We start from the raw sequence: 120,329 nt of genomic DNA, 5'->3' as shown, positions 1-120,329 counted from the left end.
TGCCAACAAATCTGGAACACTCAACAGTGGCCACAAGACTGGAAAAGGTCAGTTTACATTCCAATTCCAAAGAAGGGCAACGCCAAAGAGTGTTCAAACTACCGCACAATTGCGCTCATTTCACATGCCAGCAAGGTGATGCTCAAAATCCTACAAGCTAGGCTTCAGCAGTATGCGAACCGAGAACTACCGGAAGTACAAGCTGGGTTTAGAAGAGGCAGAGGAACTAGAGATCAAATCGCCAACATTCGCTGCATCATGGAGAAAGCAAGAGAATTCCAGAAAAACGTCTATTTCTGTTTCATTGACTACGCTAAAGCCTTTGATTGTGTGGATCACAACAAACTGTGGCAAATTCTTAAAGTGATGGGAGTACCAGACCACCTTACCTGTCTCCTGAGAAACCTGTACGAGGGTCAAGAAGCAACAGTAAGAACCAGAGATGGAACAACCGATTGGTTCCAAATTGGGAAAGGAGTACGACAAGGCTGCATATTGTCACCCTGCTTATTTAACTTATATGCAGAGTACATCATGAGAAATGCCGGGTTGGATGAATCAGAGGTCGGAATTAAGATTGCCGGGAGAATTATCAACAACCTCCGATATGCAGACGATACCACCCTAATGGCAGAAAGTGAAGAGGATCTCAAGAGCCTCTTGTTGAGGGTGAAAGTGGAGAGTGCAAAAGCTGGTTTGAAACTCAACATTAAAAAAACTAAGATCATGTCATCTGGCCCTATCACTTCCTGGCATATAGAAGGGGAAGAAATGGAAGCAGTGACAGATTTTACTTTCTTGGGCTCCAAGATCACCGCAGATGGTGACTGTAGCCATGAAATTAAAAGACGCTTGCTCCTTGGGAGGAAAGCTATGGCAAACCTAGACAGCATAGTAAGAAGCAGAGACATCACCTTGCCGACAAAGGTCCGTCTAATCAAAGCTATGGTTTTCCCAGTAGTAATGTATGGCTGTGAGAGCTGGACTATAAGGAAGGCTGAGCGCCGAAGAATTGATGCTTTCGAACTGTGGTGCTGGAGAAGACTCTTACGAGTCCCCTGGACTGCAAGGAGGTCAAATCAGTCCATCCTAAAGGAAATCAACCCTGAGTGCTCATTGGAAGGACAGATAATGAAGCTGAAGCTCCAATATTTTGGCCACCTAATGCGAAGAGAAAACTCCCTGGAAAAGACCCTGATGCTGGGAAAGACTGAAGGCCAAAGGAGAAGGGGACGGCAGAGGATGAGATGGCTAGATAGCATCACGGATGCAATGAGTATGAACTTGAGCACGCTCCGGGAAAGAGCGCAGGACAGGAAGGCCTGGCGTGCTATGGTCCATGGGGTCACGAAGAGTCGGACACGACTGAACGACTGAACAACAACAATTCTTCAGATTAGTTCTCTGAATTTTGCGATGCAATTCTCAGCTCAAAATTTGCATACAAAGATACATACATTAGAGAAACTCGAATGCAAAATGTGTATGGTTGGGTAACTGCATACAAAATGCATGTGTTAGGGAAAATTGCATATGAAAATAAATATGAACTCGTGTGTGTGTGCATTTAAAAACAACAACAGAATATTGCAGAAATTGGACAGAAGGGCTTTTGATTGAATACATGCAAAAATGAAACAGACCATAAACAGACTGTTTTGTCCATCCCCAGTCCAAGGAAAAGAAAGCATTTAGCTTCCCTGCAAGGTATGGTTTCCCCATCAGCACTCATTTTACACCCCTGCCATCTCAGGGCTCTATAGTCTCTCTGAAGATGCAATCCTATGCAAGTTTAGACTGGAAAAAGTCCTACAACTCCCAGCATTCCCCTGGCTGGCTGGGGAATGTTGGGATTTGTAGGACTTTTTTCTGTCTGAACATGCACTGGATTGCGCCCTGAGCAATTTCTTAGTCTGGCTGTCTTTAAAGAAACTCTATGATTAGTAAGTGGGACCTACAATGAAATGTTGCTGTAATCTCACATTTGAGTGCTGTGCTGTTACAGTGCTGCCGTTCAAGGCTAGCTATGAGCTAGTTCCAAATCAAGCACTGCGGCACTATAAAGCAATTGTGGTTTAATAGTATTGAAAAGTCTTTCTGTTCTAATTTGCAGCCAACCAGCACCGGTGCAACCCCGCCCCCTGTACACGCTCTATAAAGTCTTGCAGTGCCATTCAGACATCAGTTCCTACCTCCATCTCCCCTCATCCCAAATGGTGTCATGTAAACCAGATCACTTCATCCTGCTGCAAGGTAGGGCTGGCCCAGCTCTGAAGTTTTGAAAAGGGTGATTTCCTTGTGAGGAGAGAATAGTGGAGATGTAGAGTATTTTTCATGATAAATTGTTCATTTACAAAGCTGAGCGGAGGAGGAGCAGGAATGGTTGTACCCAGGCTGTGCTAATTCTTGAAATAGCATCAGCACCCCACCCCACCCTTCCCCACAAAAGCATGAGCATCCCCCAACGTTGCATCTTGCCAGTCAGCTTGAAAACCTCAGACTTCATTGACTTCAACACCAGTTCCTGCCTTCATATTATCACTCCTCCCCCCCACACATATGCGCTCATTTTTATGGTGTAACTTCATTTTGCTGCAGCTAATCCCCAAGAGAAATGCTGCATAGTGCTACAGCTACTGCTCCAGTTTGGTACTGGCTGCAACCCAGGAGCACAGGAAGTTGCTAGCATTAAAGCTACAGTGTTCATGTCGGGGGCTTGCTAGAACCCAAAATAGGAATGCTATAGTACTGGCACTAGGAATTTTCATGGCCTTTTGAGGGGGAAGTATGTTATGTGCCTCAGCCTTTACTCCTCCATATAGTAAAGACATATATTTAAGTGAGTATGAGCTTTTCTATATGAGGCATTTATTTTGCAATTGTGATTCCTTACTCACAGTTGTTTATGGGGTTTTTAGACAACATCATGATCCTTCAGTTTCACTTCTGGTTTTTTTACAGCACTTTTCCCGGGGGTTTTTAGAGCAGGGAAAATGGGGTATGATGATGATGATGTATTATTTTTGATGGCAAAAGAAAGGTATTTTTGTTCTTGCATAATTGTGTTATTCTTCTATAGCATAGCACCACCTAGTGGCTAGGTAGCAGAAAAGCGGGAAAGGAAAAGCTCTTCTTGAAGAGCTCAGATCTCAGTTCTGAGGTAAAAGTGAAAGTAGATATAGCAATCAACAACCTCATGTAGAAAAGCTCATTGATACTGACAACTCCATGCCTTTGTGTTGTCCTTGAAGCACTACCCTCACCACTAACAGCAACAGAAGTTCCTTTCACACATTATCCATGTGAAGAGGTGTGTTGCTTCCGTCCCCCAGTGTCAGGTATGAAGCCTCCTCCCGAGCAGCTTCTTGCATCATGCAGACTTCCATTCTTAGTAAACTCACATAGCAATATCACCTTTCATACACATCAGGGATCCAAACAGAAAAGAAAACATCTAACACCTCCCCAGCAGTGATACCAATTAAAATCACCACTTATGTTATTAGTAGCTCTAACTAGTTCCCATTTATGCCAAACTCTCCTTTTCTCTTCCCTGCTTGCACAATAGGTGAACATACCCATATTCATACCCCCCCCCAAAAAAAAAACTGGCACAAAGGGTGCCAAGCTTGCATTATGTGCAAAGGGCTGCAAATGTAGGGTGTATATTTTGGATCAGGTCTAATGAAGAAAACGGAACAATCAAATATATTAGAACCAGTCGAAGAATGCACTGCCAGATGCTGTGGGAACTCTTTCAGTTTGGATGATAAGGAGCCCAAAACCATAGACAGATTTTGTCTGCATGCATGTGAGCACCTGCAGGAGTTCACATTTGTGAGTTTAAAGGCTGCACAATCTGAGGTAAAATTGCATTTATGTAGTTCTTGTAAGTCAGTTTATTTATATACCTCGTTTTCCACCAGTGTGCCCAAAGCAGTTCCTAGAAAATAGACCATTTAAGCACAGTAATGTCACAGCTGTCACAATACAGTATAACAATTATAATACCATTACAATATAACCTTGGCAGTTCAACAATTAACAGTTCATTTAAAGCATAAGAAAAATTAAATGAGCATAAGACATACCAGTAGCTCTATTGACAATATTCAGTACCAATATGAGCAACATTATATCCACTTTTATATGCTTTGTTCAATACAAGGTGTCCAGGAAATTTCAGATCATGCTTTATGTCTCTGAGCGGCTGAGACCAACAGTCACTCTCACACAGCAGTCCTGCAAAGTGGTTTGATGAGAAGAAGGCACCCAGATACATCATGGACATTTTGCAACTTCTGACATGCGTCTTGCTGCATTTCTTAATCCACAAAAGGAGTAGATGTATCATTCATAACATGTCAGCTCCAGTCAAAGGTGGATCTCCCAGGTTGACCCACAGCCTTCCTTCCTTCGGAGATGCTGCTACTTTCCAACATAAAAACATGCTAGGATAAAAAGGGGGGAAATCTTCAGACCCACCTGGCCCCCAAGCTGTGGAGGTTTCAATTTAGATCCTTTCCTGTATGATTATTTTTCACCAATAATTTACTAGGTGGAGCACAACATAGAAATGATGCTCTTTCCCTGCCTACATGGCTTACAATCCATGTTTCAGACCGACAAGACAGGATTGGAAGGAAAAGTCAGGGACTGACAATGGCCCTGTTTTCATGTAACAACAACCCATCGGTTTAAAAACTGATAGGTCATCATGCACAAGTGGGTGTGCTGCCTGAAGTATGTACACCACTTTCCCTTTTACACCACAACCCATGATCAGCTTCTTCATAGATTGTTGAGCATGAGGTGTGAACCCAGACCACTGGGTTGTTTAAGGGCTAAGCAACCCAATGGTTAACTCAACAACAAAGCATAGGTTAACCACTTGTCCCCGCTTGTGCACGACAACCCATTGGTTTTTAAACCAATGAGTTGTGGTTACATGCAAGTGGTGATGTGTTAGGAGAAACCCAGGTGATAGCAAAGGAATATGAAAATGAGTCTCTAGAGCAGATCCTAAGAGGATGAAAGGTGGATCTTCAGCAGGGCTCTGTGTGTTGTGCTGCTCTTGGATTAGAAAAGTTAGTCAAAATAATGGACACTGAACACCATTATTGAAATATCAAATATGGCATATACTGAAACAGGACACATGGAAGAGCAAACGTATTGACCCAGCTAAATAATGAAGGTGCAGATTGCAATAATTTTGTACAATAACTTTTAATTCACCTGAATGACATAGAGGAGAGTTGCTGTGGCATACTCCAACTAGGGATGCCAGAGAAATCTGCAATGGATTTATATGAATTTGGATTTCTATGATTCCAGCCTACGAATTCTGCAGCAGATTGGCCTTTTTAGGAGTTGCATGGATTCCAAGGACACATGGACCGTTTTTTTTTACTTGGGGTGTGTGTGTGCGCAAATGTGAATTTATGCAAATTGCAACAGCACAATGCGCATTTGCAAACAGGAACTCATAAATCCCTAACAAACAGAAATTCTCATCAATCTCTAACAAAAAACTGATTCTGTCAATGAGCCAACAACAGAACAAATGGCACCTGACAATCTGCAAAACACAGTTTTAACAGATCTAACAAAATCCGTACATCTGTAACTCCAATGTGTATGATCACCTGTGTCAAACATGAGGCATGGTTAGCTCAAGCTCTCTAGGATATGCCAAATCTAGACTGTTACTAGTTAGACATCTTACTTGTGGGCGCTGTTGGATAAGTAACAGACAGAGACAAAACAAAATGGCTCAATGTAAGTTTCTGGATCTGGATTTATATTCCTTTGTCATATATTCCTTTGCAAGAAGAAAAAAGGTGGGATATAAATCAATCAATCAATCAATCAATCAACCAACCAACAAACAAACAAACAAACAAACAAACATATATATAGAACTCTTATCTTCTGAGCTGACTGTCCTGCATCTAACCTAAAAAGTAATGCAGGTAGGCAATTTTAGACCCATGGGCTTATTCCCCACCCCCACCCTTTAGACAGTCTTGTGTATTACTTCATTTGTGAAGGACACAACGCTGACTTTCTATCCCTCCCCCTGCGGATGCCATTCCATTGTTTACAACTGGTTTTACATTCCTGATATACTAGAGAAAAAAACAAAACAATCATGCTTGCCAACCCTGATAAAAAAAGAAATACTCTGTGCATGTGCAATTTCACATGTTAATTCATTTAAATCATAGCACCTCAGGAATAAAATGGAATTTGGCTTCCACTGCCCTGAATGCTAAATAGGAATAACCATTTTGTTGTAAAAAGAAAAAGAAAGAAAGAAAGAAAGAAAGAAGAAAAGACAACATTGTGTAGGCTCCCTTTGTCTGTGCTAAGCAGGATAAAGCTCTTACATTTATCTCATATTTATTATAAGGATTGTAACAATATGAAGGAACTACTGGGTTCAGCCTGAATGGGTTGTGGTTCCTGGGAGGAACCAGGAAGTAGTTTAGGGCAACACCCACTGCATCTGGCCTGGGGAGAGAGAGGCCACAGCCTGAGAGAGCTTTGAAGAAAAGTCTCTTGTTTAAATAAAATGTACAAGTTTATTTATAAAGTCGAGTGTCTGATTCTATAAGGTGCAATCCATCAACACTGAAACAAAGATAATATATTTTAAAAGTAAATATGATAAAATGAGCATCTGTAACCATGTACATGCCCATCTGGGCCTGGCTGCCCCTGACTATGAAATGTGTGTGTGTGTTTTTTAAGTAATGCAGAAAGAAGAATGGGTGCCGTGGTGAGCAGTGTAACCCCTAGTGGCCCCTAGCATGCTCATACTGACTCAGGTGCTGACGCCAGGCCTGTTTGCCACTGCCTCATTACCTGCCACTTTCTGGGTGGGGGCACTGGGGCATGGGGGGTAGTCTGTGGGCCTTCTTCATACAGCACATAGTTAAAGTAGAATTCATTTCCACAACATGTAGCGATGGCCACCAATTTGGATGGCTTTAAAAGGGGGTTAGGTAAATTCCTGGAGGAGAAGGCTATTAATGGCTACTAGTCCTGATGGCTATACGCTGCCTCCAGTATCAGAGGCAGTGAGCCTATGTACACCATTTGCTCGGGAACATGGGTGGGAGGATGGTGTTGCACTCGTGTCCTGCTTGTGGGTTTCCCATAGGCAGCTGGTTGACCACTGTGTGAACCGAATGTGGGACTAGGTGGACCTTTGGCCTGATCCAGCAGGGCTTTCCTTATGTTCTTATGCCCTGGACTTTGGCCCCAAGGTCCAGCCCTAGCTGCGCCACTGGAAAGTTTTTTTTTTTTTTTAAGTTTTGCTTAGGGATGTATGAAATTGACTCACCGTTTTGTCTGGGGTCATTCATGGTGGGGGGGAGGTGCTCTGTTCCTCCCCCTGAAATTCTCCCCGGCCGGCTCCACTCCATGGTGATTCTGCAGAGCCGCCGGCCGGGGCTGCCCGCAGCCAGACATCTGGCTGCTGGGCTGCGCAGGGATGCAAATGGCGGCGGCCATAGCTGCCGCCATTTGCGTCCCTGTCTTTTGCCGTGATAGGCTACATATATATTTATGTAGCCTATCACAGCCTCCGCAGGGATGCAAATGGCGTTCCTGCGTTAGCCATGATAGGCTACGTAAATACTTACGTAGCCTATCACGACCATTCAAAAGGAGGCGAATGGTGGCCGCAGATGCGGCCGCCATTCAAGGAGCACCGGAACGGCTGACAAAGGTAGGCTCCGTTCTGGGCCCATTTCACGGGGTGGGGGGGGTGGCTTTGTTCCGCCATGGATTCTGGGGGGCCGAATGCACTGGCATTCGGCCTTCCTGGAATCCGTGGCAAAATTCTCCAACATCCCTAGTTTTGCTTGCTGAAAGGCTGCAGGCGGCTGCAAGTTTCTCTCAAATGCCTGTTGTCTGCGTAATCGAAGCTGACTTCAGCTGTTTGCTAAAGGGAAGCCATTCTAGCTGTTCTTGCAAAAGTTGTGAAGAAGACAGCCCCCCCCCCCGGGTTTATTTAGGTCATGAACTGATTAAAGATTACACAAGTACATGGACATGATATAAATATGAGATATGAAATGGAGATATGAAACCTCAGGCCTGTCTTCTTTTTCTGTTTAACTCAGAAAGTGGGAACTGAGGCACACTGAGAGCTGACGTTGCATTTCCTGCAGTCCATTGCTCCATCCAGAGATCACAATCAGCCATCATTATTCATTTCTGGACTGATTCCCCTCAGCTGCTCATGTACATATATCTCATTAACTGCCTCAGTATAACTGGAACTGCTTTTATTTTGATTCCATTGACTGTAGTATACTTACAGGCTGTCTGGGCTGGGTGATGACATTACATCAGGGTAATGTCTCCTGACATTATCTGGAGATTGGGACAGAGGTGTCACCAATATGCAGATGACACCCAGCTCCTTCTCTTCTTCTCATCAAATTCAGGTGAGGCAATAGGTGTTCTGAATCAGTGCCTGGGTGTGGTAATGGACTGAATGAGGGCAAATAAGCTGAGGCACAGTCCAGATAAGATGGAGGTACTGTTCGTGGGTGGTTCTTCTACCTGGATGAGTGATATTCAACCTGTTCTGGAGGGGGTTGCACACCCCCAAATGATCAGGTTTGTAGTCTGGGGAATGCTCTTGGATCTGGCATTGTCACTGGAGGAACAGATGGCCTCAGAAGTGCTCAGCACCTTTTATCACCTTAAGCTGATAGACCAGCTACCACTCTATCTGGACAGAGATAGCTTTGCTAAAGTTATCCACACTCTCATAACCTCTCATTTGGATTATTGCAGCAGCTGATATATGGGCTACCTTTGAAAATAGGCTGGAAACTTCAGCTGGTCCAAAACAAGGCAGCAAGACTGTCAGCAGGGACTGGCTAATATAATCATATTACGGTAGTGCTTTGTGATCAGCACTGGCTTCCTGTCTGTTTCTGGGTCCAATTCAAAGTGCTGCTATTAACTTCTAAAGTCATAAATGGCCTAGGACCAGGTTACCTCCTCTCCAACAAAAGTGTATTTGGAGTAAGGGAACAAAACCCAAATGCACACAGTACAGCTGTCTTAACAATATATTAATATTAATATAGTGTCTGTGGAGAGTGTCTTTAGCAGTGAGAGGAGAAATGAGTACACTTATCAGAGTTTAGGGTTCTAGAGGAGCCTGGACTATTCACTTTATTTTCACACTATTATCAGCCAGTTTTTACATCACTTAACAACACAACTTTTGCATGGCTTGAATTCTGAAGTGCAGCAACACTCTTTTGGAATTGAATATTTCTCCTTGAACTGTGCGTTTTGTGTATGGTTGTACATTTTTAAAAGCCCTGATAGCATCAGAGAACTGGTCCACCATCTTTGGTAGATCTGGTGACTGAGCAGAGATAAGGCCTAGAGACCAGGTCTACCAAGATAGGTAGATCTAGCCGGTGAGAGGTTTGTATACCAGGTCTACACCTCTGTTGTTTCTCAGCGGGTAGACCTGTTTATTTTCGCTCAACTGCTGATCAGAAATAAGAGCTTTACCCTGCCAAGGAAAGGGGGCAGGGCCTCAGGAGGAAGCTGCTCCTAAATAATTCAGTCTGAATTATTTCAAGACTGAATAATTCAGTCCTGCTTATTTCTGAGTAGACACGCAGAGGCTTGCCCTAGTTATTTGTGAGCATACATGCTGCTCATGCTTACTTCTGTGTTGACATACAGAGGTATTTGGAATGCTGTTTGAAAGTGCTGCTCAGTGATTCAGTCCTGCTTCCTTCTGAGTAGACATGCAGAAGACCTGCCCTGCTTCCTTTTGAATAGACTTAAATGAGTAAGAAACAGATTTCTTTCCCATCCACTTTGCCTTTGGCTCTGCCCACAAATGGAATGAAGGCACCCCCATGACCTTTCACAGATTGGAATTTGGCCCTTGCACTGAAAAAGGTTCCCCACCTACAGTCCCTCTTATTTATACTACTCAAGTGATCCTCAGCTTATGTAACCTTCTCTACCTCTTCCCTCCAAGTTGAACAGCTTATCAGGCCAGAACTGTCTGGTGACTCCTGTCAACTTCCACATCCGTTTGTGCTGCTGTAGGAGTGTGGCAGGAGAGATTCACCAAAAAGTCACCCCCTTTTCCAAAAGTGCCTTCCACAGCAATAAATAAATAAAATAAAGTGTGTGTGTGTGTGTGTGTAGGGGAGCTAACAAACACTCCCTTTAGTCTTTTCCCAAATGGTGCTTTTAGCAATGTAACACTCACCTCCACCACCAACAGCCCAAGAAAGCGCAGGATAAAGCAGGACAAGATCATTCGAATCATGTTCTCAGTGGTGAGACTTTCCAGGGCTAATGATTCTACTCCTGGAGTAGATGTGGAGGTGACTAAAAGGATTTTAAAACAGAAAAGGTGAAAATGAGAATGTACCACTTTAAAAAAAAATTATAAATGTATAAATTGTAACTGAAACGGACATTGGTCTTTCCATCTCCCTGCAACTCCAGCATCCAACGAAGACTTGGTTGATGTCAGGATTGGGCCCAGGCTCCCTGTGGAGACAGAAGAATCAGAATGAGAGGCGGAGTTAGAAGAAGAAGAGATAGGTCAGAGAGCTGGGGAGAAAATTCCCCAAGACACTCTAGGAGTCAGAGAAGAATCTTCCCAAAGGCAGAAGATTTCTTTCCCATCCACTTTGCCTTTGGCCCTGCCCACAAATGGAATGAAGGCACCGCCAAGACCTTTCATAGACTGGAATTTGGCCCTTCCCTCAGTTGGCCAGGCACAGACACTGCTTCTCCCTCCACTCACAAAGGGAGGGGGAAGACTTGGCAGATGCAGGAGCCAGCTGCCACCCTAAGAAGCTGGAGCAAATGAGGGAATTAAGACACTCTGACAGATTAGCCACTCTGCCAGATTAACCGATCACCAGAGACCATTGGGAGAGGACCCTCCTGAGGGTAGGACTGAGGAAATCTTTCTAGTTCTGTCTTGAATGGCTAATGTTAGATTAACAGAAACACTCTGTCCCACTGTGGTTCCTCTTTTTCAGAGAACTCAAGATAAGCTAATTAGGGCAGGGCTGTTTCGGCAAGCACTAGAACTGTATTGCCTGAAGATTAGCTGTTTCGCACAATAAAGGCCTATTGATTTGTGGATCAAGTCTTTGCCTGCTGACTGCCCTGTGGGAGGGCTCGCAACCCTGACACTCTCAATTGAACCATGTGGCTTCCTGTTCCATAGGCTGTCCAAACCAACTAAAGTCCAAAGCTGACATTGCAGGACTTTAAAGGAGAAGCAGATTGTTTTTGACCTCTGCTCAGCACAGCTGGCATGTATTTGCCAGAAAGAAACCCTTGTGATATAGACAATGGCTGTGATGCTCTGTATTCAAGTAAATGAAAACAGTCCATGGCAAGCTCTGCGATGTAGAGAATGAGCTAAAAGATTTCTCAGTTCTAGAAAGTTTTGAAAAATGCCTGGCTACCATCCTCCCAGGTTTGAGCAACCTTTCTTCTGTTCAGGAAAATGAACAATTTGACTACTCAAGCTTCCTTCCAGCTCAAGTCCTCCCAGTTCAACCCAACTCAACTCTTTACAATATGGTACAATCAATGGCTACTAGTTATGATGGCTATATATCACCTCCAGTACTGGAGGCAGTATGCCTCTGCCAGTTGCTAGGGGGAAACAAGCAGGAGGGAGCTATTGCATTCATGCCCCGCATGCGGGCTTCCCATGTGCATCTGCTTGGCCACTGTGGGAACAGAATGCTGGACCAGATGAGCCTTTGGTCTGATCCAGGAGGTTTCTTCTTTTGTTCTTAAAAGGGCATTTCTTTTGGTGGGGACAGACACTGTGGTTTACATTGGGGCTAATGGCTTGAGTTTGTGTCTTAGAAGCTGAGATTTTTGTGCAGGGAACATGGATGGAAATCTCCCTTACTGTCTGTTTCTGGTCTTCCATGGAGTGAACGATTAAAAAAATCAAAACGATCAATGGAATTTCTTTGAGTAAAATTATGGCTTTGACGTCTGCTTGTGTGTGTGTTTATATTTTATTCTCTCTCTCTGTCTCTCTTTTGCTTTTGCTTTGAACAACTGGCTTTATTCTCACTCTGCCTAGGCGCTTTTTTTTTTTAACCCAGTGTGTTTTTCTTCCTCCTTATCAACCACATGCTTTCCTTCTTCTCTTATCAGTTCCATTGGTGTGGGAGCAGGGAGGAGAAGGAGAGCTGTGCAAGAAGTAGCATTCTGTGTAAAACCGTGAGTTCTCTTCTTGGTTATGCCATCTAATGCCAAATAGAATGGACAAGAGGATATTCTGTGCATGGATACTCTGGAAGAATTCTTACCTGAATTTAAGCATGCATAGGATTCCAGCCCTTGCAATCAAGTTAGAGCACTTGGGAGAAAGCACTGTCTCAAGTGTGTAAAGAGTAAAGAGTTTCAAGAGTATTTATGTACATTAATTTCTGTCCATTACCTCTTGGTCTTGTCACCATAAGATTCACTGTTCTGCTGGCTTTTGCATCGAAGGTTCGTATTGTTGCTTGGTACATCCCAGCATCCTTTACCCTCACGTGGTGAATCATCAGTGTACCATTCTTGAGGATATCAACTCGCTGAGAATATCCCCCATCCACCTCTTTGCTAATGTTACATTCTCTTTCCCACCATTGCAGTGTGTTTCCACTGCAACTTTCTAATAGGTACACGAGTATGGGGACACACTTGTTGATAGTGATAAATTCCCATTTGATGCTAATGAATTTCCAGGAAGGGCTTGGAGGCTGAAAGGAGAGGGGCAGCAAAGCTGTCTGGTGGAGAGTAACATTAACCAAACTCTGGGCTGTGGAAATGGACACTGCTGGTGACATACCTGGAAATAATACAGAAATGTATGTTTTGGCAGAATGTTATAGTCCACTTAAGACCAGAATACATACTAGATAACCAAGACTTATTTCACATGATCAGCATGAATATATTCCTTCATTTTGTTAAATTTTAAACTGTTCCTAAGAGCTAATCCTTTTTAAAACAAACAAACATGGGTATGTTATTTAACAACGTTTATAATATATACATTGGATTTTACCAATTACTTTTCATTTCTTATAATGCATTTTATTTTTATGTATAATTGCTTGCACATGCAAATAAGATTATTTCTTTATCAAATTTGATGGTAACTGAAATCTCAGAATTTTCACAGAAGTACATGCTGGGGTTTGACAAATCCTTAATTTTGTCATGTGGGGAATAATTTGCTTTGAGGGTGGGGAGATCGTTGGAGAGATGTTAAAAATGTTCAAATTCTGGTGTTCTTTTGTTGAGTACTGATGATTTTCTCTCCTTGACACATATACTTTTCTTTATTGGGTGGTCCTATGGGATATAAGTTAAACTAATTAATCAGACCTTTTGCTGCTGTTCCATTACTTCCATTATTCGTTGCTGACTATAAAATGATGAATTTGACATTTTAGTAGTACATACTGCAACCTTCTTACTGCTGAAATTTGTGAATGAAGCAGTGGATCTATATACAGATAGTTGGATCTGGGATGCAAATCCATCTTCACTGTACACTCACTAGGTGTCCTAAGAAAGATTATACAGACCAGTCCCAAAAATGGCTGGCACAGGGTACCTATTTGCTAATGGCTCCATAGAAGAGAGTTACACAGCGCCACAGAAGAACAGTAGAGTTCTCAGGTTTAATTTAGGGACATTGGAAACTGCCTTATAGTTAGGGATGGCGGAGAATTTCTCCCTGAAACTTCGGGGGGCCGAGCGCCAACGTGTTCGGCCCCCCGAACAAGTTTTGGGGAGAAATCTTCCGCACCCCCCCGCACCGCGCACCCTCCCCGGGACGGGACTTACCTTCGCCGAATGTCCCTCCCGGCGGCGGGTCCGACCGGCAGTTCGTCGGGTGTTCGTGCGGGGCGGGAGCGGCAGCCGGTCTTTCGACTGGCTGCCGCCGCCGCCATTCCAATAAAAGAAAAAAAAAACAACGCCCCCTGATAGGCTACGTGATGATTAACATAGCCTATCACGGCTAGATTTGCAAAGTCAGCCATGATAGGCTACGTCAATCGTCACGTAGCCTATCACGGGTGACTTAAAAAAAAAAAAAGCGCGTACGGATAATGGCGGCCCCCATAGGGAGCCGCCATTCCCGTTCCTTATTTGGTCGCTGTAGTCTACGTAAAGATTTACGTAGACTATGGCGAAAATAAGGGCAACGCAAATAGTGTTGCCCTTATTTTCGCCGTAGTCTACGTAAATCTTTACGTAGACTACAGCGACCAAATAAGGAATGCGAATGGCGGCTCCCTATGGGGGCTGCCATTAGCGTACGCGCTTTTTTTTTTTAAAGTCACCCATGATAGGCTACGTGACGATTGACGTAGCCTATCACGGCTGACTTTGCAAATCTAGCTGTGATAGGCTATGTTAATCTTCACGTAGCCTATCAGGGGGCTTTTTTTTTTTTTTAAACCTTCGAGTTCGCGGCCGGACAAGGCAGGAAGCCTCCCCCCCGGCCTGAATTTCAGCCGGGGCGAGGCGGGAAGCCTCCCCCCCCGGCCTGAACTTCATGGGGGGAGCAGCGAAGCGCCTCCCCCCCACCGCGAACAACCTTCGAGGACAGGTAAGGGACTTTCGTCCACCCCTACTTATAGTGAGATCACTGGTCCATCTAGCTTAGTATTGTTGACACTTGGTTCACACATAAAGACAAGCCACCTTGATTTCCCCACGGGGCTTGTCATCACATCTTGGCTGACATTTTTAAAATGCAAGCCGCAGCAGGGTGTGCACCAAGGCTTGTCGTTACATGCGAAACTGGCCAGGATGGGTTGTTGGGGTGGTTAACAAACTACCCATAACCCTAAAACAGGCCATGGGCTCTGGGTGGTTTGTTAACTAACCCAACAACCCACGCTGGCCAGGTTCACACGTAACAACAAGACATGGCATTTTAAAATGGGTCACATTTTAAAAATGGTGGCCATGCCATGACAACAAGCCCTAAGGGCTAATTAACCCATGGTGGCTTGTTGTTACATGTGAACTGGCCCACTGACTAGTAGTGGCTCTTCAAGATTTCAGGCAGGAGTTTTTTCAGTCCTACTTGGAGATGCCAAGGATTGAACCTGGGACCTTTCAAGTGCAAAGCAGGTGCTCTACCACTGAGCTATATGGCCTCTTCCCTCTCAGGTATATATTATTTATTAAAGGAGTCAGTAAGTGGCTTTGCAGGTAATCAATCTAGCCCCGAAACCCTGCTTCTCTTTAGCCTTTTGATAATGTATTCAACCTCAAGTCCACTAACACTAATATATCGACATTCCAATGCTCCACAAATTAGTTAGGGGAGTCAAGAATGTCAAGAATACTTTTCCAACTATATGCACAGTTACTTCAGAGTAAGTCCCATTGGATATATTGGAACTTACTTTTGAGTGAACCTGTGTAGGATTTGGGCTGTAACAATGCAAACTTATGCTGGCTTGCTCAGACATAATTTCCACAGAGCTCAATAGGTCTTACTCCCAAGTAAGTAAGTGTACATAACATTGCACTGTAAATACACAATATAGTTCACTTCTACTTTTCTATCCCACGTTAGTGCTCCACTATGCCAAAGAGTGTTCAAACTACCGCACAATTGCGCTCATTTCACATGCCAGCAAGGTGATGCTCAAAATCCTACAAGCTAGGCTTCAGCAGTATGTGAACCAAGAACTACCGGAAGTACAAGCAGGGTTTTGAAGAGGCAGAGGACCTAGAGATCAAATTGCCAACATTCGCTGGATCATGGAGAAAGCAAGAGAATTCCAGAAAAACGTCTATTTCTGCTTCATTGACTATGCTAAAGCCTTTGATTGTGTGGATCATAATAAACTGTGGCAAATTCTGAAAGAGATGGGAGTACCAGACCACCTTACCTGTCTCTTGAGAAACCTGTACAAAGGTCAAGAAGCAACAGTGAAAACCGGACATGGAACAACCGATTGGTTCAAAATTGGGAAAGGAGTACGACAAGGCTGCATATTGTCGCCCTGCTTTTTTAACTTATATGCAGAGTACATCATGAGAAATGCCGGGTTGGATGAATCACAGGTTGGAATTAAGATTGCCGGGAGAATGATCAACAACCTCAGATACGCAAGACGATACCACCTTAATGGCAGAAAGCGAAGAGGATCTCAAGAGCCTCTTGTTGAGGGTGAAAGTGGAGAGTGCAAAAGCTGGTTTGAAACTCAACATTAAAAAAACTAAGATCATGGCATCTGGCCCCATCACTTCCTGGCATATAGAAGGGGAAGAAATTAGGGATGTCAGAGAATTTCTCCCTGAATCTCAGCGAGGCCGAAAGCCAACGCATTTGGCCCCCCAAAATTGGCGGTGAAATTCTCCAACACGACCCCGCCTCCCCCCGGGATGGGACTTACCTCCTGTGAATGTCCCTCCCGGCGGCGGGTCCCGGCGGTGGTTCGGCGGCAGTTCGGCAGGGGCAGGGGTGGCAGCCGGTCTTCTGACCGGCTGCTGCCACCATTACAAAATAAAGTAAAAAAAAACACAAAACCCCGTGATAGGCTACGTAACGATTAATGTAGCCTATCATGGCTAGATTTCCAAAGTCAGCTGTGACAGGCTGCGTAAATCGTTACGTAGCCTGTCACGTCTTTTTTTTTTTTCACTTTTTCTTTCGCGGCTGGGGAGACGGGGCGCCTCCCCCCCGGCCTGAATTTCAGCCGGGCGAGGCGGGGTGCCTCCCCCCCGGCCTGAATTTCGGGGGGAGAAGCGAAGCGCCTCCCCCCCCCACTGCAAAGCAAGCTGCGGGACCAGGGAAGTGCCTTTCGTACATCACTAAAAGAAACGGAAGCAGTGACAGATTTTATTTTCTTGGGCTCCAAGATCACTGCAGACGTGGTGACTGAAGCCATGAAATTAAAAGATGCTTGCTCCTTGGGAAGAAAGCTATGGCACACCTAGACAGCATAGTAAGAAGCAGAGACATCACCTTGCCGACAAAGGTTCGTATCATCAAAGCTATGGTTTTCCCAGTAGTAACGTATGTCTGTGAGAGCTGGAGTATAAGGAAGGCTGAGCGCCGAAGAATTGATGCTTTCGAACTGTGGTGCTGGAGAAGACTCTTATGAGTCCCCTGGACTGCAAGGAGGTCAAATCAGTCAATCCTAAAGGAAATCAACCCTGAGTGCTCATTGGAAGGACAGATCCTGAAGCTGAAGCTCAAATATTTTGGCCACCTAATGCAAAGAGAAAACTCCCTGGAAAAGACCCTGATGCTGGGAAAGATCGAAGGCAAAAGGAGAAGGGGATGGCAGAGGATGAGATGGCTAGATAGCATCACTGATGCAATGAACATGAATTTGAGCACACTCCGGGAGAAAGCGGAGGACAGGAAGGCCTGGTGTGTTATGGTCCATGGGGTCACGAAGAGTCGGACACGACTGAACGACTGAACAACAACAACAACATGCTAAAGCACTTGGATGTTCCATTGTAATGAGTTTCTTTAGGAAGGTGTGTGTATGTGTGTGTGTTTAGATAGGTGTTGGTGTTTAGATATGATAACAATTAGCAAATTCAATTGTGTGAGGGAAAATGCACATATTGAAACTGTTTTTTTAGCTGTCTACATTGTTCTAAATTTTGTATGTTTAACATTTTTATGCTGTACTTTTATGCTGTATTTTATTGTCTTATGAATTGTTGTAAATTGCTCAGAGAGCTTCCAATATTGGGTGGTATAGAAATGAAATTAACAACAACTACAACAACAACAACTACAACAACAACAACAACAATAATAATAATAATAAAACACACGGTATGGTCCAGACAAATTGAAGCACTTTGATTTCAATGGGATGGAATTAAACACATTGAAAGTCAAAAGACATAAAAATTTATATATTTATAAAACCTTAGGAGCAGGATGCCCACCATTTCTAGCTGCACTTCAAGCTTAATCTATACTTTATATTTTGCCTTTAAGAGTAGTATCTATCTACCCTGCTAGGGGTGTACGAAACCCACTTACCGTTCTGTCCAGGCGTCTGCGCGGGGGGGGGGGGGAGGCAATCCATCCCTCCCCCTGGAATCCTGTCTGGCCGGCTGTGCTCCGCAGCGAGTCCATGGAGCAGCCGGCCGGGGCCACCCGCAGCCGGACTTCCATCCGCTGCTGGGCTGCGGCTGCAAATGGTGTCCGGCGTAGGGGACACCATTTGCGTCCCTGCCTTGGCCGTGATTGGCTATGTAAATATTTACGTAGCCTATCACAGCAAAGAGCAGGGATGCAAATGGTGTAGCGGACGCCATTTGCATCCCTGCCCTTGGCCGTCACGTAGCCAATCACGGCCAAGGGCAGGGACGCAAATGGCATCCTCTATGCCGGATGCCATTTTGTTCCACAGCCTGGCACCGGATGGCTGTGGAACCAAGATGATGACCTGGACCAGCCGCCGCCAGGTAGGTTCCATCCCGGGGAGATTTTGGGGGGTGGCAGGGGGGTAGTCCATTCCACCACGGACTTCGGGGGGCTGGATTCTAAGGAATCCGGCATCATTGGAGTCCGTGGTGGATTTCTCCGCCATCCCTATACCCTGCTCACTCTGCTTTTACATTTTCTCCCTTTTTAAAATGCCAAGGAAGGCACACAGAATGGAAGGGATAACATGTGTTCCATCCTGTTCACCTATGGAAATTGTAATGCTGCTTCAAATAAAATTTTAAATTTAACATCTCCCTGATGAGGCTCACCTAGCGCCAACATTGTCATCTTTTCCACACCAGGTTAAAACAGCCCTCTTCTCTCAGGCATTTGGCAGCACATAATGAATCTCTTTGATTGTCTCTGGCTGATTGCTTTAAATTATTTTAGATATACAGTATATTGTTGCCGTGTGTGCTGTTTGTTCTATGTCATTACGTGAATGGTTTTATACTTTGTATAATGTATTTTAATGAGTTTTTTAAAAGTTTTGTGAACTGCCCAGAGAGCTTCGGCTATGGGGTGGTATATTTTATTGATTGATTGACTGATTAATTTAAAACATTTGTATCCTGTCCTATATCATTAGGATTTCAGGGCGGTGTGCAGATAAAATCAATTTAAACCATGTAAGACCATACATCATTTAAATAGCTAAAAATGTATTAAATCATTAAGGGCACGATCCTATCCAATGCAGGGCAGGAGCAGCGCGGAGGTTATCTTCTCCTCCATGCTTCAGCCGCCCTGCATTCATGGCTAGACAGCAGATTTCGGCTGTCTAGCCACAGGAAGTCAGAGCGGGGTGGGGGGCAGAGGCCAGACAATTTGTAGGAAGTGTCAGAAAGGCACTTCTGCCTGCCCCAGCCTGCCCCCAGGAATGTCCCGTTATAGCTGCTCTGAGCTGCTCCTATGAGTGCAGAGCACGGGGCCGATCCGCACTGCCTGTGAGGCAGTTCAGGAGGGAGTGGAGGTCAGCTCTCAGGGAACCGGCCTCAGAGCACAGGCTCCGAGGTCAGTTCCCAGGAACTGACCTATCCTATGACCGTCTAGCCACTGAGTAGTGGCCATAGGATTGCACCCTAAGCTAGCTAATACCAGTTTAAAATCTAAAACAATAAAACAGTGTGCAACCTCAGGAAATCCAATTAGCCCTCAAAAGCTTTGGAAAAAGCCACGTTTTAATTTTTTAAAATCAATTTCTATTGTGAATTTTAACCATACAAAACTGACAAACTAACAGAAAACATTTAAAAACCAGAGAAAATTAAAAAAAAATAACAACATATTCTAAAATCCTCAGTTTCAAATATTACAATAGTCTAAGAAGAAAATGACAGGAAAAAAATAGGTTATGCATAAACTTCAGTAAAGGCAGACCAGACATCCACATACGTATGAGTCAATTTGCAAGTTACACCTATATACCACTCTTTCAAATGTTACTAGCGTTGTTAAGTCTTCACTCCATTGCATCATAGGCAGTGAGCTTTTATCCTTCCAATATACAGTATCAGTCTTCTAGCAACCACAAGGGCACAAAAGATCCAGTTTTGCTGACGATGTGTTACATTCCAAAAAACAGGTAAGTAATTTAAGAGAACATTTACATCAGTAAATATTAAAGAGCTTTCCAATACAAAATTTATCTGTATAATTACTTCCTCCCCAAAGGAGGGAACTATTGGGCATTTCCAAAACATATGACTAAGAGAAGCATTGACTGCATTACACATGCAACAATTAGCCGAATTTGACAAGCCTTTATTAAAGAGATGTTGTGGCATCCAATAGTCCCAAAACAAAAGTTTTTGCTGAATAAGGCATAACCGAAGATCCATAGAGATATCCGATACAGACGCCAAAACGGCGGTCCATTGATTAAACAAAATAGGACATTCCAATTCCCTATTCCATTCCTGCTGTAAACCACATGTGTCATATCTGTTCATTGATAATAAGCATTTATAAACATGAATCATAGGTCGATATATCTGGTCAACTTCAGTAAGTATTTCCAGTAATGGAGGAGCCTCCAAAGCAGTAAAAGCAGCAGGACAGAACCTAGATACTGACAAATGTTTCAAGTGCAAATACTGCTATTCCACTGTAGCAGGCAAACCAAATTTACCTCACAAAGTTGAAAATAGCAAAAACCTATCATGTTTTAACTTGGTGCTGAAATGAAACCAGTGTCTGTGCCAATCGTGCCTCCAAGGGGAGGGCATTCCACAACCTGGGTGCCACAGCAGAAAAAGCCCTCTCCCGCATCCCACCACAGTGAATGTCTCGCATTGGTGGGACACAGAGGAGGGCTCCTCCAACAGATTTCAGTCCTCAGGCAGGCATATATATACAGGGAGGTGCTCCCTCAAATATCGAGGTCCCAAGCCACTTAAGGCTTTAAATGTCATCACCAAAACCTTGAATTCTGACCAGAAATGTATCAGCAGCCGGTACAACTCCATTAAGACTGGTATTATGTGATCATTGTGAGATGTTCCAGTCAACAGTCTAGCTGCTGCATTTTGCACTAGCTGCAACTTCTGAGTCATCTTCAAGGGCAGCCCCACATAAAGTGCATTGCAGTAGTTTAATCGGGAAGTTACCAATGTGTGCACTACTGTGGCTAGGTTATCCCTGTCCAGGAAAGGCCGTAGCTGGCAGATCAGCCAAAGCTGGCCCCAAGTACTCTGGGCCACGGAGTCCACCTGGGGCTGTACCAGTGACCGGTATAGAAACATAATAAATATAATAAATGAAATGAAACATTAGAATCTGGGTGCATAAGGCTCACCCTTTGTTGTAGCAGGAATCCTGCTCCAAAGTCTGAAGTATTTTGCAAATTACAAGAAGATGCCTCATCTCAAGGGGGGAGATGGGTGCATTGACAATGTGCCTACATGAGTAGAGAAAAACGTCCCTCAATTTACACCCCATCTCTATGCAAATATAGACAGAGATCAGCATGTGGGGTGCTCTACTTTAAGAACCAAGAGACAACACTCGCTGCTCATCATTTGGTCTCATCCCAACCTCACTAAGCGATGTGTAAAATGCTTATAGAACAGCTCATGTTTGTCTGGCCAACACTGTTCCCAAAGAAGCAACTTCCAAACTATAAATGTGTCTTTTGCTTTTACTCACCTATGAAAGCCCACAAGAGCACCACACCAGTCATTAGGATGGACGGTCACACAACTGTGTATCGCTACAATTCCAATCTCCGATGTTTCTCAAACCCAATTCCTTCAAAGACAGAAAGTGAGTCGAATTCTTAGTTTGATGAAATCTTTAGAATGTATTTCCTTCCTACCATTTTTTGATTTGCATGCTAAACGTCTGATCTCCTAAAAATGAATGGCTCTGGCGAGACCTGGTCAGTCAAGATATAATTTATGATCAACAAAGAAAGGATGTGGTCTAGGAAACCAGAGGTCTGATGCCTGATAAACAATATCTCTAGCTTGGGCAGTGAGGATGAGAACAGAAACTGTTGCTTGCATCTTTTCAGAGAACTGCGGCATTTAAGCAGAGAAGTGAGAAACAGGATAGCACTATAATATAAAGCTGAAGTCACATGCAGGTGGCAGGTGGGGAACTGAAAGCACAAGTGAGTTGTGATTCTTCGTTTTGGTAACCTTCTTTGCAATGTCTAAACTGAGCATTGGCACATCATACTGCTTGCTTGGTGAACATGTGCCATGCACCTCTGTGCATGAAAGAGGTGATTTTATAGGATTATGCAAATTGTTACTCTCCCACACTTCTTTGAGCAGGTAGAGGTTCTGGGGTGCAATGCTTCCCCATGTTTGGCTTCCTTTGGAAGGAGGTCACTGGAGGCTTATTGTCATTTTTCTAATATTTTAAGTTTTTATTTACAAATACACATGTCCATACTGGTTGTCAAAAAGTGCCACATTCACCCTAAACTATGGACAATGGGTTAGGTGATCCTAGTCCAAAGAGGAATTGTAAGTGCTTATAATAATATGGGCTGGATCCAGGATCTCCCTTTCACACGAGGAAGGGACTTTCTGCAAGAGAAAGGACTCCAGTCATGGAAAGTCCCTCCACCCAATGTTGGGGGGTCCCCCTCTCACAGCTCAACCCATTCAGCAGGGTCTCCTGACTCTCTGTATAGCATTTAAGGGGGCTGGAGGGGCTGCTGTGGGAAGGAAGAGGTGGGGACATCCACTTCCCTTGGTGCAGTTGATCCAACCTAAATGATAGCAGAGAGGGAAAGCCAATAGATGACAGTTTTTATTAACTATCCACCATGACCCCAAATTCTCTTTCCTGATCAGTCACCACTAGCTCATACCCATTCAGTGTATACGTGAAGTTAGGACTCTTGCTTACATTGCACCATTGTGAGAATTGTCCACTTTCCTGCTCCTGTTTTACAATTGCTGAACCCTGGCTCAACATTCCTAGGGGCACTCTGGGGTACAAATGGCAGCCTCCTCTGGAAAACCCCAATGTTACCTCTAAAATGCCTCTTGGAATGGAGCATTCTGAAAGAAACAAAATGGTAGCTGCTTACAGTTAGAAATTCTAACTGCAAGGAGTTCCAGTGAGTTCTACCTCAAATTGCATGCCACCCTGAAAATGGAAGCCAGGGAAGGCAGTTTCACCCCCCCCATTTTGCCCCAAATGTCCCCCCTCCAATTTACACTGTCAAAAATTCAGGTTGTGTAATGGATAGGGATGGCGGAGAATTTCTCCCCGAAACTTCGGGGGGCCGAGCGCCAACGTGTTCGGCCCCCCGAACAAGTTTCGGGGAGAAATCCTCCGCACCCCCCCGCACCCCCCCCAGGACGGGACTTACCTTCGCCGAATGTCCCTCCCGGCGGCGGGTCCGGCCGGCGGTTCGGCGGGTGTTCGAGCGGGGCGGGAGCGGCAGCTGGTCTTTCGACCAGCTGCCGCCCCCGCCATTCCAATAAAAGAAAAAAAAAAACCGCCCCCGTGATAGGCTACGTGATGATTAACGTAGCCTATCACGGCTAGATTTGCAAAGTCAGCCGTGATAGGCTACGTTAATCGTCACGTAGGCTATCATGGGTGACTTAAAAAAAAAAGCGCGTACGGATAATGGCGGCCCCCATAGGGAGCCACCATTCGCGTTCCTTATTTGGTCGCTGTAGTCTACGTAAAGATTTACGTAGACTACGGCGAAAATAAGGGCAACGCTATTATAGTATTATAATTTTCGACTACGGCGAAAATAAGGGCAACATTTACGTATGCCAGAGGCTGCTCGGGATGGAGCCTGGGGAAGGAGGACCAGCCAGCAGCTGCACCGGGTGATCCTGAGCCTGAGCCTGCTTCTGCCCCTGCCCACAGGTACTTAAGGCGGGGCTGCCAGAGGCAGCGCCTCGGCGTGCACCTCAGCGTCGCGCCAAGTGCGACGCTAAGTGCGCACTTAGCGTCGCACTTGGAGTCGCAAGATCTACCCACCTGCCTCTCCAGAGACACCAGCAGCCACAACACCAGCAGCAAATAGCAGCAGCAGCAGAGGGCAGCAGCTTTAAAGACCAGGGGAAGGGGCAAACGTGGACTATCTGCTCCTTCTTAGCTGCTGTTCTCTTTTATCTCTTTTATATTATTTTAAACTGCTGTGAGAGCTGGACTATAAGGAAGGCTGAGCGCCGAAGAATTGATGCTTTCGAACTGTGGTGCTGGAGAAGACTCTTACGAGTCCCCTGGACTGCAAGGAGGTCAAATCAGTCCATCCTAAAGGAAATCAACCCCGAGTGCTCATTGGAAGGACAGATCCTGAAGCTGAAGCTCCAATATTTTGGCCACCTAATGCGAAGAGAAAACTCCCTGGAAAAGACCCTGATGCTGGGAAAGACTGAAGGCAAAAGGAGAAGGGGACGGCAGAGGATGAGATGGCTAGATAGCATCACAGATGCAATGAATATGAACTTGAGCACGCTCCGGGAGAGAGCGCAGGACAGGAAGGCCTGGCGTGCTATGGTCCATGGGGTCACGAAGAGTCGGACACGACTGAACGACTGAACAACAACAACAAATATTTTATATCTTAATATTTTAATATGTGCCTGGGAGGACTATTGGACAACTCAGGGGGTGGGGGAGGTGCCACCATAACTGTGGTCACGGGCAGGGGGAGATATGGCGTTGGGGGATTAACAGGCCAGCTGAGGAGAAGAGGGGCTAGACACCTTACAGCTGTCCCCTCTTCTGGTTCTTCCCCCAACCTGATGGTTCCTGGCAGCCTTACCAGTCTGCCCTCGGGTCTGGTGGTGCTGCTGCTGAATGCCAGGTCGGTCCAAAATAAAATCTCCCTCATCCATGATTTGATTGTGGATGGGGGGGCTGACCTGGCATGTATTACTGGGACCTGGGTGGGGGAACTGGGAGGGGTCACTCTCTCCCAGCTGTGCCCTCCTGGGTACTCGGTGCAGCACCAACACTGACTTGAGGGTCGGGGAGGGGGGGTTGCCGTGGTCTATAGGAATTCAATCTCCCTCTCCAGGCTTCCTGCTCATTCGAGTGCAGATCTTGAGTGTCTGTACCTTGTGTTGGGTACCCGGGACAGATTGGGGATTCTGTTGGTGTACCGCCCACCCCGCTGCCCATCAGACTCCCTGCCTGAGCTGACGGAGGTGGTCTCGGACTTGGTGTTGAGGACCCCCAGGATGATGGTCCTGGGGGATCTCAACTTCCATGCCGAGGCCGCTGTATCCGGGGCGGCTCAGGACTTCATGGCCGCCATGACGACCATGGGGCTGTCCCAACATGTCATCGGCCCAACGCATATAAAAGGACACATGCTTGATCTGGTTTTCTCGACTAGGCAGGAGGATGGTGATCTGAAAGTAGAGGAATTAACATTTGTCCCTTTGTCATGGTCAGATCACTTCCTGCTGAGGTTTAGACTTCTGGCGGCCTTTCCCCTCTGCAAGGGTGGGGGACCTATTAAAATGGTCCGCCCCCAGAGATTAATGGATTCCGATGGATTCCAGAGGGCTCTGGGGGATTTTCCTGCTGGTATGGCTGGTGCTCCTGTCAAAGCCCAGGTCGCTCTGTGGAATGCAGAGATGACTCGGGCGGTTGACACGATCGCACCCAAGTGCCCTCTCCCTCTGAGCAGAGCCCGGCCAGCTCCTTGGTATACACCTGAGCTGAGGGCAATGAAGCAAGAGGGGAGACGGCTAGAACGCAGGTGGAGGAAAACTTGTGCTGAGTCTGACCGAACACAGGTAAGAGCCCACTATCGAGCCTACTCTGTGGCGGTGAGGGTGGCAAAGAGGCAGTTCTTTTCCACCAGCATTGCATCTTCTCAGTGTTGTCCAGCGGAGCTTTTCCGAGTGGTTCGCGGCCTGTTACATTCTGGGCCAGGGAGAGAGACGGTGGAACCCTCGGTAGCACGCTGTGACGAGTTTGCGCGGCACTTTGAGGATAAAGTCACTCAGATTCGTCATGAATTGGACACCATGATTAACGCAGTTCCATTGGTAGAGGCGTTCAGAGCACCGTCTGGTCCAGTTTTATTGGATGAGTTTCAGTTACTGAGGCCTGAGGATGCGGACAAGGTGCTTGGCCAAGTCCGATCGACCACTTGTGTGCTTGACCCTTGCCCTTCATGGCTTATTAAATCAAACAAGGAGGGGTTGTCCAGCTGGGTCCAGGAGGTTGTAAATTCCTCCTTGAGAGAGGGAGTGGTGCCTGCCGCTTTAAAAGAGGCAGTAATTAGACCACTCCTGAAAAAGCCTAACCTGGACCCAGAGGATGTTAACAATTATAGGCCAGTGGCCAACATCCCCTTCCTGGGCAAGGTGCTTGAGCGGGTGGTTGTAGGGCAGCTCCAGGCACTGTTGAATGAAACGGATTATCTAGATCCATTTCAATCGGGCTTCAGGCCTGGTTTTGGAACGGAAACTGCCTTGGTCGCCCTGTGGGATGACCTCTGCCGGGAGAGGGACAGGGGGAGTGCGACCCTGTTGATTCTCCTGGACCTCTCAGCGGCTTTCGATACCATCGACCATGGTATCCTTCTGGATAGGTTGTCTGGGTTGGGAGTTGGAGGCACTGCACTACAGTGGTTCCGCTCCTACTTGGATGGCCGATTCCAGAAGGTGGTGCTGGGGGATTATTGCTCTGTGCCATGGCAATTGTGCCATGGGGTTCCACAGGGCTCTATTCTATCCCCCATGCTGTTTAACATCTACATGAAACCGCTGGGGGAGGTTATCCGGAGGTGTGGGCTGAGGTGCCATCAATATGCGGATGACACCCAGCTCTACCTCTCTTTCTCATCAAAACCAGGTGAGGCAGTGGCTGTTCTGAACCAGTGCCTGGGCACGGTAATGGACTGGATGAGGGCTAATAAACTGAAACTCAATCCAGACAAGACGGAGGTACTGTTAGTGGGTGGTTCGTCTGCCCGGCAAGGTGATATTCAACCTGTTCTGGAGGGGGTTGCACTCCCCCAAAAGGATCAGGTTCGTAGTTTGGGGGTGCTCTTGGATCCAGAACTGTCACTTGAGGCACCGGTGAACTCAGTGGCACGGAGCACTTTTTATCAGCTTAGGCTGGTATACCAACTATGCCCTTATCTGGACAGAGATAGCCTAGCTACAGTTATCCATGCTCTGATAACTTCTCGTCTGGATTACTGCAATGCGTTATACGTGGGGCTGCCTTTGAAAACGGTCCGGAAACTTCAGCTGGTCCAAAATAGGGCAGCAAGATTGTTAACAGGGACTGGCCTGCGAGCTCATATTACGCCAGTACTTTTCCAGCTGCACTGGCTGCCAGTCCATTTCCGGGCCCGATTCAAAGTGCTGGTGTTAACATTCAAAGCCCTTAACGGCTTGGGGCCAGGTTACCTGAAGGATCGCCTCCTCCCATATGTGCCTGCCCAGACCTTAAGATCATCATCAGCGGCCCTTCTCCGTGAGCCCCTGCCAAAGGAAGTGAGGCGGGTGGCTACTAGGAGGAGGGCTTTTTCTGTTGTGGCACCCCGGCTCTGGAATGAGCTCCCTAGTGAGGTTCGCCTGGCGCCTACATTGTACTCTTTTCGGTGCCAGGTGAAGACCTTTTTATTTTCCCAGGCATTTTAGCTTTCTAAATTTTTATCTTTGCTGTTTTAAATCTGTATTTTAAACTCCTGTACTGCTGCTAGGTATTATTGTGGTTGTATTGTTATATTGTGGTTTTAATGTTCTATATATTTTAAATTGTTTTATTGTGTGTTGTTTGGTTTTAGTTTTTGTGAACCGCCCAGAGAGCTTCGGCTATTGGGCGGTATAGAAATGAAATAAATAAATAAATAAATAAATAAAATGACAAACTCTTAGCCCCCCCCCAAGCAATAACAGATTGTTTTATTGTAAGTGCTGCAGCACTGTACTTACTAGAGTGCTCATTATCTTATCTGTACTTGCAAACACTCGAGTTTTCTCTTTTGCGCACGCACCTTTCTTTGTTCTCTGTCATGCAGAGGCATGGGCAAGAAGGTGCCTGACAGGCAGAAGGGCAGGGTGTTTGCCAGTTATGACCTACCTGGCTGCCAAATATGGAAATAAATCAGCTTTCCCTTCAGGCAATAGGTCATTGCCAGAGGGGAGAAGATATGAGTGGAAGGGTAGGTGCCCCCAGCCAATCATGGTTCTTTTTTTTTCTAACCATTTTGCCTAGCATGTGTAGCAGAGCAGAAATTGGTGGCCATTTCTTGTTCCCCAAGAAAAATGCATTTTTTGTCCACTCCAGTAGAGAGGGAGAGAGTGCGTGTGTGTGTGTAATTACTAGTGCTGTGTCGAAAATTTATCCCATGTATTTTTCAACTATTCTCATTCAATCTGACAGAAAAGAAATTGGTTTCAGAAAGAAATTCAAAGAAGAAGAAATTCCAGAGAAATTATCATGGGTTTGGTTCAGGGTGCTTGTGCTAACCTTATTTACAAGGTAGCTGAGGCGTGAGATTGAGTAGGGATGTACGAAAGTCACTTACCATTCCACGGATCTGCTTCGCGGTGGGGGGGAGGTGCTCCATCCCTCCCCCCGGAATCCTCGATTGGGGGGAGGTGCTCTGTCCCTCCCCCTGGAGTCCTGCCCGGCCGGCTCCGTTCTGCAGGGATTCTGTGGAGCCGCCAGTCGGCTCCACCCGCAGCCAGACATCCGGCCGCTGGGCAGCAGGGATGCAAATGGCGGCGGCCGTAGCCGCCGCCATTTGTGTCCCTGTACTTAACCATGATAGGCTACATAAATATTTACATAGCCTATCACGGCAAAATAAAAAAAACGCGTATGCAAATGGCGGCGGCTACGGCGGCCGCCATTTGCGTCCGCTATTTTTCGCTGTTCTAGCCTACGTAAATATTTACGTAGGCTAGAATGGCGAAAAATAGCAAACACAAATGGCGGCCTCCATAGCCACCGCCATTTGCGTACACTGTGCCCAGCTGCAGCCGGACAGGAGACCAGCCGCCGCCACAGCTGCTGGACCTGCTGCCGCCGCACCCGCCACTGGCACTGCCGCACCCGCCACACCCGCTGCCGCCACACCCACCACCACCACCGCCGCACCTGCCACTGCCGCCACCGCACCCACCACACCTGCTGCAGCCACCACACCCGCCACCGCCGCCAAATCCTCCGCCGCCACACCCGCCGCCACCGAATCTGCCGCCGCCGCATCTGCTGCATCCGCCCCAGGTAAGTGCCACCCCGGGGGATTCCACGGGGGGACGGGGGGCAGGAGGCCGTTCCGCCATGGATTCCGGGGGGACGGATTCTACAGAATCCGGCTTCACTGGAATCCATGGCGGAATTCTCCGCCATCCCTATGTGTGAATGTCCTGTCTTTCATTGTACAACCATCTCTCTGTCAGCCTGTAGCCTCCTTGGCTTCCTGCACTTCCTGCCTAGGGGAAGATGTCATGAGTAGGGATATTCCCCCCGAAATCTGTGGCGGAATGGCCTGCCCCCGCTGCCCCTCTGCGGATTCCCCCGGGACAAAGTTTACGTGGGGCGGATGTTTTGGACGGCGGCGGCAGCTGGTCTTCCAACCAGCTGCTGCGGCTCCCATTTGCATCCTGGTCTTTGCCATGATAGGCTATGTAAGTATTTACGTAGCCTATCACGGCAAGCCAAGCAACCCCCCCAAAAAAGGCGTATACAAATGGTGGCGGCTATGGCGGCCGCCATTTACGTTCCCTATTTTTCACCGTTTTAGCCTACATAAATATTTATGTAGGCTATTACGGCGAAAAAAAAGGAGAATGCAAATAGCGTAGTGGGAGCTATTTGCGTTCCTTTTCCCCCAGCAGTTTTAGCCTACGTAAATATTTACGTAAGCTATTACGGCAGAACAAAAAGGAATGCAAATAGCGCCCACTGCGCTATTTGCGTTCCCCTTTTTTTTCGCCATAATAGCCTACGTAAATATTTACGTAGGCTAAAACGGCAAAAAATAGGGAACGCAAATGGCGGCCGCCATAGCCGCCACCAGTTGCGTATGCCGTTGTGGTTTTTTTGCCTGCTTGATAGGCTACGTAAATACTTACGTAGCCTATCACGGCAGCCTGGCTGGATGCAAATGGCTGCCGCACCAGCCAGTCCGCGGCTGGAACTCCGGCTGCGGGCGGCCCTGGCCGGCTGCTCCGCAGAGCTGCTGCGGAGCGGAGCTGGCCAGGCAGGATTCCAGGGGGGAGGACCGGATCACCTCCCCCCCGTCAATGATTCTGGGGGGAGGGACGGAGCACCTCCCCCCCCCACCGCGAATCAATCCGCAAAAAGGTAAGCGACTTTCATACATCCCTAGTCATGAGGTAATTCTTGCTACAAGGTTTTTTCAAATCAGGAAGTCCAGGCAGCCTAGGGCTGAGTCTACACATAGCAGTTATACCGTTTTCATACTGTTATCATAACTATTGGTGCCCATTGGTGTCATGTGTACCAATAGTTATGATAATGATATGATAATGGTATAACTGCTATGTGTAGACTCAGCCCTAGGCTGCAGTGCAGTGGAGAGATGTGTAAGGAAAAAGACAAAAAATGCTGTGCTACAGCCCCTGTCAATGGTGAGCCCTACCTGTGAGAAATTATTGGAGAATTTCTCCTTCCACTGGATAAATTCCGTGAAATTGTCCCCACAGTTTCTCTGCCAACAAATGGGGTAGAGAATGTTGAGAGGCCATTTGCACACAGCTCTAGTAACTACTGCCTGAACAGTGCAGCAGCCAACAGGCACAGAGAGAGAATAGCACTGAGCCCTCAGTCTCCTTCCTTCCTGTTCAGAGCACACAGTGAGAGAGCAGCAGCAGCAGTACAAAAGAAAATGACAAAATAAAATTCAGAAGAATGGATGCAGGGGCTACAAAGTTATGGCCAATGAAAAAGAGTTTAAGGCTTTTTTTTAGTGCTGTGTCGAACTCTGCCTCCTACTTTTGCAAAATTCTTCCTTCTCTGCCAAAGAGGCATTGTTTTTGTCTGCCTCTTTTGCAGAGAGGGGAAGAATTTTGAAGAATTTTCTAATGGGAGTAGGGAGGCAGGGGTTCCGTCTCCCTTATTCAGCCTAGGAAATGGCTCGGGACACTTCTGCCTGTATTTTTTACTTTTAAAATGTCTCCCGTGCACTCACACCATCATGGCTTTCAATGTAAGCAGCAGTTCCTTAAATGGCCAGCAGCATCACATGGCTGTTCTAGGAATCGCTGCTGTGCTAAAAGCATCTTGTGAAGAGCCTGCGTTGCTGCAAACAGGAATCAGACTTTTTTTAATAAGCTCTTAAAACTTTAGAAATGTCCCACTCCTGCTTGCAGAATTCAAAACACTTGTTTGCAGGATTAGAAACCCACCAATTTCCATTTCCCCTTTTTGTTGCCTATCAGGCAAGGCTACCAACAGACGATTTTTTAAAAAAAATATGAGCATTATACTTCATGTTATTTATTTATTTATTACATCTCTATACCGCCCAATAGCTGACACTCTCTGGGTGGTTTACAACAATTAAAACCACAAAGTACATCATAAAATACAATATAAAATTTAAAAGCTTAAAACTACAATATACAACTATGTTGTGCGAAGACTTACACATGCACACCAACACACATGCATACATGGCACTCCCCCTCCTCCCAATTCATGTCACACACCACAACCAGTAAGCATTCTTAAACAAGAAAAGGCTTTGGGGTTTGTTTTTTTCTTTTACAGTTCATGTGTGCAAAGGAGGAGAGTGTTTGTGCACATGGCTCTGTGAATTATTTTGCAGTGCTAACTGGACCATGAAGGGAAGTGTCTTCATCTAGACAAGGGCTGCCTTTACACTAAAGAACACACACACACACACACACCGCAGTCCTCCTGTTCTGGACGGTGCCTTTCCACATTTATCGCAGGCTCCCAGACAGCGACCATGTGATTGCGGAGAGGGGAAGCTTTTAATTTTCAGGGTTCCATAGAACACAATGAAACATCGCCATCTAGTGGCTGTTTCAATCTCATTACATTCCAACTTTTAAAAATGGTTCATTAGTTCCAGATCTTCTTGGAGCGAAATAACCAGTAAATACCGCTGGATGTGCCCTGGAGGTTAACAACGTCATGAAAAGTACCTGCAAACGTCTGTGAGTGAGCAATCTCAATAGCAAGATAAAAGCTCCGTGTGAAGGAGCCCAAGGAAAAAGGAAGAAGAACTGAGCTGAATTAGTTTGTTCCCTACTGTGAAGCTAGAGCTATCTGTAAAAAAACTACACCCCCTGCTCTCCCTCTCCTCTTACCCTACCCTGGCATTTTCCTGATATGGAGAACTTGGGCAGAAATGTACCAATTTTTTCAGATACAGAGGGCCAATCTACACTTACGGGTTTTTTCACTTCCAATGAGGTTTCACCACCCATCTTTCACACTACGCAGTACCCGCCTCAAATTGGAACCGGAATTTCCCGCTTCCGTGCTCCTGCTTTCAATACCCTGATATCCCAGTATTTCCCCTTAATGTGCTCTGAGTTTCCACCTTCGCTACCATATCTGGTCGTAGTCCCCTCCCCTGCCTGTCCATATATTGTGGTGTTTGTATTTCCCTCCTGTCCAATCACAGCTCTCGACGGCCCCATGTCGTCTTCCAGCTACTGATCATATAGCTTCCTTAGCACTCAATGTTTCCTCAGAAACAACCAAAGGGCTGGACGTGCACGCACTTGTCTGATCTCAGAAGCTAAGCAGGGTCAGCCCTGCTCAGTAGTTGGATGGGAATCAGGCTTCCTGCATTGAGCAGGGGGTTATTCTATCCCTTCAAATGAGATTAAGTTTTACCCCCTTCTATCCCCCGCTTCAGCTTAAAAAAAAAAAATTAAGGAGTTATTTTCAAAGAATCGTGGCTCCTCCATGATTTTTTTTGTTCTAATTCAGGCATGATCTTCAAAGATTCAAAAATTCAAAGATGTGAAGCGTCACATCTTTGAATTTTCAGATCTTCAAAGATTCACATCTTCAAATTTTCAAATCTTCGAAGATCATGCCTGAATTAGAAAAAAAATTGCGGAGAACCCGCGATTCTTCAACGATAATGCCTTAATTAAAAAAAAAGCCGAAGCTTCGAAGCTTCGAAGATGCCAGCAGTCCCCCCTAAACACGAGCGCTGGTTGCCGCCGCCACTGCCTCTCTTCCTTGCACCAGCTGTCAAGGGCTGGCGTGGGGAAAAGAGCATTGGCAGACACCCCCCAGCCGCTCACCCTGGCCTCCAGCAGGTGGGGGTGGAGAAGAGGATAGGTGCCTCCTTCTTCCCTCCACCCCCACCTGCTACAGCGGCGGCAGCAAGGGACAAGCTGGTCATTTCCCCCAAGGCCAGGAAAACATGTGGAAAACGACAAGCCTCTCCTGGGCCAGTACTGCACAGTGGGCGTGGAATCAGCAGAAACAGGAAGAGTTTGTGATCCTCCAATGAGAGCCGCCATCTTTAAGAGCAGGAAAACAGCACAGCGCTCAAGTGTGAACCGAGCTCGCGCATTCGATGAAGAACTGCAATGGGGAAAATGGCTGAGTGTAGATAATCACGTTTTAATGCGAGAGTGTCAGGAACCGAATTCATTGTGATGGCGGGTGCAATGTAGATCGGCCCTCTGTGTCCTTCCAGATCCAAATCAATAGCATAGCTTTGGGAGGGTTCAGGTTTGGATTCAGCCTGCTTCAGAGGAGCCTTGCTTTGACCGGACATCTCTCAAATCTTTTGGAATCAGCCTGAAGCAGTTCAGGGTTCAGCCAAATCTGAAGCACAGCCCTTCCCTCACAGGATTATCATGATTTTTTTTAAAAAAGTGTATCACAAGAATTTGTAGGCGTGGGGATTGCAAACAGAGGCCTAGAAATCCTGACATTTGAGTTCTCCGAACTCCACCTTCATCTGATTAGTAAAAGGCAAGTTTCTCTTTCGGACTAAAAATGGCTCAGCTCCTAGAATAATAGCATAACAGGAAATCACGGGGTTTATAAGCAAAACGGGTGTGAGCTGTTTGCAGATTTATCTGAGCAACAAAAGCAGCAGAGCAGCAGACTCTGGAGGACATAGGTTGGTGGCATGCCGTGCGTTTGTTGTTGTGGGAGAATAAGAGGTTGTTCTTTTAGTGGTTTTCAAGCTTAGCCAGGCTGACTTTGAGCCAATCCCAGGCTTTGAGACCTGTTATGTATGCCGGGGCTCAGGCCTGGCTAATAAGAAATTAAAGTAAGATCTAATATTATTTAACTAGTAACATTACAGAAGAGTGTCTCGGAGCAAACAGAGCCTGCTTTTCATTCACAGCTGAATTAGCCACAACCATCTTGGGAGACAGGTGGGGTTAAGGATCAATTGTGTCTAGGCAGGAGTAGGCCTCTGTACTTTCTAGTGTACAAATTAAGGCTTGAAAAGTTATTGAATGGTCTTTGAACTCACTCCCCTGAATATCTTTCAGTAGTAGGGGTGAATATGAAAAATGAAATATATCTCTTAACGTTCAAGCTTATTTGTTGGGCGCTGAGACTACCAGGATGATAGCAGCATGCCCAGCAAGTCACTGGTGTCTGTGTGTAAGTCTGAAGAAATGAAGCAAAGATATGAAAAATGTATTAAACATAGGCTGCATTCCCATGGACACTCACCTGAGAGTAAGTCCCATCGAACTCAGTGGGGTTTCTGAGTAGAGCAATCTTATACTCACTTATCAGGGAGTAAGCGCCGCTGAATTCAGTGGGATTTACTGCTGAGTAGACATGTATCAGATCGTACTGTTAATGTCACTGCATGCATTCAAGAAACTGAGATACATGGAGATGTCAACTGAAAAGTTTTTTTTTTAATTCACTTTATTAAAAAGGAGATGTTACAGCGAATTAACTTTATCAGTTCTGGTCCAATGTATATTGAAGTGAAATGTATTCCCCCAAAGTCTAAAATACTCACTATGACTTGTTTGTGGCCTTGGTAACTGAATCTTCAATCCTGCACATGGACTGCTGAAACACCACTGACATCATGGAAAGTCAGACTTCATTTTTCTGCTAACTCAGAATCCCCCCACCTCTTCACAGTTTCCAAAAGTGGGTCCAATTTCCTCACTCACAGATACTTTGGATAACGATGCAACTTTTTTTTTTTTTAATCCTTCTGCATGCCCCCACCCACATATCCTGTCCTCTCTGCTATGATTGGGAGACATTATACAGCAGTGAGCAAAATGCCAAAGGAAACTGGCAGGGAGTTACATTATTTTCTTTTGTTCTTGCTGCTGAACCATAACTACCTTGTGGAAAGGAAACACTCTACGTGCAATGATTTTCAGAGGGGTAGACATCTTAGTCTATTGTAGCAAAAAAATAACATGGATTCTTGTAGAACCTTAAAGCCAAACACATTTCTTACAGGATCATATGCTTTCATACACTACAGCCCGCTTCATCAGATGCATGAAATATTATTGTGGTGTGTGTGTGTGTGTGTGTGTGTATATATATATATATATATATGACTGTGACAATTATAAGCTTAAAATGTATTTAAAATTGTTGAACTGACCATTCACACAGCAATAATGATGATGCAAGCATCCTTGCACTGCTACGTGTCATGGAACAGTGGCTCCCTCCACCAAACCATTTTTTTTAACACACCAAGGTTTAAATGTTTACCGAAAAACTGTTAATAGGAAAAAGGGGGTTATCCCTCAGTGGATACAGTGCACACACACACACACACACACACACACTCAAGAGCAATAGGGCAATACAATAACCAGGGATAAACACACCAAGCTAACCGAGCTAGACGGTGTCCCTTCCCAGCAATATCTTACTGTCATGGTTCTAGCCTTCCCAACCCCTGTACTGCCTTCCCCAACCCCCCTGATGCCCTCCCTAGCCCCCTCCAGAAATTCCCCAGCCCCTGAACTGCATTCCTAGCCCCTCTGGCTTTTTCCAACACCTGTGCAGTGAAAAAGTTAAGCATTCCCTTTCCCCTTATCCCTTCTCTGGTGAAAATTTCCCCCTCCCAAGTGTGCTCTTTGCAAATTGGAAGAGGGGCCATTGGGATGCTGGGGTTTCCATACTTGGCAGCTGCAATGCAAGCTATGGTTTGCCCCTCAAGCTACAGATGTGGAGGAGACTAGAGCAGGCAAGCAGGCATCTAACAAGGAGTTGGAAGGACAGTAAAAAAAAAAAGGTGGGTTGGTGGGTGGGGAGTGAAGCTTTTTTCACTTTCCATGTTTACTTTTGCTGCCCATTTCCTCTTTAGGAGCCTACAGACCTATGTAAGGACATATGCAAGCTTCACTTCTGCTTTGTGTATCTTAATTTTCCTATTAACTTTCAAGAGCAAGTTTCAAGAAAAGGATCAGTAATGAGGACAGCAAGGAGACTCACTTGCTCAGCAAACTTGCTAACCTTTTGGGGTGAACTTTTTCTTTTACAGAGCACAGAATATTGTCCCTGCTTGGTTGGAGCTCAGGCTCCAGGTAAATTTTAACGTGTGATGAGAGGCTGTTGAGTGGTCAGTGTACCCTACAGTATCTGTCCCTGCCTCTCAGTGAGAAGAAGATGGGCCAAGGAACAAAGCATCAAAACACCAGCAAATCTGAGGAAATCTTCATTCCTTCCAACACTAATACACCAGATCGAGGAAAAAAAGAGAAAGGTAGTGTGATGGGGGAAAGGACAAACACAAATGCACAAACACTGGAATAAATGTTAAATCCAGCACAGAGGATTACTGAAGCCCCCTGTTTTATTTTGTGTTGGCTGTAACCTGCCTTTGCTCCACTTCATCAGATTTAACTTAGGGCCTATCTACACGGGATATTTACTCCGGTCCCGCTGCGGCTCCAAGATTGTCATGGCATATGATTTATGCTGTACTCCACAGCGAGCGCACTGCTTCTTGCTGTAAAATTTATTTTTTGGGAAACTGCTTTTCTGACAGATTTTCCCATCAGGGAGCCTCCAGTGCGGTTTGGGAGCCTCTGTGACCCTGAACTGCCCTCGGTGCAGGCTGCTGGGAGCAACGCTGATTGGCGGAAGGGAGAGTTGTGCGGGCGGGGGGAGCAGAGAGCTAAACATGTCTACCCAAAAGTAGCTTCAATTGCACTTTGCCCGAGTACAGGAGCAGAGGGGTCAGGAGAATTCATTTGCCTATTGCTTTAAATATTCACTGACCACGGGAGTGGGGGAGGGGGCAGGCAGCCGGTCCTGCTGCTTTGAATCCGCTCGGTTGTGAACGTATACTGGATACTGTGCTTACTCAGAAGTAACTCTCTCCAATTGCACTTCGCTGACCAAAGGAGCGGGGAGTGGGAGTTGCGGAGAGCAGGCCTCAAGTCTGTGGAGTTGAAAACTATGCATGCCTAATTCGAAATAAGTCACCCCCTGTTGCACTTCACTGAGCGTAGGTGGGGGCGGGGAGGTGCGGGGAGCAAGCCTTTGCTCATTCACTGCCCCATACCTAGGCAGTTGATGACATTCAGCAGGACTCTGCCCACCCAACCCCAAACAAATGCGGTTGCAGGTGCCATTTGCCCCATGCAAGCCGGGGTGGGTTTTTTTGTATAAACCACTTTACTGGCTACCATTTGCCCTGGGAGGAGCTAACCCAATTTCATGAAAATCCAGCTGATTTAAATGGAATTGCCTCAAAACCCATCTCTGTGTAGATCCAGCCTTAGAGAAATGCTAAAATCAATTTCAGCATCAGAACATGCACCCAGTCTGATGCAGCTTTCCGTTTGTGTCTTCTTTTTCTTTGCAGGGTCTTAATGTGCACAAGGATGTACAGCCGTGGGTTAAAACACCACACAAAAAGGGATCTTGATGTGATTGCACCATTGCGTCAGGATACACTTTTGCACTGTGATTTAATCAATGCACGATTGCATTTGATTTCATCAGTCAATGCTGTGACTTAATTTTTTTGCGTGGGACCCCAATGACTTAGTGTCCTCCTGACACCTCCCATGGTCACTGCTGGTGTGGAAAGCCCAGCACTGTTTGTGCCATGAAGTTGAGGGGAGGTTGTGACAATAAGTTGTGTTAGTGGGGGGAGCAAACAAACCCATCAAGCAGATACTGGCAATCAACCAAATGGAGATGGGGAGGGTGTGGCTGATCAACGTGAAACGTATGGAGGAGCCAGGTAATTACCTATGCAAGAGGTAATGCACCAGCTACTGTGACTACAGTGATGGTACTACATCGTCGTAGGTGTAGTACCATCCTAGGTGTAGTACCTAGGTGTACTACATTTTCCCAGCCCTTCTAGTAAAGGTCAGCCGCAGGCATGGGAGGCCGGCACATTCCCACTTGGCTAAAGCAGCACCATGGCTTTGCCACTCTAGGGCTTTGTCAGCCTTCCCCAACCTGGTGCCCTCCAGAGACAACTCTCATCAGTCCTATCCAGCATGGTTAACCATCACAAATTATCAGGGTTGTTGTCCAACATCTGGAGAGCGCTAGGTTGAGGAAGGCTGAGCTATGGCTCAGGCCAAATAGGGTAGGGCTGGGTAGGACCAGAAGCAGCATATCATAAGCTCAGTCCTTGGGGGACTACCAAGCCCCCTTCATGTGTCTCCCTTTTGTTTTTGTACTTAGGCTGTTGTCCTGTGCAGCAGGATGTGTGGGTTCTAATCCTGATGCGTTGCTCTTTTTCCATCTAATATTATCGTCTCCTGGTTCTTTCATTTTTTAAAAAGCACTTGTAGGGATAGGGGGAGCAAATTCACATTGGACCATGGCACTAGGAGAGGGAGATGAACCTTTTCCCGCTGCACTGTTTTCCCAGTGCAAATCATGTGCCCCCAACCACCCCTAAACTCCTATTTGCTCCAATACGGCAAAAATAAGGCTACAGTAGCAGCCTGGGGGAATTATTTACATCAGGAAAACAGCACAAGGGGAAACTGTTTACCATTCCCACAATGCCATGGTCTTAATTCAATTTGCCTCCCCCCCCACCCCCAGATACTTAAAAAACAAAAAAGTAAAGAGATGGAAGATCCAATCATAGATCTCCAATGGCTCATCTACTTTGGCCATGCTCTGAACCTCCCAGAGAGCTTTGAGTCTTGGGTGTTGTAGAAATGTAATGAATGCATGCGGACATGCATGCATGCATGAATAAAATGTTGTAACATTTGAATAGAAACCAAGGATTGGATCCAGACTTGCCCCTCCATGAATGGAAGTGCCTTCCACTGGAAGAAGTGGGTGGGATGGCGATTCTTGCCAGTTCATACTTCCCCCTGAAGCTCCTAGCACCATCTGCATGCTGTTCCGAAGGATCCCCAGAGGGAAGGAGGAATTGGCAAAAATTACCACCCCAAGCCCTTCTTCCAGTGGAAATGAAACTCTGCTGAGCACAAGTCAGGATCCAATAAAAAAAAAAATCTGCTCTGTATAGATTGATAAAATGCATGTTTTATCAATATACTTGCATTTTATTGTGAAAGGTAACAAAAAATATTAGCTATCCAACATTGAATCAAAATGATCATAAATAGAAGCAAAGTAACCACTATTACATAGCCCAGCCATCCCCAACCTGGTGTCCTCTAGATGTATCAGACTGCAACTCCCACCATCCCTAGCCAGAATGAGCATTGATGATGGGAGTTATAGTCCAACATGTCTGAAGGGCACCAGGTTGGGGAAGGCTGGCATAAGCTATCTTCAAAAAATAGATAATTTCAAGACAGATGCTACACCCTGTCGGTTGGTGGTCTACATATCAATGGAGCTTTGGCTGGCATTGAAAGATAACTTTTGAAAAGAACTCCAAAAATTAGAGACCATATCATCAGTTACATAGAATGTTACTCCAGTTTAGATGCCTTCCATGGCTAGGGATGTATGAAAATTCCGCCACGGATCTCGGGGAGGCCGAATGCCAGCGCATTTGGCCCCCTGAAATTGGTGGCGGAACGGGACGAGACTTACCTGGGGCGGATCTTCCTGGAGGCGGCTCCGGCGGCGGCTCCGGTGGCGGTGCGGCGGCGGCCGGTCTTCTGACCGGCTGCTGCCGCCGCCATTTCCAGTTTTTTTAAAAAAACAAACATGATAGGCTACATAAAGATTTATGTAGCCTATCACGGCTAAGTTTTTTTAAAAAAAGTGATAGGCTACGTAAATGTTTACGTAGCCTATCACGGCTGATTTAAAAAACAAAAACGCGCGTACGCAAATGGCAGCAGCCACGGCTGCTGCCCTTTGCGTTCCTTATTTTGGCACGTCTTAGTCCACGCCAAGATTTATGTAGACTAAGACGTGCCAAAATAAGGAACGCAAATGGCGGCTGCCATGGCCGCCGCCATTTGCGTACGTGTGTTTTTTTTTAAAGTCAGCTGTGATAGGCTATGTAAACATTTACGTAGCCTATCACGGCTGACTGCAGGGACGCAAACGGCAGCGGCTACGGCCACCGCCATTTGCGTCCCTGCTAGCCAGCAGCTGGATGTCCGGCTGCTGGCGGAGCCGGCTGGAGGCTCTACAGAATCCGTGCGGAGCACAGCCGGCTGGCCAGGATTCCGGGGGGGGGGGGAGGAACGGAGCGCCTCCCCCCCACCATCAACATAATCCGCGAAAGGTAAGTACCTTTCGTACATCCCTACATGGGTCAGCCCAAAGAACACTATTTTTTTCAAATTCTTTCTTAGGTTTTCAAGGCCTTGCCAGCTGTCATACATTCCGTAACATAATATGTGGTGTCATTATCGTGATCCTCTGTATTGTTGTTGTTTTCTTGGCAACTTTTTGGAAAGGTAAGTTCCTTGTCCCATTTTTGATATTCCATGATTCCACCAGTATATCTCTTAGATTTGCATTGTGTCTTCTGTCTAAGACGTTGAGCACTGATGCCCAACACTTTCCTGTACACCCAGGTGCAAAAACATGGTATAATTCACAAGAATTGGGCAGTGGTGGAATTGGGCCCAGAGGGAATTGGGCCAAGTGGCAAGATAGTGGGGCTACTCAGGGAACGGGACCCACTGACAACATCTTCCTCAAGGGCCTTCCGAAATCTGCAGCTGATGCTCTACTGTTAAGTGCATAGGAACCTCTGTCAGGAAAAACATGGCAACCTTAGCAAAAACCCAAGATAAGGGGTCCTGTGGGGTTGCAAACTTGCATGTGTTATACACAGACATATATCAGATATAAAAATATAAATTATTTCATTAGTGTGCGCTTCAAGTATTAATGCTTTTACATAAATCCATCATGTGTTTCTGAAATATACTCTTTAAAATAATATGCTGTTTTAGTAATGCTGTTATGGCCTGCAGTATAGTTGTAGGGTTGGATCCAGATGTGCACTGGATCAGCTGCACTGTCAGAAGTGCACTTCCTGCCCCGCCTTCCCAGGGCCAGCTCTCCAGTTCCCTGATGAAAGGGGTGAGCTGTGTGTGTGGGGGAGCGGGTACCCACAAAATTGGGTGGACGGACTTTCCACAAGCAGAGCCCTTCCTCTTGCAGAAGGCAAATTCTGCAGCCAACTGATTATATTGTTTTTGTTTTGTAGTGTATTTGTTGGCCTTCTTTACAATTTTATGAGAATATTGAAGTGGAAATAATATGGCATATTTATTCATTTTTTAAAAAAATCTGCTTTTGTAGGAAATAATAGTGTGTATTGAATCTTGGATGTTTACAAGAACGTAAAAATTGAGAATGTAAAAATTGTCTGTCATCAGTATGTAGTGCTTTAAAGCGTTCAAAGTGCACATCGAATGGATTACTTTGTAATCCTTAAAACTCCGTAAAGTAGATTGGTATTATTATCCCAGTATTGCAGATCTGCAGCTAAAACGGGGAAAGACTGACTTACCTGAGCTTATACCAGAGTCAAGATGGAATATGAAACTTCCTGATTCATAGCTCAGTGTCTATGAACTGTGCTACACCAGGTTCAGCTAGTCCAACTATCTCCAATAACAGCCAGCCAGATGCTTCTGGAAATTCATGAGCAGGCCATGAAGACAGAGCAGCCCGCTCTGGGGTTTGTATCCAATGGTATTTGGCTGCTGGTGGAAATAATGCTGTTTGTGGAATAGATTTCCCCTTCCCCCCTGCAGCTCCCTGTATGTGAGCTTTTCTATACAAGGCTGCTAACTGGTTGTTAATCTTCTGTATCTACTTTTGGTTTCATGACAGAATGGAGATCCAAGCACTACACAAGAGCATTTCCTTTCCTGCGTTTCCACTACATAACCTCTAGGTGGCACTGTGGTATAGTGGAATAGTGCAAATAGACTGTAGACAAGGGAAAAAGCAGGTTCTTCCACTTTCACAATTAAACACCACATTTCCCCTACTCTAAAAAATCTCTCAAAAGTGCTTGTTAGACACAGAAGCAGAACTGGAGGGTTACAATGTCATCTAAAGAACCTGTAAACAACCATGAGCAGAGATTGACAAGCACACAATAAATGCCTCATGTAGTAAAGCCCTGAGTGTCCCTCAAATCTGCTCAGTATAAGCACCTGAAGGGCAGGACATACATGTTCATATTAAATAAATAAATATGGAGGAGAAGGAGGAGTTCAATGGAGGAAGCAACCTTGGAAACTCCTGTTTGGAAGCAAGGGGTCATTTATTTCATAACAGCTGCAATTGTAGAATATACTCTACCTACCTGGTTTTTGTTCCTCACCCCAACTTAAAAAAAAACCCCTGTAGAATTCAAGAGGTATGTTCATGGATTCTTTTTTTGCTGTTTGTTTGTTTGTTTGTGTATGACATTTGTATGCCACCCCATAACAAAGTTATCTGGGCAGCCTACAGTAAGCACAAAAAACAATTTAAAAACAAATAAAACAGGGCCAGTCCTATCATTAGGCAAAGTGGGGCAGCCACGTCAGGTGGCACTTCTGGTGGTGCAGAGTGGTGGTGAGGTGGAGGACAGAGCTGTGTGTGCCTACCCAGCACCCTCTAGTGCCTGTTGTCCTCAGGTGCAGGGAATCACATTGTCCAGACACCAGCGATGAAGTAAGATTCAACTGGTGGTCCAGCCACCTTCTGCATGTGGAATGTGGGAGGCACCATCTTGTCCTTTGCCTCAGGCAGCACAATTCATGAAGTGAGGACATGTGAGGACAACAATCATGTGTTGATTGCTTCTGGTTTTCTCCTTTTCAGTCATGCGACCAGAAAAACATCTAAGTTGTCCGGCACCCATCAATACCCCACAATGTCCTTATGACTGGATTGGATACCAAGAGAAATGTTACTACTTCTCCGATGAGGAAAAAGATTGGTTTGCCAGCCTACACAATTGTTCCTGGCTAAATGCTTCCCTGTCATTGATTGAAACAGCAATGGAAATGGTGAGGGGGAGATGCTTGCATGACTGCTTTGCAGTCTCTCGCTAGGACCTCCAACTAGATGCAGGAAGTTCCAAACCCAACTGGAATATGTTACTGCTGTGGTTTCGTGGTTGGTGGTGTGGGACTTGCTGCTGCTGAAAGACTGAAGGATTTCCAACTTTGAAATGTATGAATTTAAACTACAGTTCCTCTGCTGTAGACAGCACGCAATGCAGTTCAAGTCAAATGAAATCATTAGGGATGGCAAAGAATTCCGCCACGGATCTTGGTGAGGCCAAATGCCAGTGCATTCGGCCCCCCAAACTCCGTGTCGGAACGGCCTGCCACCCCCCCCGCGGATCCCCCCCGGGACGAGACTTACCTGGGGCGGATCTTCTGGGCAGTGGCGGCTCCGGTGGCGGCTCCGGCGGTGGCTCCGGCGGCGCCGGCTGCGGCGGCTGGTCTTCCGACCAGCTGCCACTGCCGCCATTTCCAGTGTTTAAAAAAAAAATAAAAATACGTAGCCTATCATGGCTAGGTTAAAAAAAAAAAAAAGATAGGCTACGTAAATCTTTACATATTCTATCACGTCTGACTTTTTAAAAAAATCAACGCGCATACGCAAATGGCGGTGGCTACGGCCGCCGCCATTTGCGTTCTTTATTTTGGCCCGTCTTAGTCTATGTAAATATTTACGTAGACTATGACAGCGAAAATAAGGGGGAACGCAAATAGGATCCGCTATGCTATTTGCGTTCCCCTTATTTTCGCCGTCTTAGTCTACATAAATATTTACGTAGACTAAGACAGGCCAAAATAAGGAACGCAAATGGCGGCGGCCGTAGCCGCCGCCATTTGCGTATGCGCATTGTTGTTTTTTTAAAAAGTCAGACGTGATAGGCTACGTAAAGATTTACGTAGCTTATCATGACTGACTACAGGGACGCAAACGGCAGCAGCTACGGCCGCCGCCATTTGCATCCCTGCTAGCCAGCAGCCGGATGTCCAGCTGCTGGTGGAGCCAGCCGGCGGCTCTGCAGAATCCCCACGGAGTGGAGCCGGCCGGCGAGGATTCCGGGGGGAGGGACGGAGCGCCTCTCCCCCTCAGCGGAACCTGGCGGAGACAGGTAAGGGCAATTTCGTACATCCCTAGAAATCACTGAACACCCAGGAAACAATATCAAACATCATAAACAGTTTCTATATTCTTCCCCACAAATGAAGACTTCTAATGTCATGTGTGTGTTTTCCTGGGAATGTCTGGGGAAGGAACCAAAAGCACTCATGTGCTAGCGCTATTGATGTCGCAGTAGCGAAAACCAATGCTTGTGCAATGTCAGGAGCACTTGCATAGCGCAGCAAGTTTCCCTGTCATGCTAGCAAGAGCTATTGGTATTGCACAAGTGTTGGTTTCTGCTAGCACAATGGCAATGGCGCTAGTGCATGGGAGTAGTTGGATCCTTCCTTGGTGTGCAAGTACAGAAACACTGCTGATTCCATTGAATGATTTAGGGCTCCTTCACATGGAGCTTTTATCCTGCTATTGAGATTGCTCACTCACAGAAGTTTGCGGGTCCTTTTCATGACATCGTCAACCTCCAGGGCACATCCAGAGGTATTTCCTGGTTTGTTGTTGTTCAGTCGTTAAGTCGTGTCCGACTCTTTGTGACCCCATAGACCATAGCACAGTTATTCCATGTTAAAAAGACCTGGAGAAAATGAAGTATCAAAATATATTGGATTGTTGTGCTATTAAAACAGCCACTAGATGGCGCTGTTTCATTGAGTTCTATGGAACCTTGAAAATTAAAAACGTCCCCTCTCAGCAATCACATGGTTGCCATCTGGGAGCCCGCTGTAAATGCAGAAAGGCTCCACAGCAGTAGGATTTTTTTCTTTAATGTAAAGACAGCCAGAGTCCTTGGCACCAAAATATGGTAAATTTCCCCTCCCTCCCTCCCTTCCTCCCTTTCTCGCACACACACACACGCACGCACACACACTATATATAACAAGAAAGAAAGGCACCTGAGATCTAGAAATTAATTCAGAACTTAAAGTATCACATCTTTATATCTAAATAACTTCGGCTAGCATCTTCTTCAGGGGGAAATAGCAGCAAGTGGATTCAATTTTCAGCAGGAAAACAACACATGAATGTAAGAGTTCACTGTGTACCACGTTCCTGATCCAGACCACACACACATATGCTCATGGCTTCTTTTTCTGGGAGGAAAACAAAGCATACTTAATGTAATATGTAGCTTGGCCCTCGGTATTTCAAATTTCAAGAATCCTGATGGCGTGGTGAGCAGTTCCGCAGAAGCTGTTCTGGCTCCACACACGATATGTGACATCTACCTCACCTAAAGTTATGACTTGAACTGAACTTGGGTCCCTGCATAGGCCACTAATGTTGCTCAGGGTGACGAGACAGCTGGCTCCCAACAGTGAAGCTGCCACACCCTTGCTGTCGATGGATTGGAGCAGAGTGGGAGATTTACTTTCTATCTTGTCTTACGTTGTATTTGTAAATAGACACCGTTAATCTCAAGTTTTTATTCACTCCAAAGGATTTCCTCCTGCGCTATAAGGGTCGAAATTTTCACTGGATTGGCCTTAGTAAGGATCCGGAGAAGCCTTGGAAATGGACTGATGGGCAGGCATTCAACAACATGTGAGTTCTCCCTTTCTTTTTCATTCTTTGGCATGAGGTGAGTGAATAATGCGTCAATGTGCACTTGCGACCTCCCGCCACTGCTTCTCCATTGCAAGAAGGCAGGGTGTGGCTTGCAAGAGAGAGCTGGCAGGCAGCGGGATTTAAGGGTGCTGCTGAGTGGAGGGCTCCTAGCCCTATCAGTCCAAAGGCATTGCATGCAGCTGTTCCATCTTTTCCTCCTTAACAGGTTTTCCGTGATTAAAAAAAGCCAGAAGGAACACTGGGAAAACACCAGAGGGTTATGAGTGGAAGATGTCATCATCTGGACCACCCATAAAATTCCATGAAAGAGGTGATGGCATAATAAAAGCCACATCTGGAAGCACCCTTAACTCAAATGCTGCCTGCCATGTTCCTCCTCCGGTACTCACCCCCTGCCCCTGTCAGGAATGAATCTGAGTGTGTGGGGATAGTTAGCAGCTCAGACTCAGAATGGGAACAGCCAGAACCGGGGGAGGCTCCCTCCCTAGTGAGCTCAGATATAGCTAGGCCTTCTTCTCAAGACCTTGGCCCACAGATGGCTCGGCCTGAAGGCCCCCCCTCCTCCATGAGAACCCAGGTCTTGGGGGAGGAGGAGAGTGAGGGGCGTGACTTGAGGAATGCTAGGGTCCATCGCAGAGCAGAGAGGGAAAAGTTAGAGGCGGAGCTCAGACGCTCCTCCAGGTTGGCTATGCGTGATAACCTACGTAGGAGGGAGCCACTGTAAGGGAGAGGCATCCCCCCTAAGCTAGTCTGGCCAGGAAGTTCTTCTTCAAACTGCCGGCAACTTCTCTAACTTCCACTTGGGCTCCTCTAATGGTATTCGTAATTGTGTGGAGTAGCTGTTTCCTTTGTAGCCTGAGAGTTTCCTAGAATTTGCATTTGTAAGGAACCTGGTTGTTAACTAATAAAGTAATGAGCCTGACGCCTGGTATCTTGGAGTGTGTGGATTGTGAAGGGGGAGGACGAAGGAAGGTGACAGCCCCTGGCCATATGAAATGAGGGATGCCACCTGTCAGGGTGGAAACTGAGCCAATAGAGCCCCAGAGCAGTTCTGATTCTGAGGAAGAACAGCAATCCGTGGGAGAGGAGCTCGCTCATCCCTCACAGGCACAGCAGCTGGCAGAGATTCCTCCTGCCAGCATTCCTGGGATAGATAGTGACCCCGGCAGCGAGAGAGCGCTGGAGGGGGTTCACACGCGGCACAGATGCAGGGAGCGATGACAGATGGAGGGCGCAGAAAGGAGGTGTACCGCTCATTTGGCACACAAACAACGGTCGCATCCTGAGGACCCAAGGGAAAGAGGGAGGATCTCTCCCTGGCCCATAAGTTCAGGGTCTTCCCGTGGTTCTCCTTCAAACGGGGACCAACTGCCTTACCTGGAGCTTAGGCTACTCTGCTATCTTTCCCCAGTGCTGTTCTTTGCTTTGTCACTAGTGATTAGTATCTGAAAGAGTCATAAAGTAATAAAGGAATAAAGTCTCGGAAAGAATCCTCGTCGTCTGAGTCCTGAGTTGGCTATTGGGGGGACTGCAAGAGGCAGCTAGGGCGCTCCTGACACCACCTCAGTCCTGTGAGCTGTTGACACCATCCTCTTCTTCAAGACCCAGAAACCTGTCTTGGGGTAGGAGAAGGCAGAGGTGGCAGAGAACGCAGTGGGTGCTCTCAGGCCATTGTGGGTCATGTTTCCACCACCAGTGACTGGGATTACAAATCCCTGAAACCCGACTGAGAAATAGCACTCTGCTGGGGCCTGGAAGCACCTGCCTCTGTCTTCCCTGCCACAGGAGTGGGAGAAGGGAGAGGCAACAGAGGTGGAGGTGGCAGGGATGGGTGTAGGATGGCCGCTTGTGAATCGCCAAAGAAAAAGGACATGCATTACCAAAAAAGAGGACAAAATAGAACACCTATTTGCATGACATTTGCATATGTTAATTTATATGTATAGATGCAAATTTAGAAATAATTGTTCCAATTCAAATAGAAGTAACATCCATCTCACCACAGTGTGGAAGCCTGTGACCAGTCAGCCTGTGTGCTGTTGAGTCTGCTGTCCAGGTGCTGCTGATGGGCAACTTCAAGGCCCAGCTCTTTTTTCTTATAGTTCCTGCTCTTTATCCTAGAACTGACCTGGGCAGCTGTTCAGACAGAGGATGCCTTCTAAATAAGAGGATGGTCCTCTGGCAGCCCTTCAAACAGACCTCTGTAAAAGGGAGCACATGGCCACCCCAGCTTTGTAAACACCCTCAATCCTTTGTGAGTGTTCAAAGCAACCACATGCAATGCCCTCAAGCCTTTGCAACGGGAATGCTCACAAAGGCTCCATCCCTTTCGGGGCAAGCAGTGAAATGCTTGTGTGCCCCTCTATGAAACTGCAACATGATGACCGTTGGTCCATCTAGCTCAGAATTGTCAGCTCTCCAAATCGTCAGCTCTCCAAAGCCTCAGGCTGATGCTTTTCCGGCCCCGCTCTCTAACAGCCTTATAACTGGAGGTGCGAGGGATTAAATGTGGGATCATAGGCAATGCCAAAACATCAGCTATAGTTTGGCATGTGCCTGGACCCTCAGTTGGCAGGGTTGCAGGAAAAAGGCAATGAGCAAGGGAAAGATTAGGCAGATTATCACTTTGGCAGCAGAAAGCACAGGCTTCTGACATGCAATGGTGCAGCTAGGGCTGGACCATGGGGCCTACAGAGAGCAGCGGGTGATGGGGGCAGCAGTAGACAGGCCTGGCATCAGCACCTGGGCTGGCATGGGCATGCCCCCCCCCCCGCCCCAGGCCTGATGCTGCTTCCCACAGCATCCTTCCTTCTTATTTTTTAAAAAATATTTTATAGTCAGGGGGGCGGCCGACCAAACATGTACATGGTTAGAGATGCTCATGATATTATTTTTGCTTTTAAAAGATATTATCCTTTTGTACAGCAGCATATAGAAGCACTTGTAAAGCATGGAACTATGTATTGTGGGGGCCGGGGGTGGGGGAGAGGAAATGTTAGTTGTGTGCTTTACAACGAAGTAATATACAGCTTTTGACTTGTGAATATGACCGTGTCACATGATTCTGCAAGGAAGAACCTGATAAAAGATTATTAGACTAGGTTACCTCAACTTTAGGCACTGAATGCTGACAGAACATGTTCTATATATTAGTTAATGCCTTGATTCGTGCAAGCGACAAGCGTACATATGTGATTTAATGTTAATATGTATCCTGAAAGCTGATTCATATGCTCCAAATATAATAAAGTATATACTCCAGAATACAAAATTGGGCCAGAAATCAATGTAAGTGTGCATTGTCTTTCTCGGAATAAACTGGACAAATGTATTTGTGTGTGTCCCTTCCTATGACTGAGGTTGTCTGACACAGTCATGGGGTTCCCAGTACATGAAACCTAGACACACACACACACACACACACAGAGAGAGAGAGAGAGATTTCAGATGGCATAGATAAACTTGATTAGTTTATTCTGAATTTTGCATTGGAGAAAAAAATAATGCACCCTTTGCCCTGTTTCTGACGCTTGGCTTCTATCTTGCTTTGGGAGAATGAGTCAGTGTTCAAGAGATGGCAGGACTTGAACCTGGGCCATTCTCTAGGCAACGCAGGTCAGGTGCTTTTCCACTGAACTATTGGTCCCTCCAACTGGGGGAAGGTATTTCTTAGTGTGGGCTGTAGGTTAATTTAGGCTGCTCCATTTGCAGCCTCCAGTTCCCAATGTCCTCTTCCAAGCCCAGTGATGAAGTTGTAGATGTACCTTGAGTCAATTGTGGCCAAGTCAACATGGTTTGCCAACTCGTTACAGGTTTCCCATTGGTGAAGGAGGAGACTGTGCCTACCTGAATAATGAGGTGATCATGTCCTCATGGTGCAAGACCAAGAAAAACTGGATTTGCAGCAAACCAGTTTCTTACATGCAGAGACTGAAACATGAGTCCAGTGTCAAGCAACTGTAACCCCTCACACTGTTGGTAAAGAGTCTGCTGTGACTTCCATGTAAATGTTATCTCTGTCTTCACTCATAGCTTACTTCCCAAATAATATGGGCACCAGGGATGGTGAAGCAGACTGTTTCTGGCCCATGTCAGTTTCACATATGTCTGTTCCATCCAATTTCCACATCAGTCTGGGTTTTAAAACTCACACACATGAGAATTCACATTGATTTCCATACATCACTTCCCCCCTGCCCCCAACATATGCAGTCTGCATGCAACTTTCCATAATCCATGCATTTTGAGCCAAGAACTGTATTGCAAAATATGGAGGAGGCTGCAGTCTGAAGCGTGGCTGCATTCCCATCCTCATATTAGTCCATGAAGTGCAAGTTAGCTGAGTTAGCTTAAAAATGCTGGCTAAACCAAATCCTCATCCATCCATAATGGGCACTGTCCCACCAGAGAGATGGTCCCTGCTGGATTAGACCAAGAGTCTATCTAGTACAGCATCACGTTTCCCATAGTGGGCTGCCAGCTACTCCTGGGATGCCCACAAGCAAGGCATGAAGTCAACAGCTCTCCCACATTGTTGACACCCCAGCATCTGTTATTCCAAGTGACACTGCCACTGAATATGGGGGCCCTATTTAGCTATCAAGGCTAATACACTGGGGAACTTCTTGCCTCATGAGGATTGGCTAGCTCCCTTTCTCATTGTTTTTCTCCAGAGGATGAAGACTTTTATTCCATGAGGCTTTTATTTCTACTGGGTAGATAACATTTTTTATCTGACACTGTTTTATATGATGAGCGTTTCTGTTTAATTCTAGATTTCTATTTTATGAAGTATCGTTTAATTATATGGTTGGTTTTAATGGTTGAAAGCTGTTAATGGTTGAAAGGCTGAGTGATGATGCATGAACTTTAAGATCATGAGTGCTAAGAGGGCTGGGTGGGAATCCACACAGCCCACCAAAGCACTCCTTTGAACCGCTATTATCCTATTCCAGCAACAACTCCCATCTAATGCCAGCTCCATGGCTACCATAGTTTTTCCCCTGTTCCAAGGCTGGGATTTACATTGTTTAAAACTTCTGCTGTCCTATGGTCCCTGGGAGGTATAGCAGAACTCCTTCTCCACCCACAGAAAGGAAGGTCCATGGGTAGAGAAGGAAGCCTACCCTCAAAAGCCTCCTCTGTGTGGTATCAGAAAGGTCTGCTGCTGCTCTTCCCTGCCATTGGAACTCTGATGGTGGAGAGGCCCAAAGGAAAACATTCTGGAAGTGTGCTGCAGGTGGATCTGGGGAGGCTTTGGATCCAGAGGATCCCAAACTTTCCTGTTTCCCTCCCACACCCTTGGAACAGGGGGAAAACTATGCCAGCCCTGGAGCTAACATTAGATGGGAGTTGGTGTTAGAACAGAAAAATGTAGATATGAAGGAGTGATTTTGTGGGCTGTGTGGATTCCCACCCACCTAGGGATGGCGGAGAATTTCTCCACGAATCTCGGGGAGGCCGAATGACAATACATTCGGCCCCCTGAAATTGGCGGTGAAATTCTCCGCCCCTCCCCCCGGGATGGGACTTACCTCCTGCGAATGTCCCTCTCGGCGGCGGGTCCTGGCAGCGGTTCGGCAGGGGCGGGGGCGGTGGCCGGTCTTCCGACTGGCTGCCGCCGCCACCATTACAAAATAAAGTAAAAAAACAAACACGTGATAGGCTACGTAACGATTTACGTAGCCTATCACGGCTAGATTTCCAAAGTCAGCCGTGATAGGCTACGTAAATCGTTACGTAGCCTATCACGGATGACTTTGAAAAAAAAAAAAAGCGTGTACGCAAATGGCGGCGCCCATGGGCACCGCTATTTGCATTCCTTATTTGGTCCCGGGTAGTCTACGTAAAGATTTACGTAGAGTATGGTGAAAATAAGGGCAACACTATTTGCGTTGCCCTTATTTTCACCGTAGTCTACATAAATCTTTACGTAGACTACCTGGGACCAAATAAGGAACGCAAATGGCGGCACCCATGGGCGCCGCCATTTGCGTACGTGCTTTTTTTTTTTTCCAAAGTCACCCGTGATAGGCTACATAACGATTTACGTAGCCTATCACGGCTGACTTTGGAAATCTAGTCGTGATAGGCTACGTAAATCGTTACGTAGCCTATCATGGGTGTGTTTTTTTTTTCTTTTCACTTTTGTATTTCGTGGCCGGGGAGACGGGGCACTTCTCCCCGGCCTGAATTTCGGCCTGGTGAGGCAGGGCGCCTCCCCCCCCGGCCTGAACTTCGGGGGGAGAACCGAAGCGCCTCCCCCCCACCGCGAAGCAAGCTGCGGGACCAGGTAAGTGACTTTCGTACATCCCTACACCCACCCCTCTTTGCATTCATGATCTTAAAGTTCATGTGCCTCATCTTGCTGTGGTATGGGCTTCTGGGGATTCAAAAGACTGTTGTGAGTATATAGGGAGAACCACATACAATGACCTGAGCTCCTTGGAGGATGAGTAGGATAAAACCAGAGTACATAAAAAAAAAGCAGGGGAGCAAAGAGAAGGAGGATATGGAAAGGGAATAAGCAAGTAAGAGGGTGGATGAGCAAAAGGAGCATTTGTTTCTTATTGCTTGTATCTTTTCTGGCAATGCTGCTGATATTATTAACAACCAAATAGGCAAAATATAAAACAATTTTTTATTAAAAAATCCAGAATATTTTAAGAACAATGTGTGCTGTTGTCTTTCTACCTGGCTCTGTATGCTTTGTTTCTTTTGTTCAGTTTGCTTTCCATCTGCTCAATCTGGGAGGTGACTTACTTCAAGATTTTATTTTTTTCCATACAAATTAGGATTCATTTAAAGCAAAGAAATGTTAATCTTAGTAGCGGTTGTTGTTGTTCAGTTGTTCAGTCGTGTCCAACTCTTCGTGACCCCATGGACCATAGCACGCCAGGCCTTCCTGTCCTGCTCTCTCTCCCGGAGCGTGCTCAAGTTCATATTCATTGCATCGGTGATACTACCTAGCCATCTCATCCTCTGCCGTCCCCTTCTCCTTTTGCCTTCAGTCTTTCCCAGCATCAGGGTCTTTTCCAGAGAGTTTTCTCTTCTCATTAGGTGGCCAAAATATTTAAGCTTCAGCTTCAGTATCTGTCCTTCCAATGAGCAGTCAGGGTTGATTTCCTATAGGATTGACTGATTTGACCGCCTTGCAGTCCAGGGGACTCGTAAGAGTCTTCTCCAGCACCACAGTTCGAAAGCATCAATTCTTCGGCGCTCAGCCTTCCTTATACTCCAGCTCTCACAGCAATACGTTACTACTGGGAAAACCATAGCTTTGATTATACGGACCTTTGTCAGCAAGGTGATGTCTCTGCTTCTTACTATGCTGTCTAGGTTTGCCATAGCTTTCCTCCCAAGGAGCAAGCGTCTTTTAATTTCATGGCTACAGTCACCGACTGTGGTGATCTTGGAGCCCAAGAAAATAAAATCTGTCATAGCTTCCATTTCTTCCCCTTCTATATGCCAGGAAGTGATGGGGCCAGATACCATGATCTTAGTTTTTGTAATGTTGAGTTTCAAACCAGCTTTTGCACTCTCCTCTTTCACCCTCAACAAGAGGCTCTTTAGATCCTCTTCACTTTCTGCCATTAGGGTGGTATCGTCTGCATATCGGAGGTTGTTGATAATCCTCCCGACAATCTTAATTCCGACCTCTGATTCATCCAACCCGGCGTTTCTCATGATGTACTCTGCATATAAGTTAAATAAGCAGGGTGACAATATGCAGCCTTGTCGTACTCCTTTCCCAATTTTGAACCAATCGGTTGTTCCATGCCTGGTTCTTACTGTTGCTTCTTGACTCTCGTACAGGTTTCTCAGGAGACAGGTAAGGTGGTCTGGTACTCCCATCACTTTAAGAATTTGCCAGAGTTTGTTGTGATCCACACAATCAAAGGCTTTAGCGTAGTCAATGAAGCAGAAATAGACGTTTTTCTGGAATTCTCTTGCTTTCTCCATGATGCAGCGAATGTTGGCGATTTGATCTCTAGTTCCTCTGCTTCTTCGAAACCCAGCTTGTACTTCCGGTAGTTCTCGGTTCGCATACTGCTGAAGCCTAGCTTGTAGGACTTTGAGCATCACCTTGCTGGCATGTGAAATGAGCGCAACTGTGCAGTAGTTTGAACACTCTTTGGCATTGCCCTTCTTTGGAATTGGAATGTAAACTGACCTTTTCCAGTCTTCTGGCCACTGTTGAGTGCTCCAAATTTGTTGGCATATTGAGTACAGCACTTTAACAGCATCATCTTTTAGGATATTAAATAGCTCAGCTGGAATACTGTCATCACCGCTGGCTTTGTTGTTACTACTGCTTCCTAAGGCCCACTTGACTTCACTCTCTAGGATGTCCGGCTCAAGTTCAGTGACTGCACTATCATGGCTATCAGGGACATTCAGATCTTTCCTGTATAGTTCTTCTGTGTATTCTTTCCACCTCTTCTTAATCTCATCTGCTTCTGTTAGGTCCCTGCCTTCTTTGTCCTTGATCATGCCCGTCTTTGCACAAAATGTTCCCTTGAGATCTCCGATTTTCTTGAAGAGATCTCTAGTCTTTCCCATTCTGTTGTTTTCCTCCATTTCTTTACATTGTTCATTTAAGAAGGCCTTCTTGTCTCTCCTTGCTATTCTCTGGAACTCTGCATTCAGTTGGATATATCTTCCCCTTTCTCCCTTGCTTTTCGCTTCCCTTCTTTCCTCAGCTACTTGTAAAGCCTCCTCAGACAGCCACTTGGCTTTCTTGCATTTCTTTTTCTTTGGGATGGATTGAGTTGCTGCCTCCTGAACAATGTTACGGACCTCAGTCCATAGTTCCTCAGGCACTCTGTCTATCAGGTCTAATCCCTGAAATCTATTCCTCACCTCCACTGTATATTCATCAGGGATATGATTTAGGTCATACCTGAATGGTTTAGTGGTTTTCCCGACTTTCTTCAATTTAAGCCTAAATTTTGCAATAAGCAGCTCATGATCTGAGCCAGAATCAGCTCCAGGTCTTGTTTTGACTGACTGTATAGAGCTTCTCCATCTTTGGCTGCAAAGGACATAATCAATCTGATTTCAATATTGACCATCTGGTGATGTCCGTGTGTAGTCACCTCTTGTGCTGTTGGAAAAGAGTGTTTGCTATGATCAGCGTGTTCTCTTGGCAAAACTCTATTAGCTTTTGTCCTGCTTCATTTTGTACACCTGCCTGTTATCCTGGTGATTTCTTGACTTCCTACTTTAGCATTCCAATCCCCTGTGATGAAAAGGACATCTTTTTTTGGTGTTAGTTCTAGAAGGTGTTGTAGGTCTTCATAGAACCGATCAACCTCAGCTTCTTCGGCATCAGCGGTTGGGGCATAGATTTGAATTACTGTGATGTTGAATGGTTTGGATTCGTACTGAGATCATTCTATCGTTTTTGAGATTGTACCCCAGTACTGCTTTTCCCACCCTTTTGTTGACTATGAGTGCTACTCCATTTCTTCTAAGGGATTCTTGCCCACAGTAGTAGATATGATGGTCACCTGAATTAAATTCACCCATGCCTGTCCATTTTATTTCACTGATTCCCAAGATGTCAATGTTCAGTCTTGCCATCTCATGTTTGACCACCTCCAGCTTACCTTGATTCATTGATCTGACATTCCAGGTTCCTAAACAATATTGTTCTTTACAGCATCGGATTTTCTTTTCACCACCAGACACATCCACAGCTGAGTGTCCTTTTGGCTTCGGCCCAGCCGCTTCACTCTTTCTGGCGCTACTTGGAAGTACCCTCTGCTCTTCCCCAGTAGTATATTGGACACCTTCCGACCTGAGGGGCTCATCTTCCGGCGTTGTATCTTTTAGCCTTGTGATATGTTCCATGGGGTTTTCTTGGCAAGAATACTGGAGTGGGTTGCCATTTCCTTCTCCAGTGGACCACATTTTGTCAGAACTCTCCACCATGACCTGTCCGTCTTGGGTGGCCCTGCACGGCATAGCTTATGGCTTCACTGAGTTATGCAAGCCCCTTCGCCACAACAAGGCAGTGATCCATGAAGGGGTTAGTAGTGGCACAGGGATGCAATTCAAAATCTTTTTAACCTGTTACATGTACCATTGTATTAAGATCATAAGAAGAGCTATGTTGAATAAGGCCAAAGGCCTGTCTGATCCAGAATGCTGTTCCCACACCAGCCAAGCAGATGCCAAGGAGGACTTGAGGGCCACAGCACCCTCCAGCTCATGTTCTCCAGCAACTGGTCTGATATTGAGAGACATATTGCCTCCAGAGGTAAAGTTTAGCAGTCATGAGTAGTAACCATTGATTGTATTGTACTGTAAGAAGTTGACTTGAGTTGGGAGGAGTTGAGCTGGAAGGATGTCTGAGTAGTCATATTGCCCATCTTTCTGAACAGAGGAAATATTGCTCAAATGTTATCTGGGAGGAAGTATCCAGGTTCTTTTCGAAACTTTCTAGAGCTGAGCAACCTTTTTGATCATTCTGGTGCTTTTCGTCTTTTCTTATGTTTAGAAGAAATTGTGGCTTGGGTATGCCAGCATGATGTTCAAGAAGATTATTTAGCTTTGCAGTTTTATGTTGTTCGGTTATAATGAGGTTTTATTTTTAATATAAAAGTCAAGAAAACAAACAGCTGAATGAGAACAGAAACCTGAAAACCTGAAGAGTGGGAGGTTTGTAGAGCAATCTGCAGCGGGAAGTACAAAGCACAGTAAGTAACTAAGTGCAAAGAGAAATTTATTATAAGAACTGAATTTTCAAATCCACCATGAATGAGCTACATGTAACTCTTCATCACGGGTAGTACAAAAAGGAACAACATTCAACTCAATTCAAGAAAACACCATGTAATACTGTAACATATGTGGGCTACACCAGTAAGGTGAAACAATAGCTGGTTTTATTTCTTGGTCTCTCTTCATATAGTTCTCCATCTAGCCTCCATCTTGGAACCACAACCAAAAGCACAAAGATGGAGAATGCTCCGTTCCACCTTTTCTGAAGAAACATATTTGTACCTGAACACTAGGTGACGAAAAGATAATCATTCCTTACAAATACAAAATGGTTTTTCAAGAAGAACTAAAATAGACTTTCAGTATGTACTAAAAATGACACAGTTAAAAGCAGAAACCTCCAGTGGCAGCAATCAGAAAGTTCACAGAACTTCCTTCAAAGCTCTTTTTAACTAATTCCACCTTTCAGGGATAGTCTACTGAATGTACCATTGTACTGCAGCATGCATTGTTTTCATTTACACAAATACCAAACATCTCAGCCATTGTCTATACTACAAGAGCTTCCTTCTGGCAAATCCATGTCAAGTGAGCTGTGCAGAGGTCAGACCCAAACTGATTCTCTTTTAAGGTTCCACATTGTTGTCTTTCAGCTGCAGTTGGTACAGACAACCTGTGGAACAAAAAGTTACATGTTAGATTGATCAGAGCAACTATTGCTTGGTTACTGTGAGATTGTTCTTTCACAATCCCTTTCCACAAAATATCCAGAGATATGAGAGTTTTCAGATGCTGAATCTTCCTTCTTCAAATGTGGACTGCTTTTGTGATTAATCCTATTGTGTTATTTAAGGTACCATAGTTTATTCAATCATGTTACATAGTAAGAAAGAATTTATCAAAACCAGACAATGAGATTCAACATAAGTGCAAAGAGAGGCACACTGGGACAAAATAATTAAACTTCACATAAACACAGATAATGTCTAAATGGACTAGAATAAAAACGAAGAGGGCTGCACTGGTTATGTTCTCAAAGTGTTTTGATGTAAGTCTTTATCAAGGGAATTGCAGATTCTTGGTGACTTCCCTGGAGGATTCCCTCTCCACTCTTTAGCCAACAAAAATGATGTCCTAATTGACTAGGACCACCCAGGGAACCACAGTTGGGGCATAACTGGACACTAATCCATAATAATTTATTTATGTATTTTGTATTTAGCACTGTTATTATGAGTAATGCTTTACAAGATGAAACATGTCATCTTGAGGCACTACAGATGATAGGTGAGCAAATTTAGTGTGGATGGATAGAACAACTTTATGAAGAAAAGCATAACATGTCGGAGCTCTCTTCTTGGGGGTGGTTGCTGATGCTAAGACACCAAACCCCAAATATGCTTTCCATGCAGTTTCAGGGCTTAGTGTTCAAGATCTGAAATGCCCTTTTCATCTCAATACAAAGCAGCAAGCACAGTGCTAATGAAAATTATCCCACATAATAAAACACCATATATCATAAGCTTCCATTTCTGTAAGACAACTATACTTTCTCCAAGCACAAAAAATCCCAGAGTACTCACAGGCTGTTCTGTAAGGGAGAGCCATCTACCCACATCCATTTCTTCTCCATCGAATTAAATTGAAATCCAATCCAAATGGGGTTCTTATGCATTAGCATATTCTGAATGTATGCCTGTAGAATGTACCATAGTAAGATTTTATAAAACATCCTTTTGGGGTCCATCCCAAGACATATTTATTTATTTATTTATTTATTACATTACTTTACCACCCAATAGCTGAAGCTCTCTGACATTTTACTGCCTGAGGCCAAGGATATGAGGGCGCCCCCTCCCATTAAACGTACACAAGCTGACTAGGCTGGCAGTTGAATCTACCTTTGACACTGCCCTTGGGTCACCATCTTCTACTTCACTTGAGGGCAGCATGCTAGCTTAGGGCATGCAGGAAAGGACGTATGGCACACACACAGCATTTTCTGAAGCATGAGGTCACATCTATTAAGTTTTACTCCATACCATGAATAGGTTCAGTGAAAGACAGGACGCTTGCTCATGCTCCTCAGCCACCTCATAAGTAACGTAAGCAGAAAGTGCCCCATGATATCCTGATGAGCAAACTAGCTCAAAGTGGGCTAGATGAAACAACGATCCAGTGGCTCCACAGTTGGCTACAGAATCGGACTCAAAGAGTGCTTATCAATGGGACCTTCTCAAACTGGGGAGAGGTAACGAGTGGGGTACCGCAGGGCTCAGTCCTGGGCCCAGTGCTCTTCAACATTTTTATTAATGACTTGGATGAGGAGGTGCAGGGAATGCTTATCAGATTTGTAGATGACACAAAATTGGGCAGGATAGCTAATACCCTGGAAGACAGAAACAAAATTGAAAGTGTTCTTGATAGGCTGGAGCACTGGGCAGAAAACAACAGAATGAAATTTAGTAGAGATAAATGCCAAGTTCTGCACGTAGGAAAAAGAAACCAAAGGCACAGTTGCAAGATGGGGGATACGTGGCTCAACAACACTACAAGTGAGAAAGATCTTGGAATTGTTGTAGATCACAAGCTGAATATAAGCCAACAATGTGATGTGGCTGCAAAAAAGGCAAATGCTATTTGGGCTGCATTAATAGAAGTATAGCTTCCAAATCACATGAAGTACTAGTTCCCCTCTACTCAGCACTGGTTAGGCCTCATCTAGAATACTGTGTCCAGTTCTGGGCTCCACACTTGAAGAAGTATGCAGACAAACTGGAGAGGGCTCAGAAGAGGGCAACGAAGACGATCAGGGGACTGGAAAAAAAGCCCTATGAGGAGAGACTGAAAGAACTGGGCATGTTTAGCCTTGAGAAGAGAAGACTGAGGGGAGATATGATAGCGCTCTTCAAGTACTTGAAAGGTTGTCTCAGAGAGGAAGGCCAGGATCTCTTCTCCACCATCCCAGAGTGCAGGACACGGAATAATGGGCTCAAGTTACAGGCAGCCAGATTCCAGCTGAATATTAGGAAAAACCTCCTGACTGTTAGAGCAATACGACAATGGAACCAATTACCTAGGGAGGTGGTGGGCTCTCCCACACTGGAGGCATTCAAGATGAAGCTGGACAGCTATTTGTCAGGGATGCTTTGACTTGGATTCCTGCATTGAGCAGGGAGTTGATGGTCTTATAGGCCCCTTCCAACCCTACTATTCTATGACTCGATGAACTCCAATCCCAATCCATGAGAATTTCTCTGAAATGTCCTTCTCCTTTCAACTTCTCCTTGAGAGCCATACAATTGAATGAGAATGGGATTGGTAGAAAAATGTGGAAGAAATGTTCAGCACAACATTACTTTTAATTAGAAAGACACTAGTCCTGTTCTGTTTTAAATCTGTTTGCTGCCTCTCTCTATTTGGATGACCCTGATCTTGTGCCTCTAAAAATAAATGCCGATATACTCTTTCATCACTGACCCTATTGAAACAAGAGGACGTCACAGGAAAGTTAAATAAGTAAATCATTTGGTTCACACATGACACGGATGTGAAAATTATATACCTGCCACCAGAAGGAAATATCACCTCTCTGTGTGAGAGACGCTGGGTGTGAGAGGAAGGGTCCCCCCCCGTTCGCAGTTTCCCCATCCCTCCCCCACACCCCAGAAAACAACCACTGACCACAGCTCTGATTGCAGCACTGTAACAGTTGATATATGCGACCTTTGCTTCAAGCAATTGTAACCTTATAAGCAAAGCTGTTTACAAACCAACCACATTGATTAAAACTTTGTAGGGCTTTTAAAGGGGCTTCCAGACAAGGGTTTTATGGTCCCATTGTAATGCCTCATTCACAGAGGGTTACCGGGGGGGGGGGGGCAGATGAGGCCATCCTGTACTTCTGAGTCTCCTGCATTTTCCTACCACGTTTTCTATCTTTTCCCTTAATGCAGAAAATCCATTCAGGAGAAAAAGATGCAATAGCTGCACAACTCTTGGTACTAAGAGCCCTCCATCCAGAAGTGCCCCCAAAAGAAGACAAATTGTTGGAAGTGGGGGACAGATCTGACTTATGGGCCACTGGGTGGGACTTGTTCATCTTTTAAGGAAAGTAACCATGAATCCCCATCTAGTTCTCTGATTTTTATCCTATTCTGCATTGTCCAGACAATTTACTGGATTTATTACCTCCTCGTTTATGTCACGTAACACTGCCATCTGAGCACCTTTCTTAGCACATTCTTTATTGCTTTCATTCCAAGCCTTCTGTGTCTGATCAAAAACCTTGTAGCACTTCTTCCCATGAGGCAGCCAGTCTCTGGGGCATACATTGCATTCATTTCCAATGGAAGGATCACTCCGTTTCTCTGGAAGGACACATGGCAAAAGGTCGGTTGTGTGATCCCGGGTTGTACAGATTTCCAAATCCGCAGGACCCTTTCGCAGCAGTGGAGGGCAGCACAGGTCACACACCTGGTAACCCTCCTGGCAGATTCCAGCTGCATGCAAGTCTGGGGCAGGAAGGGCATATGACCGAGACTGGGCATAGAGAAATATTGGAAGGAGGCATCCACCATTGGCTACTGGCTATTTACTTACTACTTTCCATTTGTATAGAGCACCTTTCAGCCACAACAGTTCCCAAGGTGGTTCACAATTCAAACACATAAAAATACATCACAGTTTAAACAATTTGAGTCTAAGAAACACATAAAAATTAATAATCTGATTATCGGATCCTGGGACAAACACCTGGACATGATGGCCATTTCCAGTGAGCTGTGTTACTAAGTTTCCAGATGTATCTGGACTGGTGTAGTTGGAAAGAGGGATCTGGGTTTTGTTTTGTTTTGATGCAGCAAAATAATTCTTAGTTCAGACAGCACTATCCCATCTGCCATGGGTGCCAGCAGGAATGGCAGTGTGAACATAAGAAGAGCACCACTGAATTGTATCACCAGTCCCTTTAGTTTCTAGAGATAGCTGCCCAGATGTCTTTAGAGAGCTCACAAAGTAAGCTGGAAACAGAAGAAACTCACCTTCCGATTTTCCGTGCTCTGGCTGACACAAATGCTGTTTTAGGCAAAGCACCAGGTTCTCCAAGCTAGCGCGGCAGCCAGTTTTGTTTCCGGGACTTTGGATGGCAACCTCACTAAGATGCACCTCTGGAGCAGTTTGAGGCTTTGGAGTCTGACTTCGAATGACTTCACAGAACAACATATACATAAAAGATGGTTACTATAGTCCATGGTAAGCAAAGGATGGAAGAAGTGCTGGGAAAACATGGGAGGACTACAAATGTAAGATGATGTTAGCTGGACACACACACACACACACACACACCGACCAGGTAAATGTGCACGAATTAGGGGTGTCAGAGAATTTCTCGTCGAAACTTCAGGCATTTGGCCCGAAGTAGTTTCGGGGAGAAATTCTCCGCACCCCCCTGCCCCCGCACCCCCCCGGGATGGGACTTACCTTTCCCGAATGTCGCTCCCGCAAGAACGCAAGAAGCGTTGCCCTTATTTTCGCCGTAGTCTACGTAAAGATTTACGTAGACTACAGTGACCAAATAAGGAACGCGAATGGCGGCTCCCTATGGGGGCCGCCATTTGCGTACGCGTTTTTTTTTTCCCAAAGTCACCCGTGATAGGCTACGTGACGATTTACGTAGCCTATCATGGCTGATTTTGCAGATCTAGCCGTGATAGGCTACGTAAATCGTCACATAGCCTATCACGGGGGCGTTTTGTTTTTTTTTACTTTTTATTTCACGGCCGGGCCGGGCGAGGCGCCTCCTCCCCGGCCTGAATTTCGGCCGGGTGAGGCGAGGCACCTCCCCCCCGGCCTGAATTTCGGGGGAGAAGCGAAGCGCCTCCCCCCCCCCCACAGCGAAGCAAGCTGCGAGACGAGGTAAGTGACTTTCGAGCACTCCTAGCACGAATGAGTAAAAGTGTAACTGTTATGGTTTATTTCAATCACTGAAGGTCTGAAGAGGTTAACAGCAGAAGAAAAATGAATGTGTATTGCTGGAGGCTTGTGCCTGCTGGGAGTTACATTGTAAATAAGGTGTACTGGCAAATTGGCAGTTACTAGTGCTGTGCGCAAATGGCCTCTCAAAATCCTCCAGCCTATTTCTGAGAGAGAAATTGGGGGGACAATTTCACCCAATTTCTCCTAGGGGAGGAGAAATTCTCCAAGAGTTTCTCACAGATGGGGCTCACTATTGGCAGGGGTTGTAGTACCGGTTCTTTCTTTTTTCCTCAGGGTTTTTGGTTTATTGCGCTGGTCCTGCAAGTGGCAACGGCATCAACTGTGTTGAGGCTTCCACTCTTCTGAGGCAGACTCTTGACTTTCTTTTGGTTTTCAAGCTTACCAAATCACTGAGGCTGAGGGTGCTGTGTGTGTTTTCTCTCTCTACCACACATCTTTCCATTGCTCTCCAGCCTCCCAGGCCACCTGAACTTCAAAAGTCCCATGGGAGGAGTTGCCTCATGACGTCTTCCCATGATGGCTTTAACTGAAGTGTGGGAAGCTGAGGAGGCGACAGGCTGCCATGGAGATTATTGTACAATGAATCTCTCTATACTCCATGGCCACCTCAGAGGTAAATTAAGCTCCATGGCCACCTCATAACTAAAGTAAGCACAACAACCCCAAACCCAGCCCACGAGAATTTCTCTGAAATTTCTCCTCCTTTGAATTTCTTTTTGAAAGCAATTTCTTTTCTATCAGAAGCTTATACAGAGATGGGATGACGGGATGTTGGCTCATTGGCTGGAGGGTTCTGACTAGAACGAATATAAGGAGCTATGGAGAGTCTGGGAGGAGGAGACTGACTGGAGAATAGCCTAAGGTGGTACCTTCATGAGCGGCTGGGGAGCCTGAAGAAAGCATCAGCCAGGAGGAAGAGCAGCTACAAACCAGGAGGCCAAGCTGCGAGCACATGAAGCAGATGCTGAAGAAAGTCTGCAAGGGGGGAGAGTGAGATTCCTGGAACAGCCTTCGGAGGAAAGAGCTAAAGTGTCAGCAGGTGGCTGTGGTCTGGAGACTGAGCAGTAGTTGCTGGACCAGACTGAAGACTTCAGGAGAAGCCTGGTGAACAGCCTTGAAAGTCCCAGGTGGAAGTCAACCCTGACCAGATGGCAGGAAGAAGACTGCCATCCAAGCCCTCATGATAGGCCTGTGAGTTAATTGGGGTGGAGCTTGATAGGGGACTTGGCTTAAGCTTGGGTTGGGATGAGAACTGGGGCTTCTAACACCTGCGTGGTGGTAAAAATTAACTGTATAGAAACCCAGTTTAAAAGTAGTAACAAGTTTCTTAAAATAAACAGCTTTCTTGTTTTCTTTTTAATAAAATATTATATATCTTCTGGCACCTCTTTGTTTTGACTCATACCTAATGACCAGCTACCTTAGGGGAAAAGATATATGTTAAATAAAGGGGTGTAGTTTAATAGTGAAAGTGAAGGGAGGGATTACTCAATGGCGAGGGGTGATCCTCCACATTTGGGGATAGGGGCAGGTTTGTGCTAGTGTACAGGCCCCACCCCAAGTCCAGATTCTTGACACCCCCATATTGCAGATTTGAGAGCTGAGGTTAAGACTGGGTTTGCACGTCACGATAAGCCATGGTGATTTATAAGCTACTCACAAGAGCTTAGAAACCACCATGGCTTATTGTGTCGTATGCAAGCAGTTTTCCTCTGCAACGGTGGCTTATTAAGCCAAAATAAGCCACTCTGATAAGCCGTGGCCTGTAGTCAGGTTTATTGAAACAATTGTGGCTTATCATGCTGTCTGGCACTCCACAGTGGCTTAAAGAGTGGTTTAAAGATCACCTACAGGATAGCTTGGCAAGAGTGGTCAGAACAGCTGCTGCCACTCTGCTCTGGCTGGCAGATCCTTGTTCCTGAGATCTGCCTAGTAGCCAGGTACAGATACAGAGCGGGAAGACTGTAGAAAGATAAGGGGAAAGGGTGGGGAAAACAGCACAGTAAGCACATTAGCTTATTTGTCCAATTAAGTGGGGGATACAGTAGCTTATAAGCTACTGTGAGTGGCTTATAAACCACCATGGCTTAAAGTGATGTGTGAACCTGCCCTAAGACAGAGTAGCTTGCTTAAGGCCACCTACAGTATAGGGAGTTCATGGAAGAGGCAAGGTTCAACCTGGGGATGTCCTCTTTCATTGCTCAGTCTCTTAGCAACTGCTGCCCTAGATTAAAAGCAAGGAAGTAAGTCTCATTCTTGGATATATTTAAGGTCACAGTGCCTAATAAAAGTATTTCACTGGGGTGTTGTCAGATGGCTAATCCCTTGTGCACATAGCTGGCTGTTTATTATCTACTAAGGGCAAACTGGTCTTCCTAATTTCAGAAACTCAAATGGCATTCATTCTGGTAGCCGAAGGATGCAGCTAAATGTATAAGAACTGTGGGGCCATAGGTAGACTTACCCCAAACACTAAGTGCCACAACAGCCAGCAGCAAGATAATATGTCCAGCACCTCCAACCCTCAGAGCGATTCGGTGCCATCTTGGGCATGGGTGGAAATCTGGTCAATCCCATATTTAATAACATAAAAAGAGGGACACATCAAATAATTTGCCTTTATCTTCTACTCTGTTAATGTCCTTGTAACAGGCCAGTTTTAAACTATGGAGAAATATGTATAAAAACATGAATATGAACTTGAGCACACTCCAGGAGAGAGCAGAGGACAGGAAGGCCTGGCGTGCTATGGTCCATGGGGTCACAAAGAGTCGGACACAACTGAACGACTCAACAACAACAACAACAACATGTATAAAAACAGGTGATATAGAAAATGACCCCTTGTTTTCTTCTGAAAAGCATCTGTTTCTGGATTCATATTTATTTATTTCATTTCTAAACTGCCCAATAGCCAAAGCTCTCTGGGTGGTTCACAAAAATTAAAACCACAAAGTACAACATAAAACAATATAAAATATGAAATCTTAAAGCCACAATATAAAAGTACAACCAGAATAAAACCTAGCAGCAATGCAGATATTTAAAATACAGACTTAAAGCAGCAGAGCTAAAAGCCTAGAGTGCTGAAATGCTGGAAAAATAAAAAGGTCTTCACCTGGTGCCAAAAGGAGTACAACGTTAGGTGCCAGGCGAACCTCTCTAGGGAGGTCATATGACTTAACTGAGATGCACCAGAATAGTTTTTAGCAAATCTCGATGTGACTTTGGGTGGGTATAATTGTCACATTATTTGAGAGAGGGGCTGCACTGGGAACGTGCTTACCAAGTTCTATTCAGATTTTCTGCCTGAGATCAACTTAGCAGTGGGGTGGGCTGTATATAGTGCTGATTGGCTAGTGCCTGTTACATCCGATACTAATCCCCCCCACACACACACACACACTGTCCCCAAAGTCGATTTGCAATACTTTCCAAATTATGCTAATACCAATTGAACAGATTCACATTTAAATAAACATACATTTGGCTCTTTAAAAAAATAAAAAGGCAGACAGCCTATCTGTAATATGGGTGGAGAGACAAAACTGATGACCAAACCAGTCAATTCAGTGGTATGTATGTCCGCCATCTACATTACAAAGGCAGGGAGAAGCTGAACTTAATCCTCCAGAGTAGGGGAGGAGATCATATCTAATTCCAGTCTGTTCACACACTTGTAGGTAGATATTTCTGAAAATGCAGTCAGATAATGAAACAAGTACCTTTCAATTGCTGTAGCCCAACGTATTTCAATTGTATTTCAATCCCCAAGGGAATTGAACGTATTTCAAAGTATTTCAAAGTATTTCAATCCCCAAGGGAGGGAATCCCAACCCCTAACTGACTAAATATACAATAAAATAAGTCTTGACCATTTGCTACCCGTTAATGGTACTCTAAACCTTATTTGCTGCTCTTCTTCCCTGAAACACACAGTGGAATACTAAAGGTTCTTAGCAGTTTCCTACCCAGGCACTGACCAGACTTAGAGCTGCTTAGTTTCAGCAAGTTTGCGGCATCATGTGTCTTCACAGGGCTGGCTCCAGGATTTTTCACTGCCTTCCCTAATCATTTTAGCTCTTTCTCTGACCTCTATTATACTTGCACTGGACTTGGGTTTATTCCTGTGCTTTTCTCCCTGTGGATTCTCTTGCAACCATACCAACTGGCTGCTAAAGAATGCTTCCCCCAAACTCCCTGCCAGTAAAAAACAACAACCAAAACCCAATTGCCCAATACTAGTTGTCTGGATCTGAGGAAGTGAGGAGAATAACGCTCTGGTCTGACTTCTGCCAATGGCCAGAGGAACAAGGGCTGCTGGTTGTTGCTGGGGGGTTTTGGGGAGGGGAGGTTATTTCAATCTGTAGTAAACCACTTTAGATTAGAGATCACTTTCTTGAAAGGTAGGGTATACATCTTCAAAAGAAAGAAAGAAAGAAAGAAAGAAAGAAAGAAAGAAAGAAAGAAAGACCGTTTTGGTGCTCTTCAAACAGCGAAATGTTTTCAGACATCTCATACTTTCCAGAGTATGATTGTTAGGAAACGGCTCTTATTTTGGAGTGTTCTTATTCCATAAACAGTCTCTTATACAAAAAATTCCCAGTGAAACAGACTCTATTCCTCAAGTTTATTCTCCCGAACAACACAATCTCATCTTGTATACAATAAAGATCTTCAGCTGCCTTTAAAATAAACCTTCATTTCATTGTTATGGGAAGTCCCAGTGGGTGACATTGTATAACGTGTTTCCCATATCTACCTTCTTTTGGAGGTGTTCATGCCTATTTTCCATTCTTTTAGATAATATTTCTGTCCCACATTTAGAATCCGGGGGCTACATGGATGTAATTAAGGGTAACTTTTTTATCTCTGAAGATTTTTCAAAAGTACTTTCAAAATTTCTAAACAATGGGAGTTCCTCCATCAATAGCCCCATGCAAAATTCAGGCTGCACTCCTATATTTCTTCTTCCTCTGAGCTACATTAAGATAAAATAGGAATCCTGACTTTAAACCAAACAAGAGCCCAGAAATTGTTTATTTAGTATACATTATTTATTATAACATTAAATAAAACCACACTTACTTCTGGATTTCACTGGTTGTGTCAGCCTAGTCTCAAGGAGGTTTAGATCAGCATAAACTGTTTCATCAGCCATGGCAGCAGCAAGTACAGGAGGTATTCAGCCCTTGTGGCTTAATCAAGGAAGAAACAACCTATGTGAAAATTAAAATGCATCCAAGGCCAGGAAGTGGCATATGTCAAAGGCCATTCAGTGCAATGCATATTGGCGTTTTTTTCTCACAAAAAGGTAATGCTTGCTTTGCAATACATTATAAACACATTACAGTGATGTAGCAGGCAAGAAGTGTGACCCAGTTGCTGCGAGATGGATCTGGCAAAACTGTGCCATACACAAATTTTGTAAGTTTTAGTTACACAACAAATACATCTTTTTGACTTCTAGATTCAGCTAAAACAAAACATTTTAAAATAAGGGTGGGGAACCTGTGGCCCTCCAGATGTTGTTGGACTCCAACTCCCATCAGCACCAGCCAGGGTGGTCAATGGTCAGAGATGATAGGAATTGAAGTCCAATAGCTTCTGGAGGGCCACACATTCCCCATCCCTGCATTACAATCCCTTGATTTCAAATGGGAGATAGAAACATCCATGCTTTAATTCTTCCAATGAAATAAAAAGGATTTGAAATCCTTATTTCTATATTTGCCAGAATTTCAAAACTTGATGAAACGGGCCTATATTGCATCACACCAGCCTTTAGTAGCTTACTACTAAAGCTGTAAGACTGAGTGTCAAATCCAAAAGGCTGGCATTCACCAGCCAAATGACAACATACATATTTGGTATACACTAGCAGCTGGGAGACATGGTAGGACAACACATAATGTGACTATTAAATACCACCTACGCTCCCCTTAGTAAAATAGATCATGAGTGTCAGTGACCCTCCCCTGTATTCTTGCAGCCTCTAACTCTGACCTCTCTCTTTCTGCCTCTCGCTTGATCTGCTCTAACAACAGTGTGACCCTGGCCATGCAGATGTGTCATAGTCCCTTGGACTTCCATTGACTTACTTGCTCTGATGTCATGGAGAAGGTGCTTGGCTTGGCTTCAGGAAGCAAAGATCTCAGGTACATGAGAACCTTTTGAGTGTCCTATGTGAAACTGAACATTCACATCTAAGTTTTACACTAACATTTAGTTGGTTCAGACTGGTTCAGAGTTCTTGGAATCATTCAGTGGTAACCAACCACAATCTATTCTTCTGTGTATGATGATTAAATAAGCACAGTACGTGTGTTGTGGGTGAGTAATAATTACAGAACCAAACCTAAGTGCACCTTAAATGATACAGAGCAGGAAGCCACTACCTGTGGTAGATCAAGCCAACAATGTTGCATTAAGGGCATTTTCATATATGAGAGTAAAAAATAGATTTAAGCCTCTCTCACACTTTTGAGATGTGAATGCTGTTAGAGAATTTGGAAGAGAAAGTGAGTATACACTGCAGCCAAGATAGGTTTTATATTCACATTAGGAAATTGATAAGGAAACCCATTTAAGTCTCATGCAAATAATTTATGGCCTGGCTGTTTCAGACACTTACTGGTCAGTGATCCTCCTTGGGGGTGGGATGGAGAAGGTGGGTGCCTTGTGCATATAATACACCATGTGAGGTTCTCGCTATACACATGTAAGCCTGATTTGTGTGATTTTCCCTCTAGGGTGGCCATGTGTCCATTCCTCTATGTGAAGGGCTGCCTAGTCCAATTCCAGTTTAATAAAGAATCATAAAGATCGTTGCCCATCAAAGGTTAGCATCTGGACAGCAGGCAGAACAGGTAGGAACACAAGTCACCTGGTCACAGTATTCTACACCGTAGTGAGATGTATTATATTTCTATATAACTTATGGCAAATATTTCTAAACTTGCATCTATACATATGCATTAGCACATGCAAATTATATGCATATCAGCACCCTCTGTTTTCGGTGCTGTATGTTCTTTTTGGCAATTCCTAAGGAGCCACCCTATTTCCCTCTCTTGCTTTGAGAGAGGGAAGACGCACGCAAATGGGGCCTTTGCATGTACCGGAATATCTGCCTCGCATTCTGTTGCATTATGCACACACCAGCTGTGCAAAAAATGGCTGACACTTGGTATGTGGATGAAACGGGCCTATATTGCATCACACCAGCCTTGCATTGGAGAGCACGTGAATAAAGCTAAGCTGGAGCTGATAACCCTGGGAAGTCCTTGCTGAGGCCTAGCCTTAGCAGATGGCAACCAAAAGCAGCTGGTGAGGACTCTCCCAAATGCTGTATCACTCTGAAGATTATGGGTGATGTTTTTTTCTTTTAATATTTATGTATTGATTACATTTCTGTACTGCCCCAAAGCCAAAACTGTGGCTGTTCAAAAACAAATTAAAACCCTAAAAATACATAATATGATAAAACATAAGACCTTTAAAAGTTTAAAACAAAATAGAAACGGTAAAAAAATAAAAGAAAAAAGCAATGGCATTACAATGGCAGCTGCTTGTTGTTCATCAGAGGAGCTTTGGTACTGTGGCAGCTGCACTTCTCCTCTGGTAAGCTCACCTGCCCTTGTGTTTGTTGGGCATAAGGGAGGGCAGAGCTTCCCTACTTATATGGGGGCCTTCACCAATACTGGGGAAGGGCCATAGCTCAGTGTGAAAGAGCACGTGCTTTGCATGCAGAATGTCCCAGGTTCAATCCACAGTATCTCAACGTAGGGCTGGGAGAGGCCACTGTTTGAAACCCTAAACTGCCATCACCAGTCAGCACAGACCAGGGGTGGGCAACTTGTGGCCCTCCAGATGTTTTGACCTACAACTAGAGTGACCATTTACACACTGCCCCCCCCCAAAGAGGAAATGTATCACCAAAAAGAGGACAAAAGAGGACACCACTTGGAATATGCTAATTTATACATATACATGCATCACTGGAAATAATTTCTAGAACTTCAGTAGAAATACAGTACGTCTCACCACAGTGAGAGAGAGTGTGACCAGCTGACCTGTGCGTCTGCTCAGCCTCAGTGTGCTGTCCACCACGTGCTAAGTTAGGTCCCCGCTGATGGGCAACCAAGGCACTGCTCTCCCTTCTTTATTTTCAAACCTGACCTGGACTGGAGAACCCTTCAAACAGAGGACACCTTCAGACAGAGGAGGACTGTCCTATGATAGCCTTTCCAATAGAAGATTGTCCTCTGTAAAACACGGCCACCCTATGACAACTGTCTGCAGCCCTAGCCAATGGCGAGGAATTATAGGAGCTGTAGGCCAAAACATCTGGAGGGCCACAGGTTGTCCACCCTGGCATAGTCAGGACTGAGCTAGATGGACCAATGGTTTGACACAGTATAAGGCAGCTTCGTATGTTCCAGGCCCCATGCTGAGGGCCACCTTAAAATTGGGGCAGACCTTGTCCTCACCTCTCTCTAAGCAATTTGCATTCTTAGAACAGAGTTGTTGTTGTTGTTGTTGTTCAGTCGTTCAGTCGTGTCCGACTCTTCGTGACCCCATGGACCATAGCACGCCAGGCCTTCCTGTCCTCCGCTCTGTCCCGGAGCGTGCTCAAGTTCATATTCATTGCATCGGTGATGCTATCTAGCCATCTCATCCTCTGCCGTCCCCTTCTCCTTTTGCCTTCAGTCTTTCCCAGCATCAGGGTCTTTTCCAGAGAGTTTTCTCTTCGCATTAGGTGGCCAAAATATTTGAGCTTCAGCTTCAGGATCTGTCCTTCCAATGAGCACTCAGGGTTGATTTCCTTTAGGATGGACTGATTTGACCGCCTTGCAGTCCAGGGGACTCGTAAGAGTCTTCTCCAGCACCACAGTTCGAAAGCATCAATTCTTCGGCGCTCAGCCTTCCTTATAGTCCAACTCTCACAGCCATACGTTACTACTGGGAAAACCATAGCTTTGATTAGACGGACCTTTGTCGGCAAGGTGATGTCTTTGCTTCTTACTATGCTGTCTAAGTTTGCCATAGCTTTCCTCCCAAGGAGCAAGCGTCTTTTCATTTCATGGCTACAGTCACCATCTGCGGTGATCTTGGAGCCCAAGAAAGTAAAATCTGTCACTGCTTCCATTTCTTCCCCTTCTATATGCCAGGAAGTGATGGAGCCAGATGCCATGATCTTCGTTTTTTTAATGTTGAGTTTCAAACCAGCTTTTGCACTCTCCTCTTTCACCCTCAACAAGAGGCTCTTTAGATCCTCTTCACTTTCTGCCATTAGGGTGATATCGTCTGCATATCGGAGGTTGTTGATAATTCTCCCAGCAATCTTAATTCCGACCTCTGATTCATCCAACCCCGGCATTTCTCATGATGTACTCTGCATATAAGTTAAATAAGCAGGGTGACAATATGCAGCCTTGTCGTACTCCTTTCCCAATTTGGAACCACTCGGTTGTTCCATGTCTGGTTCTTACTGTTGCTTCTTGGCCCTCGTAAAGGTTTCTCAGGAGACAGGTAAGGTGGTCTGGTACTCCCATCACTTTAAGAATTTGCCAGAGTTTGTTGTGATCCACACAATCAAAGGCTTTAGCGTAGTCAATGAAGCAGAAATAGACGCTTTTCTGGAATTCTCTTGCTTTCTCCATGATCCAGCGAATGTTGGCGATTTGATCTCTAGTTCCTCTGCCTCTTCGAAACCCAGCTTGTACTTCCGGTAGTTCTTGGTTCGCATACTGCTGAAGCCTAGCTTGTAGGATTTTGAGCATCACCTTGCTGGCATGTGGAATGAGCGCAACTGTGCGGTAGTTTGAACACTCTTTGGCGTTGCCCTTCTTTGGAATTGGAATGTAAACTGACCTTTTCCAGTCTTGCGGCCATTGTTGAGTGTTCCAAATTTGTTGGCATATTGACTGCAGCACTTTAACAGCATCATCTTTTAGGATTTTAAATAGCTCAGCTGGAATACTGTCATCTCTGCTAGCTTTGTTGTTACTAATGCTTCCTAAGGCCCACTTGACTTCACTCTCAAGGACGTCCGGATCACTGCACTATCATGGCTATCAGGGACATTCAGATCTTTCCTGTATAGTTCTTCTGTGTATTCTTTCCACCTCTTCTTAATCTCATCTGCTTCTGTTAGGTCCCTGCCTTCGTCCTTTATCATGCCTGTCTTTGCACAAAACGTTCCCTTGAGATCTCCGATTTTCTTGAAGAGATCTCTAGTCTTTCCCATTCTGTTGTTTTCCTCCATTTCTTTGCATTGTTCATTTAAGAAGGCCTTCTTGTCTCTCCTTGCTATTCTCTGGAACTCTGCATTCAGTTGGATATATCTTCCCCTTTCTCCCTTGCTTTTCGCTTCCCTTCTTTCCTCAGCTACTTGTAAAGCCTCATCAGACAGCCACTTGGCTTTCTTGCATTTCTCTTTCTTTGGGATGGATTGAGTTGCTGCCTCCTGAACAATGTTACGGACCTCCGTCCATAGTTCCTCAGGCACTCTGTCTATCAGGTCTAATCCCTTAAATCTATTCCTCACCTCCACTGTATATTCATAAGGGATATGATTTAGGTCATACCTGAATGGTTTAGTGGTTTTCCCTATGTTCTTCAATTTAAGCCAAAATTTTGCAAGAAGCAGCTCATGATCTGAGCCACAGTCAGCTCCAGGTCTTGTTTTGACTGACTGTATAGAGCTTCTCCATCTTTGGCTGCAAAGGATATAATCAATCTGATTTCGATATTGACCATCTGGTGATGTCTCTTGTGCTGTTGGAAAAGAGTGTTTGCTATGATCAGCGTGTGCTCTTGGCAAAACCCGATTAGCTTTTGTCCTGCTTCATTTTGTACACCAAGGCCATGCCTGCCTGTTATCCCGGTGATTTCTTGACTTCCTACTTTAGCATTCCAATCCAACTATGATGAAGAGGACATCTTTTTTTGGTGTTAGTTCTAGAAGGGGTTGTAGGTAGGGATGGGGGAGAATTTCTCCCCGAAACTTTGGGGGGCTGAGTGCCAACGCATTCGGTCCTCCGAAGGTTGTTTGGGGAGAAATTCTCCGCCACCCCCCCGCCACCCCCCAGGATGGGACTTACCTTTCACGAATGTCGCTCCCGGCGGCGGGTCCCGGCGGCGGTTCGGCAGGTCTTCGTCAGGGGCGGGGGCGGCAGCCGGTCTTTCAACGCTATTTGCGTTGCCCTTATTTTCGCCGTAGTCTACGTAAATCTTTACGTAGACTACAGGGACCAAAGAAGGAACGCGAATGGCGGCTCCCTATGGGGGCCGCCATTAGCGTACGCGCTTTTTTTTTTTTAAGTCACCCGTGATAGTCTACGTGACGATTAACGTAGCCTATCACGGCTGACTTTGCAGATCTAGCCATGATAGGCTACGTTAATCGTTACGTAGCCTATCACGGGGGTGGGTTTGTTTTTTTTTCGCGGCCGGGTAGACAGGGTGCTTCTACCCGGCCTGACTTTCGCCGGCGAGGGATGGGGCGCCTCCCGCCCGGCCTGAATTTCGGCCGGGCGAGGCGGGAAGCCTCCCCCCCCTCACATGAACTTCGGGGGGAGAAGCGAAGCGCCTCCCCCCCACCGTGAAAAAATCTGCAGGACAAGATAAGTCCCTTTTGTACATCCCTACACGTAGCCTATCACGGGTGACTTTAAAAAAAAAAAAGCGCGTACACTAATGGCGGCCCCCATAGGGAGCCGCCGTTCACGTTCCTCATTTGGTCCCTGTAGTCTACATAAATCTTTACGTAGACTACAGGGTCCAAATAAGGAACGCGAATGGCGGCTCCCTATGGGGGCCGCCATTTGCGTATGTGCTTTTTTTTTTTTTAAGTCACCCGTGATAGGCTACGTGACGATTAACGTAGCCTATCACGGCTGACTTTGCAGATCTAGCCGTGATAGGCTACGTAAATGGTTACGTAGACTATCACGGGGCTTTTTTTTTTTTTTACTTTTCTTTTGAAGTTTGCGGCCGGGGAGATGGGGCGCTTCTCCCCGGCCTGAATTTCGGCCGGGCGAGGCGGGAAGCCTCCCCCCCCCGGGCTGAATTTCGGCCAGGTGAGGCAGGAAGCCTCCCCCCCCCGGCCTGAACTTCGGGGGGAGAAGCGAAGCGCCTCCCCTCCACCACGAAGCAAGCTGCGAGACCAGGTAAGTGACTTTCGTACATCCCTAGTTGTAAGTCTTCATAGAACCCATCAACCTCAGCTTCTTCGGCATCAGTGGTTGGGGCATAGACTTGAATTACTGTGATGTTGAATGGTTTGCCTTGGATTCGTACTGAGATCATTCTATCGTTTTTGAGATTGTACCCCAGTACTGCTTTTCCCACCCTTTTGTTGACTATGAGTGCTACTCCATTTCTTCTAAGGGATCCTTGCCCACAGTAGTAGATATGATGGTCACCTGAATTAAATTTGCCCATGCCTGTCCATTTTAGTTTGCTGATTCCCAAGATGTCGATGTTCAATCTTGCCATCTCATGTTTGACCACCTCCAGCTTACCTTGATTCATTGATCTGACATTCCAGGTTCCTAAACAATATTGTTCTTTACAGCATCGGATTTTCTTTTCACCACCAGACACATCCACAGCTGAGTGTCCTTTCGGCTTTGGCCCAGCCGCTTCACTCTTTCTGGCGCTACTTGGAAATACCCTCTGCTCTTCCCCAGCAGTATATTGGACACCTTCCGACCTGAGGGGCTCATCTTCCGGCATCATCTCTTTTAGCCTTGTGATACGTTCCATGTTGTTTTCTTGGGAAGAATACTGGAGTGGGTTACCATTTCCTTCTCCAGTGGACCACATTTTGTCAGAACTCTCCGCCATGACCTGTCCGTCTTGGGTGGCCCTGCACGGCATAGCTTATGGCTTCACTGAGTTACGCAAGCCCCTTCGCCACAACAAGGCAGTGATCCATGAAGGGGTAGAACAGAGTGGGGGAGGCCAAAATTATTTTCACAGGATACAGATCCTCAGATGTGTATGAGGAAATAGGTAGGGGTGGACGAAAGTCCCTTACCTGTCGTCGAAGGATGTTCGCGGTGGGGGGGAGGCGCTTCGCTGCTCCCCCCGCGAAGTTCAGGCCAGGGGGGGAGGCTTCCCGCCTCGCCCCGGCCGAAATTCAGGCCGGGGGGGAGGCTTCCCGCCTCGCCCGGCCGCGAACGCGAAAGTTAAAAAAAAAAACAAAAACGCCCCCTAATAGGCTACGTGACAATTAATGTAGCCTATCACGGCTAGATCTGCAAAGTCAGCCGTGATAGTCTACGTCAATCGTCATGTAGCCTATCACGGGGGACTTTAAAAAAAAAAAAGCGCGTACGCTAATGGCGGCCCCCATAGGGAGCCGCCATTCACGTTCCTTATTTACTCGCTGTAGTCTACATAAATGTTTACGTAGACTACGGCGAAAATAAGGGCAACGCAAATAGCGTTGCCCTTATTTTTGCCATAGTCTATGTAAATCTTTACGTAGACTACAGCGACCAAATAAGGAACGGGAATGGCGGCTCCCTATGGGGGCCGCCATTATCCGTACGCGCTTTCTTTTTTTTTTAAAGTCACCCGTGATAGGCTACGTGACGATTGATGTAGTTTATCATGGCTGACTTTGCAAATCTAGCCGTGATAGGCTACGTGAATCGTCACGTAGCCTATCAGGGGGCGTTTTTTTTTCTTTTTCTTTGATTGCAATGGTGGCGGCGGCAGCCGGTCGAAAGACCGGCTGCCGCTCCCGCCCCGCTCGAACACCCGCCGAACCGCCGGCCGGACCCGCCGCCGGGAGGGACATTTGGCGAAGGTAAGTCCCGTCCCGGGGGGGGTGCGGGGTGTGGGGGGGGGGGTTGGAGGATTTCTCCCCGAAACTTGTTCGGGGGGCTGAACACGTTGGCGCTCGGCCCCCCGAAGTTTCGGGGAGAAATTCTCCGCCATCCCTAGAAATAGGGTACCTTTGTGCAACAGGGTATCATGAAGGCTGGTGGGAGATATATGGTAATTGCTCTTATATCCAAACCCTGCAAAACAATGTATCTTCACCTACTGTTTAAATACACATTGAAATACTTTAAATTTACGCTGAGGTACAACCTAGCTCATGCAGTAAAGAAATCATGTAAATGACCATTAGGTGCTTAACTGCAACGTAGAACAACAACGTATGTATTGGCTGCAAACCTCTTATGGCTCTAAATCTATTGTTATGCACCTAAATTCAGAAGAACTCATTTGCTGGTGCTGACTGAAATGACCACAAAAAGGATCAATTCTGGGAAGATATTTTTAGAACATTTTCTGATTTTTAGCCCTTGGGCCTACTTTTTGTAATGGAAACTTTAAAACCACAAAATCATCACCCTGACCAAACTCTGCCAAGACAAGGGGCAACATTGCATTTCCTTCATGATCAACACGATATGGTAGCTTTTCAGGCTACCTTAAAAATGTGTCGCATATATTGTCAGCTGAGACACAGCATTGTGAAAGTATGTTTTTTACACCTCCAAAAAAACTTTCTTGCAAGCATAGCACAACCCACCCTAAATGTTTTCTCTTGCAGAACTGCACAAAATCTTAAACCTCCCCTCTCCCTCCCTCTCCCTCATTCTATTTCTTTGTAGAATCTCAGGGTGGGACCAAGAGAAAGAAGACCAAAGAGATGGCTTTTGGTCTGTGGTAGTGGGGTGGTAGCGGTATGCACTGGAGATGCATAGATTTGTTCCCTTCCCAAGCCAATCCTTACTCGGGGAAGGGTCATCATTCAGAGGTAAAGCTCAGGTCTCCTCTGCAAGCAAAAGGTCCCAGGTTCAACCTCCAGTTTAAAAAAAAGTAGAATTTTTTTACTGTCTTTTTAACCAGTTTTTCAGGCCATTATTGATTCCTAAAGTAACTGACTTCAATTTTTAAGGGGGGGGGGGAGGTCCTGACATCAGGTTTACAAACTAAAAACAGACGATATACAAGGCAAGTGGAGGAGAAAAGGTAGAGGAGGGAGATTGGTTCTTCAAAGCCAAAGTGGTGAGCTACAAGTGGGTGTTCTCTCCAGTTTGGGCCAGACTGATCTTCCCTTGTTGGGGTTCTTGCTTGAATCGCAGTTGGTGGCTCCTTTTACTTTGGCCAAAGGATGGGCACTATTTATTTATTATTAATATTATTATATTACATTTATATCCCACCTTTCTTCCATTGTGGAACTCAAGGTGGCTACATGTGGTCCCCAGGTGGTCTCCCCTCCAAACACTGACCAGCCCCAGACCTGCTTAAGCCTTAACTTCATCAAGGTGACTGCCTCATCTCATGTGCCTTCAGACCATGTATTGGGACCTTGCTTCTGCCATCTGGGAGCTACGGGCAGCTGGAGCTGAATGCTCTCTCAGGTGGATGATCGGGGGAAGCGAGCGCCCTGCAGCTGCCCCTTCTCTGGCCAATGGATGGGGCCAGGTTGGTGCCCCCCCCACTTGGAGTGTAGCCCCCCCAATGGCCCAAGGTACCCTGGCTGATGGCAGAAGCCAGATGTGACTTAGGGTGGCCAGGAGTCCTACTTAAAAGAGTACAGGCCTATAGTTTGATTGGTTCTTAGACTCACCACTGTTATTACTTTTTAAAGTGTTGAAAGACAAAAACACAGATCTTTTAGACCAAGTTGTTTTGGGGTTTGTATTCGTTTGGAGGAAACACTGTATTCATATTTAAACAACAAGATAGTAAGTCCCATTCTTCAACTGGCTTAACTCTAAGCAGGTGTAAGCTGTACTTGTTTAATATCTTATGGGAGGAATTATCTCATGCCATCTTCCCCTGGGTGAGAAGTGCAGGAAGCCACAGGCTGCCAGAGAGATGATTGTATCATGAAAGACAGGACACTCACACACACGCCTCAGCCACCTCATAAATCAGGTTAGCTCAAAAACCATGACCCAATCCCATGAGGATTTCTCTGAAATATTTTCTGCTTTGAATTTATTTTCGGAAGCAATTTCTTTTCTATCAGATTGAATGAGTATGGTTGAACAATATATGTGAGTAGGGATGTCAGAGAATTCCGCCACGGATCTCGGGGAGGCCGAATGCCAGTGCATTCGGCCCCCCGAAATCGGTAGCGGAATGGCCTGCCACCCCCCACCACCCCCGGGATGAGACTTACCTGGGGCGGATCTTCCAGGCGGCAGCGGTTCGGCGGTGGCAGCTGCGGCGGCTGGTCTTCTGACTGGCTGTCACCGCCATTTCCAGTTAAAAAAAAAAAAAAGACGTGATAGGCTACATAAAGATTTACATAGCCTATCACGGCTAGGTTTTTTTTAAAAAAAACCCTGATAGGCTATGTAAATGTTTACGTAGCCTATCACATCTGACTTAAAAAAACAACAAAAATGCACGTACGCAAATGGCGGCGGCCACGGCCGCCGCCATTTGCATTCCTTATTTTGGCACATCTTAGTCTACATCAAGATTTACATAGATTAAGACGGCGAAAATAAGGGGAACACAAATAGCGTAGCATTCCAGTGACATCACAGCAGTTGACCCAATGGCTAAGAGGTGCTATCAGGTGAGATCCAATCAACAACATTTTAGCTCTATATACAACAAGAGGGCATCAGGCTATCTGTAAGGGGGGTGGGGTAGAATCAATCAGTTCCTTGAATCAGCACTTTACTATATTTGTCCTCTGGGAAGCTAGAAAAAGGATGTGTTATGAGCACTTACATAGGACATTCATTTATTTATGAAAAGACTCGTTTCTAGACAAAGAACTGTCCCTTCAAGCCTAGTGGAATGGGAGATGATGGACTGGAGGACCAGCAGCCCTGCTGCCACCCCAAGAGAGCAAGTAGGTGTCTCTGCATGAGCAATTTATTGCACACGTGTGATTGGTCACTCATGGAAGTTTGTGGGTCCTTTACAAAACGTCATCAACCTCCAGGATGTTTTCTGCACATTTCCTCCTTTATCTTGCTTTCAAAAAGAAAAGAGATAAGCTAGTAATAAAAGTTCATGGTGCCATATTGGCAGTGTGAAATGCTGGCACAGCAGTATGAACTGGACGAGGAAGGACTCCTCAATTCAAACCACATGTCTGCCATGCGAATGCATGAGCACATTTCTTGATCGCAGGCCGATGGGAGGGAGAAGAGGGTAAAATGGCTCCCTGCAACAAAGAGAGACAGATCTGATCCCCCACCCCACCAAGCTCAGAATTAACGTCTTCTGTTGATTCAGAGCACCCCATTAAGGTGAAAGGGGCTTACACCCAAGTAAGTGTGCAGAGCATTGCAGACTTACAGTACAATCTTATGTCTACTCAGAAGTAAGTCCTACTGAGTTCAGTGGGGCTTACTCCCAAGTAAGTGTGCTTAGGGGGGTGTCTCCACCAGCGATTTACTCCAAGCCAGCTGCGTGTTGAGGTCGTTAGGGATACATGATGTTGTGGCCACCCAGCAGCTTATCTGGGAAAAACCGGATTTCCTGAGACTTAAAGTCTGATTATTTTCCTTAAGTTGGGTTCTCCCTGGTATAGTTGCTGTGTGCCCCAACCCCCACATTGACCGTGGGTATGCCAGCCCTGCCCAGGGGTGTGCCTTTCACCATGACCCCAGTCAAGGGGTGTTTGCTGTCTCCCGCCCCTGTGTTTCCCAGCACAAACCAAGTAGTGTCTACACAGAATTAACACCCATTGTGCTCAGTGAAGCTTGTCTGCCAAATGTGCATATGGGAAGTAAGTACTTCCCCTCTCCGTTATGGAGAAAATGGGGTGGGGGGAGCAGCAGCCTCTGCCACTCACACAACGTTCACTTCAAAACCCCGCCCCCCACCAGGAAGTATGTTGCATGAAGCGATGTAACATGGGGCGATGCACACCTTCGTGGAGCCCTGCCTAGGGATGTACGAAAGTCACTTACCTGTTCGTGGATTATGTTGATGGGGAGGGGGAGGCGCTCTGTTCCTCCCCCCCCGGAATCTTCCGCGGCCGGCTGTGTTCCGCGGCAGCTCCGCAGAGCAGCTGGCCAGGCCCAGCCAGGCCAGAGCTGTCCGCAGCCGGATTTCCGGCCGCGGAGGGCTCTGGGTAAAAAAAACAAAACCGCATACGCAAATGGCGGCGGCCATGGCCACCGCCATTTGCGTTCCTTCTTTTTGCCCTTTTAATCTACGTAAATATTTACGTAGACTATGACGGCGAAAATCAAGGGGAACACAAATAGTGTAGCGGGCGCCATTTGCGTCCCTTTTTGATTCCCTGTTTTAGCCTACGTAAATATTTACGGCCGCCGCCACCATTTGCGTACGCGATTTTTTGTGTTTTTTTAACCCACCCAGCCATGATAGGCTACATAAAGATTTACGTAGCCTATCACGTCGTTGTTTTTTTTTTTTAACCTAGTCAAGATAGGCTATGTAAATCTTTACATAGCCTATCACGTCTTTCTTTTTCTTTTTTTTTTACCAGAGTGGAAATGGCGGTGGCAGCAGCCAGTCGGAAGACCGGCCGCCGCCGCCGCTGCCGCCGCAGCTGCCACCGGAGCTGCCGCCGCCCAGAAGATCCGCCCCAGGTGAGTCTCGTTCCGGGGGGGATCCGCGGGGGGGCGGGGGGTGGCAGGCCGTTCCACCGTGGAGTTCGGGGGGCCGAATGTACTGGCATTCGGCCTCACCGTAATCCGTGTAGGGGTGCACGAAAGTCACTTACCTGTCCTCAAAGCTTTTTGCGGTGGGGGGGAGGCGCTTCGCTGCTCCCCCCGTGAAGTTCAGGCCGGGGGGGGAGGCTTCCCGCCTCGCCCGGCCGAAATTCAGGCCGGGGAGGAGGCGCCTCGCCTCGCCCGGCCGCGAACTAAAAAGTTAAAACAAAACAAAACAAACGCCCCCGTGCTAGGCTACGTGACGATTAACGTAGCCTATCATGGCTAGATCTGCAAAGTCAGCCGTGATAGGCTATGTAAATCGTCACGTAGCCTATCACGGGGGACTTAAAAAAAAAAGCGCATACGCAAATGGCGGCCCCCATAGGGAGCCGCCATTCGCGTTCCTTATTTGGTCGCTGTAGTCTACGTAAATCTTTACGTAGACTACGGCGAAAATAAGGGCAACGCAAATAGCGTTGCCCTTATTTTCGCCGTAGTCTACGTAAAGATTTACGTAGACTACAGCGACCAAATAAGGAACGGGAATGGCGGCTCCCTATGGGGGCCGCCATTATCCGTACGTGCTTTTTTTTTTTTTAAGTCACCCGTGATAGGCTACGTGACGATTTACGTAGCCTATCATGGCTGACTTTGCAAATCTAGCCGTGATAGGCTACGTTAATTGTCACGTAGCCTAGCACGGGGGCTTTTTTTTTTCTTTTATTGGAATGGTGGCGGCGGCGGCAGCCGGTCGAAAGACCGGCTGCCGCTCCCGCCCTGGACGAAGACCCGCCGAACCGCCGGCCAGACCCGCCGCCGGGAGGGACATTCGCCAAAGGTAAGTCCCGTCCCGGGGTGTGTGTGCGGGGGGCGGGGGGGTGAGGAGGATTTCTCCCCAAAACTTGTTCGGGGGGCCGAACACGTTGGCGCTCGGCCCCCCAAAGTTTCGGGGAGAAATTCTCCGCCAACCCTAGATCCGTGGCGGAATTCTCTGCCATCCCTAGCCCTGCCAAGACCAAAATCAGCTCCTAGAAAAATGCAGGTAAGCCACTCCTCCCTTCTCCTTTCGTTGACATGGAAACATGGCCTAGGATTGCACACTTACAGCACAATCTTACATCTACTCAGAAGTAAGTTGTAGCTTTCCTGGAGGCTAAGAGGAAACAGTACAGCACCAGTTAAGTGACGGCAACAAGGCTCCCCCCTGCCCCGCTCTTTTGCGCACGTGCCAGGGAGGGAGGTGGTCCTTCAGTTCAAACCACATGTTTGCCGTGTAAGGGAGTCCATAAGAAGCCAGAAGCAGAAAGTCCTGGTAAGGATGTGGGTTTTTTGCTTAATATAGAAACACCCTCTGTGAGTTGTCTGACATTACTCATTCATCAGATAGCTTTTTCAGAGTGGGAAGTGCAGGAAGCCTAGAAGACTACAGAATGATGGAGAGATGTGTAATAGAAACCTCACAGTGCTGTTGTTGTTTATTCGGTCAGTTGCTTCTGACTCTTCGTGACTTCATGGACCAGCCCACGCCAGAGCTTCCTGTTGGCCATCGCCACCACCCGCTCCCCCAAGGTCGAGTCCGTCACCTCCAGAATATCATCCATCCATCTTGCCTTTGGTCGGCCCCTCTTCTTTTGCCTTCCACTTTCCCTAGCATCAGCATCTTCTCCAGGGTATCCTGTCTTCTCATTATGTGGCCAAAGTACTTCAGTTTTGCCTATAATATCCTTCCCTCAAGTGAGCAGTCTGGCTTTATTTCCTGGAGTATGGACTGGTTTGATCTTCTTGCAGTCCAAGGCACCCTCAGAATTTTCCTCCAACACCACAGTTCAAAAGCATCTGTCTTCCTTCGCTCAGCCTTCCTTATGGTCCAGCTCTCGCAGCCATAGGTAACTATGGGGAATACCACTGCTTTAACTATGCGGACCTTTGTTGTCAGTGTGATGTCTCTGCTCTTCACTATTTTATCCAGATTTGTCATTGCTCTCCTCCCAAGAAGTAAACGTCTTCTGATTTCCTGGCTGCAGTCAGCGTCTGCAGTAAACTTTGCACCTAGAAAGACAAAGTCTGTCACTGCCTCCACATTTTCTCCCTCTATTTTCCAGTGATCAATCAAGCTGGTTGCCATAATCTTGGTTTTTTTGAGGTTTAACTGCAACCCAGCTTTTGCACTTTCTTCTTTCACCTTCGTCAGAAGGTTCCTCAGCTCCTCCTCACTTTCAGCCATCAAAGTGGTATCATCTGCATATCTGAGATTGTTAATGTTCCTTCCAGTGATTTTAACTCCAGCCTTGGCTTCATCAAGCCCAGCATGTCACATGATATGTTCTGCATACAGGTTGAATAGGTAGGGTGAGAGTATACAACCCTGCTGTATTCCTTTCCCAATCTTAAACCAGTCCGTTGTTCCATGGTCTGTTCTTACCGTTGCTACTTGGTCGTTATACAGATTCCTCAGGAGGCAGACAAGATGACTTGGTATCCCCATCCCACCAAGAACTTGCCACAATTTGTTATGATCCACACAGTCAAAGGCTTTAGAATAGTCAATAAAACAGAAATAGATGTTTTTCTGAAACTCCCTGGCTTTCTCCATTATCCAGCGGATATTGGCAATTTGGTCTCTAGTTCCTCTGCCTTTTCTAAACCCAGCTTGTACATCTGGCAATTCTCGTTCCATGAATTGCTGGAGTCTACCTTGCAAGATCTTGAGCATTACCTTACTGGCATGTGAAATAAGTGCCACTGTTTGATAGTTTGAACATTCTTTGGTGCTTCCCTTTTTTGGTATGGGGATATAAGTTGATTTTTTTCCAATCTGTTGGCCATTCTTGTGTTTTCCAAATTTGCTGGCATATGGCATGCATCACCTTGACAGCATCATCTTGCAAGATTTTAAACAGTTCAGCTGGGATACCGTCATCTCCTGCTGCCTTGTTATTAGCAATGCTTCTTAAGGCCCATTCAACCTCACTCTTCAGGATGTCTGGCTCTAGCTCACTGGCCACACCATCAAATCTATCCCCGATATTATCCTTCCTATACAGATCTTCCATATATTCTTGCCACCTTTTCTTGATCTCTTCTGCTTCTGTTAGGTCCTTGCCATCTTTGTTTTTGATCATACCCATTTTTGCCTGGAATTTACCTCCCATGTTTCTAATTTTCTGGAAGAGGTCTCTTGTCCTTCCTATTCTATTATCTTCTTCCGCTTCCGCGCATTGCTTGTTTAAAAATAATTCCTTATCTCTTCTGGCTAACCTCTGGAATTTTGCATTTAATTGGGCATATCTCCCCCTATCACCTTTTGCTTTCCTTCTTTCTTGGGCTGTTTCCAGTGTCTCAGCAGACAGCCATCTTGCCTTCTTGGTTTTCTTCTTTGGGACGTTTTTTGTTGCTGCCTCCTGAACAATGTTGCAAACTTCTGTCCATAGTTCTTCCAGGACCCTATCTACTAAATCTAGTCCCTTAAATCTATTCTTCACCTCCACTGCATATTCATGAGGAATATTAGTGAGGTCATATCTAACTGATCTGTGGGTCTTCCCCTATTCTCTTTAGTCTGATTCTAAATTGTGCAATAAGAAGTTCGTGATCTGAACTAGATAATGTTAAAAACACTACCAAAAGAAATTCAAAATAAATTATAAAATGCCCTGGGAATGAAACAGAAAAATGGAAGCCTCTTTCATGAGAAAAGAAAACTTCCAGGAAATTGAAAGTCCCTCATGCCCTGGAATGATGCTAAGTATGGGGTATTGTGGAGGATGCAAAATAGGGGCCAGGCTGCCAACACAGTTGATGCTGTTCCCATTTGCAGTGGCAGTGAAAAAAACTAAAACAAAAAACCCTTAGGAAAAAGAAAGAAGCTGTGCTACAACTCCTGCCAATGGTGAGCCCTACCAGTGAGAAATTGTTGGGGAATTTCTCCTCCACATGGAGAAATTCGGTGAAATTTCTCTGCCCACAAACAGAATTTTGAGAGGCCATTTGAGCAGAGCTCTAGGGCAGAAGTTGTGTTGCTAAGCAGGCAGGGAGACTACAGCATACAGTCAGGGGTAAAACAGGGAAAGAGTAAGCCCTGCACTAAGAAGTAGAGAAGGAAGGGTTCTCCCCCTCCATATGTCCTCCTTTCCCATGTGCTTGTCTCTTCTCCCAGCCCCTAGATGTCAGTTGTGCTTCCATCCTCTCACTCCATTCCTAGCAGGAAGGAAGGAAGCTGATTCAGGTGGTGAATCAGGGGAGTGGCAGCAGATTGCCCCCCACTGTCTCCACCCGCCCACACTCACGGCTTCTCACCACCACTGATGTTTTGCCAGTCGCTGCCTCTGGCAGTCACTACCTTCTCCAGAGTAGGGATGTACAGATTCCCCACAGTCCGTTCCGGTGGGGAATCTGTGGGGGGGAGAAGGCGATCCGTTCCTCCCCGCTGGAATCCGTGTGGAGCGGTTCCGCTCTGCGAGGATTCCACAGAGCCCAGGGCCGCCCCGTTCCACTGTCCGCATGCCCCGGATTCCCCCATGTTTTTTTCAGCTCCCTGAACTTACGTAAATAATTCTGTAAGTACCACCAAATAATCCTTTCCGTGCGCCCACCGTTGGTCTCTGTAAGCCTCGGGTCATAGAGAAAATGCCTATTTATTTTCGTTAAAAGGGTAAAGCCCTTCGCAGGGATTCCCCATGTAACTTTCAGTCACCTGACCTCACCGGATCTGTCCTGACCTCACCTGACCTGACCTGACCGGACCTGTCCTGACCTCACTGGACCTCACCTGACCTCGCTGGACCTGTCCTGACCTCACCTCACCTGACCTCGCTGGACCTGTCCTGACCTCACCTCACCTGACCTCACCGGACCTGTCCTGACATCACCGGACCTGTCCTGACTTCACTGGACCTCACCTGACCTCGCCGGACCTGTCCTGACAGTAGCGGCCGCCATTTGCGTCCCTGCTCTTTGCCGTGATAGGCTACGTAAATACTTATGTAGCCTATCACAGCTGTTTGCAAGGATGCAAATGGCGGCTGCAGCAGCCCGGCCGCGGCTGGCCAGGAGACCAGCCACTGCTGCCGCCGCTGCTGCCGGAGCCACTGCTGCTGCTGCATCCACCCCAGGTAAGTTCCGTCGCGGGGAGATTTCGATGGGGGGCGGGAGGCCATTCCGCCACGGATTCCAGGGGTATCCTAGTAGCCACCCGCCTCACTTCCTTTGTCAGGGGCTCACAAAGGAGGGCTGCGGAGGATGATCTTAAGGTCTGGGCAGGCACATATGGGAGGAGGCGAACCTTCTTTAGAATCCGGCCTCACTGGAATCTGTGGTGGAATTCTCTGACATCCCTACTTGGATCCAGAACTGTCACTTGAGGCACAGGTTAACTCAGTGGCACGGAGCACTTTTTATCAGCTTAGGCTGGTATACCAACTACGCCCTTATGTGGACAGAGATAGCCTAGCTACAGTTGTCCATGCTCTGATAACTTCTCATCTGGATTACTGCAATGCGTTATACGTAGGGCTGCCTTTGAAAACGGTCCAGAAACTTCAGCTGGTCCAAAACAGGGCAGGAAGATCGTTAACAGGGACTGGCCTGTGAGCTCATATTACTCCAGTGCTTTTTCAGCTGCACTGGCTGCCAGTCCATTTCCGGGCCCGATTCAAAGTGCTGGTATTAACATTCAAAGCCCTTAACAGCTTGGGGCCAGGTTATCTGAAGGATCGCCTCCTCACATATGTGCCTGCCCTGACCTTAAGATCATCCTCAGTGGCCCTCCTCTGTGAGCCCCTGCCAAAGGAAGTGAGGCGGGTGGCTACTAGGAGGAGGGCTTTTTCTGCTGTGGCACCCCGGCTCTGGAATGAGCTCCCTAGTGAGGTTCGCCTGGCACCTACATTGTATTCCTTTCGGCGCCAGGTGAAGACCTTTTTATTTTCCCAGGCATTTTAGCATTTTAGCTTTCTAGACTTTTAGCTTTGCTGTTTTAAATCTGTATTTTAAACTCCTGCACTGCTGCTAGGTTTTATTGTGGTTGTATTGTTATACTGTGGTTTTAATGTTCTATATATTTTAAATTGTTTTATTGTGTGCTGTTTGGTTTTAATTTTTGTGAACCGCCCAGAGAGCTTCAGCTATTGGGCGGTATAGAAATGAAATTAATAACAACAACAACAACAACAACTATACCGCCCCATAGCTGAAGCTCTCTCGGCGGTTCACAAAATTTAAAAACCATTAAAATGCATTATATAAAGTATAAAAAACATTCCTGTACATAAAAGATAGCACATGCAGCAACAACAACTTATATGTGAAACAATGTAGAACAATCAGCCAAAGACAATGCGGGACCTAATCTCTCTCTCTCTCTCTCTCTCACACACACACACACACACACACACCCTGGGTGTGACATTGCACTGCATCATGAGGGGGCTGGCTTGATGCAGTTCTTCAAGAGACGGTGCCCATGTGCTCTTAGCCCTGAAGGACTTCATCTCCCCAGTGGATTTGCCTTCTCCCTGGTTACACTGATCACTCTTGGAACATTGGCTAAAGGCTTCTCTGGGGACAAAAGCAAACCGGTCAGAGGAGGCAGAGAAGGTGGAAGCCTCCCACCTCCCTTCACCTGTTAAAGAGCAAGCGCCAAGCACAACAGGAGGGGCTGGGCTGCTCACAGGACTGCACAGCCGATCGCTCTCAGGAGTGGGTGTGCTTACGCGGTGTGGCCCATGAGTGAGAGGCTGCTCAGGGCTGGCAACAGGTGCACTCTCTGTGTGTGGGCATCACTGCAAGGAGTCTGGAGAGGTAAGCCTGCTGCTGCAAAGTGGTTGGTGCCAATACAGAGGAGATATATCAGCATTTTAGGTAACCAGGGGCCCATCCACACCAGGCTTTTACTCCGGGGTGGCTCCGAGTCGCGGTCCCTCATGATAGATGACATAGTTGCAGCTTCGCAGCCATCCATGGTTTTCACCTGGAAAATGCCGAGTTCCAAGGAGTTGTTTTGCTGTGGTGTTTTTCGTTTGCTATGGCTTTCCCCGTGCTTGTGAGCCATCTGTCCCTTTCCCAAACTGACTTCACATTTTGCAGTGGGCACGTTGTAGGTGTGCGTAGTGCCTGCGTTACTCTGTGATGCCCCTTTACTTCCCGCATCCCTTCGCAGCTGCGCAGTTACAGAGGCACAGAGGGGCACTGTCATCCATTTAATCACACTTTCCCACATTTTTGCAGCTTCGTATCTTTGTAATGGTTGCTTTTGGACTCAGTACCCAAGGGCCGGGGGTCTTGGGGGAGGAACAACATTGCTCCAGCCACCATTTCGGAGCGATGGCTGGGCACGTAGCGCTCACGTAGCGAGAGCCTCAGGCTGGGGAACTGCCAAACTGATGGTGTGGAAATGAAGGTGCACAAAACACCCACTTTTACCTAAAAAAGGACTGAAAGACACAGCAGAGCCCCTCAAATACAAAACAGCCACTGAAGTGTCGCACCCCCACACTCACAGGGCTGCACAGCTGCGCATTTTAGTAAAATGGCAAAAAAAAAAAAAAAAAAAAAAGAGGGCACGCCGAGTCTGTTAGGGAAGGATGCTGTGCATCGTGAGTGTATCACAGGGCATGCTGATTCGAAGCCGCATTGCTGCGAGTTGTGGGGGGGGGGTCAAAGCGGTGCCATATAGATGGGGCCCTAATCACAGCAAATGGCAATATGGAATGCATGCATGTTCTTAGTTATGTTGAAATATGAAATACTGCAATTACATTGCACATTTTAATTACTGAGGTCAGAGTTTTAAATTTCTTTTCTTTTTTCTTTCTTGGTCACACTCTCATGCTCCTGCTCAATTCCAGGGTCTATTTATGTGGTTTATTTTTTATTGTGGGTTTATTAAGGGACACAGACCCACATACACAATTAAACTGCTACTGTACATATGAGTGTCTGGGATAGGACAGAATATCCAAAAGTAATAAGGTTGGCACCTGATTTGGTGTGTCATATTAGTTATTTTATTTATTTGTATTGTATTTTTACTCCCAGGGAAAAGCTGTGGTTGGTTTCCTGTCTCAGGTGCTGAAATAACTCAGCCAGCCTTTGGTACTATGCAGTACCTTGAATTGGGATGTGGGTGTAACCATTTTGGCACTGCCGACTAAAAAAAACCAAATCTAATCTAAAGATGACCTTGAAGAACTGCTTGAAATTCAGAAGGGATGGTTATGGTTCTCCCCCTGCTGGTTCTGTTTGATACAAGCACTGAAAATGGATAATGTCAGAGCTATTCACACAGGACCACATGGTAAAAGAGCATCCAAGCTGCTTGCAAAGTTTTGCAAGTGAAGGAATGCAGAAAACGTACAAATGTTTTTTAATTTGGTGAATGATGAGGAGAATGGAGGCTAACAGGATTTAATGGGCCCTGAGGACATGTGTGATGCTTTGTGGTAGAAGAAAAGATATCAATATAATAAATGGAGGAAGGATCTGAATTGTTACCAGGTGTCTTGCGGGGAAGAAAATGCCAATGAGAAACTGTTGAATTAGTTGGACTGCTGTTCCATGAGCCTCCAGGGAGATTCCAATCTTCCTCCTGGCAGGACATTTGATGTTAAGTTCTGCCGTTCTCCCTTCCCCAGCCGTTTTCTTATAGGACTTCCAAACTATCCCATTTCCTCCCCACTAGAGGGCTCTCATGCACACTTTATTAAAAGCTGTATTTATTCCAGACGCTGTTTTTAAAAAGGGAATCCGCTTTGGACCCCACAGATTAACGCATCTTTCCCCATTCCAGATGTTTTGAACCCATCTGCCCAGCCAGCATGATCAATTTAGAGCAAAGGTGGGAAACCTGTGCTCCTCCATAGCTGATGGGAATTTTGAGACCAACAACACCTGGAGGCCCACAGTTTCCCTCCTCTGGACTGAGAGGTTGGATGTTCTCTGACCATGCAACTGAAGCGCAATAGTGATCAAGTGGCAATACACTTGGACTACCTGACCCACCCTACATGCACACGTGTGTGTGCCCATGTGCACACATACACACACCTGCCCACAGCAGGGCTCCAACATTTATGCTTTCCACCTTCTCCTCCTCCACCACCACTCTTTTTAATTTCTACCTTTTTGTTGGGCTTCCCCTCTTCCACGCCTTCTCTCCCCTATGAGAGAAGGTTACAACAGCTGGGATTGTTTAGCTTGGAAAAAAGGAGGGTAAGGGGAGCCATTATAGAGCTCTACAAAATCAGGCGTGGGGTGGGGAATGTGGATAGGGAGACATTTTTCTCCCTCTCTCAAAATACAAGAACCCGGGGTCATCCTATGAAGCTGATTGGTGAGAAATTCAGGACAGATAAAAGGAAGGGCTTCTTCACACAGCACAGAGTTAAACTCGCTATTCGCTACCACAGGATGTAGTGATGTCCACCAATTTGGATGGCTTTAAAAGGGGGTTAGACAAATTCCTGGAGGAAAATCCTATCAATGGCTACTAGTCCGGATGGCTATGTGCTACCTCCAGTACCAGAGGCAGTGAGCCTATGTACACCAGTTGCTGGGGAACATGGGCAGGAGGGTGCTGTTGCACTCACGTCCTGCTTGTGGGTTCCTGGTTGACAGCTGGTTGGCCACTGTGTGAACAGAATGCTGGACTAGATGGACCCTTGGTCTGATCCAGCACGGTTCTTATGTTCTTATGTTAACATATCTGTTTTCTCTCCCCTCCCCCAGCATCTTGGGTACCCTCCCATCAAGTATATGGAATAGGGGAGCATCATCATTTCTCATTCTGGTAGACATCTGGCAAGCTGTCTTGGGATTTCTTTATTTTTAAAGACAGACTATAAATCATTAAAACCAATCTATTGAACCTGCATCATCCCATCCCAGTCATGCACTTCCTGCCTGAATGCCAGTTGATGGAGAACATGAGCAGGAGGATGCTCTTGGCCTCATGGCCAGTGGTGCAGCAAGGGCTGGACCTTGGGGCCAAAGTCCAGGGCTCCACAGCCTAGGGTCCCCCCCCAAGGACCACCCAGAGAGCAGCAGATAATGAGAGCATCTGGGTAGCAGAAGCAAACTCCATTTGTTCCACTCACGGTGGAGCTATGATTTAAGTGAGCTTAAAATGCAAAACTACACAACCTCAGATGAATAATAATAATAATAATAATAATAATAATAATAAGCATTGTCACACATTCTACTATATCAGAAATCTAGAAGCAGTTGTAAAGCATGGAATGGCAGTGAGGGAAGAGAAATGTTAGCTATATCCTTCACAACCAAAGTGATACACATGCTGGCGTAAAGGGGCCCCGCATAAGACCATGAAGTCCAGGGGCTAAAATTACTCAGGTGCATCACTGCTCATGGCCTGCTTGTAGGCTTTTCCATAGGTATCTGGATGGCCACTGTGAGATACAGGAGGCTGGCCCAGGTAGACCTTTGTTGTTGTTGTTGTTGTTATGCATTAGTGCAAGTGATGTATTAATCTGCATTCTTGTTTTTGTATTTCTGTTGTATTGTGAACTGCTTTGGGCACGTTCTGTGGGAAAGCAGCATACAAATTAAAATGATGATGCTCCAGTACGTCTCTTCTTATGTTCTTTTGCAGTTTCTGCTTCTATCTGTCTGGGCAACATGAATGCTGGGCTATGCCATGGCAAAGACTTCCTCCAGAAGCTGGGATGGAGAGGAGCATTTCATTGGCTGTTTTCTATTTGCCCCGAATAATACAGGTCACGGAAAACTGACATGTGTGCTCTCAGAGGACCACTGCACAACAAGGAACTACATTTTACAATGACTGAACAGATCCACCACTGTTCTGCAGGTGTGCCTCTAAAAATTGGCGCATGGCAACGCACTCTAGCAAACGGCCGTTTAAATCTTTGGTCTTTGTTTGCATTTCCTTTATCATGTAAAAAGCATATTCACACTAGCTGCTGTGCCATTAGAACATGCTGATGATACACAATTAAACACTTAAAAGAGATTTCATACTCATTTTGGAACATGTTTCTGTACAGCCGCTCCAGTCTGAAACATTTGCACCGGTCTACCTGCTTGTTACACTAACAAACTGTAGTTCAGCCTTCCTCAGCCTGGTGCCCTCCAGATGTTTTGGACTACAACTCCCATCAACCCTGATCATTGGCCATGCTAGCTGGGGCTGGTGAGAGTTGTAGTCCAAAACATCTGGAGGGCACCAGGTTGGGGAAAGCTGAACTACAGCGTGTTAGTATAACAAGCTAATGCGTGTTAGCAGATGTGCGCATTTGCACAAGTGGAACCAATTCTTGTACATCCCTAAAAAAAATCCGATTCTGCCAATGAGGAGACAATGGAACAAAAGAAGCTTAAGGATCTGCAAAACCCAGATGTAACTGATTTAACAAAATCCGTACATCCCTACTAGCTACCTACCTCACTCACTGCAGATGGTAAAAAAACTGGAAGCAATGTGGACTAGCCAGTCTGAAGGAAACTTGCGCAAACCAGCCAGCAAAAGTCGTGGGGTAGGGCAATCCCATATATGTAGCATCAGACTAAGAGTACAGCAAACTGCTGCCCAGACATGCCCTCAGAGGCAGGCTGGGGAGGATACAGTGTAGTTTCCAGGCCTCATCATTTTTAGTGCTGTTCTTTGGCTTCTTTTTGCTTTCTTGTTTTCAAATAGTAACAAATATTCTAGTCAAAGGCAGAACGTATAGAAATACATGGAACTACTTTACTAATTAGCATTGATTCTTCCTGGTCTCAGGTAGAGACCACCTTTCCCAGCACTACTGGCCAAAATCCTTTTAAACAGAAGCCCTGTGCAGGCATTACAGCCAACACAAATAAAGAGGAGCTGAGGGGCCACACATTTGACCCCACCCCCAGGCAGTGGTGCAGTGGCAAATTTTGGAGTGCAGGTGATCATGACAGTTCATCCCCATCGCCACGCCCCCAAGGAGAGCCCAAAAATTCAGGCAGCTTTGTTGATCCTTATTAACAAACCAAATCTAGCAGTTTTCATCTCCGCCAGGAGCAGGTCTTTTGCAACGGTAAATGGACCTAATCGCCCCTTCAGGACCAAGCCACACCAAAAGACTTTGCATAACAACAGGGAGCAATATATGGTTGTTGGGAAAATCCATCCCAGATGGGTTTGCTGCATCCCAGAGAGCCCTGATTCCACTTCACCACTGCCCCCCCCCCCCGGTTATGTAGTTCCTCCCACGACCTCGTAATCTGAGACGTGACTTCTGCAGTGGGAGCCTTTGCTATCCATGTAGGCTCCCCACATGGAAAATGAGTTATGTCTCAAAGTGGCGAGGTGCTGGGAGGAGTTGCGCCAGCTGCGGGCGGGGCTAAATTCACAAGCCCATAAACACTTTCTGTCTGTGTTGGCTGTGACACTTACGCAGGGCTGGAGATACTGGAGATTCACCCTGGGATTTTCTTCATGCAAATATTCTCTTTCTCTCTCTCACTCACTGACCTCTGCCATTAGAAATTCTCCCTTTGGATGATGTGCTGTTGGAGTAGATGCTTAACTATTCAGAATATAAGCTCAGAAAATTGTGTAGTCCTCCCCAAACCCTGACCCACACTGCAAATTCATGACATCAGCCTTAGTTTGGGCACCAGACTTCATATCATGAATATATAGCTAGCAGGCCTCACTACCTTTCAATCTTCCCTGCCAATAACACTTACAGTCTATTGGCTTGCATTACATCAGATCTGCAATAAAAAGGAAAGGAAAACTCAACACTAGATCAGAGGATTTAATACTGCCCAACTTGGGCAATTTACATTATATACTTTTGGCTGCAATCCTAAACATTTGTACAAGACAGTAAGGGAGCGATCCTATGGCCACGAGCGTCTAGACAGCTATAGGATTTTTCAGTTCCCAGAAACCTCACTCCCTGCCCCTGCTGTCTTGTAGGCAGCATGGTTTGTCCCCATCTCCACACTCATAAGCACAGTGCAGAGTGGGGGAAAAGGGGGCTTTCCTGCAGGTCAGGAGGGGAGGAGACCATTGTTACGATGCTTCCTATGGAAACATTGTTATGATGCTTCCTATGCGCCGTCCAGCCGCCCACCCTCCTGCTCCGATGTCCCCAGCTAAACAGCCAAACAGTCTAGCTGAAAACGCAGGGTGGCCAGAGCACAGAGAAGAATATCTCCTCCAGGCTCGCCCGCCCTGTACTGGGTAGTCAGCCACCTCCGAACTCGGTTCGGAGTCAGCCACTATCCCCATAGGATTGCGCCCTAAGTTACATTGAACACAGAGTGATTTATTTCGGAGTAGGTATTAGGGACAGGCAAATCTGTCAGTTTTGTTTTCACATTTTTCCAGCCTTCGGTTCACTCTTCCCACAACTGTTTGCGACTTTTTAAAACTCTGCATGGAAATGCATATGGCTTTTTGTATGCATTTATCCTAACATACACAATTTTATATGCATTTTTGCGAGCAGTTTTCCTTTATATAATGCTTTTTTTAATGAAGTTTTAGTTCAGAAAACTCCATCGCAAAATCCAGCGACGTGTAAATTCCAAAGGCCAAGGTGTTGCCTGGAGAAACGCAAATCTGGTATTTTTTTTTACGAGTATGTGAACTCAGTGAAATTCTCCCCTTCCCTAGTAAACATGCATCGTTACTAGTTGTTAAATAGTTGAGGTGTGCACTAATCCACCACTTGGACTCTGATCTGGATTTGGTGATGTGGAAAACAGCCTGATTTGGCGATGTGGAAAACAGCCTGATTTGGCTTGGTCCATTTTGGAGATATCCAAAGCAGGCAGTTTGGTGTCCATCCACTTTTTACACTTTTAACAGTTTATTTATATATAAAAGTGGTACAAATTTATCCAAATCTATAAAACAAAAAATATTCAACTGGTTAAACAAACGAACACATAACATATACACAAGTAGACAGATGTCATTGCTGCCAAATGTACCAAGAGAATAAAAATTCATTTCCAGGAAAAAAAATTGAGGTGGGGAAGCACATGAAGATTAAGTGCCTTACTGTCCAGGTCTTGTAGAGCTGAGGAGACCTGTCCACACATCGCCATGAGTCATGGGAGCAGACCAATCCATCACCTTCTCAATCAATAAAGTTAATAATGTCCACGTATGTTCAAATCAAATCAAAGCTATGGTTTTCCCACTAGTAATGTATGGCTGTGAGAGCTGGACTATAAGGAAGGCTGAACCCAGGAGAATCGATGCTTTCGAACTGTGGTGCTGGAGAAGACTCTTACGAGTCCCCTGGACTGCAAGGAGGTCAAATCAGTCAATCCTAAAGGAAATCAACCCTGAGTGCTCATTGGAAGGACAGATCCTGAAGCTGAAGCTCCAATATTTTGGCCACCTAATGCGAAGAGAAAACTCTCTGGAAAAGGCCCTGATGCTGGGAAAGAGTGAAGGCCAAAGGAGAAGGGGACGGCAGAGGATGAGATGGCTAGATAGCATCACTGATGCAATGAATATGGACTTGAGCACGCTCCGGGAGAGAGCGAAAGAAAGGAAGGCCTGGCGTGCTATGGTCCATGGGGTCACGAAGAGTCGGACACGACTGAACGACTGAACAACAACAACAACAATGTTCAAATGTGTCAATGTCTGATTGATCTCTTGAATACCTAACTTGCTGGGTCAGTTTCTCCAATAATGCCAAGTTCCACACTCTCCCATACCAATCACTCAAATTAGGGAGCCGGTCACATCTCCAGTTTTTAGCAAGAACGTGTCTAGCAGCCAGTAAAAGGAATGAGATTAGATCTGTTTGCAAAGAGATATTAAATTCGTTCTATAGATTAAGAAAACCTGGATCGAGCCTGATTGGTTTGTAATTTTGTTAATTTCATTTTCAATCTTGCCCCCAAAGAGTTGAGCGAATGGGCAAGTCCACCGGAGAGGGAGATATGGGCCAATGGCTCGACACCTGTCCACCATAATGATTTCCTTTTACTTATTCTTGAGAGCTTCACTGGAGTGAGATGCCATCTAGAAAGCCTCCATCCACTTTGAGTCAGTACTGAACCCAGTCAAGGTTTGGAAATCCAAAGCTTTGTGTTTCCCATTGACTATCATAGCGAATATTAAAAATAGCTTTAACTTTTTTCTCTAGAACAAAAGGGGATGATAGCTGCAGGCATAGCAGCCCCTCAGGAGGGGGAAATCTCAGGAAAGAATAGATGCAGGGGCTCTTGGTGCTACACATTTATATTTTGATTTTTTTAAGGGAACTGCAGATAACTTCAGGTCTGCAGAAACAGTTGTGGGTGAGAAGGAGCCAAATGGAACTAGTGTTTCAGAAGAGCCAGCTGAGTAGCCTGGTTCCACATCTCTCCCACCTGGGCATGTTTGTACTTTGTAGGCACCATCACAGTATGTTACAGAGCTCAATCTGCAGCAAATCAGCATGTGATGTGTTTGAGAGAGAGAGTTAGTGGGTTTTATGGAGATAAGCAATATCACCTGCTAATGTCTGTGGATCAAGCTCCTGTAAAAGGCATAGCTACACAGTGGCTGGTTGAAAAGTTGGTGTAATGTCCTAGCCCTTTTGGAGTGCTGGTGAGGAGGTACATGCGACTGACAGGAACATTCCAAGGCCGTTACTATCAAGAGAATTAGTGAAGGAAGAGAGTTTAACCAAAAAGGGGGGGGGGGACTTACAGTTGTTTTGGGTTTCAAGATTTACTGCCAGTTGTTAACATGTCACCACTGGTTGTTAGTCCGTTTACTGTTGAATTTGTCAATAATTATTTAGAAATTATTGGACAACAATCATCTGCCCCTTCCACGTGTGAGAAATAGAAGCCCACAACATGCATTAGACATGGACGTCCAGGGCAGGGGAAGCTGCGTGTCATGGCCCTGCTGTCCCTTTGTACACACATTGACCCTTCACATAAGCAATGTGTGAATGGAGACAGAATCAGTACTTGAACTTCTCTTCCAGGACTTGACGTTGGCAACCTTCAAAACACTCCCTGGGTCTAGGAAAATTGCTTTGGAGAAACTAATCCACTGATATCTCAAGTTTGAACTTCCAGGATTAACCACTGAAGCACTTGATCAGAATCACTCCTTCTAATGGCAAACTTAAGTGATGGAGGGCTAACAGAAATTTATTTATTTATTACATTTCTATATCACTCAATAGCCAAAGCTCTCTGGGCGGTTCCTAAAAATTAAAACGAGAATGTACAGAATAAAATACAGATTTAAAATACAGTAACAGATTTAAACCATAAAGTTAAAAGACTGTAATACTAAAATGCTGGGGAAAGGATCTTTACCTGGCACAGAAAGGAGCACAATGTAGGCACCAGGCAAACCTCTCTAGAGAGCTCATTCCACAGCTGGGATGCCACAACAGAGCGAGGAAGCCAGGGCAGTCTACTCTTTCCTCCCTGCTCATAGTAAGTAACTGTAAATAAATAACTATAAATAAATTCCTCACCTTCTCCTAGTAACAACTAAGTTTTCCAGGGAAAACACACCCAAATAAAAAGCCAGTTATGAAGGTAGAAAGCCAGCAGGGGGGTGGGGGCTATCCAGTGTATTGCACTGAGTACCACATGTACGACTGTCTGCCTGATGGACAGAAGTCGTGGGTGTGTGCTCGGTGTAATGAGCTCCTGGCTCTCAGGGAACAAGTGCATTCCCTTGAGGCCCAGGTTGCTGACCTGGAGAAGCTCAGAGAGGTTGGTCGATGTCCCACTCCCAGGGTGCCAGCTCCTCTGCAGTCATGGAGAATGCGGGTCTCAGGGAAGGAGGGTGTCATTCTGAGGAAGAGGGAAATGATTCCTTAGAAGAGGCCCATTCCTCGGAAGACGAACATCCTCTCACACTGAGGATGTGCCTTCGGGGGGAGGGGGACTTGTGGTTGTGGGAGATTCAGTCATTAGACATATAGACAGCTGGGTTTGTGATGGGCATGTAGACTGCATGGTGAATTGCCTGCCTGGTGTGAAGGCTGCAGAAATCATGGGCCATCTAGATAGCCTAGTGTCAAGGGCTCCTTGGAGGCCTCTCTTAGTCTAATCCAGCAGCCAAGTCCAGACACAGACAAAGGGATTCTTTTCAAAGCTTTATTCCTCTTTTACAACTTAACAACTCTACTGTTAGCAACTAGCTATGAGCAGCAGAGTACCTATGCCCTAAGTTGGAACAGTTGGTCCCTGTTTGAAGGAGAATCACTGGCAGACCCTGAACTTATGGGCTAGGGAGAGTCCTTCTCCTTTTCCCTTGGATCCTCTACGTGCAACCGTTGTTTGCGCGCCAACCGGGCACTACACCTCCTTTCCACGCCCTCCATTTGGCGCCGCTCCCTGCATCGGCGTCGCGCATCCAGCAAGTCTCCTTCCCACGCTCTGTCACTCCCGGGACTGCCAGCTAAGCTAGGAATGCCGGTGGGAGGAATCTCCGTCAGCTGTTGGCCCTGGGAAAGAGGAGCGCGCTCCTCTCCCAGGAGCGACTCCTCTTCCTCTTCCTCAGAATCAGAACTACTCTGGGATTCTATGGGCTCAGTGTCCACCCTGACACCTAGTAGATAGTGCTGGGGAAGAGTCAGTGGTTGTGGTCCACGTTGGTACCAACGATGTGGGAAAATGTAGTCATGAGATCCTGGAAGCCAAAGTTGGGTTGCCAGGTAGGAGGCTGAAATCCAGGACCACCAAGGTGGCTTTTTCTGGAATGCTATCTGTTCCATGTGCAGGGCCAGCTAGACAAGTGAAACTGAGGAGTCTCGCTGTGTGGATGAGACGGTGTTGCAGGGAGGAGGGGTTCGGATTTGTTAGGCACTGGGGAACATTTTGGGACAAGCCAGGCCTGCACAAGAGGGACAGACTCCACTTGGACCAAAATGGAACCAGCCTCTGGCACTAAATATAAAAAGGGTGGCAGAGCAGCTTTTAAACTAAACCCTGGGGGAAAGCTGACAGGAGCTGGGAAGCATCCAGTTTGGGTTAAATAATCACAGATGAAAATGTTTTTGATTGCCCAAATGTAGAAGGGGAGGAAATACGCCAGGAGTACATGGTAGAACATAATAGCCAATCAAAGGAACCAACGTCCCATAGCAAGCACACACCAGAGGCATCTGGGGAGGGACACCATGTATAGGTGTTTCTGTGCAAATGCTAGAAGCCTCCAAGCCAAAATGGGAGAGTTGGAGTGCTTAGTTTTAAAGGAGAACCTGGATATAGCGGGCATTACAGAAACCTGGTGGAATGGAGAGAACCAGTGGCATATGGTCATCTATGGATATAAACTCTACAGGAAGGACAAGGAAGGGCATATTGGGGGAAGCGTTGCCCTGTATGTCAAAGAGTGCATAGCATCGAGAGGAGTTGAACACCTAAAAGAGGAAGGACCTTCCACAGAAGCACTGTGGGTGACAATACCAGGCTCCAAAACTAATTTAGTGCTAGGAATGTGCTATCATCCCCCAGACCAGAATGCTCAGAGTGACCTTGAGATGGAAAACGAAATCAGGGAGGCCTCCAAACGAGGAAGTGCTGTAATAATGGGCGACTTCAATTACCCCTACATTGGATAAATGCATGTTTCAGTCACGACAAAGAGGTGATGCCCTAAACAATTGTGCCCTAGAACAGTTGGTCATAGAACCAACCAGAGGGGAGGAGACCTTGGTGGTGTCGCCCAGGACCTAGTACGAGATGTAAATGTTGTTGAACCAATTGGAAACAGTGACCACAGTGTTATCAGATTTAATATGTATTTAAGTGGAAAATTGCCCAGGAAGTCCAACATGGTCACATTTGACTTGAAAAGAGGAAACTTCTCTAAAATGAGGGAACTGGTGAAACGGAAGGTAAAAGGGGGAGTCAACAGGATTAAATCCCTTCAAAATGCTTGGAGATTACTCAAAACCACAATAATAGAAGCCCAGCTAAAATGTATACCACAGGCTAGGAAAGGTAGCACCAAGTCCAAGAAATCACCGGCATTACAAGCAGTGTTAAGGGAGCTATTAGAGAAAAGAGGGCTTCCTTCAGAAAATGGAAGTCTTACCCAAGTGAGGAAAACAAAAGGGAGCACAAGCTTGCACAAAGGCGTTGCAAGCAGACAATAAGAGATGAAAAAAAGCATATTGAAGAGCATATTGCTAACAACATCAAGGCCAACAATAAAGAATTCTTTAAATATATCAGAAGCAGAAAACCAGCTAGGGAGGCAGTTGGACCACTGGATGACAATGGAGTTAAAGGAGGACTGGGAGGAGGATAAGGAGACTGCAGAGAAGCTGAATGAATTCTTTTCCTCTGTCTTCATTGCAGAAGATATAGGACAGAAACCTGTGCCTGAACTGATGTTTTCAGGAAGGGGAGTCTGAGGAACTGAGACAAATAGTGGTGACAAAAGATGAAGTTCTCAACGTTATTGATAAATTGAAAGCAAATAAACCACTGGGACCAGATGGTGCTCATCCTACAGTTCACAAAGAACTCAAATATAAAATTGCTGATCTTCTAACCAAAATATGCAACAAGTCTCTAAGATCAGCCTCTATACCAGAGGACTGGAAGATGGCTAATGTAACACCAATTTTCAAAAAGGGATCCAGGGGGATCTGGGAAATACAGGCCAGTTAGATTAACACTGAAGGCATTATTAAAGATAAAATTAGTAAGCACATAGAAGGACAAGCTCTGCCTAAAAAGAATCAACATGGGTTCCGCAAAGGTAAGTCCTGTCTCGCTAACCTTTTAGAGTTATTTGAGCATGTCAATAAACATGTAGACAGGGGTGATCCGGTAGGCATTGTTTACTTGGACTTCCAAAAGCCTTTTGACAAAGTACCTCACCAAAGACTCCTGAACAAACTTAGCAGTCATGGAATAAGAGGACAGGTCCTCTTACGGAACAGTAACTGGTTAAAGAACAGAAAGCAGAGCGTAGGAATAAATGGTAAATTCTCCCAATGGAGGGAAGTAAATAGTGAGATCCCACAGGGATCTGTATTAGGACCAGGTCCAGCATGGCTCTTCCTATGTTCTTAACAGAAAAAGCCCTCTTCCTGGTAGCCAAAATGTCGCCACTGACAAAAGGGAGGTATCAGCATGCTTGGGGAGCCTTAAGGTTTGCAAAGGTGCCCCCCCCCCAATCTTTCTAAAACCTTAAATGGACAACAGCAATGCCCAAACCACAAAACCCAGGGAGGACTCAGCATACTCAGTAGTCACAGAATGTTTAGCGTCAATTGGAAAAGAAGAATGGAAATATAGGGATGGGGGAATGCCTTGTTTGAGCTCCTTACATCTTAGCAATGGCCATGCTATTAGCAACAGGTTGGGGAAGGCTAGCTTATAGCATCTGAAGGAGCACTCTTGTTAGGAGATGAGAAAACAAAGGAGCATCTAGTTGTAATCACGTAACACTAAAAACAGAAAGAAGACAATAGTTCTAAGGCCCACACGGGTCAAGATAGTGTTGCTTTCTCAAGGTGGGAGAAAGTGTGAAGCCTTCACGTGGAAAAGAGACACAGCTACTCCTCATAGTGATGTTGTTGCTTCCTCATCTGCAGAGAAAAGGCTCCCATTTTCTCTGCTGGGTTTGTCCTTCATTTCAGATCCCCGCAGCTCTATATCTCCATGACACAGAGATCCATTTTCACAGCCTGGAACTCTTGTGAAACTGCAATTAGGTTCACTTCTCTCTTCCTCTCTTCTTTTCCATTTCTGACACCTACGAATCACCTTAGGTACTACCAGCACTGACAGCACGACCAGTGCGACCAGTGCGACCAGTGCGACCAGTGCGACCAGTGCGAAGAATAACACATCCACTGTACTCAAATAGATAGACGGACCCGTGCCTTCTGAACCTAAAATAGAAAAGTACAAAAAGTCAGCTTGCACATAACCAGAACCTTTAAGGTATAGAGTGTAGCTGTCCTTTAACAGTCCCACATGCAACACTCAGCTTCATCAAGATGCCTTAAGCCAAGCCTATATAGCTTGAAAGGCAAACAAAAAAGTGGGGAGGAACCTCCAGTTGCTCGAAATAGAATTTATTCCAGGCCCAACATGGTTCAGGGGGAAAAAAATCATTCCATGGGGGGGAAATCAATGTATAAACAATATACATAGAAAATGGATTTCCCTCCTTTGATGTGAACACATGTCAGATTTTTCTTCTTGATTGTTCCCGTTCCTGTTTGTTTTCAGTTTGCAATTCACTATATATTTATTTAAATCCAGGATCCTTTATGCCAATAAGGAGTTAATAAACTTTCTTCATTTCACTTGACTAGCCTCATGCATTGCATCTGTTAAAAGTTCTCCTTTCCCGCATTCTGTTTCTTTGGTAGCACCTGATTACATAGGCAATTGGTTTCAGTTGATATAAAAGGCTCTATTTTGGATGCTTCTTATAACAGGAATCACTGACGGGCCCTTGTTCAGACGATTTTCTTGTATGTTTCAGCTGTAAAAGGGAGCCAAGTGGAGTAGTTCACATACAAGGAAATTGACAAGATGAGGCTGCATATAGGCTAATTTCCACACAGTTGTGAAGGACTAGGGGAGAAATAATTGTAAGAGAAATGAGGGACCCAGGAGCACAATTCAGAAACACTGAAAATGGGGGGGGCAACTGAGTAAGTCACCAAAGGCCACTTGGCAATGTGATCCTCTCATTTTTAAGCGCTGAACTGAAACTTCTCAACATCCTCCACCTTTTCAATACTTCCCCGAGTCTCCAACTAGTCCAGAAAGGGGAGACATTAGCTCCCCCAACATTTGTTGCTGCTCCTTTTCAGAGCAGTTACTGCTGCCGGTTACTGAGCTTCAGCAGATGCGCGCAAATCTCCCTTAGAGTGTTGAAAAATCCTGAGAAGGCAGTTGTATGGGACGGCATGAACGGAACCCAAAGCAGCGGGTGGGTGTGAATACTGTTGGTGCCCCATTTGCTCCATCCCATTTCAGCCATCGCCTAAGGTTTTTTAAAAACAAAAAAACCTGGTGGGAATATTTACTTGTTTATTACATTTCTATACCACCCAATGGCCAAAGCTCTCTGGGCAGTTCACAATTAAAACCACAAAATATTTGCACACAGTTAAAAGCTGGGAATTAAGATTGCCGGGAGAATTATCAACAACCTCAGATACGCAGATGAGACCACCCTAATGGCAGAAAGCGAAGAGGATCTAAAGAGCCTCTTGTTGAGGGTGAAAGTGGAGAGTGCAAAAGCTGGTTTGAAACTGAACATTAACAAAACTAAGATCATGGCATCTGGCCCCATCACTTCCTGGCATATAGAAGGGGAAGAAATGGAAGCAGTGACAGATTTTACTTTCTTGGGCTCCAAGATCACCGCAGACCGTGACTGTAGCCATGAAATTAAAAGACACTTGCTCCTTGGGAGGAAAGCTATGGCAAACTTAGACAGCATAGTAAGAAGCAGAGACATCACCTTGCCGACAAAGGTTCGCGGTTTCCCCAGTAGTAACGTATGGCTGTGAGAGCTGGACTATAAGGAAGGCTGAGCGCCGAAGAATTGATGCTTTCGAACTGTGGTGCTGGAGAAGACTCTTACGAGTCCCCTGGACTGCAAGGAGGTCAAATCAGTCAATCCTAAAGGAAATCAACCCTGACTGCTCATTGGAAGGACAGATACTGAAGCTGAAGCTCAAATATTTTGGCCACCTAATGCGAAGAGAAAACTCCCTGGAAAAGACCCTGATGCTGGGAAAGACTGAAGGCAAAAGGAGAAGGGGACGGCAGAGGATGAGATGGCTAGATAGCATCACTGATGCAATGAATATGGACTTGAGCACACTCCGGGAGAGAGCAGAGGACAGGAAGGCCTGGCATGCTATGGTCCATGGGGTCACGAAGAGTCGGACACGACTTAACGACTGAACAACAACAAAAGCTGGGAAGTAAATGGAGGGGAAATTTGCACACCTGCAGGAACTATGAAAGGAGCAGCAAAAAGCAGGGGAAGAACCCACCCACTACGTCCTTTGCATTTGAGAACTGCTACTGGAAATTGTTAATTTCAATCTCTTTCTGGTCAGTCACTGTCCGCTCAGAACCCATCAGAGTGTATGTAAAGCTAGGATTTTTTGCCCTAATGTGCGTGACTTTACACTTATTCACATTTGTCATGTAATGCCCATTCACCCAGTTTGGAGTGATGCTTTTGGAGCTCTTTGCAATCCCTTTTTGTTTTTGCTACCCTGGATAACTGGATGCCATCCATAAACTTCGCTACCTCACCCTTAAGTCCAGATCATTTATGAGCAAGATAAAAAGCACTGGTCCCAGTATAGACCCTTGCCCCCAGCCTCACGTCTTCCCCCGCCCCCATTGTGGGAACCTTAATTTATTCCTACTCTTTGTTTCCTATTGTGGGAGCTTCCTGTATTCAAATTTTCTGCCAGAAAAATGGCGCTGAAGCCTGAAGGCCATTAAAATCCGAATTAAAACTCAATAGAAGGAATAAACAGCACCCAACCAATTAACACCCCCTTTCAGCAACAGACCAGTTTATATGCCAAAGGTCTGCCTGAATATAGTGTCTTTACCTGCTGGCAGAAGGACAACAGAGAGGGAGGGAGCCAATCTAGCCTCTCTTGGCAGGGAGATCCAGAGCCTGGGAGAGGCCACTGAGAAGGCCTTCTCTCACATCCCCACAAAACATGCCTCTGATGTTGGCACTACCAAAGAGAAGAGCTTTAGCCTGGTGGAACCTGGGTCTAAGATGCAGGAGGTCCCAGTCTTGAATCCAGAGTACAACTCCACACTAGAAATGGTGGGAAGGGGCCCCTTACTCTGACATAGCTGAGCCAATCAGGAAGAGTGCTACATGGGCCAATAGCCTGGCTACCCATGGGACCGCTCCTCCCCACCCCTCTTAGGCCTATTCTGCCAAATGGCATCCCAGCATGCCTTATTCCCCCTCCTCCATCCCTCCCTGCCTCTCTCACTAACTGCCTCATACAGCCTAGTAGCAGCATCCATCCCACTTGTACACCCTGAGAGTCCTTCCCCCTCTCAGCACAAGGCAATTGAGTGAGCAGTCTTACCTCGAATGTCAAGAAAGAACTGGTGTATACAAGACTTATTAAATAAATAAGCAAGCTGGTACTGTCCAGAGAGCACTTCACTAGCATTCCTGATAGCAAGTCGAAGGTCTGATATGTAAAAGTGCTTCTTGTATCCACTCATCATTTCAATCAGGTGTCCTTTGTTTATGATCAGGATATCTTGCCAAACGGAGGAGGAATGATTCTTTTTACATAAAACAAGCATATTGGACTTGGCTGATATATTAGCAACAGCTATCTCAGAGGGGCCTTCCAGTAACGAGAAGTTAGCCGAAGGACAGAGCTGAGGACCTAGAAGTGGAAAAAAGGCATATTTAAAGGAACTGTCAATAAGCCAAGACTAGATCTCAAAACTGTAGAGAGGCCTAATGTTACAAATTGCAAGAAATGATACCTTGGCATGCCCGTTTATTAGGCTGCGGCTTACTCTCAGTCCAAACTCCTTGAATGCACTGCAGCCGGTAAACCTACTGGATCACATCAACCTTAGGGGCAGACCATCCTAATTTGGCATCCACCCTTACAGGAGGCAGGACCCCTGAACTCGCTGGATAATGATTTTGATTATGACCAAGGTACCCATAGACAGACACCCTTACATCTACAACAGAACATGACATTCCATATATGACCTGTTATATTTTGTATAGGACCCCATATACATTGGGAGAGCCCAGTGGCTGTCATAATAGCCATGGTCCCAAGCAGCACCTGTGAAGACAGCTCCCTCAGCACCAAATGAAAGACAACCTCTGCTGCTCAGTTAGGGAGTCTGTTCAGCAGTAGCATGGAAGGTACATCAAAAGATGCTTCAGCACCATGTGTACACACATTCAATAAAAAAGGGACCCGTGATAGAATGCCTAGTGAGTGAGACTGTGGACGAGTTCAGATGACACGCTAGGCCATAGTGGTTCAGTAGCCACTGTGCAGCCTCCACAGCGAAAAAAGGTTCCTGGTGGCCACTCCATCTATTTCTAGGCAGAGCCTGACCATAGAGATCTGTCAAGCAGAGCTGAGGCAGTGCTTTCACCCACTCTAGGCATGCATCTCCATGGTAGGTCCCCGTTACTCACACATGCTCACCAGTCGATACGGTAAACCACTGTGGGGTACGTTAACCCTGATGCAGAGTATGGGTTATGAAGGTGGCTTAATAAGGGGAATTAACCCCTCATTCGCAGGGAGAACGCCCCCCACATGACATGCTAACTGCTTATGGGTTGCTCCCACAAGTTACTCACCATGGCTTAGCATGCCATGCGAACCCAGCCTGTGTGTTTATAGACCACAGCAACTCCGCCTCCCTAAACCCGAAATCTTGGCTTGACTAAGAACATGCGTGTAGTGCCACAAATAAAATACATGGGCACTTAGCAAACAGAAACTCACCCATTAAAATGACATTAGGCTCACAGAGGGAGCAAAGGCATTTTATATGGCTCAAGTAGAGTTTCAAATGCAAACTTACAAATTTCCTAGAACTATTCCTTAGGGTGTGCTTTCAAGAAGGATAATAAATATGTTCCTGTGCCAGGTCATGGTGAGCTGCACATGTGGTACGGCCAGTGCAGGGTAGTGGTTAAGACTGTCAGACTAGGATTGGGCAGAGCCAGAGTCAAATCCGCACATTACCACAAAACTCTCTGGATGATCTTGGGCAAATCATGATCTCTCAGCCTAACCTACCACACAGGTTGTTGTAACGATAATGTGTGTATGTGTGTGTGGGGGGGATAATTATGTAATGCCTTGAGCTTTGGGAAGGAAATGATGGGATATAAAAGTAGGAAATAAAGAAATGTCTGAAGACATTTTCAGTTCCAAAACAAAGAGAAAACAGGAGCTTTGAGAGAAAAGCACAAACGAGGATTCTTTACTAAGCAAAACCTAGGTTTTGCTTTTAGGAACTTGGGTACTACTGTTTTTATTCTGGTTTTATCATGAAGCAGTTTCAACTTGTTTTTGATCTTATGCTTTTGTATTTTTATATTTTATGGGTTTAAAAAAAGACAAACAAATTGTACACTGCTCAGAGAAATTATTGTTAATGGGCAGCATAAAAGTGCTGTAAAGTCCATAAATAAATATCCACATGTAAATTCAAAGATTTTCCCTCTCTGAAAATTTACATCATTTGCCAAGGTTGCAGTGAAAAGCAGCTTAAGCAAGCCACATTGAGTTCAATGGGACTTAGCTCCCAGTAAGTGTGTATCAGATTGTAGTTATAGTGTTCTCTGAGTAAAGAGTTCGCATTGCAAAAAAATAGGCCACAGCCACAGTTCAAGTATCTTGAGCTCAGCCATGAATTCACTAGGTGGTATCTGATGAACCAGCCTCACCTCACCCCTACCTGGCTTCCAGATTTGTTGCAAAAATGTATGGAATATAATCTGTGAAGCACAAGTACTTTGAACCCAGCATTCTTTATTACTTATTTTATTAATAAATTAATAAATTTTATTACTAAATTAAGAATGTATTACTTATTTACTTATTTATCACTAACATTTATATGTTCCACTTGAGTGGCTAAAAAGCCATCAAGATGGTATACAACAATTTAAAACAATAAAATTTTAAACTCCTGCACTGGAGTTTAAAAGTTTTAAAATTTTAAACTCCTGCACTGCTGCTAGGTTTTATTGTGGTTGTATTGTTATATTGTGGTTTTAATGTTCTATATATTTTAAATTGTTTTATTATGTGCTGTTTGGTTTTAATTTTTGTGAACTGCCCAGAGAGCTTCGGCTATTGGGCGATATAGAAATAAATAAATAAATAAATAAAATAAAATCTTCACGCAAATCAGTATCTGTAACTCTGTAGGACTTTGAAATCTGTAAAACAGTAATGTAGTTCCCCTCTCTGGGGAAAAAGGCTTGGTGGGATGATGGGGGGATGACTTGGGAGGTGTGTGGCACCATTTGCTGCATCCCCTAACACTAACCAGATCAATAGGATCACAAAGTGTGTAATATAATCAAATGGAATGCTACTGGTGATTGTTAGGTTCACAATACATTATGATGAATGCTAATACTTAACAATAGTACAAACACTAATGGATTCAATACAGATACATTAATGGATTCAATACACATAAATCTCTTTTCACAGAGTCTTAATACTGATGAGTCAACCCAGATTATCTTGGGTGAATAAATCAACAGGTGTATATATACACATCACTTTGCCTCTGAATGGTAATGCTTAACAACAATAAAATGATCCTGCATTAATGACTTCAGTAGATACATATCCCCTTGATACAAATCATAATACCGATGAGCCAACCCAGAATGTCTCGGGTGCTGCTTCGCCTTAGAACGTGGTTCCCCTCAGGAGATACGTGCCACCATTTGCTGCTTTGCCTCAGACAGCAAAGTCTTGGGTCCACCGGGCCCATCAGACACCAGTGCAGCCCTTTCTTGAACTCAAGAAATAACAGCTCACCTGTGAAATCACAACAGGCAGAAATGCAAAACGCAGGCACCGCCAGCAGCAACGACCTGAACAGCATTCTTTAAGATGACCTCTCTCGCTCTCTCTCGCTCTCTCTTTCCTTCAGTCTCAAGCTCCTCTTTCCCGCTCTGGACTTAGAGGAGGAGTCGGCTGGAACTATGAGCTCGCAGCAGCAAGATGAGGAGTTCTGCCTTCAGCTTTCTGTAGCTCTTCATTTATGTTCTGGCCACACTTCACATTTGCCCGGGCGCACCCCTTCCTCCCCCCCCACGCTCATGTTCGCTCTCCTGATAGGCTCTCTGTGCCGGTCTCACGACTGTAAGAATGGCGGGTTAACAATCTGGCCTTCGTATTGGAAGGCCGAAGAACAGAGGGCGGCACAGTAGTGACACTGCCGTGCTATGTGTCAACTTCCCGTTGTCACATAGCATGGCAGTGTCACATGACCCATAAAGGGGCAGTGTCACAAGCCCATAAAGGGGCAGGGGCAGTGTCACAACCCAATAAAGGGGCAGTGTCACAAGCCCATAAAGGGGCAGGGGCAGTGTCACAACCCAATAAAGGGGCAGTGTCACAAGCCCATAAAGGGGCAGGGGCAGTGTCACAACCCAATAAAGGGGCAGTGTCACAACCCCATAAAGGGGCAGGGGCTTTCCAGAACCTCTGACGTGCTTTGGTTTCATAGAATCACAAAATAGTTGGGAGGGGCCTACAAGACCATGGAGTCCACGCCCCTGCTCAGTGCAGGAACCCAAGTCAGAGCATCCCTGACAGATGGCTGTCCAGCCTCGTCTTGAAGGCCTCCAGTGTGGGAGAGCCCACCACCTCCCCACGTAGATAAGTTTCTCGTCTCTTATTTGCTAGCTATTCCCTCTTTCTTGTTTTCGTTGTTAGTTTGCACGATTTCACTTTGTGTGTATGCGCGTGTGCACGCGTATACACCCGCATGTTCACCCTACCGTTTTTAAAACCCAAACCCCAGGGTGCTGAAACGGCACTTGTCGGGACCAGAGCGGCTAGCCAGAGCCCCGGGGCGGCAGGTAGAAAGAGACCAGGCAAGGGAGCGCCTGCTCAGCGGGAGCGCCTGCGAACAGCGGCGACCTGAGTGACGAGGAATGGCGCGCCAGCCCACTATGTTAGTTCTGCGGAGGCTGCTTTCCACGAGGCCAACGAAATGAAGCCCGCCTTGCCTTCCCTGGAGCGCCCAAGTAGAAACCATGCTCCCCCCACCCCCACTTTTGTAGCACTCCTCTCCCGCAGCACAACACCCCTCCTCCTGCGCAGATCACAACACCCCCCCCCCCCGTTTGCCCAGTGGTGCCTTCGCGCTGCATTTTTTTCCCCACTGAAATGCTTTTTTAAAAATGTAGGTGCGATTTAAACACACCCACAGAAATATTGTTGTCCGGGATAAAGCCATTCAACCCAGGGATCCGCGCGTTCAGATTGCGTCCCAATTTTTGTTCTGGCACACTTACGAAAAATAGAACAGAATAGCAATTTTATGCACGTTTATTTCTTAATTCAGTTATTAATATAGTAAAACAGAGCGCTTAGCCCAGGACGAGCGAGACGGATCAGGGTAACATCGGACTTTTCTCACCTCTCCTCACGCCACATATTTATCCCTCTCCCAGTCACCTACAGGCACAGCGCCCCCAGTCTAAAAATGCACCCAATGGAGCTACTATCAACATCGCACATGGAACCAAGGCTAGAGAAGAAACGAGCGACGATCAATCTCCATCCGCACGTCGCCTGACCCTCAGCATGTCTCCTTAGGAGTAATTCCCACTTTGTTCAGTGGGACTTACTTCCTAGTAAGTGTGCTTGAGACCAAGCTATGCAGCTCAGCTCCATGCAAATTCCACTTGGTTCAATGCTATTTGCGCCTTGTAATTTGGACTTTAGGACTGGAGTTTCGGGCTGCAAGCCTAGGTTCGCTTACTCAGCAGTAAGCTCCTTTGAACTTCATAAATAATGGTCGGTGCCCGTGCATGTTTATACATAGGCGCGGACCGTTATTTATGCCACGACAAAGAGAAAAGATGGATAAAACTAAGTTTCTTACCTTGGATTGGGATCTTCGGGCATGGCGGTCCCTTGGAATCCACACAGTGAACATTCCTGCCGCCCTCTCTTTATATATCACAAAACTGCACGCTTTCTTGCGTATAGGGATCCGTAACTTTAAGAAGCAAAGGCGCGCCAATTATGCAAAGGAGAAAGAAAAGCCCGCCATGTATGCAAATTTGGCAGGATCGTAATCGGTATGCTACTCAATGATTGGACAAGGGGGCAGACAAGCGAGGGAGGGCGAGAGAAAGTTATTTTACTGAGCGTGGAGAAAGGAACGGCAAAAATTTGGACCGAGAGTGCAATGGGTGTTCTTTGAGGGAGGTAACTCAGTCTGCCAGACGGAGAGGGAATTGGGGGCAGGGATTGAAAACGGGAAGAATCTGGAAGTGGCAGATAATCATTCCACCAGTATCACATATTGTACAGTGGGGGGGGGGGGATGTGCAGAAAAGAGTGACTAAAAGGGGAATCCTGTAAGGGTGTTTCTGGAAAACGTTGGAAATGTGAAGATCAGGATAGAACATTTTATCATTTATGGTGGACTTGTAAAAAAGCTAAAATATTTTGGAAACGGTTACAGCCTTTAGCTCAAAGAATATTAAAGACTACTATAGAACTAAAGCCAGAAACTTTTTTTGTTGGGACTAACAGATAAACACGTTAAAAAAGAAGGGGGGAACCCCCTTTTTCTACATGATAACGGCTGCAAGGTTATTGTATGCACAAACGTGGAGGAATGAAACAATACCAACTGTGAGCGGGTGGATCATGAAAATGATGGAGCTGACAGAGATGGCAAAACTTACGATTATAATTAAAGAAGGATCAACAACCAAATTTATGTTAGATTGGAAACCTTTTATAGAATTTGTACAAGAAATAGAGAAAAAATGATATCTAGGAATGTGGATTTTGAACTTTGAGATAGTTAGTTCTCCTGTTGTTGTTGTTGTTGTTACAAATTAGGAGAGAAATGAGATCAATGTCTGTGAACTCAATGTATGATATACAACTAAGATAAGTAGAGAATAATAATAAGCATTTTTTGATCTTACAATCTTAAGATATATTTTAGTGAATGTGTATTGTGTGTTTATGTTGTTGTTTTTTTTCTTTTAAAAAAATTATTTCAAAAAAGCGGAATCCTATGCATGTATAGGATTACACCCTAAAATGATCATGTGGCTCTTGTTTTTCTTTCTTCTTCCCCGCTGGCTGACGGCCAACACACAGCTCCACTTTCCCACCCAGATCTGACACTGCAAAGTGACATTATTTCTGGCTAGCACCCGCAACAGAAAAAGGACAGCATCAGCATGTCCATCCATGGGGAGGGGGATTTCACACGATTATAGACACATGGACAGGGTGAGAATAAAGACCTACACGTCAGCAAGCAGGAAGAAGCGTTTTTCTGGGGGCAACTACAGCTGGTGATATTTAAAACCGACTTTAGACTCTTATGAGCATGTGAACTATGCACAAGCAGACTGTATACATGTAGAGAACAATCTGCAGACACTGGGGTGGAAATCCCCTATGCTCTTTTTGAGCCTTTGCTGCAGGGCAGGGCAAAGGAGGCGAGATCGCTATGTTCTTTTTTCCTATTTAATTTCCTCTCCTCACCAGTACTTTGCTTTTCCTTCAGAATAAAAGTGGCTGTGTCAAACGCTCTTTTCCAAATACTGTGCAGTTAGCGCCTGAAAAAGAAACCTTTTGGAGTACATCTCAATTCTTTAGCAATATAGGATTAACCAACCGGAAGCTAATAATCACAGGGTTGGGCTTCTTTACTTTATAAAGATGTGAACTGTGTGTGTACTGCGATCTCTTAATGATCAGCAGCAGCAGCAGCAGCAGCAGCCGCAGCCCTCAAGAGGAAATAGGTTAGTAGTATGCTGTGTGTTCATTGCTCAAAGAGAATACTGAGGGCACGATTGTGTAAAAGTTTAGCCAGGCTTAATCTAAGCCAGTTCTGAGCCTTGGGAGTGACTGGTGTATACAAGGGTTCAGGCTAGAAGACAGGACATAATATTAGAGTGCTTCTGAGAAAGAACTGAGTGCCTTTCTTCAACTACTGAGTAGCCAGCCCTTGGAATGGCTTAACAGGTGAGTGTGTCCATGCAGGAGTAAGGGTCAAACTACACATTACATTAATTGTGTAGCATGTAACTGAGGCTTAGCAGTTTTGTTTTGTTTTTACTCTAATGTGAGTGTTGCCTGATTTGGATTTGGAACACTGTACACTGTGGGGGGAGGATTACTCCCCCCCCCATTTCCTCCCCCCTCACATGGCTGTGAATTAAAAAAAGAGAAAGAAACCTCAATTGTCATCAATAGAGGTGCTTTTTTTAATCCTTGCCCGGGTGGGGGGGACTTTGGGAAACAAATGGTGTGGACTCTGTGCACAGTGGTCCAAATGCGAATCAGGGCAGTGCACGCTTACCCTAGAATAAAAACACACACACAAAAATATAAGCCTCAGCTCAGGGCCTGCCTTAGGGGTTGGTGCTGAGCTGGGGGTGGGGGGCGCTGAGCTGATCTCAGTGGCTGTGTTTTTTTAATGTGTCTAACTACAAAAATGATCTTCCTTCAATTAGCGTCAAAGTACATTTTGTTTTCAGCTTCCACTTTGATGTCATCTGTGCTGGGTAAAAATCCGTGGAACACAGCTTTACTTTGAGGCAGCTACTGAGCACTTCACATCCTGTAAACACTGTAAGCACTATATAAATAATAATAATAATAATAATAATAAAATGAAGGCTTAACCTGTAAGAGGTCAGCTGGATACATTTTTATGTATAACTTTTCTGTAGTATTTTTAAAGATAAAAATAATGGATATTCTAAAATAAATATTTTATTTTAAAATAAAACTTGCCAACAGATAGGAACTGGTACAAAACAAAAAATGTTAAAAGTTAACCGTTCTGCTGTTTTGCAGAGCGCACTGCCACTGCTCAGAGTGTGGTTTTGTGAGCAATGCTGCACCCCAGTCCTGAGAGGGAGAACTTGCAGGGGCTTCAGCAGTTATGCAGACTTCAGTTTCCTGGAAGGAGGGTGCTGGAGACTTGTGGTGTTTCTTTTATAAAGTTTATTTACACTGTTCTCAGGATGAAGGCCTGCAGCATCACAACTCCAAGCAATCCCTGCTTCCTCTCTGCTGCCCAGCAATCTTCTTCTGCCAGACAAAAGCTGCTCTCCTTTTGTCTTAGATTCACTCTTCCCCAGATCCATTTTCTCCTACCTCCCTCAGGCCTGGTAAAACAAAGGTTACCAATTCAAGATAACCTTGGGTAACTTGCCCAAAAGACCGTATATTGGGGAAAATCCTCAGTCTCTTTGTGCTCAGCAACACTGAACGGTAAGGGATCTCTGGAGGTAATATAGACTGACCCTAAACACATAACAGTAGGAAAGCAAGTGATGTGAGCTTCTCATCCACCATGATAGATCTCAAGTGCATTTCGATGAGCTTCAATTTTGAGAAGCTATGTTTGCCACTGGCAACTGCAACTGGAAGTGTCAGGAGAATTTGTAGCAATACAAGGCAGTTGCCAGGCTTGGTCCTGTGGTTACTACAGCTCTATATTTTGGGGTAATGGTAATTGTCAAAGTTTTTAAAAAAAAGTAGCAAAGGAAAAAGATTGAAGAAGAAGCTACAATCTGGGCCACTGTAGTATATTGTGATGCTGTCCGTTTAAGGCTAGTTATACCGCTCCAACAGAGGGCCTGTTTCTTGTAGCTGAGGAGGAAGTGTTGCAGCTCAGGGAGGAGAGCTTGCAGCAGGAGCCATTTTGTGTGTGTGCTGAACATAATCAAGAATATAGGCCTACAAGTCCAGGAGAGTCATCCTTTGAGAGCCACCCACACCACATGACAGGGACTTCATTGGGATCCTAGAACTGAAGCAGGAGCACACTGAAAACCGCAGCAAATGAGAGGTAGCTCAGTGTAACAGGCCCTGGGAGTAGCAGGGCCTGATGCACTGCTATACTTTGCAATGCTGCACAAGCCATATAACCTGGTAACACTGCAAAGCCACAGGGCTGCGGGAGGGGGGGAGGAGGTGCAACTAGAGCAATTTGCCCAGGCCCCCACAAAGCAAGGCCCCCCCTTGCCTCAGGTCCTGTCCGTACCATTGGCCCCTGCCCTGACCCTGCTGCATTGCTGACCAGACTGGAATTTCATTTAATGTTTTCATAAAAAGAGGAAACGGTATGTCAGAGTGAAAGACAACACTGAATCATGACATGTAATTGTGACATAATGGGACCTCTCCCTCCCCCCCCCCCCGGGGATCTCCATGGCGATGGGTTTAGTTTGCTTTCCACTTTGCTCCAGTTTTTACTGGAGTTGAATCTGCTCCATCTGGAGATACAAGAGGCTTGAAAGCCTAGATTATCCCAAAGCGATCTCAGGGCTCTGGGCAGGTCGCACAGCAGTTTACCTCGAATTGTTTGGGTGGCTACCGGGAGGAGTCTGAGTCTAAGTTACGTCATCACTTAGAGAGCCTGTTCCCTCCCCCCCCCCCCGCCTTGTTCTGCCCTTTCTGCTTACTCTGGCCATTGTGTGTTATCACCCCTTGTCTCCCTAACCCATGCCCAATTCCCCCCCGCCCATTTTTTTTATTTAAAAAAAGAGAGAGGCACTAATGCTGTAAGGAAAGGGAGAATGCCACCCCCACCCTGAGTTGCAACCAAGTTGAAGGTTGAATAACCAATAGCTTTTGTAAAGTTCCTGTTATGGAGTGAAATGGTTCACTGGTTAAAGAGTGGTTTTTAAAAACAAAATTAACACTACGGGTTAGATCAGACAGAAGTCTGCTAGTGCAATGGGATTTTCTCCCTCTCTCCTCCTGCCTGCAACCCTCCATATCACCCAAAAATCTGCCCTGGAAGTTTTCCCAGCCCTCTGGAGCAGGTTTTTAGGGTGCAGGGGGCTTGGCGGGGGGATGGATAATTGCTCTTCCCAATTTTGCTGGCAGAAATGCTTCTATCAACAGAATGACAGTATTGGATTCATCCTTCATGCCAGCATTCCTAGCCAGCATGGGGGATCCCCGCATCTCACTCCACAGCCCATTCAGCAGGGTCTCCTAACACTCCCTATGTAGCATGTTCAGGGGGGTGGAGGGGAAGGACAGGGGCAACAAAGTGCACTTCTGCCAACACAGTTATTTGCACATGGACTCGGACACAATCTGCGGTTGAAGTCTGTGCATGTCCAAGCTTGCAGTGTAATGCACGGACCAAAACAAATTTGTTCGACAGCATGTGTACGTTTGAAAAATGTGCATGAAAAAAATGTGTGCCTTTGAAAAATGTTAATTAATGGGAGGGGAAGATGTACATCTCAAAGATGTGCACAACGTAGTATACATTTGGAAAAATATTCATGATACTACGCATAGATTTTCATGCAAAAAGAAAAAACAAAGCTCTCAATCTGATACGGACTCAAATCGGAATGAGCTTCCAGAAGAAATTCAGAGAAATTTGGTGAGCCTGAGTTTTGCTGATTTGCACCTCCCTGAATACCAGTGGCACTTGAAACAACTGCACTGACTCCTACTCTGTTTCTGAATGTAATTCAAAGTGCTGCTTTAAAGCTATTAATTATAAGCTACTTGGGACATTGGTAGTAGGATGGGTGGCTCTGTCAACCTTGATTTAACTCAGGTTCTCATTTTTCCAATGCTAAATTCATTCTGTCCCAATTCTGCATCGGACTGCATTTTTTTAAAGTCTGTGGTTGTGATTTTTTTTATGCTGCGGCCTGCGGGCAGAGAGCTTTGGCTATTGGGCGGTATAAAAATGTAATAAATAAATAAACTACATAAACTACATAAATAAATTAATGTGCAACAGTGGCTAGGGGCAGGGGGCTGGAAGTCATTGCTTGTATAAATGGCCTTTCTGTTCAGTTGTGGTATATACAGACTCTGAAACACCCACCCTAAGGAGGCTTCCTTGGCACCAAGGCTGTATTTGCTCAGGAATTTTATTTTAGATGTTTAATCCTTCCATCTTGTTCTTGCTTTAGTTTGTATGCTGTTAGTCTGCTGCTCCTGTGCACTGTGTATGTGTTTTTTGAGAGAGAGAGAGAGGGATGGACGGACAGAGGCAGGAAAACTGAAATATAAGAACATAAATAAAATCAATTAAAATGGATGGATACATACTTCAGAAACATCCCTGATGTTATATATAAGTCAAAATCGCAGTTATTGGCCAGACAGAAGGCTGGAGAGAGAGACAGGAACCTGAATGTAATCAACACGAGAACCTCCTTCCCTGAAGTCCATTAATGTAACTCACCAGCACTTGAAAGGAATCCCATCCCACACAGATGCAAATACATTAAGGTCTCCACTTTTCTGTTGAATTTGCTTACTTATATGTGCTTTGATAGAGTCTTAACTGGCTGTGCAAGTAATCCTACTCAGGGATTATGGTGGAAACTTCCCTTACAACAGTATATAGCAGCAGTGATTAAAGGGAAGTCCCATGTTAGGAATGAATTTGAAAATAAAATGGCAAGTATCATAATGTTTTTGTAATGGGATAGGTTACCTGGTACCGTCCAGATCTTTTGCACTGCAGCTCCCATAATTCCTGATGATTGGCCATGTTGGCTAAGGTTGATGGGTATTGTAGTCCAAATCATCTGGAGGGCACCAGGTTGCACGTCACTGCTTCTCTAAATCTTCAGTACAGTCACATTTTGAATACTGTGCACAGTTCTGGCCATGCCACCTCAAACTCAATGCCCAGAACTGATCACCCAAAATGATAAAGGGGTTAAAACCACTTCCTACCCAGGAAAGGCTAAGAGGAATATGATGGAGGCTTATGAAAATATGAATTGTGAGGAGGGAGATTTTTCCATTTCTCTCCCGGTGCTTGGAAGCATCAGGTGAGGATGACTTGGGTTTAGGACTGACAAAAGGAACGACGCATAATGAAAAGGATTTCACTCCTCCAAGACCAGGGCTAGCCAAGGAGTCCAAGGACAAGTTGCTGTCTGAGGCTCAGCAGCAAATGACATCCCCACCCTCCAGTCAAGGCATGTGGTTCCTTAGGCCAGCCAAGTTATTTCGGCACCTGAGACAGAAAATCCCACAGGCACTTCTCCCCATCCCTGCCAGGAAAAACACAACAGTAATAAATAAAATAACTAATAAGAACGTAAGAAGAGCCCTGCTGGATCAGACCAAAAGCCTATCTAGTCCAGCATTCTGTGCCCGCAGTGGCCAACCAGCTGCTTGTGGGAAGCCCACAAGTAGGATATAAACGCAATACCACCCTCCCACTCATGTTCGGAGACATACTTCCTCCAAATCTAGTGGTAATAAGCCACTGTGGTGTAGTGGCGAGAGTGTTGGGCTGGGAGCCAGGAGATCTTAGTTCTAGTCCCCACTTGGCCATGGAAGCTCACTGGGTGACTTGGGCCAGTCACAGACTCTCAGCCCAACCTACCTCACAGGGTTGTTGTTGTGAGGCTAAAATGGAGAGGAGGAGGATTATGTACACCACCTTGGGTTCCTCAAAGAGGAAAGAAGGTGGGATATAAATGTAATAAATAAATAAATAATAAACAGTCAAACAACCAAGAAGTGCTAAAGAGCACACAACTGCTGTAATTAAACCACTGAATTCTAATATGCATACAAAAGTCTTATGTACATTTTATTACAGAGTGTGTACATATGTATCTTACATGGAATAAAATCCAAATCTGCAACGCCTGAAGGCTAGTGAACAATAAGCCCCACCAAAAAAACCTCAACAGCTGCAATGCACACCAGTGATGTTGGAATGAAAGGCACTAAGTTCTAATTTCTGAATTGGTAAGCATGTATTTTTAAAGAAGTAACATATTTTGTTGTCAATATCATACTGACAAACAAAGCAAAGCTCATAGGCACTAAATTCTCCATTCCTGAATAGGTACATGTATATCTTTTAGGGATGTACGAAAGTCACTTACCTGGTCCCGCAGCTTGATTTGCAGTGGGGGGGAGGCGCTTTGGTTCTCCCCCTGAAGTTCAGGCCGGGGGGGGAGGCGCCCCGCCTCGCCCGGCCAAAATTCAGGCCGGGGAGAAGCACCCCGTCTCCCTGGCTGCGAAATAAAAAAGTGAATTTTTTTAAAAAAACACACACCCGTGATAGGCTACGTAACGATTTACGTAGCCTATCACGGCTAGATTTCCAAAGTCAGCCGTGACAGGCTACGTAAATCGTTACGTAGCCTATCACGGGTGACTTTGGAAAAAAAAAGCACATACGCAAATGGCGGCGCCCATGGGTGCCGCCATTTGCGTTCCTTATTTGGGCCCGGGTAGTCTACGTAAAGATTTACGTAGACTACGGCGAAAATAAGGGCAACGGAAATAGCGTTGCCCTTATTTTTGCTGTAGTCTACGTAAATCTTTACGTAGACTACCCGGGCCCAAATAAGGAACGCAAATGGCGGCGCCCATGGGCGCCGCCATTTGCGTACACACTTTTTTTTTTTTCAAAGTCACCCGTGATAGGCTACGTAAATCGTTATGTAGCCTATCACAGGTGTGTGTGGTTTTTTTTAAAATTCACTTTGTAATGGCGGCGGCGGCAGCCAGTCGGAAGACCAGCCACCGCCGCCGAACCGCCGCCGAACCGCTGCCGAACCGCTGCCGGGACCCACCGCCGAGAGGGACATTCGAGGGAGGTAAGTCCCATCCCAGGGGGGAGCGGGAGGGCAGAGAATTTCACCGCCAATTTCAGGGGAGTCCCGAATTCGGGGGATTCGGGGGATTTCCCGAGATTCGTGGAGAAATTCTCCGCCATCCCTAATATCTTTGAAGAAACTATACACTGACAAAGAAAGCTATGGGCTTCCTGTTAATATCCCATTTCATTGAACTTCATCACCCTAACCAGGTTCTTGATCCATATACAAACTTCTTTCAGTTTGTTCCCCAAAAGAACCATCAGCTGCCTAAAAGCCAAAGTCTTCTTAAAAGAACTTCTCAAATATTTCTTCATTCTCTCCAAGGAAGTGAAGCCTGTAGATAACCAGCTAAAGACTGTTGGCTGGTTCAACACAGGCTAAAAATTGTGTACTACTTTGGACTATATAATGCCTACAGATAACCAATTAAAATCTGTTGACTGCTGTTCAACACAGCTTAAGGGGTTGTTCACACAACAGACTAGCCCACACTCACTGGTTGAGTGTGGGCTGTTGTTGAACTGTGGGTTAGCATGTGGTTTGAACCCAGGACATTTTCTGCAGTGTGGCTTGTTAACCA

At 45.8% G+C, this 120,329-nt stretch overlaps 3 protein-coding genes across 10 annotated transcripts; 1 reads left to right on the top strand and 2 right to left on the bottom strand.

Annotated features, from left to right (window-relative positions):
• Positions 1–3,698: 3,698 nt before the first annotated feature.
• Positions 3,699–33,598, bottom strand: LOC146355323 (uncharacterized). 3 transcript variants are annotated; one of them, XM_084840866.1, is made up of 5 exons: positions 21,686–21,900; positions 12,494–12,889; positions 10,486–10,560; positions 10,274–10,395; positions 3,699–4,451 (listed from the first exon to the last, which is right to left on the bottom strand). In XM_084840866.1, the coding sequence occupies exons 1-5, from the start codon at positions 21,717–21,719 to the stop codon at positions 4,365–4,367; spliced, it is 714 nt and encodes a 237-aa protein (XP_084696992.1). In that variant the 5' UTR covers positions 21,720–21,900; the 3' UTR covers positions 3,699–4,364. The 3 variants fall into 3 exon arrangements, with proteins under 3 accessions (XP_084696992.1, XP_084696991.1, XP_084696990.1); XM_084840865.1 differs by lacking the exon at positions 3,699–4,451 and adding an exon at positions 33,581–33,598 and having other exon boundaries at positions 7,105–10,395; positions 21,686–21,787; XM_084840864.1 differs by lacking the exon at positions 3,699–4,451 and having other exon boundaries at positions 7,105–10,395.
• A 439-nt stretch (positions 33,599–34,037) lies between these two features.
• On the top strand, positions 34,038–58,515 carry LOC146355322 (C-type lectin domain family 2 member B-like). 3 transcript variants are annotated; one of them, XM_084840862.1, is made up of 7 exons: positions 34,040–34,091; positions 36,465–36,686; positions 40,693–40,797; positions 43,175–43,362; positions 45,915–46,018; positions 49,855–49,900; positions 55,732–58,515. In XM_084840862.1, the coding sequence occupies exons 2-7, from the start codon at positions 36,590–36,592 to the stop codon at positions 55,822–55,824; spliced, it is 633 nt and encodes a 210-aa protein (XP_084696988.1). In that variant the 5' UTR covers positions 34,040–34,091; positions 36,465–36,589; the 3' UTR covers positions 55,825–58,515. The 3 variants fall into 3 exon arrangements, with proteins under 3 accessions (XP_084696987.1, XP_084696988.1, XP_084696989.1); XM_084840861.1 differs by lacking the exon at positions 55,732–58,515 and having other exon boundaries at positions 34,038–34,091; positions 49,855–51,878; XM_084840863.1 differs by lacking the exons at positions 49,855–49,900; positions 55,732–58,515 and adding an exon at positions 46,248–47,526.
• On the bottom strand, positions 56,756–111,199 carry LOC146355321 (killer cell lectin-like receptor subfamily B member 1B allele C). 4 transcript variants are annotated; one of them, XM_084840859.1, is made up of 8 exons: positions 111,025–111,111; positions 105,468–105,779; positions 67,856–67,965; positions 65,232–65,330; positions 61,813–61,977; positions 60,962–61,140; positions 58,354–58,466; positions 56,756–57,443 (listed from the first exon to the last, which is right to left on the bottom strand). In XM_084840859.1, the coding sequence occupies exons 3-8, from the start codon at positions 67,926–67,928 to the stop codon at positions 57,320–57,322; spliced, it is 753 nt and encodes a 250-aa protein (XP_084696985.1). In that variant the 5' UTR covers positions 67,929–67,965; positions 105,468–105,779; positions 111,025–111,111; the 3' UTR covers positions 56,756–57,319. The 4 variants fall into 4 exon arrangements, with proteins under 4 accessions (XP_084696985.1, XP_084696982.1, XP_084696984.1 ...); XM_084840856.1 differs by lacking the exon at positions 67,856–67,965 and having other exon boundaries at positions 111,025–111,199; XM_084840858.1 differs by lacking the exons at positions 105,468–105,779; positions 111,025–111,111 and adding an exon at positions 68,869–68,961 and having other exon boundaries at positions 67,856–67,986.
• Positions 111,200–120,329: the final 9,130 nt, after the last annotated feature.

Source organism: Heloderma suspectum, chromosome 2 (assembly GCF_057233095.1).
Source record: "Heloderma suspectum isolate Gila_16-S chromosome 2, 16-S_ref, whole genome shotgun sequence".
In the NCBI taxonomy this organism is placed as follows: Eukaryota; Metazoa; Chordata; class Lepidosauria; order Squamata; family Helodermatidae; genus Heloderma; species Heloderma suspectum.
Note: the sequence above shows the minus strand (reverse complement) of the source record. Positions and strands in the feature narration are given on the sequence as shown.

Excerpts from the sequence above, each read along its gene's own strand:
- LOC146355322 (XM_084840861.1), top strand. The coding sequence starts at position 36,590 with ATGGGCCAAGGAACAAAGCATCAAAACACCAGCAAATCTGAGGAAATC. Across the intron at positions 40,798-43,174 it reads CTTGGCAACTTTTTGGAAAG|TCATGCGACCAGAAAAACAT; the intron begins GTAAGTTCCTTG and ends TCTCCTTTTCAG. Across the intron at positions 43,363-45,914 it reads TTGAAACAGCAATGGAAATG|GATTTCCTCCTGCGCTATAA; the intron begins GTGAGGGGGAGA and ends TTCACTCCAAAG.
- LOC146355323 (XM_084840865.1), bottom strand. The coding sequence starts at position 21,719 with ATGACTGGTGTGGTGCTCTTGTGGGCTTTCATAG. Across the intron at positions 10,561-12,493 it reads TATGGTGACAAGACCAAGAG|GGAGCCTGGGCCCAATCCTG; the intron begins GTAATGGACAGA and ends CTGTCTCCACAG. Across the intron at positions 10,396-10,485 it reads AGGGAGATGGAAAGACCAAT|TCACCTCCACATCTACTCCA; the intron begins GTCCGTTTCAGT and ends AAATCCTTTTAG.
- LOC146355321 (XM_084840856.1), bottom strand. The coding sequence starts at position 105,693 with ATGCTTGTTTTATGTAAAAAGAATCATTCCTCCTCCGTTTGGCAAGAT. Across the intron at positions 65,331-105,467 it reads GTTCTTTCTTGACATTCGAG|ATTTCCACCCATGCCCAAGA; the intron begins GTAAGACTGCTC and ends GGGATTGACCAG. Across the intron at positions 57,444-58,353 it reads TCTCCCTTACAGAACAGCCT|GTTGTCTGTACCAACTGCAG; the intron begins GTGAGTACTCTG and ends TTTGTTCCACAG.